This window comes from Macaca nemestrina, chromosome 16, assembly GCF_043159975.1.
Source record: "Macaca nemestrina isolate mMacNem1 chromosome 16, mMacNem.hap1, whole genome shotgun sequence".
Classification (NCBI taxonomy): domain Eukaryota; kingdom Metazoa; phylum Chordata; class Mammalia; order Primates; family Cercopithecidae; genus Macaca; species Macaca nemestrina.
The window spans coordinates 28836976-28981154 of NC_092140.1; the positions used below are offsets into that span (position 1 = coordinate 28836976).

The window sequence follows — 144179 nt, forward strand, 5'->3', positions numbered from 1 at the left end:
CACATGTGAAAATACTCTGTATATTCTGTATTCTGACGCTATATTATTTTTTGAAATGTCAAATTACCTAATTAATTGAATTAAAATGGATATGTATCCCTATATTTTTTAGTTATAAGATAAATCTAAAACAGTTCATATATATAGGAAGATGATAGTGAACTGAGTACAGGAATAAATTTAGATGTGTCTATTACTTCATGCTTTTATAATTTTGTTTTAATATCAATTATGTTACACACATATATAAAGTGTTTCAATATTTATATTAGAAGCATCATATAGATTTAAAGTCGACAAAGATTATTTAAAACATAAAAATATATGATTTGAATTTAGTTAATAACAAAAAGATACTGCTTTATGTTTACATCTGTATTTTTCTATGTATAACTATAAAAATTGTATTTCAAAAGTCAACTTTCTTACATAAAAGAATCAGTGCTTTTTTCTTCTTTTAAAAATATGCTCAATTTTTCAAAAAATTTATACAAATTATTTTTAAAAATAACTAGTAGTTTATTCTCTATTTTGATTATTTTTTCTTTTATGGTACAGTTTTTATACTTCACATCTTATGACAGGTATCCTAAATTTAGCATCATGATTTCTTTAGTAATATTTAATAGCTAAATAATTTTAAGCAATTGTAGTTTCACTGTGTGTTTTAATATTTTTAAACACTCTTACAAAAAAAAAGGAGCACTTAATATTTTTTCAGAAGCAAAACCATAAGGAAATGATATACTCCAACTTGATAATTTTATACATTAAGAAGATATCCTGTCCTATTTGATATGGCTGATCAATTAATTGGAAGCAAATATTTTCCCAAAATGTATTACACAGCCTATAGCTCAACTTTTCCAAGAAAAATTAGGTATTTTACATGTTATTATAATTCCGTCATGGTTCATACCTATTTTTGCCATATTTTCCAATTCTTTGTAAATCCTTAAATCTGTGAAAAGTAATTTGGTAATACAATTGAGAGATTTAAGTAAAGAAAATATGGTGTACACAGAATGTACACCAAATATAAAATGACTGTATTTTGTATAGTCAATATGAAATATTAAAATTCAAATTTTCTCAATACCCATAAATACTGAAAACTAATTTTTTTTTCAGCAAAACCTCCCATTTGTTGGCTGTTTATATGACATGGTTTCTGCCATCTGGAGTGCTCCCCTGTGATCTCTTTACTGCGTGCTTTTTGAAAACTCTGAATGAGAATTTGAGTTTATTCGAGTGTGCAGTTTCCAGCTTATGTATCTCATTTCTCAACTCCAACTTTTGAACTATCTTCTCCAAATTTTAGTTTCTCTTTCTACCTCAATCCAATATTACTCAATATTACATCCTTATATTTTCCCTATTATTGTAAATTATAATCAACCATTCAATGATTATTCAATGAATGTGTGTTAAATGTGATGCACTGTTCTGAGCATGCAGGATACTAAACAGGCCAATAAGATGTCATGCAGTTTATATTCTTAATTACCAATTCAATTTCAATGTATTGCAAGGCTGAAACAATATAAAATAACAGACCATTTTCTTTGAAAATATTTAGTACAGCCTATTAAAATCCAAGGAATAGGCTAGGCACTGAAAACATAAGTATTAAAAACCTTTGTTTTGCATTTAAATAGCTGTTGGTCTACTGGCCAAATGATAAAACTTGAAAAAAAATAGTGTGATATTTCTGAATTTGGAAGTTCTAGACTCAAGTGCTATTCTTGACTCTGAGTTCTGCTACTTACTGGATCTTGAGACAGTTCACTTTACCCTCATCAATGAGCATAATGTTAAAAAACATACAGAGAATGTAACAGTGGGATTTAACTTACAGAATTGCTGTGAAGGTTAAAGGCATAATAGAAATACTGCATATGGTCTGGCACATAAAATGTGCTCAATCAATATATTTTTGTTGGAATACTATTGTTAATGTGTTAGAATTGTATATATTTAAAATAGTGTGCTAGAGTATCTGTGAGAAATTAACTTCCATCTTGGCAGAAAGGTAAAGGTTAATAACTGAGTTCAGCATAAATTACAGTGTCTTACATGAACTTTAGTTTTCTCACTATAAAATGGCAGAAACTTACTATAATAGCAGAAATATTAAAGAGTTGTGTGAAAGTGGAATATAAGCTCTAAGCACAATATAAATATACAATGTTACTAATGTACTATAATAAAACTCTTACCAAACACCAAAAGGCATTTGAAGGCGAGTTACCTGAAAGTTTGGTGTTTGGTTTGCCAATTAGATGCCTACAGTTAAATGATAACACATTATACATTTTATGAGGTAGCTGTTAAAAAGTAGAGAAATTGAAATGTTGGTGCCAGAAACTTAAAATAAAAAGGACTGTCTATATTGTCAAATATTATATTTAATATACTAAACCACATGGTCATGCCATCATCATTTATGCCTCTCTGAACCCCAAACCTCCCATTTATTAATAAAATTTGAATCATATCCACTCATTTGATTGATTCGATGAGTGAGGCTTGCAATGAGATGATCTACTCTGAACATCAGCTAAAATGCTTACCTCAAAGCAGACACTATAAATATTGTCTTATCTCGGTCATTCATTCTTTACATCATCTTGTTGCGGGGGGACAGAAAGAACGACTAGGATACGAAACAGGTTTCACGGAGCCACTTGAATTACTTTCTCAGTACATCACTGTATTGCCAATATCGAAAGTGCCTTTTTTTTCTATAAACAAAGAATTATTTTCTCACAATAAGGTAAAAAAAACTCTCATAAATTTTGTTCATATTCTCTGAAAGTCAAAAACATAGAGAAAAAGTAGCCTGTGGGGAATATGATAAGCTTTATGTGAGAATATATTGCCATTAAAACAACCATCACCAGCCAATATAGCTCCAAGGTGAATCTCAGAATAAAATACTCATTTCTCTAGAGAAATTGGATTAAGTTGGTTGTTTTCTGAAAAACCATTAATTTTCCCTAGAATTGAAGAAATATCACAAAAAATGATGACTATAGACATATAATTGAAATTTATTATTTGTATCATAATATAGCCAGGGCTTATAAATATTTGTTTTCTTTGAATTTCTCTACCCTACAAATGATTAGGGTATGTAATACACTGAACATGTACTACTGATAAGTCAAGATTACAATGGTATTTGGCAAATAATAGGCAGCAGATAACATTTGTTCATTTCTAAGTGCTTGTAGTTTATGAAAGCTCTTTAGTCAAGATTTATTTCAGTACATAAAATTTTAAAAAATATTTTAAAGCTAATATATATTTTCACCAACTAGAAGACTAAAAGGCAATTCACTAAAGGATTAGAATATGTCTGTAATTTTCCTGGAGAGTCTTCACAGTAACCCTTGGAGGCATATACTATCTCCATTTCACAGATGAGTAAATAAATGACAGGTAATGTAGAGATTAAAGGCATATAATTGTTTAAAAGTGTATTTGGTTTTTGCACTGAAAATATATAGTAATTAAAATGAGAGGGTTATAAGAAGAGGCACATAATATGTTGCCTCTAATAAAAGCATACTGAGAGAAGAATAGAAAACAGAATTAAAAGTCACCTTGTCAAATCCATTTGCATAAAAAGACAAGTCAGATGAATTAAATGTATCAGAATCTTTTTACATGCAATTAATAGAAAGCTTAACCAAAACTGTGGATAACAGTAAATGGAAAGTAAATGCTACTACTTCTGAATAATTTCATTCAGTACATTTGGATTATCTACACTGGCATTTTGCCAGGCCCCAAATCTCTTGTTTTATCCACTGGCTTGCTGGCTCATGATTAAAATGGCTACTTCAGTATGATGTTAGCTGTGGATTTGTTGTATATGGCCTTTATTGTGCTGAAGTGTGTTCCTTCTATATCCAGATTGGTGAAGGTTTATGGACAGCAAAGAAAACCATAAAGCGAAGAGAGCCTACAAAATGGAAGAAAGTATTTGCAAACTATGCATCTGACAAGGGGTTAATATCCAGAATATATTAGGAACTCAGACAACTTAAGAACTTAAGAGCGAAAAAAAAAAAAAAAACCTGATTGATAAATGGGCTAATAACCTGAATAGACATTTTCCTAAAGAAGATACACAAATGGTCAGCAGATACATGAAAAAATGCTGAACATTAGTAATCATCAGAGAAATGCATATTAAAATTACAATGCCATTACCCCTCATCTTAGTTAGAATGGCTACAATCAAAAAGACAAAAAATAAAAAATTCTGGTAAGGACATGGATAAAAGGGTCCTCTTATACACTCTTGGAGGGAATGTAAATTAATACAGCCATTATAAAAAGCTATATGAAGGTTTCTAAAAAAAATTAAAAATAGAACCACCATATAATTCAGCAGTACCATTACTGGGTATCTGTCCAAAGGAAATGAGAACAAGATGTCAAAGAGACATCTGTACCCCAATGCTTATTACTATTTATTTATTACTCTTTGACTATTCACGATAGCCAAAATATGGAATCAACCTAAATGCCCATTGCAGATCAATGGATAAAGAAAATGTGGTCTATATATACAACGGAATACTATTCAGCCATAAAACAGAATGGAATTCTGCTTTTTGCAGCAATGTGGATGAAACTAGAGGACATTATGTTACATGAAATAAGCCAAGCATAGAAGGACAAATACCATATAATCTCACTCGTGGAAATTTAAAAGTTGATTTCATAGACGTAGAGAATAGAGTCATAGTTGCCAGAGGCTGGAGAAGGGTGGGGACAGGGGGAACAGTGAAAAGTTGTTCAATGGGTAAACTGTTACAATTAGGGAAAATAAGTTTTGGTGTTCTATTATACAGCAGGGTAACAATACTAGCAAATAACAATGTATTGTATGTTTCAATGTAGCTGGAAAAGAAGGTTTTGAATATTGTCACCACAAGGAAATGATGTTTAAGGTGATGGATATAGTAATTACCCCATTTGCTCATTATGCAATGTATACACGCACTGAACCATTGTATTGTGTCCGATAAATATGGACAATTATGTGTCAATTATAAATAAAAATACATAAATAAATAATAGTTCTAAACAGATAAAAACAAAATACTATGGCTACTTCATCTGCAGGACACCCTTGCTTACATAACTTCATCCAAAGAAAGAAAAGGAGAATGTCTCTCTATACATTTTTTAGTCACAGTAGAAAACATTTTCCATCAGCCCACCCAGCATAACAGCCTAATATATCATTGGCCAGAACTGGGTCACTTGTCAATCCCCTTAAATCTATTACTGACACAGAGGAATAAGATTGTTGTACTTCATTTAGTTCAACCATCACTCATCCTGTGGGACTAGGAAGAGGCCCATTTTTCCTGAACATAGCACCTTCAGACATACCTGAATTACATCTAGATTATTTTAGCAAAAGAAAAAAAAAAAAAAAAAAGGAAGAGTAACTGAATAGGCAACTAACACCGTCTGTCATGTTAGGTATGAGTGACTTAGAGGGAAAATATAATATTGAGTTTAGATGTTTCTGGTTTTATTCTGTTGCTAGCTGACTAGATTCAGGGACCACTGCATTATGCTACTTCAGACAGTGCCATCCATAGTAAAATCTATGTGAAAGATGTTTCCTAGACTTTCACACAGGAAAGCTTGCGTGGCCATGTGTATCAGCCCTGGTAAGTATAGTGTCTTGCAATGATCTTGAAAGAGATCTATACATTATCATGGTCAAAACAATTGCTGTTATAGATTAAGCACTGAGGGCCACAATACAGCAACAATTGAGTATTGCTAACATACATTAAACAGAATGTGCCACAGACTGAAGTAACCTCTAAATATTTTCTAATTTAGTTCTCAGAACAGCCTTATGAAATAAGTACTTTGATTTTCTCCATTTATTGATGAGATTGAGAGCTTTATAAATCAAGTATCTTTCCCAATATCCCATTTAGTAATGAATAGAGATAAGGCTAGAGGCAATAATTATCAAATACACAAATCATTGCTATTAAACAGCACTCTAGATATCTAAGAAATGTAAGTAGAAGAAATGAGGCATGATGGATGAATCAGAAATATCAGAGCTGGAATATAAAAATAAAAATGCCAGCCAAATAAATGAGAAACAGAAAAGAGTGCACAGTCAAAAAAAAAAAAAAAACCCAAAAAACAAGGAATGCTCTTTTACACAACATTAGCACTGATTATGAAATGTTGTTTTCTCTCAATTATGAAATGTAAAAAAGTCCAGAATTAGGCAATAAGGTTTCCTTAATCCAAATGTAATCAGTCAATATGAACACAATGTTTATGATTTAATTACTTTTTATATTCTTTGTGATTACCCCAGAAGCAGTGATAGCAAGAGTAGAAACATTTACTATTTTGTCACATAAAACAACTTACATTAGCAAGGGTTGGGGAATTACAAAATATATTATCATATTAATATGTTTTCAGATAGAAATGAGAAAATTCTGAAACACTTGAAGTAGACTACTGATACAAACTCAAAATTTTTAAATTGATGTCTCTAAGAATCATTGCGTTTGAAGCTTCGTGGTCCTATGTGGAATCTTTCCTTTGTCATATCTTAGCTACGTTATAGTGCAGGAAATTAATTAATCTCCTGAGTTTCAAATTTTCCAACTGTTAAATGTAGGTTAATAATATCTATTTGTCTTGGTCATTTGAGGTTGAATGTAACAAGTGCCAAGTTTTCTGACTGCTTGGCACATTCCAGTTACTTAATAAGAAGAACTATACAAAAATTAACAGTAGTCCTTATCCCTGTTCACAGTATATATTCCAAGACCTCCCATGGATGGCTGAAACCCTGGATAGTAGGAATCCATATATATATTATATGTCTATTTCATTCTGGTAACTAAGATGGCTGTTAAGTGACTAATGGGTGGGTAGTGCATACAGGGTGGATAAACTGGACAAACGAGTAATTCACAGCCCAGGAGGGATAGTGTGGGATTTCATGACACTACACAGAATGGCACACAATTTAAAATGTATGAATTGTTTAGTCCTGGAATTTTCCTTTTAATATTTTCAGGCAGTGGTTCAAAATTTTTCTGATTTTTCTGCAGTAACTTTCTATACATAACTGAAACCATAGAAAGTCAAACTTTGGATAAAGGGGCACTACTGCACTTAAATTTCTATTTATGTTTGGCTTTTCTTTAACTCTACATGTAACCTGAATTCAGAAATCAGTTTTATAATTCACGGCAATACAATTGCAATATGCAATTATTAATTCATTAACTTTCACTCTTTTCAACAGACTATGGCTCCTTGATATGGAGAAAAACTTTTATGTAATTTTTTTCAAAAGTATCAGAGCCAACACATGCACACCTCAGAGAGTTATGCACAAGGGAATAAAATAAGAGAAAGAGGAATCTCTCCTTTCCCAATTGCTAGTTTGTGTCAAGATGGCAGATAATAGCATCAATCCTTGTAGTTTAAAAATATTTTTAAAATAGCATTTTCAAAAAATTCTTTTTGGTTTGGAGTTTATATTGCTGGCCACTTTATTTGATAAAATCATTTTAAATTTCCAACATATTTTAAAGCTTAATATTAAAATATACACAATGTGTCTTTTAAATGCGTTATCCCTATAATTTTCAATTTTACCAAATAGAACAATAAAGTTTTTCAAAAAGATATTCTAATATATGAAGTACAACTTTTATTTTTTTCAAAGCAAATGTTATTAAATGGGATGAAACAAACAGCAACTTCTCAAATCTAATATACAGTCTTCTATATAATTCACCACTGAAGAGTAGGAAAGCCATGATCTTTAGAGTAAGACTTCTAAGATGTAACACCTTAAATACATTTAGAATTTACTATGTCACCATTAACTTTCTCATTTAGCTTTATAAAAATAGAAACTGTAACACATTGGCAGCAACTCCTGGGACTTACTGCATCAAACACTCAGGTGTCCACCATACAAGAAAAGACACCTTTAAAGTTGTAGTGAATGGAGCATATAGTCTTAATAGTGTTTATATTTGAAAGATGATGTAAACAGATATGACAAAATCAGTTTAAATATCTTTTGATTTAAATTTTATAATAATTTTCTCAAAGATAAGGATCAGAATTGGTATGTATATATTTATAATTGCAAGATAGAGCAAAAATAATGTTGAGCAAACAAACTGTTATGTTAAGCATACTACTGAAAATCCTAATAGCTTTGGTAATTCCTTTAGTGTAAAAGATCTGTTTGTATAATGTAGACAGGAAAAACATAAACATAGTCATCACTATCAAAATGGCAGTGACCCAGTATTTGGAAGCAATGATTTTTCTACTTTGTTAGAAGCAGTATTGTATTTTAAAGGTAATAAATAATAAACTTTGAGTTCTCCTTGATATAAAATTTAAAGAGTTAAAATGTTGGACAAAGTATATTGGCTCCATTTCAATTCTACTGTATAACTGAAGGAATTAACATTATTATAAAAAGTTCGGATTCAAATGTCTTTTAAATTAAAAAAAGGTTTTTTATAGATAATTAGAATCAATATAAAACTGAACGAACATAACATATATAACATATTTATTTATGTATTATATAGAACATATTTATATAAATTTATTTATTTTGAGACAGTCTCACTCTTCTGTTGCCTGGCCTGGAATGCAGTGCTGTGATCTCGGCTCACTGCAACCTCTGCCTCCTGGGTTCAAACGATTCTCCTGCCTCAGCCTCCTGAATAGCTAGGACTACAGGTGTGCACCATCACGCCCATCTAATTTCTTTGTATTTTTAGTAGAGACAGGGTTTAATCATGTTGGCCAGGCTGATCTTGAACTCCTGACCTCAAGTGATCCACCTGTTTCAGCCTCCCAAAATGCTGAAATTACAGGCATGAGCCACCATGTCCACCAAAAAAGAAATATAAGGAATTGGCTCATGTGATTATGGAGGCCAGCAATTCCAAAGTCTGATGTGGGCAATTTCTGGTCCAGTATTTAGGAAGCTTGGAAATAGCTATTTCATTCTAACAAGTGAAATGCTGAACAAACTGAAAACAGCAACAGCTTTTCTTATAAATATGAGAGTAGGAGGTCAAAGGAAAAACTGCTGCCCCAGAATTAGAGAGTTCAACTGAGAAATACAGAGAATCACAACCTGATGAAGCAGAAACCACAAGGACAAAATTCCTTGGGAACCACTGCTGGGGTAGAGAAACCTACATGTAATTGATGACTGGCTAGAAGTTCAGTGCGGACAGGAGAGAAAAACTCAGGGGGTCCGGTGATGCAGTTGAGGAGTACACCTTTGTGAGTTTTACCTCCTGGAGCTTTACCAGTTTCTCACCATGAATAGCAAAGAAAATTCGTCATGTGCTTCTAACAGATAGAAGGAAAAAGAAACCAGTTTGAAATGAGCTAGACCATTCTTTTCTTTTTTACAAGTTCTGCCATCAGGAGAAACTAACCAAAGCTTATCCTGCTAGGGTTTTTATCAGAGTCTAACTGCCCCGGGGGGAAGGGAAATCTTCAGATTCAGCCCACTCTAGCCATTCTTTCCCACCCTCCACCCGGGAAACAGAAGAACTGAGAAGCAGAGGCACAGGGTCAATAAGAGACTGAGACCTAAACAGAACTATAGAATGGTTGCCCTTCCCCAAGACCTTACCACCACATTACTAAAGGACTGTTTACAGCATTCCCCTTTTCCCTGTACATCATGTCTAGCATCACACACACACACACTCACACTCACACTCACACAATTCCAGGACACGCTAAAAGGCAAAAACCAAAGTTTGAAGACATAGTGCAAGCACCAGAACTAGACTCAGATATCGTAGGAATGTTGGAATTGTCATGCTGGTAATTTGAACCAAGTATTGTTAATATGTTACTGAATAAAGTAGATAGCATGCCAAAACAGATGGACAATCTAAGCAGAGAGATGGAAATTCTAAGAATGAACAATAAAGAAATGCTAGAGAAAAAAAAAAATCACTAGTAGAAATGAAGAGTGCTTTGATGTGATTAGTAGTAGACTGGATAACGCTAAGGAAAGAATCTCTGAGCTTGTGGATATCTCAGCAGAAAGCTCCAATAGTGTAAAGCAGTCTGTAATGTGGGTCAGCAGGAGGATCAGAAAAGCTAATGCCTCAGTTGTGGTCCTTCATAAACCGTCTCTTGGAGAATTCCCTCTGGATTGGGAAGACCTGTCTTTTTGTTTTAGTCAGGGGTTTAACTTATTGGATGAGTTCTATCTGTATTATGAAGAGCAATCGCTTTATACAAAGTCTACCAATTTAAATGTTAATCTCATCCGAAAACACCCTCCAGGAAGACACATAAAATTAACCGTTACAGAAGCTAAAGGTTTCAAGTGCAGGAGAGCAGAAAAAATGTATAATTTATTAAGATAAGAGCATAAGAATATAGTGGAATTTAATTTTTTGCAATGATATAACTGCATTAAAATATCAATATTGATTTAGTTACATTTTTTCCAGAAAACAACTTTATTGTATGACTCATGATTTAGTTTTTAGTTACAATAAAAACTTCATTATCTTTCTACACACATCTCAGTGAGTGAAGTAATAAAAGGAAAGACGGTGAAATTTGGATTCACCAACAACTGCTTTTAATGCAACTATGGATTCAGAAAAGCAAATGGCAGTTCTTGGCTAAAATAAGATTTGATGTTATGGTAGATTTTATATTAATCTTACTTTAATGGCCTTAATCATTTAAAAATAACTATTTAACTCTTTTTTTTTTTTTTTTTTTTTTGAGATGGAGTCTCGCTCTGCCACCCAGGCTGGAGTGCAGTGGCCGGATCTCAGCTCACTGCAAGCTCCGCCTCCCGGGTTTACGCCATTCTCCTGCCTCAGCCTCCCGAGTAGCTGGGACTACAGGCGCCCACCACCTCGCCCGGCTAGTTTTTTTTTTTTTTTTTTTTTTTTTTTAGTAGAGACGGGGTTTCACCGTGTTAGCCAGGATGGTCTCGATCTCCTGACCTCGTGATCCGCCCGTCTCGGCCTCCCAAAGTGCTGGGATTACAGGCTTGAGCCACCGCGCCCGGCTATTTAACTCTTGTGTTCTCAGGAGATTAAAAGTAGAGAAAAATTGTCTACATATTCATAAACTTAATTATACAATAATGTAAAACAATATCTTTACAATGTATTTTAAGAAATGTGAGTTTAAAATGAGAAACCAAATTATTAAATGTCTGGGTAAAGATAAGTGAAGAAACGATGTTTCACCTAAAGTCAGAGAAGGATTTCACAGCAAGCCGGATGTCCACAGCCTTCACAGTGTTCTTGAAACTTGGATCCTTGCCATTAATGGCAAATTGGAAAAAGAGTGACCTTTTCTACCCTTTACCAGTGCAGCTCTATATTTCCCTTCTTAATAATAGCTCAGGTAACATTCCTGTAAAACAAATCAAAAGAAAAACTTCTTATGGTAATTACATTTTAAGGGCCTTGAAGACAAAAATCAACTTATTCTGGGAGAATTTTTTTCATATTTTTATAAAATTTCTCATTGTACAAATCAGGTGGGTGTAAAGAGACCTTATAAGTAATTTCTTCTTACTTTCTTAATCCTAACTTAATTATTGTTTCCTGAAAGAAAGATATTATGCCATGGAATGCATAACACCTGCTTATGACCCTAAGTGAGGTTTGCAGATGGTCAGAAATAAAAGAATGGCTCCCAATGCCCTTGAAAATGGGAGAAATACAGCTGTGTAAAGCCATCACAGGTTGTTCTTTGTGATGATTGTTTGTTTGTACTTCCCCCTTTGGGAAAATTAAGTTATAAAAACAAACACCTGTTTCAATAATTCATATTGCATCATTCAAATGACTTCGGGGGAAAAGTTTATTCTTACGAACTGAATTTCCTAATGATAACACAATTGAAGCAGTAAGAAAACTAAAAAATCATTATTAAAATATAATTCTTAGGTTGCATAGCCTGATAATAGTCAATAGCATTACAATGAAAATGATTATTCAAGTGTCTTGAATATACAAAAAACTTTTCTAGTACTTCTAGGTAGGGGTTTCAGTTACGAGAGTCTATTCTTTCAAAGAAACTGAGCTACTGCTTACATTTGTAGGGCATCCTAATGTAAAGCCTTCATATTATTGTATTTCATCTAAATTTTCAAAAAAAAATGTGTACTACTAATCTAAACACACACAAACAAATGTCTTTTAAAGAGGCAGGTAGCTGTCTACAGATCCTATTGAAACATTGGATGGGATTTCACATTAAGTGATCCAACCAAACCTGAAACTCCACAAAATTATGATTTCTCAATATTTTTGGAAAACCTTCTAGAATTCTACAGCATCATATTAAATTTCATTATTTGTATACCATATACCTTGAAAATCACAATAGGTAACAAACATATAAAACAGAAGCATTTTTTAACTGAAGATTTTCACTCAAGGACAGGTAAGTTAATAAAAAATATAATTGTAATTGAAACTTAAAAGCTGATGCTTAATCATTATTTTTGTTTGTTTAAAGTGTATAGTGTTCATTCTCTTCTCTAATTTTAAAAGCGGTACCAAAGGCTTTTTATATATGAGTTTCTTTACATGCGTAAGTTAGAGTTTTGAGTGGTTAATTTTGCATAAGTCATACTCAGAAATTTCATATTTTATTCTAAAAAATTGAGAATGAACATAAATTTATGGCAATCTGAGCCTAGAACCCTTTTAGTCTTTTACAAGCTGCCACCCTTTTACAGTCATCTCATCCACTCACAGACACCAAGAGGCTTTAGTAATTTCCCTTTATTGTATTTTCAAGGTCTTCATAGACAAAATTATTTCTTAATGGTAATTTGTTTATACAATAGTTAACTAACTTATGTGACTGTAAAAACAAGAGCAACTGACATTAGCAGTGGAAAACCCAAGCAACTAACCGTAAGCATTTTGTTCAGCTGGGAGGAAGGGAGCGCAGAAAAGTTCAGACATTCTGGAGGAACCTTCCATCACCAGTGTCCACCTCCATATAAAAATCCGTTAACGTGTTGGTAGAAGCAATGGAAAATGGCTGAAGTTTGATAGACTTTTTGATGCATCTTGATCACTAACTTTTTTTTCAGTGTAGACATTTTGATATTGGAGAATTCAAATAAAGCAAATGAATTATGATCACTTGCTCTTCTTTGGAGCAATGCCTACCAGAACATATTTCAGTAATTCAAGAATATATTGATTATGTCATTATCCAGTAAGTTTTTGTCTAGTGTGAATAAGTGAATGAGTCATTAACAATCTGTCATGGATGCATTCCTATTCATCCACCCAAATTCAGCTCCATTATATCTTTTCTGACCCACTTAGGCAGAGATCAATGAACCTTCCATTTGCTTTAATTGCACCTCATGTATGATACCCTTTAGCAGAGGTAAATCTGTGGAAATGTCTACCTCTCAACTCAGAGATGAGCAGCTCATTTTAATATTTTGTGGTTGATGATGGAGAAGGAGCCCCATCATTGATAGAGTATATTACCACAAAAAAATTAAAATATAGTAATCTTCCATGTTCTGTATGGTAACTTTTGTTCAATTAGTTTCATGGCTTCACTGGAGCTTCCAATCAAATGTGGCACAAACTAATAGTGTAAGCTCATATGTTCAAAATGTAAGACTACACTAAATTCTAATTAAATCAGGTTAATTATAAAAAGATAATTTATATGTATAAATTATGAATATATATGTATATGTGTGTATATGTATGTGCATATACACACACATACATACATATATATATATAAGTTTTGAGGCAGAGTTTCACTGTGTTGCCCAGGTTGGAATGCAGTTGAAAAATCTCGGCTCACTGTAACCTCTGCCTCCTGGGTTCAAGTGATACTCCTGCCTCAGCCTCCTGAGTAGCTGTGATTACAGGCACCTGCCACTTTTGTATTTTTAGTAGAGAAGGGATTTTGCCATGTTGGCCAGGCTGGTCTTGAACTCCTGACCTCAAGTGATCCACCTGCCTCGGTCTCCCAGCATGCTGGGATTACAAGTGTGAGCCACCATGCCTAGCAAATATTTTATAATTACAAAGAATGGTATGAAAAAAATTATGTTCTTAGGTTAAAATTATCCAGTAAAATATTCTGATTTCAAGTCAATATAAAAATTTGAAATATGTTTGAAAAGTTATTTTCTTTTTCAATTGCTGATGTAAAATAGTATGAAATAAATAAATGGTAGGATACATAAGCAATGGATTTTTAACATAAGAAACAATTTCAAATATGGTGATAATGGCTCTCCTGAAATCTGAAGAACTGATCTGGAAGAAGTACTTTTCTCCGTATTAGTGGAACCAAAGTGTAGAAGTTGGTGGAGACGTTGGGTAAAGTTTTAATAGTGTCCGATAGAGGTAGTTTTGAGAAACAATTTCAGAGCTTCCAGGAAGTTTTCTCTAGAGTAGTGGTACAGTCAGCCAAGATTAATTTGGCACCTTCAGGTGACTTTTAGCAATGTCTGCAGATAATTTGATTGTCACAATGCTAGGAGATCACGCTTTTAGTATCTAAGTGGATAGAAGGTAGGGAGGTTGCTAAACATCCTATGATGCACAAGATAGCTGGATACCGCAACTTATAAAATAATAGTGAGAACAAAGTCTCAGTAGAGCCCAGATTGAGAAACTCTTGTCACAGAGATGATGAGGACGAAAATATGATTACCATTATTATTGATTTTACCTCAAAAGACCATGTTATGAATTTTTCCTATTACTGTGGTTATGTTAAAAATGAATTCGATTTTAAAATTTGTTATTCAAATATGAATTCAAATTTATTTACTATTATTCCATAAGAAAACATTTTTTATACTCAGATTCTGATAACATTTTTTGAGTGAGAAGCGAATGAGTGAAATTGTAAACAACCTATCAGGAATTGTGCATAGTCAAAATGTACTCTTCAGTCCCGTAAACACTACTTGACATGCAGAAAACAACTTGTCTTTTATCCCTTGTTACTTGTTATTTTCTATGAATTATGTTAAAAATGTGTAAGAGTTTCTATTCTTCTGCAGTCAGACTTCTGAAAGATGGCTGGATTCAGAAGTCACTTAACTCTACTTTTATACACTATTTCTTGACATAACTTGTCTTCAGCATATACCTACCGTGATATTTAATCTCTCCTTTAACGCTGTTCGTGTTACAACTGCCAGTGTGCATCTATTAAATACTCCCAGGCTCCATGTTAACAAACCTGTATATGTGCTTTGTACACAATGCTTAGACATTTGAAGATTGTAGAACTTCTTAGGGGATTAAAAAAAAATTGATGCTTTTAAAGTAACAATTTTATGTTATAATCAGACCTTTTTGTCTTTTTTTCTTGAATTTTAACATTCTTTATTAAATCAATGTCATCTTTTATAATTGGCAGTAAAAGAAACAAGATTGATGATTTTTAGCATTACAGGGGGGCACAGTATTTAGGATATACCTATTCCGGAAGAGATTTCATTCTTTTAAATACCTACTCCATAAAATTATATCCACATTTTGTGCTTATAGATGATTCAATTTAAAAATTCAGTTTATCAGAGGTATTATATGTAGTGTGCTGCAACAGGTCATTTAAAGGTTCATAATCAATGTTAAAATATTTAACATTAATGTAACGAGGACGTTATGAATGTTTTCATGATTATCACATAATTTGGGGTGGATAAATACAGACATGAGATTTGAGTAGGCTAGAGCCTACAAGTAAGACTGGAGTCTGGCTTCATAACTGCAGGTCAGCCTTGGCTGAATGCATTCCTAACATACAGGTGAAGATGTTTTGGCATTTGAAAAGCAGTCAGGAAGTGAAGTAACAAGGACTCTGTCTCAGTGGAGGTTACAAATATCCCCAAGAGGCAGAGACAACTCTTAGAATAATGAGAAGAATAGCATCTTTGTCATTAGAACATCCAGGATAATTCCTTTTTTTTTTTTTTTTTTTTTTTTTTAAGATGAAGTCTCACTCTGTTGCCAGGCTGGAGTGCAGTGGAGCAGTCTCAGCTCACTGCAACCTCTGCCTCCCGGGTTCAAGCAATTCTCCTGCCTCAACCTCCCAAGTAGCTGGGACTACAGGTGCCCGCCACCACGCCCGGCTAATGTTTTGTATTTTAGCAGAGACGGGGTTTCACCATGTTGGCCAGGATGGTCTCGATCTCCTGACCTCGTGATCTGCCCGCCTCGGCCTCCCAAAGTGCTGGGATTACAGGCATAATCCACAGTGCCTGGCCGATAATTACTTTCTTAATGTTGTTCTTCTTTAACCACCTGATCCTTTCTTTATCAAAGATATTTATAATGACAAGATAAAATATTTCCAAATATATTGAGAAAATTGTTTCTCTATTTTTTTTTTTTTTTTGGTTAACCTAAGAAGTGAAGATATTCTGGCTGTAAATTTCATCAAATGTCTTGCTAATATCACATTCTATCATAAAAGAGGGAAAAAGCCATGATATACATTGTTTTATGTTTATTAAACACTGATATCTAAGGACATGAAAAATTTGCTCAAATGGGTGAAATATTTGTGAATTTATTTAAAAATATTAATTGTGTATATAGATTACGTATTATATAGAGTATGAAATTCAATAATCCCATATTTTAACAAAACATTCACAGGTCTTTACAAAGCTTAACTCTACTAGAGATTACAATCTTTAAGCAAATATTTATGACAAACTGTGTGAGTGTTATAAAGAGGAGAATGTCCTAGGCAGAGAAATCTATATAGGTAGATACAGGAGGGTAGAGATATTATGATGGATTCAAGAAAAACTGTATATCTAAGAAAGCTAACAATAGAGATATACAAACAGCTGGAGGGAGTCGGAAGTATAGCTACATTAGTAAGACAGCTACACTCAATTTTATATCATATTTACTATGAAATGCACCCAGAAAAGAACAAAGACCTTTATAACAATGTCATATTTAATGCATTTTGCTTAATCTTAGTATACGATATACTTTGAAAAATTACCATAGATAAATTTTCAAGTTTAAGAGTTGCAAAACATGTTCCATACTACTATGATACCTAATATACAATGAAGAGAATGGAGACATAGGGAGTACAATCAACAGTTAATGTTGGAGCTGGGATTGGAATCTATAAAACAGGGCTCATATTAACACACTGTTCACTACTGTGCAATTCAAGTCTTCAGAGTTTCAGTTCAAATAATACCTAGATAACTTAGATGTTCTTTGTCATCCATCTATGTAATATCCCATATTTCTTTCTCCCCCATCATTAAACAGCCTATGAGGGAGTATGTGTTTTGTCACAGACACCAGTTAAACTTGAAGGTTCGGAGATGCATGGCAAAATTCCATCCTTTTAACAACTTACAAAAGAACCGAAACACAGATAAGTTACCAGTCAAGCAAAAGTGGAGATATTAGGAGAATGACAAAAAAGATGATAAAGGAGCAACATTTACTCTGTTGAATATCAGGAGATGCATTCCTAAGAAATTCACGTCTGCAGTGAAACTTGAAGAACAAATAGCAGAAAATCAGTAAAATAAGTTTGAAAACACATTTTAGACAAGGGAAAGGTCACATGTCAATGTTGGGAATTATGTGAATACATGATAAATGTAAAGTAGATATAGAGAAATTATTTGTAATAATTTTCAGGAGATATTACAAATGACACAATTTTGGAATTTATTGGATTGTTAAAGATTGAGAAAATGAAAAAGCCTAAGATTTTCCCACAGTCTTGGTAAATTAGAAAAAGAAATGGAATCATTCATTAGAACTGTATTAGTCAGGGTTCTCCAGATAAACAGAACCAGTAGTTGTGTGCATTGATATGGAGAGGGAGAGAGAAAAAGAGAAGACGCTGACTTCAAGAAATTTGATTCACAGGATTGTAGGGGTTTGGTAAATCCAAAATCTGATTGGGGAGGCTGGTAGACTGGAGATTCAGAAAAGAGTTGTAGTTCAAGTTCAGACAGTCTGCTGGAGAATCAGGAAAAGCTAGTATTGCAGAGAAAGTGAAAAATTCGTTCTTGTTTAGGGGAGGTCAGTCTTTTGCTCTGTTCAAAAATTCGAATGATTGAATGAGGTCCACCCATATTATGGAAGAAAATCAGCTTTACTCAAAGTCTACCAATTTAAACATAAATCTCATATAAAAAGCACTGTTACAGAAATATCTAGAATAACGTTTGACCAAATATCTGGGTTCTATGGCCTAGCCAAGTTGACAAATAAAATTAACCATCAAAGGAGGAGAATACTAAAGAAATTGTAGCCATAGGTCTTCCCCCCCACCCCAGTGAGAGCCATCTAACAGCTAATTTATACGTCTTCTTAAAAAGAAAATTTACATTCTAACTTTCATTATTTTAACCACTGCATTTACTATTAGTAAAGAAAAAAAAAAGTCAAAGTACATTCTTGACAAAATCTGAGCAGTTGATATTCTAGATATTTAGAGGAACATTAAATATTTTGTCACACTAACAATATTAGGTATTTAAGGGAAAATAAGAAAATTTAATCTATATATTTTACTCATATTAGGAATATCCTTTATTTATTTTTGACACCCAGAAATCCAAAGCTCTCCAATCCATGACAAAAATGTTAGAGAAAAAGTCTCAGCCTTAAGTTTAGTAAATAGTCTAGAACACTGAAAATCAATTCCTAATTCTTCTAGTATTTGTGCAAATGCTTTGTTTTTAATTAACAGGCCTTCCAGTTACTTCATAGCCCATACATAATTTTCTTCTATTATGAGTAGAGAAAAATCATCCACATGACATATAAAATACTTGTAAAAACTCTCTTTTAGTTGTTCTTTTTATAAAAGTATACATAAAATCTATCCCTGAAATCTACTGCCTATCAAGCAGTCTATTTGATAAAGTTGTACTAGATAAGCTATCCTTTTCTCTCTCTCTCTCTCTCTTTTTTTTTTTTTTTCCTGAGACGGAGTCTCAGTTACCCAGGCTGGAGTGCAGTGGCGCCATCTTGGCTCACTGGAACCTCCGCCTCCCGAGTTCACGCCATTCTCCCGCCTCAGCCTCCCGACTAGCTGGGACTGCAGGCGCCCCCCACCACGCCCGGCTAATTTTTTTTTTGTATTTTTAGTAGAGGCGGGGTTTCACCGTGTTAACCAGGATGGTCTGGATCTCCTGACCTTATGATCCGCCCACCTCGGCCTCCCAAAGTGTTGGGATTACAGGCGTGAACCACCGCACTCGGCCTTTTTTTTACTTTTACAGTCTCTTGCCCTATTATGCTCTACGGATAAGGAGAACATATGCATTAAATGGTTCAAGTCGTCAGGTCTTATTTTATGTGAAAAGTGTTGGCAACTGACAGTACAATTAATCCAGGAAAACGAGGATTAAAAAAAAAAAGAAATAAACATTACTGTAAGTATAACCCAAATTAGTTTATTGCAAGACCTATTTTTAATTCAGGTAAACAACACCTCTCTGCTATTTTGTGAGACATATTATATTCCCTGAAAAATTATAGATATTAATATTATAAAGGCTACCTCTATATTTAAGAAAAGATTAATGTAATTTTCAACATCTTTTGTCATGTTATTTAAATAATGAACACTATGTAACTATTTAATGAATAAATATTTAAAGAATATTAACAGTTCTTCTAGTTACTTCGTAGCCCACCAGTAATTTCCTTCTTTGATGAGTAGTAGAAATCACAAAATTTCCAAGTTAACTTTTCTAATTGGTGGAGAGATTCACATGAGAGTTGAACAATTTTTAAAGTGTATTTAAAGACTTTTAGGGAGTTATGAAACATTTTTCTCTTGATTGGATCCAAACCTGCTCTTCTTTCCACTTTCGTTGTAGAACTGAAACACTTCATAGTGCCTTTCTTTGTGACCAGTTGATTTTTCTATTAGGTTAGGTTTTGACAATAGTGGGTATTACAGGGAGGCTGCCAGGCGAAAGATGGATGAAGGGAACTGCTCCTTTCGTTTTTAATGCTGTTCGTTCTCACTTTGCAAGCAGCCACTGGTTCTGGTTTCCAGCTTGTTCTCAAATCCCCAGAATTTAGCTTCATGGCACCTTCTCTGAATACCAACACAAGTGGGCAAAATCTTCCTGATGGGCCCAGGCTGCAGCCCTGCGGGCTCCTCCTCCAAGCCTCCAGGTTCTGCTAAGTGCAGCCAGTCCTCTTTATTTCCCCAGCAGCATGGATACAGCTGCTCCCCGTAGTTTATATTTCTACCATTTTGGTTTTTACTTTTACTTTTTTGTAGTCTTTCACTGCCTACTTAATCAATTTCTTCTAATATATCTCCCTGTTAAAATAATTAGTATGGCGTTCTCTCTCCTTGCCTGGACTTAGACTAATCAAGATCTAGTCCAGTGTAGCTCTAGAGCCCTTCTGAGAATCAGTATGTCCAGTGTTAGGAACAGATGGGAGCATCAGAGATGACTTCTGTAAAATTTTTGTAATGACAGATTCCTGGAAAACAAACACATACAGTAAATATATAGATCTTACATAAGTTGAATTATGCATATCTGGAACATTTTTCTCACTTAGCACATAACACTTTTTTTTTTAACTTACCACCTTTTTGACAGACAATTCAACAAATTTTTTTTAAAAAAAAGAACAGAAAATGGGTGTTCTATAATCAGAGCCAAGTTTCTTTATGCTCATCAGGTGCTTTTTATACTTTTATTTTCTGAATTACTGTTTTATATCATAATTGCATTTTTTAGGATTCTCACTTACTGGATGTGTGAAACTTAAGGATAATGATTTATCTTTGTATTTCTATGCCTAGCATAACACATATACAATTTAGGGGCTCAAAACATGTTGAGAAACATAAATTCAATTTAGTTTAGCATGTTTTTAAATGGTGTAAAAAACATAAACTAATATTATTTTAGTGTTAGCAGAAATTTACATATGACTAGAAAGTTGAATCAATTTATATTAAGTATAAAGTAATACACATAAGACATTTTTATATGAAGACTAAATATTTTCTGCCTGGTAAAAGTGTCTTTTATTATTTCCCAGAAAAATTATTTTTGGGAGATACAGTTTGTTATGTATTCTTCATTTTTGTCATCCGTAACATGATCTGACTGATGGACCAAAAGTAATTACCTTATAGATCAATTAAGATTTTTCCTTGTCTTGATGTACTATACAACAATAGATCCAATGTTATAGTGATTATATAACTTTCATATTGGAAAAAATTAATAGCCATTAAAATGCCATTCAGTTTCTTATATGTAAGTATACAACTTTCAGTGCATTTCTCATTGTTTTCACCTGTTGTTTTTCCAAGAAGATAACCTCCATTCATATGTTTTAAAACAGGTAGAAATTTTTTTGTCTCTCTTACAGTTAAAATTTTTGCCCGCCTTTGCTGCTGCTTATGTCATTAGTGGATGATTAATCTATAATATTTTCATTTTTATCACTCAAAAATGCAATGTTTGTAACTGATAGAACTAACCATATATATCATAGACACCACAACACTGCATGGAATAATATGCACTGCAAAATTAAACTAGACAGAATAACTTATTTTCACAGCATCCATATTGGAAGAAATTTAATTATTTTTACTAAAAGTCTCCATGGTTTTTTCCACCGTTTATTATTCTTCTTGTCTTGGGAAAACCATTTACCAATTTCTTAATTCTTCAAAAGTTCTCTTTCATTCTTAAGTCCCCTTGTCCCACTAAGAAATGTTTTTCAGTCTTGTTACATTTAAGAAAAAAAAAAAAAGTGTATCACTAAGAATTGCATACTTTGCAAATAAAAAATCAGACACTACTTCAATTATGGTCCAATACTTTAGAAACATTCCACATTTTTTCTTTGTCATATGCTTTAAATCAGCTACCTGGATTTCAACATTTAGTCCTCAAAACTTGGAATGGGAAATTAAGCATTTCTGTAACAACTCTCCCAGAGCACAAATCCTGGTAAGGATTCTGTTCTCCAGTGTGACTAACAGTGTGTTATGCCACATGTTGAAAATAATATGTCTTTACTAAACTGATGATAAAATCACCATCACATATATCAGTATTGCACTGAGGATATTCCATCCCCTACTGAGGCAGACATTACTTGTTCAAGCATTTCTGTCATAAGCAAGTAGATTATATTTCCTTGTTACTAGATTTGTGGTTAGAGGTATGATCTAGCAGGGAACATGAGTTTTGAGTTAGCATTTTTCTTTACTGTTATTCAAGTCCTTTATTAAATAACTAGGGATCATATTTATCTATCTGGCGTCAAATGCACTTACAAATTCTGGGTATGAATTTCAATCCTGAATGTTAAACGATGAAATTAAACCTGACACACAATTCTTAAGCATTTATTTTGCAAAGCATAAATATATTTGAAAAACAGTCTCTTCTCTTAAATTATATTTTATGTTTGTTGGTTTAAGGTGATGTTGAATTAAAGAGCTGATTGATATAAACAATATTATCATGTCAGAGTAGATAATCATAAATTTTAAAGTGAAATTAGTGTACATTGTCTGCATTTTCATTATATTTGGAACAAACATTCTATTTTATATTAAGTTGTTTTTAATTTAAAACCTCTTTTGGCTTGCCTGTGTCTCCCTCTGTCCCAAAATTTAGATTAAAAAAAAAATACTTTTTATGAGAGACTCCTAGTATGATCTGATGAGCCACCGCCTGCATACTTCTTCAAATTTATCCTCTACATTGTTTTACTTTATCCATTTCTTTTTCCGGTGAGTGCCCAAACCCTTTTAAAATGCCAATCGTATTCTTGCTTAGATCGCTTTAGACATATAGCTCCCTCTCTAAAAAAAAAAAATTCTTCTCCTTGCTTTCTTATTCCTAAATTATTTTCATTTGTAAGCTATATACCCTAAAGCTTCCCATTTTCGGCCTTTCACAAATGATCTGATTTAAAGTGCCACTATTTACTCCATTCAACTGCCATTCAATTTTCTTGTTTTCTTCTCCCATAATTCCACTATATGTCTCTCTCTCTCTCTCTCTCTCTCTCTCTCTCTCTCTCTCTCTCTCTCTCTCTCCCTCCCCCCTCCCCCTCTCCCTTCTGGGTGTCTCTCTCTAATTCACTCTATCTAATCCCATTCATTTACATTTATATTTATATCATTTTGCTTATTTTTTTGTTTCCCTCTATCTGAGGGAATACTTTCGTAAAAACAGAAACCGTAGTAGATTTTTCCACAGGAAATTTACTATAGAAAATTACCTTGAAAAGTGCTGGGAAGGCAAAAAGGCAACCCAGAAGCAACAAAGGCATTGCAACTGTAGGCATCAGCTCTTAACTCACGTAGCTGAGGGGGAAAATGGAAAATGTGGGGATTACCAGAACCTGAGAAATGATGAGCCTTGCGAAGGTAGGCTCGAAATTCTGAGAAGATACTGACTGGGTAGTGGTAGAACTTTTGGCTCATGGAAATGAGGTTCAGACTAGTAAGCTTGGGATGCTCTCTGGGCAGTGCTAAAGAAACTGGAGAGTAAATCATACACTGCAACATGTAGCCCTTTTTTGAATGACTCTAATATTAACATTAATGGTGGAAAAAGTAGCAAAGCAAAACAAACAACAAAAAATGAGAAAGTCCAGTCTTTACTATTCCTCATTCATAATCAATCTCTAGTAACCCCTTCTGTCAGAACTTTCTGTTTAAAATACAGTAGATAAAAGATAAATATTGTTTGTGGATTCTCAGTCCCAGCACCACAGAGCAGAGAATAGAATGGTGAATTGAGACGAGGAAGACAATAGGTTGATTATCAGCATACAGCTTTCCTTTGGTTAGCCTGTATCTATACAAACACTTGCCATAGTGAATTACAATATAATATCAATTGTAATGTTTTCCTTTTGCCTACAGAAATTCAACTATTTTCATTACCCTCTCTTCAAAACAGAACAGAAGGTACTCTATTTTTTTCTAACTCTAAACAAATATGATGATATCTATTTCTGAATTATTGTAATTAGTCTACTAATTGTGTTATGGTCCCCATGTGAATCTGAAGGTTATGTGTAAAGTTAACCACTTACAAACAATTTCTCTTTTGTATAATAATGAAAACAAGAGGCAGGAAACAGAAATTGAATAATATATCCACCTGTGTGCATGTGTTTGTGTGTAAAAAATAAAGAAGAGAATATGCATATCTGCTACAATATTTTTTCCTCCAATAATGAGTCTACAGTTGATATTTTAACTTCTCTGTTCAATTACCAATTACTTGTTCTCAGCAGATTGTGTTTTTTTACCTTAGGAATTGACTCAACATTATTTCTAAAAGCTGTAGTATTTGAGTAATATGGCGTTTAAGAGTCGTTGTAGTTTTTCATTAACATTTGCTATTACACGTGAAGTGATTAGTACTTAGTCACTGTGGATTTTAAGCATACTCCTCCTTGTCACCAGTGTATGTCAGCAACACACCTATCTCGTAAGTATCATAATAAATCATGTCAGACTATAACTAATTTATTTTTTGTCAGTTCAGTGGAGTGAGGGAATTGAAATGGCCAGGTGATGACCTCCACCTCCAATTCAATCATTTTTTTCTGTGCCTCAATAGAAAAAAGCAGAACCCAATGTTTATGGTATAGAAGCAAAAAATGCTTTCTAGATGGATTATTAGTTGCAATAGTATAATTGGCAGAATTCTACATGTATTTACTCCCACCACAATTTCCATCCCCTGGTTATTCAACAAATATTAATCTAGTTACTTCTATGAAGGGAGTTTGACATTGAAAGTAAGGCTATTCATAACCTGGCTTTGGTTTAAGGGTATTATCCTAGATGATCTAGGTGGGTATTGTGTAATCACATGGGCTCTTAAAAACAGAAAATTAAGGCAGGGAGAGTCAATCGACTGTGAGACTGAGGCTTCAGAGGAAGTAGCACAGGAAAGAGGAAGCAGAGTGGATGTAAAAAGAGGTTTAAAGAAGAAGAAGAACACCATTCACCATTGTTGTTTGTGAAGATGAAGTCACAAGGCCATGAGGCAAGATCTGTTGACGGCCCGTAGAAGATGGGAAGAACATCTGGCTGACAGCCAGCAAGGAGATGGGAAAAAGTCCTATGGTCACACAGAACTGAATTGGGACAATAATCTGGGCTAGCTTAGAGGGGGATTATTCTTCAAAGCTGCAGAAAAAAATTTGGCAACTTGCTGAAACTTTAATTTCTGCTTTGTTAGACTCTAAGCAAATAAATTATCCAAGCCCACCAAAGTTCTGACCTACAGAACTGTGAGACAAGATATATATGCTGTTTTAAGTGAACGATTAAGTTTGTGATAACTTGTTAGGGCAATAATTGAAAACTAATGAAAGAGTAATTTAGTCCTCCTTATTTCACTCTTGATTGCATGAGCTATGTTTTCTGACAACAAAAAAATATAAATAACCCTTATGTTGAAAGTTAACTTAAAGCATAGATCACCTCTTTCAAGACAGAACATCATACTTTTAGTGTATTATTTCTCAGCTAGCACTATAACTGAGTCTTCAGCCAGTCATTCCTTCTTTCTATCAGAGAAGCTGCTTGGCATGATAAAGAATTCTATGGCATATGCCTATTTCCACACTTATTTGCTACAGAATAAATCTCTTATACAGAAATCACAAGTACATATATAGGGTGCTAACAAAAGCATTATGTGCAAGAATGTCAATTTCATAAATACAGTGTCTTTCTAAACTAGTGAGGACAAATCATTGCTCTTCCCAAAGATGAAATCCCATGAAATCCTCCCTGGCCAAGGTGTGATACTAGGCCTTCAACATTGTTCTAGATGATGGCAAGTTAGACACTGAGTAATTAAGACAGCAAAGTGAGTTGTGTGATGTTCCACATTGTTCAGCCTGTGCAGAGCCTTCATCTATTCTTTTGTGGCTATTCATAAATAAGCCCATTGCTCAAGCAAAAAGGTGGCTGGAGAGTTCGTGACCAGCCTGGGCAACACGGTGAAACCCCATCTCAACTAAAATATAAAAAATTAGCCGGGCACGGTGGCATGCACCTGTAGTCCCAGCTACTCGGGAAGCTGAGGCAGGAGAATTGCTTGAACTTGGGAGGCAGAGGTTGCAGTGAGCCGAGATCGCAGCACTACACTCCAGCCTGGGCAGCAGAGTAAGGCTCTGTCTCAAAACAAACAAACAAACAAAAGCAAGGTGGCTGGAGAAAGAGGCTAACTGATGTTCAAAGGGCAGGTCATGTTGTCCAGATGATTATTGAAAGTTTTCTCTGAAACAGATAAACATTTGTCAGGTGAGCATTCAATTCATACTCTTCTCCTTTCAGTAAGACTATCAATATATTCCTCTGAACTCACTTTTTCCATTTTTTCAATTCTGTAATACAGTCATTTTCCAAGTTTCTGATTATACAGCCAAATCATTAGCCACTGCCCGAGATTAATCTATCTATCTATCTATCTATCTATCTATCTATCTATCTATCTATCTCTCAAAACAGACTAAGAAATCCAAAATGGATTGCTTGATGTTTGACCCACTGGGATAATTTTCATTCACACTTGTCTTTCAAGGACATACTTCTGATTGAGCATCTAATGCTGCAGTAGTCCCTTGTAAGTCGGATTTATCATATTGACAAAAGACCTAGGATATTTCTTCTTCTGTCAATTTGTTATAAGGTACTGTGCAAAAAAGGTCATAGAAGGAGGAATGGCAATGCATCAAGAGATGGTATCAAAGGAATCTGAGCCACCTGCTCATTCAATTTACTTGTGTTTTATTTACCTGCCTGAGCTTGATCTCTTATGCATCATCTGCAGTGATGATTTATGGCTTCTGTGCATGCCCTGCCTTATAATTTGGTTGGTTAAAAAAACACTCAATTCAAATAGTTTGCTCAAGCCACATGATCTCTTGATGTCTTATAATCAAGTTTTTAAATTTATATAGGGCCCAATAGCAAGGCAGAAAGTGTTTCTCATAAGGAAATAAGAAAGGATATTATCTGTGAAAAACGGAAAGCTGTTGCTTCAAAACACAAGGAGTCTCCTGTGTCTTACTAGACTTCACCAGATTTGTCACATACATTTTATATATCAGTGGAACTGCTGTAAGGAAGTTTATGTGGCAGCATAGCTTTCATTGCACACTGGTCTCCTAAAGAGCTTTCCCTTGCTCTTGGCCTCAACATTCAGAGTCTTATGTGTTACATAAAACATGTGTAACATATTGTTTTTGAGGTATATGATGCAATGTGTATCAATCCATGTTAGGCATCAGAATGATTATATTGTACCAAATAAAATTTAACAAGGTGACAAGGCCCTTAAGCCCTGTGAGGTTTGACTCTAATCTCTCATTTACATTTTTCTTACTGTGACTTTGGTTTTTTGGCCATTGATTCTTCCTGTGTATTATATTCAGCAAACCAGCTGTCATTAATGTAGTGAAGCAGCATAAACCATTCTGTGGGATGTCAATACTGATAATATTCCTGCAGGCTAGATTATTGATATAGAATTGATATAGCCTTGAAATACCATATGAAATTTAAAAATGTATACTGTTGTGCTTGCTAAGCAAGAGTACCACTTCTGTTGAACCTTATATGTTGAGAAAATTAAATAATGCATTTGATCAATAGTTGTGTGGATTTTTTCTAGTAAACACAGCTCTGAAAAACAACTGAACTTCATTTTCATTTTCTCAGATCCATCTGCCTCTTCACAGGCCAAACAGGTGAGTTAAATGGAGATGTTATATAGAAATCACGAATACTGAATTTTCAAGTATATGATAGTGACAGTAATTTTGGCAGTGTTCTAAGAAATATGATATTACCTCTACTGTCAAATATATTTACCGATTTGTCCTAACTGCTCATTAAAGAAATTATGCCACCTTGCCTCTTGCCATTCAGTGTTGCCATTCAACATCATCATTGTGAGGTGCTCTCTCTGATGCCATTGCAATCGTTAAGTTTGTCTTAAGGATACCATCTTCCTCCATCATATCCAGCCTTCCAAAAACAATTGCCACAGAGATTTTCTGTATTCTAGCAATCTGCTCACAAATGTATTACTTAGCGCTGTGATGGGCTCATATGGTGAATGAGTGGGTGACATAACATAACTTATGATAAATGTACTACAAAACGTCTAATTCTCTAAGCCTAAATTTATTGGATGTAGGACACCAACGTGTCCAAGTTTCAAACAATCAGGTCAACTCTTAAGACCCAATCCATCTGTACAAACTAGCATCATAAATTCGTATCTGGTAAGTGCACTTATATAAAGGTGGCATATTCTAGAGTTTTATTCCATCCCCTTGGTCTGTTCCCATTCAAATTCATTCCTAAACATATCATATGTGTCTTAGGTTATATAGTAAACTAATCTGGAAATTATTTCGTAAATTAACCTGAGTCACATAATGTATTTATCTTTCTAATATATACATTTGGTTATTTGACTAGAGGATATTGTGAAAGAACAGGTCAGTTTTAGCAAGAATAAGCAATAAGCATACCTTTGCAAATGGGCCACCCATGGTGAGGTAAACAAGAGTCTTAAAGGAAGGCAAGACTTGTTTCCTTAGATATTGTGTGACAGAGGTCTCCTTAGACATAGCAGACATCATTCTGCTAGCAGAGATTACTTGCAGAGATACGGGAATTTAGTATTCTCAACTTTATCTGATTCTGTTTTTATTCCTAAAATCTTAGGGTCCTACTGCCTCTAAATCAATGTCCTAACCTTGACGTAGGAGACTTGGTGAGTCAAGGAACTCTGTTTGTTGTCCTTCTGCAACCTACGTAATTACATTTGTATCTGACTTACAGTAGGCCTTGTCCTATAGCTAGAAGAAATAAGAGATTGTTAGGAGATCGTTTTAAGTCTGCCATAGAAGCTCTGTTTCTCTGACTGTTTGGTCGGAGAATGTGAGAATGTAAAGCTGTAAGCTTGTAATTTTTTTTCCTGTAAGTCTTTTAGTGCATTTACAATCAGATATTTCACCCTATAGATCCTGTAGTCATCATTACAAATTTAACAGTTATGTACAACAGCTATCCCCCTGCCTCCAAAGACATTACTTTTTAGTAAGCATCGTTTCACAATCAGTGACAGGTTTTAATTTAACGCATTTTATATTCAGGGCATCCTATGATCAAGAAGATTATTATAGTTTTCAGGACAAAGAAGAATCAAAATTTCATAATACAATTTTTGACATTCTTTTTTTTTTTAAATAACTTCTGGGATCATTAAGTAGTGTATCTAATGCCAAGTAGAGACAAATCAGGGGAAGTGAAAATACACTGGGCATTTCAATAGAGATAATTGGAGAGAGAATATTAAATAGGTGGTAGATGTCTGGAAACACAAATGAAAACATTTACGTAAAATACAAGTATTATATAATCTATAGTTATATACTATCATCTCTAGTTCATACCTTGAGGAGGGCATGCTTTCTGGTTTTGTTGGTACATCAAAAGCTAAGAAGGGGCCCTGGCTGGGCACAGTGTCTCATACCTGTAATCCCAGCATTTTGGGAGGCTGAGATTGGCAGATCTCCTGAGCCCAGGAGTTCAAGACGAGCCTGTGCAGCATGGTGAATCCCCATCTCTACAAAAAATACAAAAAGTAGCCGGATATGGTGGCGAACACCTTGTGGTCCCAGCTACTCAGGAGGCTGAGGGGGGAGGATAGCTGTAGCCTGGGAGGCAAAGGTTGGAGTGATCTATGATTGTGCCGCTGCTCTCCAACCTGGATGACAGAGTGAGACCCATATGTGTGTGTATGTGTGTATGTATATGTGTGTGTGTGTGTGTGTGTGTGTGTGTGTGTGTGTGTGTATATATATATATATATATATATATATATATATATATATGAAAAGAGGAAGGAGCTCCGAGTTCACAACTGGGCTCTGAGTGGGGTCTAAAGTCTGGATGGTAATGATAGTTCTGAGAAAGTATAACAAGGTTGGTTTTGAGTGCTAAAAGATAGAACCAAATGCTGCTTCCAGGGTGAAGAATCAATAATACAGTGGCACTCAATGGAAAAATAAAGAAGAAAGAAAAATTACACTTACCTATGCTTCCTTAACTTCCTATAGTGCACTCATTTGAATGCAAATATCAAAAGTAGCTGAAAAAGAAAAAAAAAAAAGTGATTTGAAGAATCTTAGCCCAAGCATAAAAAAGGAAAATATAAAGGTAAAATTTTGGAGTGACAGGAGCCTAATTCCTGACACATTCTGAACTAGAACATATGTTGTATGATGACAAAGCTTTGTCAGTCTAATTCCCTATGTTCCTAGAACCTTACGACTCTTATGGGAAAGGCCTCATTACTTATTGTTGAGTGTGTGAATTAAACACCACTCTACAGGCAGGATGATAATATCTACTATCATGCAACAATGTAGACCCTTTTGTTGGAAAATGATGGAATGTAACAATTAATATTAAAATAGTAACAACAAAATCTGTACCACATTAGCATGTAGCATTTAAATACAACATTTAAAATGGAGTGTGGCAGTCACTCCTGAGCCATGTTGATGTTTCTTGCAGAACTCATGTCTCATTATAAGTTGTAAATAAGAAGAATTACCAAGCGAAAGGCTCAATTATTAGTAGAACTTGATGCTATATTCTGTGAAATCTTTGTGTTACAAACAGGGAGAACTTGGAATGTTTCAAGTGATCATATGTTTTGGAGAATGGTGATGATCTCTGTCTTCCTTAACTCTTCATATTTGCTCCCTTCACTTATGATGTTTTTGCTTTTTAAAAAGCTGGTGGAGTTTCAAGATGGCTGACTAGTGCCACTAGGAAGTGCTGCTCCCACCAAAACACACTGGGATTTAGATTAAACCAACATAATTTGAACATATCTTCGGAGAGAAAATGCCAAACGTTGACATGGAAAAGACTCACATGCTGAAGCTGAAGCGGGATGAAGCTGAGAACTCTGCATGGGGTGACTGAACACTAGAGCTGGTGCCAGGGCCCCAAGGGTGCCTGGAAAAGGGACTACGGTAACGAAAACAGCATGATACCAGTACAAAAACAGACACATAGGCCAATTAACGGAATAGGAAACTCAAAAATAAAGCCGCGCACCTACAGCCATCTGATTTTTGACAAGGCCAACAAAAAAGCAATGGGGAAGGGACTCTCTTTTCAATAAATGGTGCTGGGATAGCTGGCTAGCCATAGGCAGAAGATTAAAGCTGGACCCTACCTTTCAGCATAAACAAAAAATAATACAAAGGCATGAACGATTTAAATGGAAGACCTCAAACTATAAAAATTGTAGAGGACAACCTACGAATTACTCTTTTCGACATCAATGCATTAGTCTGTTTTCACACTACTATAAAGAAACTACCTGAGACTGGGTAATTTATAAAGGAAAGAGGTTTAATTGATTCACAGTTCTGCATAGCTGGGGAGGCCTCGGGAAATTTGCAATCATGGCAAAAGGTGAAGAGGAAGCAGGCACCTTTTTCACAAGGCGGCAGGAGAGAGAACACTCAGGAAAAACTGCCACTTTTAAAACCATCAGAGCTCCTGAGAACTCCCACACTGTCACGAGAACAGCATGGGGGAAATCACCCCCATGATCCAATCACCCACCACCAGGTCCCTCCCTCAACATGTGGGGATTACAATTTGGGATGAGATTTGGGTAGAGACACTGAGTCAAACCACATGAATTAGCCTTGGCAAAGAAATTTTGGCTAAGTATCCAAAAGCATTTGCAATCAAAACTAAAGTAGAAAAGTGGAATGTAATTAAACTAAAGAACTGCTGAGGAAAAGAAACTATCAACAGAGTAAACAGAAAATCTACAGGATGGGAGAAGATATTCACAAACTCTGCGTCCAGTACATGTTTAATACCCAGAATCTATAAAAAACTTAAACCACTTGACAAGTAAAATCAAATAACCCCATTAAAAAATGGACAAGTGACATGAACAGACACTTCTCAGAAAAAGACATACAAGTGGCCAACAAACATATGAAAATATTTTCAGCACCGCTAATTATCAGAGATGCAAATCAAAACCACAATGAGATACTATCTCACACCATTCAGAGTGGCTAATATTAAAAAGTCAAAAACTCAGCATATCCTGGCAAAGCTGTGGAGAAAGGAGAAACCTTATAATCTGTTGTTGGTAATGTAAATTAACTACTGCGGCCATCAGGCTGGAGATTTCTCAAAGAACTTGAAACAACTATCATTCGAGCCAACAATCTTATTACTGAATATATACTCAAAAGAAAATAAATCATTCTACCAAAAAGACAAATGCACTTGTATGTTCATTGCTGCACTATTCGCAATATCAAAGACTTGGAAACAACCCAGATCCTTATCAGTGGTAGATTAGATAAAGAAAATTTGATAAACAATATACTATGCAGCCATAGAAAATAATGAAATAATGTTTTTTGCAGCAACATAGGTGCAGTTGGAGACCATAATCCTAAGTGAACTAACACAGGAGCAGAAAAGCAAATACTACATCTCTCACTTATAAGTGGGAGTTAAATTTTGAGCACATGTGGACATAAACATGATAATAATAGATACAGTGGTCTACTAGAGGTGGGAGGGAGGGGGTGTAGGTTAGTACCCTATTGGGTACTATGCTCACTAAGAAGATCCATACGCCAAACCTCAGCACCAGACAATATTCCCATGTAACAAATCTGCACATGTACCCCTATATCTAAAATTAAAGTTGAAATTTAGAAAAAGTTTACTTTCTTACTCCTAGTTTTCTTTCAGTATTTGCTTCAGGATCTTTTTCTCCAGAAATATTTTCCTGATCCTTTGTTGCATTTGTTTTGATTCTTCTAAACTTTCAAAAATCCTCGACTACTACCAAATCACATATAAATTGCATGTACAGTTTTATTTGTCTGAATCCCCCACAAAACTTTAAACTTTATGTTTGTAAGAATTGCATCCTTGATTTCTGTTTCCTACTCACTTAGGAATGAAGCTTGGAACATATAAGTCTCAATGTCTGTGATGAGTATATAAAGGAATACTTTGGTAGTTATATTGAATCATGTAGGTTATAGAAAAAATAGCAAGTAATATATCTAAATGTTAAGTTTAGAAAATAATGTTTAGTAAGATATTTCTGTCGCTACCATGTAGATGGAGGCATTTTATGAATAATTTTTCCTTGTGCATTTGTTCATGCAAGATTTGTTTTCTCTCACTCTTTCCTACCTGTGGATTTTCTAAGCCAATTATAAGTTCCACTAGTTTTGTTCAGCTATCACTATGGCCAGTTGGAAAGAGCTGATGCTTTCCTGCATCCCTTTATTATTTTATTTGTGTTTGTGTTATATCATAGTTTCTATCATGATTGCTTTGTAGCTTACCAGAGGATAGCATAGTGGTTCAGAGGCAGTTGAGCATAAATGATTAGACACTACTACTCGGAAGTCAAACCAACCACTTTGAACCTTACCAAAGTGAGAGATTATCTAGGGTACCTGGACAACTTACTTGACCTCTCTATTTGTCAGATTCTCTGAAAATAATGACAGCTACTTATTTGTCGTAATGATTAAAGGCTGTAACGTTTACAAAACACTTCATATCATTACCAAACACATAGCAATCTCTGACAAATATGTTAAAGACTATCACATATTTATTCTCACCTCTAAATGGCAAACTCTTTGAATACATAACTATTATTTTGCCTTTTTATTATGCAATAAATAATGCAAATTCTATCAAAGTTTCATTTTTACTTTATTTTTTTGCCATTTGGTCTCTGAAACATCTTTTACTTATAAAGTTCGTAGTAATTTTATTTTTTATGTTTTTCTTACATTGCTTCTTTTTTGCTTTCATAATATCTAGAATTTTAAAAACAAAAATTCAACAACACTACTTTTTCTCTGTATTTCTTTTTTAAACTGGGCACACTAAGCCCCCTCAGTTAAAATTGTGTTGTCTTATTATAGCTGTGTCTACATAATGCCTTTGTGTCTAAGCTCTTAAGTGTTGTATGCTGGCATTTTGATAATTTATAAGGAAACAAAATAACATGTCATTAACTTTCAGAGAATGTTCATTCACCAGAACAGTCTGAAAGCTTTGAACACATGGGTTATTCACTGAAGCTTTGACAATCAGTGCACCCAAATCCATTCATTCTTCATCTTTGTATGTGCTCTTACTGAGAAGAATGCTCCAAATAGGGAAGTAGAGTACTCTAAAGAATAATGCAATGAAGGATTACATTCCAAGAGGCTGGGGACCAGTCTCTGGCTCTGCCATTAATTACCTGTCTGAATAAAGGAAAGGGAATTAAATTATCTTGATCATAAAAGCTTCAGCTGCTAAATGAGGAGAACTTGGCTTAGCTGTCTTCATATTTTTGGAACAAATAAATAGTGTAGAATGGATATCAGCATTTTTTGAAAAGTTAGTAAGCATTATTTGGATGCCTATAGAAATACAAACATATTCAACACAAAATGCACTTTTTGTCGTATCAGATACCAGTTGTATTTTTTTTTTGTTATTGTTAGAAGGATTAATGGGAGGCAAAGATAAGTGTAATAATTACTACACCAATTACTTCTAAGATCTTTTGTATTTTATTATAAAGATCTAAGTGCCTTTCATTTTAAACACTCATTCATTCAATGTATCCATTTACTTGTTCATTCAATGTATAATTAATGAAAATGTCTACATTATTATTAGGGATAGAAAAATGCATAGAGGATGGCTCCCAAATCTGAGATGCTTTGGAAACAGCACTGGTTACGACTCAACATAGTCCACAGAAAGAGAAAAAGATGGCCCTGAATACCTTCCGTGCAGATAAGTTACAATGTAGCATCAAATGTAATACTTTGTATCTCAACTCTCTCAGCAGCTCTCTAAAGCAAACACTAGGATTATTTATCCCATAAGAATTTCTGAGATTCAGAAAAAGTGAAAAGTTTTTATATGTTATATTCAAGAAGATGTTGGATTTGAAGCTTCTGCCAGGTAATTCTGATCTCAAAATTCATCTCCTGAGTACATCAATATGTCTCTGTAGCAAGAAAACTTACTACGATACCTGTAACACATTACAGGTTCCTGCATGAAACCTAAAACAACTAATAAAAGGAAGTTTTTGCTTTCTAAACTTCAGTTTATGACATCTTAGTTATTTCTTTAGTTTTCCTAGGAATTAATAGCAAGCTTTGCAGTGAGGTTTTATGTTTAGTGGGCAATAAAATGAGTGCTTTGTAATCTTGATTTACAAGAATCAATTAAATTCACCCTTTAAAATTGCAAAATTCTAAAGGTATTATTATTTCTACATCATTGTACAGACAACCATAGGAATAATATTGTCTACTTCATTTTTAAAATTTGTTTACCAATATTAAAAGCAAATTCATTATCTAAAATTAGTTCAGTTCTAATTTTAATCCCAATTGTCCACTTTAAATCCTCAAATCTCCACAGGGGGTATAGGCATGTAACATTTAGGTTTTGAGCCATTTCTCATTGTCTGATTAGGGGAAAAAAAGCACTATGCAATTGCTTTCTTTCATTTTAAAATCCTACTTATATTATTCATTGTAGAAAATGGAAATTTACCAAACAATGTGGAATAGACAAATCTTTTAGCAGCAAAATAATGTCTCTAGGGCTTTCTGTAAAGTGAGAACAAAGTGCTTCATAGCCCTATTTGAAGCTGGTTAATAAGACACAAATGTAATAGGCTTCACTGCATTTAACTTCAGAAAAAGTGCCAATATCTTCAAATGTGAACCTTGGATTATTGCCTCTGCAATTTGTTTAGGCAGCCAATGCACTACAAATCATTTCCAGCCTACAAATTGCTTTGTTAGTGGGAAACGGACTACAATAAAGCCGGATTTCCTAATGCTTTATTGACTCTTGATGGAGTAGATGTTGAGAATTCTTTTGTCTTCTTTCAATGACTTTCTCAAATATTCTAAGTGTTTTCAAAATTATAACCTCTTTAAGTACTGTGAATTTTTTTGAAGACCATTGTAATTTTTTTTTTTTTGGAGTTTTTGTTTCCTCAAAATGGTTTACTAATTTTTTTCAAATTGCCAAGTTTGTACAGATTTTAGAAGTATTTTAAAAATAACTATTTCTCTAAATGTAGGTTAGGCTTTAGTGACAATATATCAGTGTTCCTGAATGTCATGATTATATTGTTACATTCTGGTGGAAATAAAATATCACAAATGAGTTATCATAGATAATTAATTTAAAATGTGTCATTTTAATATGTTTTCTTCAGCTTCATTTTGCATTACTTTGTAAATATTAAATAATCTGATGAGTATGACCAGCATATAATATGTTACTCAATGACACCAAAATAATTAATATCTCCATCATTCTTGGATGTCATAAAATCTTCTAATTAAACATGTTTTAATAATTCCTGTATATTAAGTGAAAAACAATATACAGGAATCAGTGAACATCAGTGCTACTACAGAAGTATAGGTCAAATATCTTTACATCTTTTCACCAAATGTCAAACTGTGTAAAGGTTTAAAGTCATTTATTTTATAAGAATTTTTATTTGGAATATATAAATCATTGTTTATAATGCTTTTTATTTTACATGTGAAAATATTAAAATTAACATTACTGCCACTGAATATCTTTTGTGTTAAAATTTTTATTGCACTTCAAAAACAAACATCTATAATGCACAAATATTACAGTATTATTATATCACATTGCTTTAGTATCTCAAAATGCTATCTCTGCAGACAAACTAATATATTGGGTTTGCTTGTTTTCTAGTACCTGTAGTACTTGAATACGATCAGCATCCAGCTTTATCAACAACTTAGTAGCAGGATCCAGGTAAGCTGTAGGGCTGAGCTACAGGGAATAGCATATCCAAACTCCAGTAGTATTTTGAGTTGGGATATAAAAGGTAACGCCAGCAATCAAGGAGAAAGACTGATATGAAGTTCAATGAGTAAGAAGGGACTGGGAGCCAGCCAGACAAAAATGTTCTCCATAGGTTGCATGCTAAGTCCTTTTGACAAATGCTGCTAAAGCATGCATACGTTCGTGTGCCTCAGTTAGCAATTCTTTGTCCTGTGCATTGACTTTTACCTGAGGTAAATCCTAAAAGATGGAGATATAATTGATAAAACATCAAAATCTTTGTTGTCAAATAAATTATGCATAGAAGTTCAGATCTGAAGTGTTAGCTATAGACCACATCTTCCTAAAATAGCCTAGTAGAGTGGAACCTGATAAGTACTATAGTTGTCTAAAGGCAATTTGAAGTTTTCAGGTCTTTAATTCTAGGACATATAGCAGAAGTTTCAAAAGGAATCCTATTCCTAATTTGATAATTCCAAAGCATCAATGAGACCTACCTGTGAAGCCAAATGCCACTGACAGTACATTAAAGACTTTCATATCAATATATCTGCCTTATATTTACATTAACCCAGAAGACTTTAAAATAAATGTTTTAAATTGATATATAAGCTAAAATTAAAGACTTAGGTGAATTTTGAACATTTGAAGACAATAAGAGATTTATCTAAATTTATTATTGTTGTTGTTGTTGAGACGGAGTCCCCTCTGTTGCCCAGGCTGGAGTGCAGTGGCGTGATCTTGGTTCACTGCAACCTCTACTTACTTAGTTCAAGCAATTCTCCTGCCTCAGCCTCCTGAGTAGCTGGGATTACAGATGTGCACCACCACACCCAGCTAACTTTTGTATTTTTAGTAGAGATGGGGTTTCGAACTCTTGACCTCAAGTGATGCCCCTGCCTAGGCCTCCCAAAGTCCTGGGTCGCCATGCCTGGTCAATCTAAATTTGCAAATTTTTTTTTGTATGTCTCAAAAGAGGAATATGTCTTTCTCCTGAGAAATGGCCGAAAATGAAAATATTACTTCCCTTGGTCATTTTTATTCAAACATGTGCATCTATGTATGTATTCTAATGATTAATGAATGGATAATGATTGATTAATGGATATTAACAAATGATATTAAGTATCAGTAATATATGTCAACTAACAAATATTAATACGCAGTAAATACAACAGAAAATCAGAGATTACCTAGTGTTAATATGAGCAGTATTTTCTCATTTGTTGTCATTGTAAAGGTAAAGATTATAGACTTTTGACAATACATATCTAGTGAAATAAAGATGATGTCAGGAGAATTCATCTCCTAGATGTAATTTTTTACATCTTCGAAGTGACTTTTATGGTCATGAATTCACCAATTTTTAAAGTCTAGCCCTAAGGTTGGAGGCTTAAAGACTTTAATTTCCTGATATATTGAGAATAGCTGTATCATTTATAACTTATGCTTGACATGCCATCACATAAACTAGATTTATATTTATTCTATATTCTATAAATTAGAATTCAAATTTAAATATTTACAATGAACAATGTGATAACTATGCGGTACAGAATAATCTCACCTAAGTTATTCACTCCTTGGAATCAGATTTCATTAGAAAGCTCTTTGTGTGGATCAGCTGTAAGAACTCATCTCAATAGAGAGACACTTAATACCAGAAATAGTGAAATCATCTGCCATTTTACCTCCCTGAGTGGAGACGGACACATACCATAATATGCAGTACTTATTTTATATATTTTACACTTAATTATCCTTCAACATCTTCCTCTCCTATTAGCATGTTCTTCGTTAAATAACATGCATTCATTTAATAAGACTGATTCTTGTCAGGAAGACATCCTGTGTTCTTTAAGTGATTTGGCACGTATTGTGGGGATTCTCAAAATCTTCAATCTTCTTTAGAAGGAAGATCTTATTTCTAAATTCTATAGGAATAAACAAAATTCTATGAGAATAAAGCTACTTTCCGTCTTTTAAGAAAAAAATAAGCATTTTATTTATTTGCTTGACTCATGTTTTCAAAGAACAAACTTATAATCTGTGAACATTTAGAAAGTATATCAAATCTATCCTAGATATTTGTATCTTATACTCTGCGTCCACATATCAAAATGTGTTCACTTGTTTCCCTCCCTTTATTGAAAATGTAGAACTTTGCATATAAATTAAGGATCCTGAGATGCAGAGATGATCCTGGATTATCCAGGTGCACCCAGTATAATCCCAAGTGTTCAGATAAGAAAGAAGCAGAAAAGTCAGAGTCAGAGAAGGAGATGTGACCATGGAAGCAGGGTCCTACTTATGTGACTGAAGACTGAGAAAGGGCCCAGGAACCAAGGAATACAGGTCATCTCTAGAAGCCAGAAAACACAAGGGAATAGACTTTCTAGTGCACCCTCTCAAGGGAACACAGCCCCAGATTTTATTCCAGTGAAAACCATTGAAAAGTTTTGTCCTCCAGACCATAAGATAAATTTGAAAGATAATATAAATAAATTTGCATTATATAAGCCACTAAGTTTGTGTTAATTTTTCATAGCAATAGGTAACTAATACTGATAGTTGATGAGAATAAGGTTTTAGAAATGTAATTTCTGTATAGAACAGGAACATAAATAAAAAGCATTATCTTGAGCAATAGTAACTACATTATATAAAAAATATACATTTACTTACTCAATGCTGAATAACTCTATGTTGAGTAATGTTTAATCATGATGACCTATTATTTTGTAATTCCACCTCTCTAAATTTAGTTTTTGACCTTGCATGAGTTATTTACCACCTGTGTATTTGAGATTGCTTTTATTATACAATAGACAGAATAGTTATCAAAAGGAGTAGAAAAGTTCTTGCACATTGAAAACAATAAACATATGTTACTCATCAATTTGACAAAATTATTGCTGGTTATTATTACGTTTTTATTATGTACCTTGCAAATAAAAGCTACAATTGTAAAATATGACTTACATAAACAGTGACTAAATATCATTCACCGTTCAATCTTCCAATCTGCAAATTTCAAAGTTTTATGAAAAAAATAGACTATAGTATCTAGTTACTTTGTGGCATCATTGTAATCATTTCATTAACATGGGAGATACATAATTATATCACACTGATAACAGGAAAAACAGAATTCTCCCAAAATTAAAAACAACACATAAAAAACTGCAGTAAGCATTCTAAACAAGTCACCTTTTGTAGTATTAGTATTGCAGTATGTCAAGTCTGAATTAACAACAAAATCTAAATGCCTATTTAATGGTCTCTGAAAATATTCAATCTGTTCATCTCCTAGCTTAATAGAAATCAGATATAGGGATGGTGTTAGACTATACACTGAAAATCCAGAGGCTTAAAATAGACTAATAAATTTCTTTTTAGCACATGCTACCATCGGAGTGGTCAATAATAACTGTTTGTAGGAAATTGCTTAGCCTTTCCTCAACTATGGCCTGAAAAGTAATTTCATCTGAAAGTATTGTATTTTATCTGACACTAAGGACCTGTCTTAGTAAGTCTATTAAATTCTTATGTACTGCGGAATTGTACTTCAGGGTAATTTACAAACTATATGTGTGATTGGTGATTAAAATTACCTTCAAAGACAGAGTTCTATATTGATCATAATTTTCTGCCTATTCAAAAAGGAAATGAACAATCAGAAAGGCAATAAGTTATTTTTATGTGTGTTCCTACACAAAGATACTCAGTAGCTTTCTTCTCAAGAGGAGTCTGGTCAATTCAATTATACATAGACAATCTGTTTAGTTGAAGTTTTTTATTTTAATTGTTATTATCATGATGATTATCATTATCACTATTATTTTACTTTGTCTCAACAGTTGACAGTATTCTATCCCTATTTTGGTCTCCTTTTTGACTAAGGACATAATAAATGAAATAAATTTTGAGTAGTGAATTAATTTTATGTGAAGTTTTAAAGCAATTAAGAATTAATTTTGTTATGACAAGATAAATATATAAACTACCAATTATTATAAGATAGTAGTTAAAAGTATGGCAATGACATTGATATCTAAATGCAATTTTCTTTAGCTACTTGATTTTAGGGAAGTTATGTGTCATTTTATGTCTTAGTTCCTGGTAAATAGAAGATGGTCTGTATGTCTCTGTTGATCTCTTTGTCTCTCTTTGAACGCCTCTATCTCTTTTTCTTATCTCTCTGTGTGTGTGTACATATATAGTATATACATATAAATCTAAGCTATATAGTAAGATATACATATACACATACATATACACTTGTAGGTCACCATATATTTTATATTATGTACATAAATTTTATGTAAATATATCTATAATATATATACATATGTTCACTGAAGAAGTAAATGAATATGTTTCAATTTCCTACAACATTGTTTATGCCTTGTTAGAGATTGAACTTTCCTATTTTGCTAGCAATTTTTCTAGTATTTCTCCATAAAACTAAGACCAACACAATAAAGATGAGGCAAACTTTAAGAATCATATCAAAAATAATAGCTACAAAGAGAAAAACATAAAGGGAGGCAAAGACATTACAGCCCTTCGCCTTCCTCGATCTGTTTTTGAAGATGGCTTTCTGAATCATAGCCACGAGGCAACAGTCAAGAGCCCAGCAATGTTTGTAACGGAACAAGAAATGCAGTAAAGTAAAGGACAGCCGGACTGTTAGAGCTGGGTGAAGAAATAGCCTGGCAGGGTTGGCAGGTAGGGGAGGATTGAGCAAAAATATAAATACTTGGAAAAAAAACACAGGTAAAGTTTCTCATTGTCAGAGAAGGGAGTTACAAATAAAGAATCAGAGACAAATGGACTATATGGTTCTGGAATAAAGTAGGAGCTACTGGTGTGAAGTAATGGTTTTCAATATATGTAGATAAGTGCAGACAGAAATATACTAATGTGTGTGTGTGCACGTATGTGTGTGTGTGTAATATACCTCCTTGGTCTGTCCACTAAGAAAATCTGGAAGTAGTAACAACCTAGTAACAATGAGAAAATCTAGTGCTCAGATCTTGCATTTCTAAATATTTTTTCTACCATAAGAAATACAGATTATGTGGAGAAATGGCCAAATAAGAAATAAGAGAAGTCTGAAATATTATTCTGTCAGAAAATAATCAAATTGTCAAAGAATGAGAGACATATGCCAAAGGACATGAGAGAAGAAAAAAAAATCCTTTTCCATGCCAAGTAGTAAAGATATAGGCACTATGAAATTAGAAAATCACAGTTTGGTAACCTATGTAGCAACAACTGATATGGAAAGGTATCTATGGATGCCCGAAGCAATGCGTGAAAATGTGAAGAGCAGAATTTTTATGTAGTCACAGAATATCTCTCCACAAAATACTTTTAATTTGAAAAAAGACAATGAATAAATTAACAGTGAGGACACCTAGAATATATCACCGAAATTTATTGATCAAAGTGAACATCATCCATAATAGGGCAAATTGCTATCCTACATCAGCTGATAAAGTGGAAGGAGAACACACATCATATCTGTGATATTCTTGCTACAAGTGCTAAATGGAATGAAATCGTGATGAAATATCAGTCAAAGTCATGATAATAATGGAAAGACTAAAATACTAGTCTCGAGTGAATGAGTCAAAAGAGTTTATAAATAAATGTAATGTGCAATGTTATATTGGATCCCTTTACTATGAAGGACAGGATTGAAACAACTGGTGAAATTTAAATAGGGTCTGCAGGTCATCATTAGTATTATTTCCAAGTTAATTTCCTAGTTGTAATATTTGATGCCTTTTTTCATAAATAGTAGACATTAACTTATCCAGACTAATGGGTCATCATGTCTGCAAACTACTTTCAACATGAAAATAATATAAGTACAAATAGATAGATCATAGACAACAGACAGACAAAAAGACGGGAGGTACACATAGAAATAGAGATGCAGATGTAGACAGATATATATGAAATGGGAGGAGTTCCCTTATTCTCCTCGCAGGGCATGCAACAGGGTTGTGGTTTGCTTCTTTGGTGACCTGCTGCTTAAACCCTTCAGGGTAGTATGCAGATGGGCAGGTCGTGGGGATGATTTTTTGGGCTCCGACCCCAAGGCAGTGTCTAGGGTTGAGTTTTTACAGCTCTTGAAGCCCCAGTGGGCATGTTACAGTGTGCTCGGTCAGTTTTGGTGTCTGTAGGTAGCTTGTGTTAATCAGCTCAGTTAGACCCTCTGCCTTATTGCATGGACAGATGGCTTTCTGTATCCCAGGTCCTTGCCCTAGTGTACCAGAAATATTGGATCACACTTCTGCTTGGAGAATGATTGCAAGATTGTATCGAGTGGTGGAAGTAGCTCTCAGGAGGTGGATGGGGAGCCAGGAGGAAGATGGAGTGGAAAGATGGTCTTCCCCTGGAGTCCGGCCACCCAGTGGCCAGACCCTCCTCCGACCCCCACCAGTCAAATTTCCATCTGTGTCTGCAGCATTCCACCGTAGATGGCCTGCCAGTGTCTCCTAGTGTCTGTTGGCGTGTTCTTCTGCTCCACTCAACATCCAGCCACTTGTGTGTCCCCGCTAAGGTCTCTCAGGGTATCTGGGCACAGGATGGGGGACAGGGCGGGCCAAAAGGCAACTTTTTGGGCCAGAAAACAGAAATGCCTCTCCTCATTTAGGTCCAAGGATCACAGGCCCCAAAGGTGGAGCCCTTGTTGGGGACCCCACCTTCTCTACCCAGCACTTCCCTGCCCCACTCTCATATCATATATATATACACATATATAAAATATATATCTCATATATGTATGAGAGAGAGAGAAAGGATAGATAGATAGATAGATAGATAGATAGATAGATAGATAGATAGAATCACAAATTATCATCTTTGCTTTTTATCGACCTTTCTAAGTCCTGGGAATAATGGTATTTTTGTTTAGACGTTCAAGGCCACGTGCTTTTATGATCAATTCTATAGGTAGAAAATGAGCATATTCATCCTTTGTTAGTACCTTATGAGAAGAGGGTCCTCTCAACTATCACAAATCTCACTTAGAAAGCTGAAAAATATACCTATTAATAAAAGTAAGTATTTTATCAAAATATGATTAAGTCTGCCTTGCTTCACTCATCTATCCTGCTATTTTTTCATAAACTCAAAGGTGGTTCAGTTGCACACAGAAAGTGCATGGAGACTATCCTGCACATGAATGCCACTATTCCACTTGAGGGTTCAGCGATGTTGTTTATCTACAACAGATCATATAGATATGCATATTCTCTATCACTGAATTCACAATATAGATCTTTCATATTCTCTGTCACTGAACTAAAGATATTGCAGACTTTATCAACATAATTAGACAAATAAGCCCATAAATAAATACTGCCATATTCAACAAGAAAATCAATTACTGGACTACATAAATCAGAATGCAACAGTTAAGTCCATCAGTCAATGTGTGCAAAGTCTGTTCATTCACCTTATCAATATGAAAATTATTTTATACATATAAAAACATAGAAAATGACAAAACCTAAAAGAAATCACCAATTTATAGGGTGAAAATTTAAAAAACAAGTATGAGTTATTTATAAAGGGCAAAACATTTTCACAGGTTAGAAATATCTGAGGCAATCATCCGGTACAATATAAAACTGTACTATTCTATTGTTTCTATAAAAGTACTTAAGTTTTAGTGTTTTTCTTTCAAGTTTTAGTATATTTATCTGTGCACATGTATTAACTACTGTATGAAAAAATTATATGTGTGTTATCACACTTAAAGATTTTCTTGTCTGGCTCTCCCAGTCACTTTGGCATAGTAGATAACAAACAAAATTTTAAATGCAGATATTTATAAAACATAGGCTAGTGAAAAACACCTCTGTATTCTGATTAATAGTGATCTTACATGTCCATAAGAAATGTGATTTTTCTATATCCAAAACAAAGCCAGAAGACAACCAGAATATGTTTAGAGAGTAAGAATTTTAGAGCTGAAAGTAAATTTACAGTAATGCCCTAAACATGTCACATAAAGAAACAGATAATATTATAACAAGATCTTTTGGAAAATAATGATATATTTATCTTTCAAAAATATGTCAGAATTGTTTTCGAAGGTAAATTAAGGGATGTTGTTTATCTGCAGCAACCAAAGCTCTAGACATTATAAAAGAAACCAAGACAGGGAATAGCTATATGTCTGCTTTAGCTAGAAAGAGGAACTAACATAATTAGCAGCAATATTTTGTAATGGCTTATATAGAAAACATTTTGATTGACCCTTTCACATTTACATATTACACACGATCTGGTTGCCCTAAAACAATTATAATTACTTGGGAATTGTACACCTAAGACAAAATTTCAACCAGTTGAGGAACAGGCGAAGTCTGAAGATGGATTCTGAGAACAGAACATTTTTAACTCTTATAAGAAATTCACAAGAACACAAACTCCCAGTTTTGCTGAGTAAGTGTGAAGTGTCATCCTGCCCCAGGTCTTGATGGCAACATGTTGTAAATAAATAAGAAGCCAGACACCAATGTACACTGTGGCTGGCCATGCAAAGAGTAAAAGAAGCTGGATTTTTGATGATGTTTTTAAGCTATAAAATCATCTCCCCTGAAGTCTATCCTACTTGTGTCTCTCATAAGCAAACTTGTACATAATGCAAAAATAATACCACTACCATATTACCACTGTCAACAATTAAAACCATGTTATTTATTTAAGAAAACCTATAATATAAATGTACTCACAAGAAGAAAGTAATTACAAAAAAGTTTTTGAAGAAAAATATTTACTAAAATTTACTGTTAGGTTAAAACCGGTATGTTATTACACTAATCAACACTTCATCACAAATATTGTAATGATTAAGACATGCATGCTGAAATCTTCCTTTTAACAAAAGTTGAAATAGTCTTTATTTTTCTAGCAAAAAGTATTCCTACTATCTATATACAGAGAGGGGGGGTCTGCTTTATCAGTTATGCATATAGATTTACTGGTAGCTTTAGTTAGAATTCGAGATCTATACCAACCTTCTAAATGCATAATGAGGGAAAGGAGGACAAGGAAATTTTACTCAGTACCTCAGTGCAAGTAGATATTTGAGTTTGGTATTCTGGAAAGTTTAGTTTAATACTCTAAAAATGTCACTTTTATCGAAGCAAATAAGATTTTTCTTATAGTGTTTACAACAGGCCATGCACCTGGAACCTGTGTCATGGGCTAGTAAGACTCATGAAAGAAATGTTTCACTAACACATATAGTAAGACATTTTTAAAGAAGAAACCCCTAAAACGAAATAATATAAATAATATAATAAAATAAGGAATTGGAAGAGACAAAAATAAAATTAATTAAAATTAATTAGATTTTGCTTGGGGCATGTCAAGTGAATTGGATCATATGGACATTTGAAAGAAATATCATTGGGATAATTAGGTATGGGAAAAAAATTAATTTTAACTTATCCGCAATAAGTAACTTTACTTGATCAAAATAGATAATTTCAATGTTTCAGAAACATTGAATGGGAAGCATTATAAATATACTTTGCTAACTTTGTTTTCATTATTTGTGTATCTCTGTTTCTTCATCCATCCATTCATCTGTTCATCCATCTATCCATTTATTCATCCTGTCTGGTTTATGTTTATTTTCTTCTTTTACTTATAATTCTACTGTTTCTTTTTAAAATTGGGATATTTTATGAGTTACATCTAACTTGGGAGATATCTCTCCACTTTTCATAGATTATACAAATTAAAATTATCTGGGAAATAATTTGTAGTAAACTAACAAAACTATTTCACTAATATTTTCATCTACACACATATGCGTGTGTGAAGTATGTGTGTTTGTTCATATAATTTGTTTATCTTCATGTTTATGTTATTTGTAACCTTGTCTTAATATTTTCCCTTTTTTCTGAGCTGTTATTTTTTAAATGCCATTTACCACATTGTACACTATCATCTCTAGTGAAATAAAATTAAATTAAATTCCCAAAACTTTTTTTCTTGTATTACATTTACAGAATGACACATTTGCAGAAGGATTATGAATACTTAAAAATGAAGCAAACAAATTTATGATTAATTTCTGCAATAGCAATGATAAATGTCAGTACAAGAAAGTTTGCTTACATCAATATCATAATATTAAATTAGGAACGTATTTGTATTGATGATAATAAATCATCAGCTCTGAAAATCAAACTGACATCAACCTTAAGAGCTATACTGCTTTCTTATTAATTGGAATCAGATTGTTAAGGCTTTCTTAGTGAATTTTATTTCATTATATTATATTGAAAGAAATTTTGCTTAACAAGGGCTGATAAAGCAGCTTTCATTATGTATCTTGTTATTGGGTGTCTAAAATTACTTAAATTGTACGTTTTCTGCTTTATTCTTCTACACAATCTTATGGTTACACATCTGAAGAATATTTTCACAATCTTTGATAAATCTATCATTTAGATTGGCTTGAAAGGTGGATACTTAAGTTGGAAAAGTTGTTGAGGTCTTTCACACATTAGATTAATCTAACACTTTGTAAGGATTAGTTTTGGTTATTTTGCTCTGTGGGACTCATTAGTTTCTGGAACTGCACATGGCCATATAGCTTCTCCACATAACCTAGCTCCTGATTTGCAACTTTTGCAAATTAAAGGAAACAGAATTGTGTATTCCCTTTTTTTAGTCAATATGACATCTCACACATTTTAAACTTCCAATATTTTTGCCAAAATCACATGAAGTTGTATGACTTCTCAATTATCAATAATAATTAAAAAACAACCTGGGTCTTTTATATACTTTCCTCTGTATCAGGCATAAGCTATTCACGTTTAAGGCTTACTTTTACTTTTTGTTAATTTCTCCAAAATTTTTAATTATATTTAAGATTATCCTGGAATTTCTCAATAGTGAAGTTGAAAAACAGAGTCGTCTATTTTTTTTTTCTTTTACTTTTCAAATATTTGCAATACTTCTAGGTATCTTCTGTTATATATTTTAAATTAAGTTTGATTTTGACCCAAGAATATACTCTTAATTATTTCAACCATTTGAAGTGTATTAGGAACTGTTTGATGTCTAGATAATGGGAAAGACTCAGGGTGTGAGTCTTTGGCAGTGTGCAGCAAGGGCTCTTAATTTGTTGTTGTTGTTGTTGTTTGTTGTGTCTACAAGTGTCATGTACGTCCATTTGATTGAATGTTGATCACGACTTCTGTATCATTATTGATTCTGTATCTATATGTTTTATTAATTACTAAAGGAAAACTGGTGAAATCATCAACTGTAAATTGTAGTGTATCTTTCTTTTCAGTATATCAGTTTTTCTTTAACTTCTGAAGGTCTGTTATTTGATTTTTACACATTCACAATTTTATCTAGTCTTGATTAATTGCCACTTCTAATATAATAAACTTTCTTTCTTTATCTTTTGTAACACCCTGTTTAAATTCTACTTAAACTAATATGAATGTAACCAGTATGACTTTTATATGTTTACTGTTTGCATAGTATTTCAATTTTCATCCATATGCTTTCAACTTATTTATTTCCATATATTTAAATTGTGTATATTCCAAATAAAATATAGTTTAATCATTCTATTTTGCTGTTTTCTGACTCTTTGATTTGGAGCTCTTAGTTTATCGACATTTCATATATTTGTTATTATATTGGAATATATATCTACCTACCAAGTTATATTTTAGATTTCTTTGTTCCTATACATTTTCTTCCCTTTGCTACTCTCCTGACTTCTTTTTCATTAATTGAATGCTTTTTAGAATCTTAATTTGTTTATTGGTTTTTAGCTATATTTATTTACATTAATTTTCTCTAAGGATTACACTACACTCAAGTACATTTTCAGAGTCAATTTGAAGATAACATTGTTCACAACATAAAAAATGTAGAAAAATTACAAAACTATAGGTCAAATTTCTTCCTCCCTAATCATTTTGTTTTCATATGTATTAAATCTAATTTATTCCTCCCTAATCATTTTGTTTTCATATGTATTAAATCTATTTAATAATTCTTACAGTGCAAAATTATGTTTTTCATTTAAATGTTTTTTATGTTATAAACTATATATAATATACATATATTAGTCTCTTTATTCACATTTTTCTCTGATGTTGTTTTTCCTGTTGATTTTTTTTTCCCTGAAGTTATGTGGTTCCATTGGATTTATTTCAAATCATACGGAAAAGCTGCCTTTAGCATTTCCTATATAGCATTTCCTATAGTACAGGTATGCTGAAGATGAATTATTTTAGTATTCATTTATTTACAAATATAAAAATGTGTTTATTCACTTTGGTCTTGAATAATTTTTTTGCTAAATATAGAATTGTTGGTTGGCAAGTTTTGTTTGTTTATCTAGTCAACAGTTTGAACATATTGTTTTACTGTTGTTCAGTCTCCATATTTTAAGATGATGAGAAGTTGGTAATCTTGATTTCTGTTTCCCCGTTAGTAATGTTATTCTTTTCTGGTTGCTTTGATGATTTTTTTTATTGTTAGTTTTGGCAGTGTGATAATGGGGTACCCTCTTTTTAGTTATACTTGGGTTTGCTGAGCTTCTTCAATCAGTGAATTCCTGCTTTCATCTCAAGGAAATTTCTGATGTTATTTCTTCAGATAATTTTACTGACACATTTTATTCTCAAATTCTTGGATTCTAATTGTTTATTTGCTAAACTTTTAAATAAAAGTATTCTATATGAAGTAACTCAGGAATGGAAAGCAAAGTATCATATGTTCTCTTAAGTGGGAGCTAAGCTCTGAGTATGTAAATGCATAAGAATGATATAACTGACTTTGGAGACTGAGGGGAAGGGTAGGAGGAGGTGAGGGATAAAATACTACATGTTGAGTACAGTGTACACTGCTCAGGTGACAGGTGCCAAAATCTCAGAAATCACCCCTTAAGAACTTACTCATGTAACAAAAACCACCTGTACCCCAAAAACTATTGAAATAAAAAAAATTGCATTCTTTATTTGTCTAATTGGGCTGACATAATTGAAAACACAGACTGCATGGTTGAAATAACAGAATTTTATTTTCTCATGGTTCTGGAGGCTGGAAGTTCAGGGTCAAGGAATCAGAAGAGTTGTTTTCTGGTAGAGCTTTCCTTCCTCTCTTGGGCACGTACCTCTTCTAATGGTGTATTCACATGGCCTTTCCTCTGTGTGTGCAGGGAAGAAGAGAGAGACAGACAGAGAGAAAGAGATCTGCTAATTCATCCTCTTCTTGTAAGTACACCAGTCCTAATAGATTAGTTCTCTGCCCTTTTGACATCATTTAATCTTAATTACTTCTTAAAGCCTCTATTCCCAATTACAGTTACATTGGGGGTCAGAGATTCAACATACAAATTTTGAGGAGAAAAAAATCAGTCCGTTATATATTGTCTTGTGTTTACTTCAGAAGAATTTACTTAACTTTTCAAAATACTTTTTTCTCTCTGTTTTTTTAGGAAAAACATTATTTCTATTGATCTTACGCTAAATTCACTGAAACTCTGTTCTGTTATCTCCATTCTTATTACATTCATTCCGTGAAGAATTCTGGCTTTTTTCCTTCCACATATTGCATTTTTTAAATTCCAAAATTGCAGTTGGATTCTTTGTAAAATTTCTATTACTGTGCTGTAATTTTCTGACTGGGTCATCTAAATTCTGTCTTTATTGGTTTTCCTATTTTCTGGATAGTCGTATTTTTCTTTGTCTTCCGTTGCTGACTAATTTTAACTTCTATCTTGGACATAATGAGGGATTGATATTTGATGGAATCCCTGGGTTCTGGCATGTATGCACTTTCTATAAATATTGATTTTGTTGTTAAACAAACATTCAATGTACCCGAGATGCAGCTTTATCTCTGCTGTGTTGACAAAAGCTCAAATATCAGTTCATTCTTTCCGGCCTTATCTATGGTACTGGGGTTGAGGTATACCACAAAACTTCAAAATTTAGGGATCGCTCACAAACTCTTGCAAAGTTTACAAACAGATCTAGTTCTATTCCTTCTGAATGCTACCCTATCCAATAATTTTTTTTTCCTCTCGCTGTCAGTGACTCTGGCCGAGCAAACTCTGTCTTCTGTTCTTGAAGAATTTAAGCTTGTGGGTTCTTAGTGTTATTCTGTCTCTGATGAGAAGACTGGGATCAAACTTTAAGAAATAAATTTGGAAGTAATACTGCTCAATTCCATCTTTTCTTCCATTTACCAATATCTAAGTGCTTTTGTTTTTTTGGTTTTTTTTGGTACATTTAGATACCTTTTTGTTTACAGGAATGTATAGGTTTTACCTGTAGAATGAGTTGTCTAATAGGATTTCTTTACCAATGTCCAGAAGCTCCACTGATCAAGCACTTTTATTAAAAAAAAATAGGTAAACTAGGGCTGTATTAATATATGTTCAATATTTTTGCCACTAAAGAATGTACACCTCATACTCTAAACATATTACATAGTGTAAAAATATCTACAATATAATCATAATTTAATTAAGATAGTTACATAATACATAGTTGTAACTTGATTCTACTTAGTTCTACCAAGTATGATTAAAATGCCTGAAAAAATAAACAATAATGATTCACTGTACATTTTCCTATATTTTAAATCATGTTATATTTTAAATCAATAAATATGTTATATTTATACCATTTTGAAACAATTAAAATCTAAATGATCAAAAACAATAGGCTGTAAAAAAATCACTAAATGTTAAGGAAGTTATTTAGTTATTTCAATATTCCAGAGTAGAAAGAGATGGAAATACCCTAAATTAGGATGGTGGGAGTACAAAATAATATGAATATTAGAGAGCCAGTAAAATAAAATCAGAAGGAATAGCCATAAATTGAACAGGACAGTTGGAAAAGTGGTTAAGTGACAAAGATGATGGAAGTTTTACTCGTGATTTCTGCACATACTGAATCCAGAATCGATTCCGTGGAAGCCTAAATTGGAATAAGTCTGATGGGGGTCCCATGGTAGTAAAACGAGTGGTGTTGTTTCATTGGTTTAGTAAGATGTGCTGAAGCAACAATCATGCATACATTTTACCTGTTTGTTGGAGATTCAATCTGCAGCTTAGATGTGTGATAGTTGCATAGAGGTGACATCTGAAGCTACTTAATTGGTTTAAGCTCATTGAGAGGAAAAGTACAAAAAAAAATGAAGAAACCCCTATCTACACATCCATTTATCCTCTAAAAGAACAAAATTAAACACGCATATACAGGTGAGCTATATGAATCTGAAAAAGTATATGCACAGCACCTGTGTCTTGCCAGATACAAAGTTAAAAACCTGGACCAATTATAGGCTGTTGTAATATGACATATGAGTAAAAGAAAATTTTTTTTCTCTCTTCTTTTTTTTTTTTTTTTTTTTTGAGACACTCTCTCTGTCACCCAGGCTGGAGTGCAGTGCATGATCTCAGCTCACTGCAACCTCCACCTCCAGGGCTCAAGTGATTCTCCTGGCTCAGCCTCCCAAGTAGCTGGGATTTCAGGCACATATCACTGTGCCCAGTTAATTTTTGTATCTTCAGTAGAGGCGGGATTTCAACCATGTTGTCCAGGCTGTTCTCAAACTCCTGGCCTTAAGTGATCTCCCTCGGCCTCCCAAAGTGCTGGAATTACAGGCGTGAGCCACCGCGCCTGGCTGCAAGGTAATATTTCTAAAATGCAAGAATTTTTGCTCTGTTAAAGTGTTTAAATTGTGAATTATAAAGTGTCCTTATTTCTCCACTTTGCAATGACGAATAAAAAGTGTCTGGGAATGGGATAGAAAGGAGGACAATGACAGTGGAGAAAAGTATGAAGAGCTTCAGGTACAATCAGATTTCTTCTCAAGATATCTAGCTACCCCAGAGGCAGTTTGGAAACCACAGCAAGCTTCATTTGTGCATATTTATTTATGGTCTATCCAAGGACAAAATTTTCCATACACTTATCTTTGTATATTGGCTTTACTTATCTCTGTCTCATCAGGGGTCCTTCAGTGAAACTTGGCTGTTTTCCTGATGGAGTACACAATCTATTTCCAACCTATACATCTCACAAATGGTAAGGAGTAAATCAGTCACTCTATGTTTCATTGAAGTACTATATGTGTATTCATAGGTATTGCAAGTGAAATATTTTAGCAGTGCCAAGTACTTCCTGAAAGTGCCATTCAGACATATGGCACAATATGTTTATACCTATTGCAGACCATCTGTTGTCTAGGCTCAACTGAGCATTTATTTTACTTTTAATTCACAAAGAAAATGGAAAATAGAACTGGTCCGTGTACCATAATTTGGCAGAGTTTTAAGCAGGTGCAAATTCAATAAGAAAACATATTTAAAGCTGCAGAAACCTCACTTATTCTGTCCCCTTGTGGATATATAGGTTTTCCAAATCAACACAAATTTTTTATCCCTTCATGTTTAGGTCTGTTGCAGTGTGTAATGGGGTCAGGTGGGATGAAACTGATTGAGAAAGCAGAGAAATATATATGCTTTTACTGAAAAAGTAAGTAATGTCTATAATAATATGTGCAATGCAATTTTATTGGTGTATCAAGTGTTATATTTATAGGGAAGATAACAGTTATGAAGACTTTATTATTTTTAACCAATTTTACTTTTGCTTTTAATATTTTACATATACATAGAATAAAATATAATGTAAAATTTTCATAGACACAGTCATCTTATTTAAAATGTGAATATTTATCAGAAACCAAACCATAGACATACAGCTGAACAAAGAAAATGACAGAATACATTCACATAGCAATTAAAGCATGTATCTCAGTAATTAATTTAATTCCTAACTTTGATATGAAAGTATTTTTTAATAACAGTTATTTGCAGAACTGATCAGATGCTCTTCTAATTACTAAATTTCAGTAACTACCTCAAGTAATATTTTTGGCTGAATTTTGCTATATTGTAACATTATCTATAGGATCATTGTAATACCAAGGCTATTGTTGCTGCCACAAATTATTTGAGTATTTGACTTGAACTCTCTTGAACCTTAAATTTTCTTCATTATCTGGGTTCATTAGGTAGGAATTGTTCAAGACATTTTCACTGAACAGAGTCCAACTACATAGTGGGTCAATAGGAGAAACTTACTCTTTTCAAAGAGTTTCTATACCATTCAGTCAATATTAATAAACATCTTATTTTTGAAAGGCACCATGATCAACATAAGTTGATATATAAAAATATAAATTATTTATGAAATTTTTTCTCAAAGCCTGATGTCTGATAGATATATATAGTCTCACAAATAAATAAGTAAATAAATGCATGAAGAAATATAAATGATATTACATAATGAAAATATAAATACATCATCAAAGAGTAAGTAGAGTAAGTTTGTTTTAACTCTAAAGTTGAGCGCTACCACTGTGAAATAAAAGAGGAGGAGCCTAAAAAGCTTTAAGAAAATCTACTATAAAAGAGAGTTTTGAATGAGTGGTTGGATTTTGGCATGCAGAAATGGGGAAAAACCTATTTGGGATAAGAGACCGTGCAGATAAAAACATTAAGAGATTTGGTTTTACATGGTCCACTTGAATAAAAAAAAAAAAAACACCTTTGCATTGCTTTTAATTCTCAGTACCTCTGAAATTTACAATGAATCAATAGTTGAGTATATAAGTAAATAATGAGTGACACATTTAAAAACAGTGCCAAATCAAGGACACATTAATATAATCAGGATGGCAAATGGGTTTAATCTCATGGCCAGCTCCTGTCCATTAGTGATCTCCAAAAGCACAATCTTGAGAATCATTTTTGTTTTTTTGGTTCAATGAAACTAAGCACAGTGACTGATTAGTGTTGTTTTCCAAGGTCACTGAGGGCATTTTTCAATTCTACCTTAATTTACAGCTTCAACTTTTCCCCTAATAATACTGACTATATATTTGGCATTAACAAGCTGAGGTTCTTTTCATAATAATTTATTTGCATTCAACCTTAATCAAAATGGGCTCAGAGGAATCACAGAATAGATTAAATCGATTAATTAAACACCCTGACTTTCCAAGAGACTGTTAGTATGTAAGTGGATTCCTCTGCTCTTCTCTAAAGTGGCCATTGGGGAGCAATTCAAGGCTTTAGCTTAATTCTAGGTATGAGAATAAAAAGATAGGGCTGGAACGTTTTTAGTGACAGTGTATCTGAATTGTACTTACTGGGAGATATGGACTTGATCATTTGCTATTGGATCTCTGTCTCTAAACTGAATCATAGAAAAGACTGTTGCATTTTCTCCTCTTTTCTTTATACATTTTACTTATCCGATAATGTGTGTTTGCTCATATTATTTTGTAAAAGTAATACATCCAGCAAGAATAAGACATTATTCAGAATTCTAATCAGTAATCTTGATCTGGTTCCATATAATAGAGATATGTATGAGTCTAACTGGATCTAAATTCAAAGCTTAAATAACACAAATTTTTAAATATAACCAAAATTGCCCCATTTCCCCAATTGAAAAATGTTGATAATCACAATATCTCCTTCATAAGAGTGTTGTGAGAATTAAATAAGTTTTAAAAATCCTTAGAATAGTACTTGACCCATAAGAACCACTCAATAAATGTTTAATATTGTTTTTATTGTTATAATTGGGGCATTACAGCACAATGGTTAATAGCAGGGACTCTGGGGCCAAATGCAAGGGTTCAAATCTTGCCTCTTATTACCTGTGTGACCGTAGGCAAATTTAATTTAGAATTAAATTTAGAATAACCCTTATTGTAGAATTAAAAATACATGTAAGTAAATATATATATATTTAAATTCAATAGTTTTATATATTATATTTAATTTATAAATCATATCTAAAAACCTACATTTATGAGTATACATCTAGTATGTGTGATTGCATATACATGTATATACACATACATAGCTTATAAATCTTACAATTATATATTGTATATGTAATATATGTATAATAATATATAATATATTGTATATAATATACTATATATAATTATATCTAGTTATATATTTATATATAATTATTTATATTTTTATAATTATTATAAATTATAAATATTATAATTATATATATTGTATATAACTATATACGATTATATATAACATGTTATATATAATATATCATATATTATATATAACATATTAACATATGTTAATATACATAATTATATATAGTTATATACAATATATTATATAATATACATAACTATGTATATTAGTATATATTATATATATTTTATATATTATGCATATATTATACATATATATTGTATTATATATTGTACTATATACAAATATATAGTACTATAATATGTTATATAATACATAGTACATTTAATATATAATTGTAAGATATGTAAGCTAAATAAATATATGATTATAAGATTTGTAAGCTATGTATGTGTATATAAATGTATATGTATATACAAGGCAAGACTTTGGTCAATGTAATATTTAGCTATCTATAGGTTATAAAAATACCTTTCTGAATATTCAGCCTGAAACTGAGTTTTTAAAAATCTACATTTCTCATTGCCTATTGCTATATTTTTGCTGCCCTTAATGGTTGGGGTTAGAACTTTATTTTACACAATATGGGTATCATAAAATTTGCAGATCCCTGTCAACATTATCTAAAATGTCAGACATTCCCAAGGGCAAGCCACAAGGTTATACCTACAGAGACCACTGCTCCTAAGATAAAAGAAATTAAAGAGGTCCTTCTGCCTTTCATATATACTTAGTCACCTACTTTACCCAGAAGATGATATCTGTCATTGCCACACAGAGGCGCTCCATTGTGATTGCTTTTTTCATAGCTATAATTTATTGGGAATCTTCTATGAAGCAGTTGCTGGGCCAGAGAGTTTAGAATTTTTTTTCCCCCTATACTCTAACTAATAATAAAATCCTAGCTTCTGTTGTCATCTTTTTGTTTTTTTTTAAGACAGAGTCTTACTCTGTCACCAGGCTGGATTGCAGTAGCACGATCTCGGCTCACTGAAACCTCCGCCTCCTGGGTTCAAGCGATTATTCTGCCACAGCTGGGACTGAGTCGCTGGGACTACAGGCGCGTGCCGCCACGCCCAGCTAATATTTGTATTTTTAGTAGAGACAGGGTCTCACCATGTTGGCCAGGGTGGTCTCCATCTCTTGACCTCGTGATCCGTCTGCCTCAGCCTACCAAAGTGCTGGGATTACAGGCGTGAGCCACTGCGCCCGGCCGTATCGTCATAGTTTTTAAGGCTTAATTAATTTTAGGTTAATTTAAAAGAATTCTCTTATGTTGTATCAAGAATAACGTGTGTGTGCCCCGGTGTGTGTGTTTCTATGTGCGTGTGTATTCTCATTAATAGGAAAAGTCATCTACAATCAGTACTCACTATTGTTTCCTGTTTCAGGAAGTTTTTGGTTTTTCCTCTCTGGAATGTCTTCTGTCTTTCAATTGTCTTTTGTTCAGCATGTTACAAGCACCGTCCTTAAATCAGAAAGGAATGTTAAACTATGCTATGAATCTGTACATTTTAGACTTTGATTTGTATGATACCTCAAAAGTCTATTACATTTATCTTTAAACATTGTTCCACTGCCTTCTCTCGTCCTTGATTACAAATGTCAACGTTGATTAGAGAAGGCTGCTTTTAGGCTGCTTTTCTTTCCATTCCAACGCACGTGCGCGGTACACACACACACACACACACACACACACACACACACACACACACAGAGTTTGGAAATCCTTTTTTTCCTATTTTTCTCTATATTGGGAATTTCAGAGGACAAATGTATGTATTTTCATTTAATTTTTATTAAATTTGCCAGAGACTGGGTTAATCCATTCAGTTGCCAGTTAAAATCCTTGTGCAATGTGTTACTCAATTATCCTTATCTCTCTTGTGGAATTCCTTTTATTCACACACTGTGTCTCTTAGATCTGCCTTTCCAGGGTTTTTGTTTATTTGTTTATTTTCCTTATTATTTCTATTTATTTCACCTAATTCTTCAGGATTACGTTGTTTGCTTACTTCTTTTGAGAGCCAATTCTACCTTTTACTCTTTCAGAACAAAAATTAATTCAAAGCAGTGACCATTGTCTTTTAAATTATCTAAGATTTAAATGAAATATTTCTTCGGTTCTACACACTGGTTTGGTATTTGTAATGCCAGCTACTTGGGAGACTGAGGCAGGATAATCCTTTGAACCTGGGAGAAAGAGGTTGCAGTGGGCCGAGATCACGCCACTGCACTCCAGCCTGGGTGACAATGTGAGACTTCATCTCAAAAGACAAAACAAAACAAAACAAAAACCCTGGTCAGTGATTTAAAGTTAAAATGAATACTTTCAAAGACCCAACTGGTGCAATTCATAACTTGAGATACAGTAATTAAGTGATAAATTTTGAACCATCTTTTCTAATTAGATTATTTCATCACAGGAATAACCACTCTCAGGGCTGGCAGTTATCCTTCCAGGTAGCATTTTGTTACAAACCAGTCGTACCAAATAATAATAATAATAATAATAATAATAATAATAATAAGAAGAAGAAGAAGAAGAAGAAGAAGAAGAAGAAGAAGAAGAAGAATGATGATGATGATGATGTTTTAGAAGAAGAAAAATAATCCAAGATGAAAATGCAGAAATAAAAGCTAAAGATTGAGAAAAGAAGAGTAGTAGTATTTGGAGAAATGCAAGTAAATGCTGACTTGTATAGCGGCAGTCCCCAACTGCCAACTGACTGGTACCAGTCTGTTGCCTGTCAGGAACCTGGCTGCACAGCAGGAGGTGACCAGCGTGGCAAATGAGAGAAGCTTCGTCTATATTTGTAGCTGCTGCCCATCACTCACATTACTGCCTGAGCTCCACATCCTCTCAGATCAGCACCCTTATTAGATTCTCATGGGATCACAAACCCTATTGTGAACCTCACATGCAAGGGATCTAGGTTGTGCACTCCTTATGAGAATCTAATGCCTGATGATCTGCTACTGTCTCTCATCAACCCCAGATGGGACTGTTTAGTTGAAGGAAAACAAGTTCAGGGTTCCCATTGATTCTATATTATGGTGAGTTGTATAATTATTTCATTATGTATTACAAAGTAAAAATAATAGAAATAAAGTGCACACAAATGTAATATGCTTGAATTACCCCAAACCATCCCTGCTGGTGCATGGAAAATTTTCTTCCACAAAACTGGTCCCTGGTGCCAAAAAGGTTGGGGACTGCTGTGACTGCTGCTGTATACAACTTTAATAATAAGGCTTTATGCAGTTAAAAATATAAAAGTATAAAACATACCAGAAACATGTAATTCTATTAGAATAAGGTACATGAAAATACAATATCCTAAGTCACTCATATTACATGGCTTCAACCTTTGGTATCTTATTCTGGTTAGAATAATCATTGAAATAATTTTTGAAAGCATGTCTAAATGGGAGGAGGGTAACATAAAACATAATAAATACTACTCAGTTAAAATGGGAAGGAGAATGTAGGAAAAAGAAGAAATTATAGAATATCAAGAAGATGGAACAAAAAATGAATAAAGCAATACAGCATTTTAGTCCTAGTGAATTTAAAAGTGGTCTCACACTGGTAAATATATGAGTTCCTATATCATATCATCATAGAATAAACATTCCAGTTAAAATGTGTTGATTGTTAGACTAGATGGAAAAGTTTGTTTTTCAATAAGAGACACACATAATATTTAAGAATACAAAAGGTTGGAAACTAGGAATACAGAAGAAGTATAGTACATAAAAATTAACCAAAATAAAGATGGCATAAATTTATTAATATCAGAGAAAATGGAAAAATATTAGGCAAAAATAGCAATCACAAAATATATAAAAGGATATAGATTACAGTTAAACCTAGAGTTAGAAAATCATAAATTAGAAAAAAGTCTAAAATAATGAGATAAATATTTATCTTAAGAAACACAATGAAAGAACAGAAAAATAAACTACTGTACAACAAAATTTAAAATGATAAAAGCATTTATTAATAAAATTAAAACATGAAACATATAAACAAATAAAGTCAGTATTGATCATTTTGAAATCACAAATTTCATAAATCCTGGGTACTTCTGATCAAGAAAAACAACAAACAAACAGAAAACATTGCTAAGAATCCTAAAAACATAAAAACACAAGAGGATAAATGGACAGATATATACCTCAAAATTTGGCCGGGCACAGTGGCTCACGCCTGTAATCCCAGCACTTTGGGAGGCCAAGGCAGCAGATCACGAGATCAGGAGTTGAAGACCAGCCTGGCCAATAGGGCGAAACCCCGTATCTACTAAAAAAAAAAAAAAAAAAAATTAGCCAGGCATGGTGGTGTGCGCCTGTAGTCCGAGGCTGAGGCAGAAGAATCTCTTGAACCTGGGAGGCAGAGGTTGCAGTGAGCCATGAGCCATGATTACACCACTGCACTCCAGCCTGGGTGAAAAAGTGAGACTCCATCTCAAAAAAAAAAAAAAAAAAAAAAGTCTAATAGAGAAATACCTACAAATATGTAGCAACAAAAAAATAAATATATTATAAAATCTTAAAATTCTAAAATTATTACGAGATAAATCAATAATCAAAAGTGTGCAAAGACAATAATGAACAACTCTAGACCCTGTGACTTTACCTGACCTAAATAGATGATGATGTGTGACATGTTACATGAAATAAAAGACAATTCTATAAATACCTCATTCTCCTCAGATTATTTATAGATTCAAAGCATTTCCAGCCTCTGAGATAAAAGCGTAAGGCAAAAGTAAAATTTTAAAAAAGCATTTCTAATCTAAATAACATTTTCTGGGTATATGAGTGAAAGTTGTTAAACTGGTTCTAAATTTACATGGAAATAAGCAAGGACAATTTTAATCAACACACCTTAAAGAACAAGATGAGAAACGTGGAGGATTCTCAATAACAGAATAAATCAGCAAGACAAGCAAATGAACTATGATAAATTCATAAAAATCAAGACCATTAAAGCAAAAACAAAATACTATATTTTAATGTAAATAAACTACAGTTACAGAAAACAAGAAAAGATTAAAAACATATTGCTAGGTGAAAGAACAAAAAAAGACTTTTTTATTTTAAGTTTTGGGGTACATGTGTAGGGTGTGCAAGTTTTGTTATATAGGTAAATGTGTGCTATGGTGTTTTGCTGCACCTATCAACCCATCACCTAGGTATTAAGCCCAGCATGCATTAGATATTTTTTTCTGATGCTCTCTCTCCCCTCATCCACTCTGACAGACTCTATGGTGTGTTGTTCCCCACCCTGTGTCTATGTGTTCACATTGTTCAGCTACCACTTATAAATGAGAAGATGTGGTATTTGGTTTTCTGTTCCTGCATTAGTTTACTGAGCATAATGGATTCCAGCTCCATCTATGTCCCTGCAAAGGACATGGTCTTGTTCCTTTTTATGGCTGCATAGTATTCCATGGTGTATATATACCACATTTTCTTTTTCTAGTCTATCATTGATGGGTATTTGGGTTGATCCCATGTCTTTGCTATTGTGAAGAGTGCTGCATTGAATATATATGTGTATATATCTTTATAATAGAATGATTATATAGAAATAGAATGACTTTTATTCCTTTGTATACCCATACTGGGTATACCCAGTAATGGGACTGCTGAGTCAAATGATATTTCTGGTTTTAGGTTTTTGAGGAATCACCACACTGTCTTCCACAATGGTCGAACTAATTTAAATTCCCACCAATGGTGTAATATTGTTCCTATTTCTCCACAGCCTCACCAATATCTGTTGTTTCTTAACTTTTTAATAATCACCATTCTTTTTTTTTTTTTTTTTTTTTTTTGAGACAGAATGTCACTATTGTTGCCCAGGCTGTAGTGCAATGGCATGATCTCAGCTCACCACAACCTCTGCCTCCTGGGTTCAGGTGTTCTCCAGCCTCAGCCTCCCGAGTAGCTGAGATTACAGGCATGCGCCACCACAACCAGCTAATTTTGTGTTTTTATTAGAGATGGGATTTCTCCATGTTGGTCAGGCTAGTCTCAAACTCCCAACCTCAGGCTATTCACTCACCTCAACCTCCCACAGTGCTTGAGCCACCGCACCCAGCCAATAATCCCCATTCTTAACTGGGGTGAGATGGTACCTCTTTGTGGTTTTGATTTACATTTCTCTAATGATCAGTGATGTTGAGCTTTTTTAAAAAAAATTTCTGTTGTTCACATAAATGTCTTGTTTTAAGAAGTGTCTGTTTATGTCCTTTGCCCACTTTTTATTGGGGTTGTTAGTTTTTTCTTTTAAATTTAAGTTCCTTGTAGATTGTGGATATTAGATCTTTGCCACATGGATAGATTGCAAAATTTTTCTCCCGTTCTGTAGGTTGTCTGTTCATTCTGATGATAGTTTCTTTTGATGTACAGAAGTTCTTTAGTTAAAATAGATCATATTTGTCAAGTTTTGCTTTTGTTGCAATTCCTATTGACATTTTCATCATGAAATCTTTGCCTATGCCTATGTCCTGAATGGTATTGCCTAGATTTTCATCTAGGATTTTTATAGTTTTGAGTCTTACATTTAAGTCTTTAATCCATCTTGAGTTAATTTTTGTATAAGTTGTAAGGAAAGAGTATAGTTTCAATTTTCTGCATGCAGCCAGCTAGTTCTCCCAGCACCGTTAATTATATAGAGAATCTCTTTTCCATTGCTTGTTTTTGTCAAACATCAGATGGCTGAGATGTGTGGCCTTATTTATGAGTTCTCTATTCTGTTCCATTGGTCTATGTGTCTGTTTTGTACCAATACCATGCTGTTTTGGTTACTGTAGTCTTGTATTATAGTTTGAAGTCCAGTAGTGTGATGCCTTCATCTTTGTTCTTTGTTTTTTGCTTAGGATTGTCTTGGCTATTTGGGCTCTTTTTTGGTTCCATATGAATTTTTAAATAGATGTGTGAATTCTGTGAAGAATGTCAATAGTAGTTTAATGGTAATAGCATCGAATCTATAAATTACTTTGGGCAGTATGGCCATTTTCATAATATTGATTATTCCTATACATGAGGATGGAATGTTTTTCCATTTGTTTGTGTCCTCCCTGATGTTCTTGGGCAGTGGTTTGTAGTTCCCCTTGAAGAGGTCCTTCACTTCCCTTGTTAGCTGTATTCCTAGGTATTTTATTCTCTTTGTAGCAATTGTGAATAGGAGTTAATTCATGATTTGGGTCTCTGCTTCTCTGTTGTTGGTGTATATGAATGCTTGTGATTTTTGAACATCGATTTTGTATTCTGAGACTTTGCTGAAGGTGCTTATCAGATTACAAAACTTTTGGGCTGAGACAATGGGGTTTTCTAAATATAAGATCATGTCATCTGCAAACAAAGACAATTTGGCTTCCTCTCTTCCTATTTGAATGTCCTTTCTTTCTTTCTCTTGCCTGATTGCCCCAGTCAGTACTTCTGATACTATGCTGAATAGGAGTGGTCAGAAAGGGCATCCTTGTGCCAGTTTTCAAGCAGAATGTTTTCCAGCTTTTGCCCATTTACTATGTTATTGACTGTAGATTTTTCATATATGGCTCTTATTATTTTAAGGCTGTGTTGCTTCAATACCTACTTTATTAAGAGGTTTTCACATGAAAGTATGTTGAATTTTATTGAAGGCCTTTTGTATGCCTATTGAGATAATTGTGGTTTTGTCTTCAGTTCTGTTTATGTAATGAATTATGTTTATTGACTTGCAAATATTGAAGCAGCCTTGCAACCTGGGGATGAAGCCAACTTGATTGTGGTGGATAAGCTTTTGGATGTGCTGCTGGCTTCAGTTTGCCAGTATTTAATTGAGGATTTTTGCATCGATGTTCGTCAGAGTCTGTGGCCTGAACTTTTCTTTTTTTGTTGTATCTCTTTCAGATTTTGGCATCAGGATGATGCTAGCCTCATAATACAAGTTAGGGAGGAATCCCTCCTTTTAAATTGATTGGAATAGTTTCAGAAGAAATGGTACTAGCTACTCTTTGTACCTTTGGTAGAATTAATCTGTAAATCCTTCTGGTTCTGGGATTTTTTTTTTGTTGAGAGGTAGGCTATATATTACTGCCTTGATTTCAGAATTCATTATTGGTCTATTCAGGGATTCAGCTTCTTTCTGGTTCAGTCTTGGGAAGGTGTATGTGTCAGGAATTTATTCTTTGCTTCTAGATTTTCTAGTCTATTTTTGGTGTTCATAGTATTCTCTGATGGTTGTTTGTGTATCAGTGAGGTAAGTGGTGATATTCCCTTTATCATTTTTAATTGTCTATTTGATTCTTCTCTCTTTTCTTCTTTATTAGTCCAGCTAGTAGTCTATTTATTTTATTACTTTTTTCAAAAAACAGCTCTGGATATGTTGATTTGTTTAAGGGTTTTTTCATGTGTTTAATCTCCTTCAGTTCTGCTCTGATCTTGGTTATTTCTTGTCTTCTGCTAGCTTTGGGGATTTTTTTGCTCTTGGTTTTCTAGTTCTTTTAGTTAAGATGTTAGGATATTGATTTGTGATCTTCCTATCTTTTAGGTGTGTACATTTACTGTTATAAATTTCCCTCTTAACATGGCTTTAGCTGTGTCCCAGAGATTCTGGCACATTGTCTCTTCATTCTCATTAGTTTCAAAGAACTTACTGATTCCTGCCTTAATTTCATTATTTACCCAGGAGTTCTTCAGAAGCAGGTTGTTCAATTTCCATGTAGTTGTGTGGTTTTGAGTGAGTTTCTTAATCTTGAGTTCTAATTTTATTGTGCTGTGGTCTGAGAGACTGTTATGATTTCAGTTCTTTTGTTTTTGTTGAAGAGCGTATTACTTCCAATTATGTGATCAGTTTGGAGTAAATACCATGTGGCACCAATAACAATTTATATCCTGTTGTTTTTGGGTGGACAGTTCTGTAAATATCTATCAGGTCCACTTGATCCAGAGCTGAGATCAGATCCTGAATATCTTTGTTAATTTTCTGTCTTGATAATCTATCTAATATTGACAGTGGGGTGTTAAAGTCTCCCAATATTATTATGTGGAAGTCTAAGTTTCTTCATAGGTCTCTAAGAACTTGCTCCATAAATCTGGGTGCTCCTGTATTAGGTGCATATTTAGGATAGCTAGGTCTTCGTGTTGAATTGAACTTTATCATTATGTAATGCCCTTCTTTGTCTTTTTTGATCTTAGTTGATTTAAAGTCTGTTGTCATAAACGTTGATTGCAACTCCTGCTTTCCATTTGCTTAGTAAATTTTCCTCCATCCCTTTATTTTGAGCCTATGTGTGTCTTTGCTCATGAGATGGGTTCTTTAATACAGCATGCCAATGGGTCTTGACTTGTTATCCAGCTTGCTGTCCTGTGTCTTTTTTTTTTTTTTTTTCTCTTGAGATGGAGTCTCACTCTGTCACCAGGCTGGAGTGCAGTGGCGTGATCTCGGCTCACTGAAACCTCCACCTCTGGAGTTCAAGCAATTCCCCTCCCTCAGCCTCCTGAGTAGCTGGGACTACAAGCATGCGCCACCTCACCTGGCTAATTTTTTTATATATATATTTTAATAGAGATGGGATTTCACCATGTTGGCCAGAATGGTCTCGATCTCCTGACCTCATGATCCACCCTCCTCAATCTCCCAAAGTGCTGAGATTACAGGCATGAGCCACCTTGCCTGGCCCTGTTCTGTGTTTTGATTGGGACATTTAGCCCATTTACATTTAAGGCTGATATTGTGTGTGAATTTGATCCTGTCATCATGATGTTAGCTGGTTATTTTGCAGACTTGTTAATGTCGTTGCTTCATAGTGTCATTGGTCTGTATACTTCAGTGTGTTTTTGTGGTGGCTGGTAAGTTTTTTCTTTCCATTTTTAGTGCTTCCTTCAGGAGCTCTTGCAAGGCAGGCCTGGTGGTAATGAATTCTCTCAACATTTGCTTGTCTGAAAAAAAATGTATTTCTCCTTTGCTTATGAAGTGTAGTTTTGCAAATATGAAATTCTAGGTTGGAAATTATTTTCTTTAAGAATGCTGAATATTGGTCCCCAATCTCTTCTGGATTGAAGGGCCTCTGCTGAGAGATCCGCTGTTAGTCTGATGGGCTTCCCTTTGTAGGTGACCTGGCCTTTCTTCCTGGCTGCCCTTAATATTTTTTTCCTTCATCTCGACTTTAGAGAATCTGATAATTACGTGTCTTGGGTTTGATCTTCTCATAGAATATTTTACTGGGGTTCTCTGAATTTCCTGAATTTGAATGTTTGCCTGTCTTGCTAGGTTGTAGAAGTTCTCCTGGATAATATCCTGAAGTATGCTTTCCAACTTGAGTCCATGCTCCCCATCTATTTTGGGTGCCCCCCATCAGTTGTAGCTTTGTTTTGTTTTGTTTGCATAATCCCATAGTTATCAGAGGTTTTGTTCATTCATTTTTTTCGTTTTGTTTTTTCTCTAATCTTGTCTGCCTGTCTTATATTTCAGCAAAATTGCTTCAAGCTCTGAGATTCCTTTCTCTGTTTGGGCTATTCAGCTATTGATACTTGTGGTTGCATTGTTAAGCTCTTGTGTTGTGTTTTTCAGCTCCATCGGGTGATTTGTGTTCCTCTCTAAACTAGTTATTCTGATTAACCGCTCCTGTAAAGTTTTATCATGGTTCTTAGTTTCTTTGCATTGGATAGAACATACACCTTTAGATCAGTGGAGTTCATTATTACCCACCTTCTGAAACCTACTGCTGTTACTTAATCCATCTTAGCTTCAGCTCAGTTCTATGCCCTTGCTAGAGAGGTGTTGCAATCATTTGGAGGAGAGGCACCCTGGCTTTTTGAGTTTTCACCATTTTTGTGCTGATTCTTTCTCATCTTTGTGAGCTTCAATCTTTGAAGCTGTTGACATTTGGGTGGGTATGATGTGGGGTCTTTGTTGTTGCTTTCTGTTGGTTTTTCTTTAGCAGTTAGGACCTTCTTCTGTAAGGATGCTGCAGTTTGCTGGGGGACCACTCCAGACCATATTTGCCTGGGTTTCTTCTGCAGCTGGAGGTGTCACCAGGGGAGGCTGCAGAACAGCAAAGATGTCTGCCTGCTCCTTCTTCTGTGAGCTCCATCCCAGAGAGGCCCTGGCCAGATACTGGTGGAAATGCTCCTGTATAAAGTGTTTGGCGACCCCTGTTGGAAGGGTCTCACCTAGTCAAGAGGCACAGCATCAGGGACCCACTTAACAAAGTGCTCTGACTGCCCCTTGGTGGAGCATGTGCACTGCACTGTGGGGAATCCCACTCATCTGGACTGCCTGGTCTCTTTAGGGCCAACAGGCAGGAAAGATTAAGTTTGCTCAGTAGTGGGGCTCTGTCCCAGGGAGTTAAGAGTTCTGTCCATAAACCCCTCACTGGAGTTACTCCAGCCCCGCTCTGTGAGGAGGAATAGATCTAGGTCACACCTAAGAAGCAGTCTGGCCATAATCTGCCACAGCCACTGTGCTGCACTAAGGGAAATCCTTCCCTGTCCATACTGCCCTGTCTCCCCAGCACTGGCAGTGGAAAATGGCCAACTGGAGCCACAGTGATGGCAGCTGCTTCTCCTCCCAGGAACACGGTCATCTTAGACAGTCTCCAGTCTACTGCTACTGGTTGCAACCTGAGCAGCTGCCAAGTCTCACAGCTCTGCACTTGGGATCCATGACCCTGGTGGCTTGGGTTCACAAGGGAATCTCCTGATTCATGGGTTGCACAGATGTGTGGAGAAAGCATGGTTTCCTGGGCAGGGTGGCACAATCACTCACTGCCTCTCTTGGCTGGTGATGGTAGCTCCCCTTGCCGCATATCGCTCCCTGGAGGGCTTTCGCTCTACCCTATTTTTCCTTGCCTTTTGTGGGTTGCTCCAAGAGGCTAGAACCTGGATACCTTGGCTGGAGGTACAGGATTCACTTGCCATTTTTGTTTTTCTCAATGGGAGCTGCCAGCGGCAACTGCTTCTAGATGCCTTCTTCCCCTGAAAAAGAGAAGCTATCTTGGCTTCTTCCCCTGAAAAAAGACTTTCTATATGTGTAATGTTCAATATCAGACAAAACTAAATTATAGTGTTTACAAATGTGTACATAAAAATACGAAGACAAGTAAGAAAACAAATATCATGGAAGTCAATATAGTGATGATTACAATAGAGAAGTTTGTGACTGGGGAAAACATGAGATGTGGGAAAGGACTGTAAGTTACAGGTGATACTTTGTTATTTCTTGATCAGGGCAGTATTTAAACAGGTGTTCACTTTATGATTATTCATTAAACAATGCATGGACATTTTATGTTCTTTTTTATGTGTATAAAACTTCATTTATATAATGTGATCCAGGTTAATGATGTTTTCCTTTTATTATTCTTATTATTCTGTTTAAGTATAATCCATCTTGAATAAATTAATGGCTCATTGCTTTTAGCATTTTTATCATGTGTTTTAACTACAATTTATTTATTTTTATTTATTTATTTATTTTGAGATGGAGTTTCACTCTTGTTGCCCAGGTTGGAGTACAATGGTGCGGTCTTGGCTCACCGCAACCTCCGCCTCCCGGGTTCAAGCAATTCTCCTGCCTCAGCCTCCCTTGTAGCTGGCATTACAGGCATGAGCCACCATGCCCAGTTAATTTTTTTTTTTTTTTGTATTTTTAGTAGAGATGGGGTTTCTCCATGTTGGTCAGGCTGGTTTCAAACTCCCGACCTCAGGTGATTCGCCAGCCTAGGCCTCCCAAAGTGCTGGGATTACAGGTGTGAGCCACTGAGCCTGGCTTACCTATAAAGAAAGCATTACAGGATGAAATTCATAGAGAATCAGTGCAGAGCACTAAGACCTCAATTTTTCAGTGGGTGTTTTGTGTGTAAAACAATACCTAAAGGCAGAAAGAAGCAGAATGTATTTTCAAGTAGTCATGAAGATAGTGACTTTGAAACATATGTCAGTAATATTTTGAGAACTGAGAAAAATACAGATGGTGGCTACATATGTATAAAATTGATACTGTAAAAATGTTATGCATATGAAGATAAAATATACCCTAAATTTAAAAAGCCCTCCAAATCCAAATTAAAAATTTGTATTTAAAGAGTAGTTTGAACAAATATTAATACACTTATTCTTTTCTTAATATGAGTAATCTCTTGTTTCTAATTCCAATATAGGATATAATTTTAAAAATTCCTCAAAGCTGAACACAAGTATTTTTCTCAATTTAGAGATCATAGTACTTTCATATCTTAGTTCTAATGCTTTTTGTTAGTGAGCATAATAGACATATTAAAATACATAGTAAATCATTTAAACATTACTTTAGCATCTATAACCACAACATTTACATAAACCACATGAATACACACATATCATATCTTTCCCATTTTATAAATGATGAAACCAATTCAGGTATATTAGCCACTCACTGACTCTGATCTCAAAGGTAGCATGTGTAATCCTAGAACAAAAACTAAAGCTGACTGTTGCATAACCTACACATGATTAAGAAGTAGTGCTTTGAAGTTAGACTTAAGTATTCTAAAAGCTAGTGCATTAACAAATAAAACAGATTTTTTTCAGACAAACTATATTCCATATTCTATCTTAAGTCATGTATAACACCCAGGAAATAAATCACAAGTAAAATCTGTTTCAATAGAAAGAAAAAAAAAGAGGAGGAACAGTTTTAAGTCACAGACACTGGCTAAACAGGCATTGCCGGAGACTGATGGACCTCAATCAATGAAGCAGGAGTGGAAGGCCATGGTGAACCTAAAGAGGGCAACTAAACAGAGTAGAAATTTGGGAGAAAGAGGTGACAATAAGTGCTAAAATAGAAATACATTTTCCAATTTTCCAGTTGGATATGTAGTAAATAATTGCTCAAAGCCAAAATTCACTCCTTATTCCTTGACATGTTCTGAAAAAACCCCTCTATAAGTCTACATAGAGTGAGGATGAGGGCTGGAATTGCATTTTACCCAAGAAACCCAACAAATACTTTCTGAAATGAGAACTTCATTGTATTTCTTAACAGAAGTAAGCTGTCTTGTAAAGGAAATGGACCATTTCTATCCATGATTCTGGGGAACTTGTTTTCTGACTTTTATTAGCTCCCACATTTAGAGTAAAAGAAACTTTCAGTTCATTGAAACACTATCCTAAGTGTGTGCCCCTCATCATTCCTTAAACTGTCTTCTTCCAATATATTTCCAAACCATCATTTACATTCTTTCTAAAATTATATCTATAACAGAAGTTAGTTAAGTTTTATCCCTTAAAAAAGCTTAGTGTGTTCAACTGATTATGAAATAAAATTTGTAATCCTTAACATCACTATATTTTTCTATTAGGATTTTATCTACCTTTATATTTTCTCATTGGTTTTATCTGTAAATAAATTAATACAAGTGTATATTTTGCCACCCTTACACCAACCAAACCCAAACTCCTGACACAAGTTAGGTATGGTAAACCTCAAATGACTCAATGAACTCTCTTACATTTGCTTAAGTATACATATGTTTGATTACACTGTTAAACTTAAAGAAACAGACAATACTCTTTGAACTTACTTATTATTAGCGTATCTTCTTTGGAAAATTGGCAATGATATGTTTGCTTGTTGTATTCATCACATTCTTGTTTCTTGTTCATTTAAATATTTGTTTCCTGGTGACCAACTTAAATGTCCATTACATATTATGGAAGAAGAAAAACAAGTTAAATCATTTGCTCAAGCTTATGTTAAAATGTTGCAAAATGAGAAAAAATTTTGAAATGAATGTTAATGAGAGAAGCATGATGCTTAATTTTATTATGTGACAGATAGAAAATAAGTCAACATTTAGTTTTCCTCCAATAATGTTCACTAAGGAAATTCTTCGGTAAACTTTGGATACATGTTACATTAATTACACAACAGGATGTTAGAGTAGAAAAATAGTAGTTGCAGTGTATCAGCTATTGGTTGATCAACTTAGGTTTAGCAAAGTTTTGGTGAGGAAGAAGAGTTGAAGACAATTTTTCAAGGGTCACAGTGAAATATTTTTAGTCTTTCAGGGTGTTTTACATTCATTGCTCTTTACCAGAATTCACCTCTGCGAAAACATCATCATGTCTAATGTCAAGAGTTCAAATTATCATCTTTATCCAGGTTTCCAAATCAAAATAGGTCCATGATTATAGGAAATCCTTGAGTTTCAGGTGGATCATCAGTTTCTGGTGACTTTTGCTGTACTTTGTTTTGTTTTCTGGCAAATTCATTCATTAGGTAGTGGCTATATAGAAGCACTTGGACTCTAGACAAGATACAATGTAGAACTGTAATGTCAAGAAACACAAGAAGTAGATTATTAATAGGCCTTGATGTATTCTCTTCACCAACACTGATTTTTTTTAACCCTAGCCTGAAAAAAACCTTCCATCTCAACTTCTCAATTTGCAAAGTGGCACAGTGGCCAGTTTCCAAGTTTACTTATCTTTCTGTTTTATCTTATTAACAAGGATTAGCTTTTAGAAACAAAAACAATGGAAACAAGGATAAATGTCTCTCTTTTTCATTTTTTATATTTAAAAACCTATATTATAATATTTAGAAAATGACAAAAGATAGCTATTTTAAAAGGATGGGAAGAAAAGAGAGAAGAAAGAGAAGACAAAGGGTGAAATAATCAGTGGCTCCTGGCATTCAGCCTCTAGGTCTGGAAATCTCAGAAGTCTAAAAATCTGACATTTGATCCAAGTTTCTTGGAAACACTGAATTCTTTATAATGCTGTCTGCTTCTAAAGAATTTTAAGTGTCTCAGTTTTATATCTCCATTTAGTACACTGAAGTCATGGGAGTGTGATGCTTTATGAATTTCAAAAGGTAAATGCACAAATCTGTGCTTTTAGACATAAATATGAAATTAGTGGTAACTAATACAGTTAATTCCAGTTAGGTTCAAGAGCATTTGTAGGTTGCTTCCAACGTTGTTTCTGTGGTTTTCCTTTGGTAAAACTGCCTGGGTCTGTTGATTACAAACTTTTTGTTTTGTATATTGCAATAAACCTGAGATGACAATAGGTTACTGGAGGTGTGAATGTTAGCCTCACTGGCTAACGGCTTATAGAATGATAACCTTTGATTTCCAGGAAGTGAATTCCTGATAGCCAGGGCAGCAAAGGATAATATCTAGGTCATGACAGTTAACTCTTCAAGTAATTTTCCAACCTTTGTTTATCATTTTATTTTCCATTTTTGATAGAGTATGGTGAATGTAATAGAGTTCCTGGATACTGAGCAGTATCATGAACAGCTATTGGACTGAAATCTCTCTGTAAAATGGGTATTTCTATCCCTGGATAAAGATGTTGATAACAGCCTAAGTTGAAAATACAAAGCCTAGAATGGTGATTGTTGTTTTTGTTTGTTTGTTTGATTGATTTTGTTTCATTTTCTCTTTGTTAATGTAGTTGCCATTTAGCAGAGAACTTTTGGCCATCCATAAAATGGACAATAGTAAAAATACATTCATATCCATTTCAAGGAGGTAATTGGATGAACTCCATTGCTAAATATTCAAATAGACTTTAAGGCTTTGGTTTGTGCCTATACCTACCTTTGCAGATTTGCTTGAATTATAATTTTTGCAGATGGAACACATGCCAGAAACATCTCAGTGGTTTTGAGTAAAACTGTCCTTCTAATTATAATTGTTTTAAAATTTCAACTAATTTATATTTACTGTGATGATCAAAATTAATAGTTATGTTAATAAATAATGTTAGTTCTATTAATAGTTATATTAATAAGTTATGTTAATATTTTAATAAATTATAGTTATTTCAGTAAATCATCTTAATTAATGGTATTACCTTATAATCACTGATTATTGTGGGAAGAAAATATTTTATAAACAGAATGACATGAACAATTTTCTGTAACACTTAGATTCATATTAGAAAACAAATTCTGCTTTGTCACTTACTATGCCTGGTAGTCAAATATTTTAAAATTTATAAACAACAATTTTGCAGAGAGTCATTGTGCCAGACTTTCTGCTTGTACATGAGTGTATTTTAATCTTGGGGTTTCAATATATCTTTTATGGGAACATAATTTAATCCGTAACAGTCCGCTCTCTGGCCCCACAAAATTCATGTCCTTCCCACATGGAAAATATGTTCACCCCATCTTGACATCCCCAAAAGTTTTAACCCACTCCAGCATCAACTCTAAGTCCAAATCTCATCTACATATAATCACCTAAAAAAGTCCCAAATCTTATCATCGAATCATCTAGATCAGTTATAGGTGAGACTTTGGTTATGGTTTATCCTGCAGCAACAATCTTTTTAAGCTGTGCATCTGTGTAATCAGAAAACAAGTAATATGCTTACACAATGCAATGGTGTATGGGAATGGATAGACCTTCCCATTTCCTAACTGAAAAATAGGAGAAAAGGGGTCTCATGTCCCAAGCAAGTCCAAAAACCAGCAGGGCAAACTTCATTAAATTCCAAGGCTTCAGACTAAGCCTCTGTGGCCCAGTGCTTTGTCCCCTTGTCCCTCTTGGGCCACCTGAGAGGCAACTGTAGCCTCCTGTCCGAGGATGTTCTATCAGTTCAGGCTTCTGCATCTATGGCCCTGCAGTCAGACTCATTCTTCATTAATTTCATCCCATCTCTATCACCCTCAGTCCAAATGATAGGGACAGGAGCCAGATAAATTTTAGGCAGAAAAGGGATGGGTCCTTGGTGAAAACCCCACCCTCAAGCTGAAAAGCCTGAAACTGCAGCCCAAAGTGAGAACTTATATCCCTGCTTTCCTGCTTGAATGTTGCCTTTTCCTAAAGCATTCATGGCCCTGTCTCACCTCATCCTGTGTCTATAAAGACCCCAGACTCAGTCAGCAGAGAAGAAAAGCAGCTGGATGTAGGGACTATGGTTGGACATTGGAGAGAAGCAGCTTGACTTCAGAGGGACAGCTTGACAGCATAACTTTGGAGAAGTATCCAGCTAGAGAAGGCTGGGCTTCAGGGGAAGATTACCTTTCTGCCCCATCCCCTTTTCAGCTCCCCTTCCCGCTGAGAATCACTTTCATTGGCAATAAAATCTCCCACATTTACCATTATTCAATTCATTTGGGCAGTCTCATTTTTCCTGGACATCAGACAAGAGCTTGGCAGTCATGAGCATGGATGCAAAGGACCCACTGAGATGTTAACACTTAAACCGTTCGTGGATGGCAGAGCTAAAAGAGTACTGTAACACACCCTCTGGGGCTTTGGGAGTCACAGGCACACTGCCTGAAAAGGGCCTGCATGGAGTTTGCTCCTGCCAGTGCCCAAAAGTGCTCGCTCGGGCTCCTGCACCCACTCACCTGCATGCTCCCTCCTGCAAGGGGTGGAATGCAGCAGTCCGAATGAGTAGTTTGATCCCACAGGCACCAGAATGGGCAGCCAGTTCCAGTGTTCATGCACTCCAGTTCCCGCCTCATTTGCTTGTGTGCTCTCTCCCATCAGGGGAGTAAACAAGACACTGCTGTTGTGAGTCCAGCAAAGGGGTCAGGCAAATGCCCTGCTTCACAAGCTGGGAATGTTTCTGCTGGTATAATTCCTAAAGAACCTTTACAGTCTCCTGAGTAATTCACGGGAATCTAAACATTAAACAAGAAGATCTACATATCCTTTCTGGAAAATCACATCTCTTTTCCTCTATCTTGCTGAGTGATTTGGTTGGATACAGGAGTAATTGTACTAACCAGAATTCTACAGAGGGACAGAAATAATAGGATATATGTATATAGGAAAGGGAGTTTATTGAGGATAACTGATTAACACAATGACAAAGTAAAGTCCCATGATAGACCCTCTGCAAGCCAAGGAGCAAGGAAGCCAGCAGCGGCTCAGTCCAAGTCCCAAAGCTTCAAAAGTAGGGAAGCTGACAGTGCAGCCATCAGTTTGTGGCCAAAGGCCTGAGAACCCCTGGAAAACCACTGGTGTAAGTCCAAGAGTCCAAAGGCTGAAGAACTTGGAGTCGGATGTTTGAGGGCAAAAGGCATCCAGCACAGGAGAAAGACGGAGGCTGGGAGACTCAGTAAGCCAGCTTATTCCACTTTCTTTCACCTGCTTCTTCTAGCCAGGCTGGCAGCAAATTGGAGGTGCTCACCCACATTGAGGGTGGGTCTTCCTCTCCCAGTTCACTGATTCACAATGTTAATATCCTCTGGCAACACCCTCACAGACACACCCAGAAACCATACTTTGCATCACTCAATCCAATCGAGTTGAGACTTAATATTAACCATCACAGTGATGTACTCAATTTCTTTAGCACATGATTGTCTAGGCGGACTCTTAGTCCTGTTTCTATACCATGCTATCAGGATAGGATGAGAAGTTTCCAAGTCATCAAGTGCTGTTTCCTGTTTGTTTAACAGTTTATTCTTCAACTTGTGCATTTCCTCTTGCATTTTACTATAAGCAGCAAAAAAAAAAAAAAAAAAAACCAGACCGTATCTTCCACACTTTGCTCAGATATATCTCACTAAATATTGAAGCTTATCACTTACAAATTTACCTTCCTCAAAATAGTACAAAATAATTCAGCAAAGTCATCTGCCACTTTATAAAAAGGATTGCCTTTTCTTCAGCTTCTAATATTATGTTCCTCATGTTCATCTCAGACCTCACCAGAAGTAGCCTTACTGTTCATATTTATGGTAATATTTTCTAACATGATAATAAATTTCTATATAGTTCTCCTAACTTATCTCTGATTTTTCACTAGAATGTTCTTTAATGAGCATTATTTCTGCCAACAGTCTCTTCAAGTGAATCTATGCATATTTTCTTTTTTAAAGCAAGAGCCTCAAAACTCAGCCTTTACCCACTACCCAATTCCAGAGCCATTGTCACATTATTTAAAAATTTATTGTAGCAACACCCCAATCCCATCAGCAAAATCTATTTATGTCCTGGGGCTATCATAACACACATGCTGCTTAAACCAATAGAAATGTATTATCTTACCGTTCCCGAGGCTAGAAGTGTGAAATCGAATTGGCAATTACCCATTTTCTCCTAGAAGGGAGGAACCCTCCGTGTCTCATCTGGCTTTTGGTGGTCCCGGGTTTTCTTTGGTTCCTGGCAGCTTAACTCCAAACTCTACCTCTGTTCACATAGTCATCTTCCCTCTCCATCTGTGTTCAAATATCTTTCTTCTTATTAGGACACAAATCATATTAGATTAGGCCCACTTCACTACAATACCACTTCATCTGAACTTAACTTCACCTGAACTTAACTGAACTTAGTCTGCAACGACCCTATTCCAGTATAAGTTCACAATCTGAGATGCCTGCAGTTAGGAAGGTAAGAGGTCTTTTCGTAGGACACAATTTAACACACAACAATCTGATTTTATTCTGGGGGTCTGGAATTTTGATAACCATTCATGTATGTGCAGAAAAGAATCCCTATGTAACCAGTTCCTCAAAAACAAACAAAAAACCACCTGGACTTTGAATTTCAAGTGAGTCCCTCTCAGCAGAAGCACTGGAAACATGTTGCTGCCTGGAAATGGAGAGCATTTTGTGCAAGTCCACTCCCTCATCCTGAGAGGGTGAATTTTGGAAGTCTGCACCTGGATTTCTCCAGATTCCATCTGATGTGTCTTTTCCTTTGATGACTCTACTGTATCATTTTACTGTAATAAACCATACCCATGACCACAACTCTCTCTGGATTGAGAGTGCCTTTCTACCAAATCACTGAGGATGTGGATGGCCATGCAGCCCCTACAGTATATAGGGGCTTAGCTAGGGGCCAAAACCCTGTGTGATCTTTCAGGCCTGACCATAGGCAGTGACAAAGGCTTTACTTGTCAGTCCTCATGGGAGAGAGCTGTCTTCCCAACACCAGACTTGCAGTCTCAAAGGGGTAAGCAGCCAAAGATATCACTTTCTCTTTTCTCCCTCCCCACTGTCCCACTCTACTCCCACCTCAACTGGCCATGTCCATACATATATTTTCATCCCTAGCCCAGGATTCTCCCTCTGTATGCCTTATCTGGGGCCCCATTTGAGAATCTCCTATGACAAGAGGAGTAGAAAACTATAGTGACCAAGAGCTTGCCCTCTGCTTTGACTGAGTTTGCTCCTACCTTGTACCCATTCCCTCTCCTTGGCCCCACAGGTCTCCATCAGAGACAGGAGCTTCTTGTTCACTGCTGCTTAGTGAGATGCTTTCCCACCTTTATCAAATGTTACCTGACTGGCTCTAGCCTGATATCTTTCCATTAGAAAAAATAAAACATTAGAGAACGGCACTTTTCTTTCTCTTTGCCTGTTGCCTGCACTATTGCAGTATTTGAATAATGACTTGATTGTTATTTTCAGTTTGGCTTTTGTCCTAATCGGCCACCTCGAGAGTTGACGGCTTGACAACTACCTTAGAGTACTCTCAGTGTCAGGCTCAGTCTTGCTTAAAGAGAAGAAAGGATTTCACTTTGTTCCTCTATAAAGAGATAGAAACATGCTATAAAGCAAAGTTTAAGAAAGAAACTAGACCCTTCCACAGATTCTCAATGTTTTAAATTAAAAATCTTTTTCCCAGTCCTCCATGCAACAGCTCTCCCTCTGTGTTTTATTTAACTGTTTGCTTCAGCTACCATAACCTTTATTTAATATTTTATTGAAATTAAACACATTCTAAAAGGCTGTATATTAAATTCTGCACCATTCAATATGCTTTCTCAGTCCTCTAGTTAATGTTAATTACATTTACTTTGTTTCTTAATAAGAGTGCTCTCAATATTTTTTAGAAGTTTTTTTTAATATAATCATTTTTGTTTTCATTCATGTATAATACAGGTATGTGTGTGTGTGCATACATACTTGAAAACAAGATATTACAACTAATAAACACAAGAGGACATACAGGCCGGGTGCGGTGGCTCAAGCCTGTAATCCCAGCACTTTGGGAGGCCGAGACGGGTGGATCACGAGGTCGGGAGATCGAGACCATCCTGGCTAACCCAGTGAAACCCCGTGTCTACTAAAAAATACAAAAAACTAGCCGGGCGTGGTGGCGGGTGCCTGTAGTCCCAGCTACTCGGGAGGCTGAGGCAGGAGAATGGCGTGAACCCGGGAGGCGGAGCTTGCAGTGAGCTGAGATTCGGCCACTGCACTCCATCCTGGGCGACAGAGCGAGACTTCATCTCAAAAAAAAAAAGAGGACATACAGAGACATTTTTATATGTAAGTGTGTGTATATATATATATACACACACACACACACACATACGTATACTTTTTCACAGGCCCCTCTCAGGGCAAACCCATTCCAGGGCTCCCTGCCCTTTGCAAAGAAAAAAAAAACTCTTCCCGAGGCTCTCAGAGGCCTCTCTAGGTCAGTTGTGTTACTGCAAGATTCATATTTTTAAATAATTAAGATTTATATGATGGAGGAAAGAAAATACAAGATTGAATACCTCAAGTGAGAATAAGAAATAATCAAATATTGCATGCCAGATCTGAAAAATAACTACATTCGAATTCTAGAACTGAAAATACAAGTATCACAGTTTAAAACTCAATGAGTAGATGAAACGCCAGATTAGATAAGTAATGAGAAATTGGTGAATTGAAGACAGGGGAGAAGGAATAAAAAATAAAGAAGAGAAAACACCTAAAATCCATTTAAATCAGAATAAAAAGAGAATGGGACTGTGGTGTTATTTAAACAGATAACTACTGATAATTGTTTTAAAATTATGAGCTACATAATTTACACATATTCAAAATCCCCTCAAACCTCAGGAAAATACAAATGTAAAATTGAATTCACATGTATTATGAAACAAAAACAAAGAGTGATTCATAAACTAGCCAGCAAGATGGGAGAAGGGGTATAGTTCACATTCAAAGAAACAATCACATTGTATAATTGAGAATGAAAGTTGAGTGTTATACAAAACTTTTGGAAGCTGAAGGTGATTGAATGATATATTCATAGTAATAGAATGCCAAGAGAAGGTGGTGAGGATAGTCTGCCCAAGTACAGGCAATAACTGTGTTCACTGTCTGTAATGAATTTAAAGCTATCACAAAACTGAATAAAAGCCAGTCTGCTTTTTATTATCACCATACCCTGGAAATTCTAAAAATTGTCAATGATAAAACATATCTTCCTGCCTGAGTTAACTATTTTCACTCTCCCCACAGTTTCATAGAACTGATGAATAAGTGTCAATTTAAAATTCTATGCTCTGTAAAAGTAATCTTTAAAGAAAGAAAGTCTATCGTTTGCAGTGGCTCCTGCCTGTAATCCCAACACTTTGGGAGCATGAGGTGGAAGAATTTCTTTTTTTTTTTTTCTTTCTTTTTTTTTTTTCTTTATTATTATTATTATACTTTAAGTTCTAGAGTACATGTGCATAACGTGCAGGTTTGTTACATATGTATACTTGTGCCATGTTGGTGGGCTGCACCCATCAACTTGTCAGCACCTATCAACTCATCATTTACATCAGGTATAACTCCCAATGCAATCCCTCCCCTCTTCCCCCTCCCCATGATAGGCCCCGGTGTGTGATGTTCCCCTTCCCGAGTCCAAGTGATCTCATTGTTCAGTTCCCACCTATGAGTGAGAACATGCGGTGTTTGGTTTTCTGTTCTTGTGATAGTTTGCTAAGAATGATGGTTTCCAGCTGCATCCATGTTCCTACAAAGGACACAAACTCATCCTTTTTTATGGCTGCATAGTATTCCATGGTGTATATGTGCCACATTTTCTTAATTCAGTCTGTCACTGATGGACATTTGGGTTGATTCCAAGTCTTTGCTATTGTGAATAGTGCCACAATAAACATACGTGTGCATGTGTCTTTATAGCAGCATGATTTATAATCCTTTGGGTATATCCCCAGTAATGGGATGGCTGGGTCATATGGTACATCTAGTTCTAGATCCTTGAGGAATCACCATACTGTTTTTCATAATGGTTGAACTAGTTTACAGTCTCACCAACAGTGTAAAAATGTTCCTATTTCTCCACATCCTCTCCAGCACCTGTTGTTTCCTGACTTTTTAATGATTGCCATTCTAACTGATGTGAATTTCTTTAAGCCAGGAGTTTGACACTTGCCTTGGCAACACAGTGAGGGCTCATCTCTAAAAAATATTAAAAAGTACCCAAGGGTCATTGCATGTGCCTGTAGTCCTAGCTACTTGGGAGAATGAGGAGGGAGGATTGCTTGAGGCCAGGAGCTCATGGCTGCAGTGAGCCCTGATTGTACTACTGCACTCCAGCCTGGAAAACAGAGTGAGATACAATCCCTAAGAAGAAAAAAAAAAAAAAAAAAAGCGAAAGAGCGAGAGAGAGAATGTAGGTGAGCCCCATGAACCCCTAGGCATTTTTGGATATTGACCTTATTTCCTGTGAAATTGCTAACCTCACTTAATTCTGGTAGTTTTTTTGATAAATTCTATAATCTTCTCTACAAAATAGGACAATTTTTCTTTTCTCATAATGCCTTTCATTTATTTTCTTTGACTTACTGCCTTTGCTAAATATTGCTTCTGTAAAATGTTGAAGAGAAATGGCATACTGAAATCCTTGATTATACCCTGATCTTAGGTGGAAAATATTCAGTGTACTACTAAATAGAGTGTTAGTTGTAGAGCTTCACAGTTGCTTTTCATCTATTTGAAGAAGATTCCTTCCAAGAATGCCTATCAAAAAACAAAACAAAATCTGACAATATCAAATATTGGCAAGGATGTAGTAGTTGCACATTTATTGAGGAGGAGTAAATTGGTACAGCCTTTTTGGGAAATTGTTTGGAATCATTTGGTGCATTGAAAACAAGAAAGCCAGGTATGGTGGCATGGGAATGCAGCCCTAACTAATCCAGAGGCTGAGTGGGAGGATAACTTGAGCCCAGGAGGTAGAGGTGCAGTGACCTATGATCATGCCACTGCACTCCAGTCTGGGTGACAGAGTAAGACAACAACTCTAAAAAAATAAAAATAAAAATGAAACAATTTCCAAATCAAATTGTATGCACATACGTAGCAAGAGAGATATATGACAATATTGATAGTAACATTATTTATAAAAGATCCAAACCCAGAAGCTGAAATATTGGTCCAAAGTTGTTAATCAGGGTATATTTCCTCAAGAGAATAATGTACAGAAATTAAAATGGCATAACTACAGCTACAGTCATCAACGTGAGTGAATCTTACAAATCTTACAAACACAATGTTGAACAAATGAAGCAAAACCCCAAAGGCTACATTTAATATAATTCATTTGTGTGAAATTCCCTCTAAGAACAGGCACAAGACAAGGATGCCCACTTTTGCCACTCCAAGAGTACTGGAAGTCCTTGCCAGAACAATCAGGGAAGAGGACAAAATGAAAGGCTTCAAAATGGAAAACCAGAAATTCAATTATTCTTGTTTACTGATGATAAGATCTTATACCTAGAAAACTCCAAAGACTCCACTGAAAAAAAATCTTAGATTTGATAAATGCATTCAGGAAAGTTTCAGGATACAAAATTGATGTACAAAAGTTAGGATTTTTGTAAACAAATAATGATCTTGCTGAGTACCAAATCAAGAAGATCCCATGAACAATGCTACAAAACAAAACAAAACAAAACCAAGCAAAATAAAAACACTAGAAATATACTTAACCATGGAGGTGAAAAATCTTTATAAAGAGAACTACAAAACAAGATGAAAGGAATTGCAGATGACACCAACAAATGAAAGAACATCTTGAGATGCTCATGGATGGGAAGAATCGATATCATTGAAATCATGATACTACAGGTTCAGTGGAATTTCTACCAAATTACCAATGCCATTTTTCACAGAATTAGAAAAAAATTGTAAAATTCATATGGAACCAAAAAAGGAGCCTAAAAGTCAAAGCAATCATAAGCAAAATTTAAAAAGCTGAAGGCTTCACGTTGCCTGACTTCAAATTATACTACAAGACTATAGTAGCCAAAAACAACATGGTACTGATATAAAGATAGACACAAAGATCAATAGAACAGAATAGAGAACCCAGAAATAAAGCCACATACCAATAGCCAACTGATCATTGACAAAGTCAACAAAAAATATATACTGTGGAAACAACAATTAAGGGTGCTGGAAAAATTGGATAGATACATGCAGAAGAATAAAACTGCAGGTACACCTCTCTCAATATACAAAAATTAACAATAGATGGATTAAAAATGTAAATAAAAAACATGAAACTATAAACGTTTCAGGAAACACTCTTCTGGATATTTGTCTAGGCAAGGAACTTATGACCAAGTCTTTAAAAGCAAATGCCAGTGAAAACAAAAGTAGACAAATGGAACTAGAAAAATAAATGCTTCTGCACAGCAAAAGAAACAAGAGTGTAAACAGATAACCTACACAATGGCAAAAAACAATTTGCGAACTATGCATCCAACAAAGGGCTAATATCCACAATCTATAAGGAACTCAAATAACTTAACAACAACCATGAAATAACCCCATTAAAAAGTGTGAAAAGGACAACAGACAAGAGGCCAAGAAATGTAAGAAAAATACTCAATATCGCTAATCTCAGAAAAATGCAAATTATAAGCACAAAGTGATACCACTTTTCACCCATCAGAATGGCTATTACTAAACAATCAAAACACAAAAGTTGTTGGCAAGGATTCAGAGAAACGGGAATGCATATGCACTGTTGGTGAGAATGTGAATTAATACAACCTTATGGAAAACAGTATGGAGATTTCTCAAAGAACAAAACATTGGAGTATCCTTAGATTCAGCAATACCACTACTGAGTATATACCCAAAGAGAAGGAAATCATTCTATCACAAAGATACCTGTACTTGTATGTTTATTATCATACTATTCACAATAGCAAAGATATTGAATCAATGTTAGCATCCATCAGTGGAAGATTAGAAAAAGAAAATGTCATGTGTATATGTGTGTGTGTGTGTGTGTGTGTATATATATATATGATACACACATACCATGGAATACTATTCAGCCATACAAATGAATGAAATTATGTCTTTTACAGCAACAGTGGTGGAGCTGGAGGCCATTATCCTAAGTGAAATACCTCAGAAACAGAGTCAAATACCAAATGTTCTCATTTATAAGTGGGAGCTAAGCAGTGAGTACAAAGAGACATACAGAGTGCAATAACAGACATTGGAGACGTAAAAGGTGGGAGCTTGGAAGAGGGGTGAGGACTGAAAAGTTTCCTATTGGGTATAATGTTCACTATTCAGGTGATGGGTACACTAAAAGCTCAGATTTCACTATTATGCAACTGCATGTGAGAAATCTGCACTTGTATCCCCTAAATCTATATTTTAAAATTTTTTAAATTTAAAATGCATATAAAAGGAACACTACTCTGTGGACCAATCCATTAGAAATCATTATAGTTGGACATAACTTTGAGCATGCAGGCAGATTTTGGCATGCTGGATATGTTCCGTTTTCTCAATTGTTTAATAACGCCTGCCCCTAAATTTGCAAAGCTCTCTGCATGTGATTATGTTTTAATCACAGAGAGACAGAGAGAGAGAGAGAGAGAGAGAGAGAGAGAGAGAGAGACAGAATTGTGCAAATAATGGTGTGTTGTATTAAAATTTGGGCCTATAAACCAAGTTTTCACTCAAAAATGTATTTATTTCCCTCCTCCACCTTCCATCTCCTGCAATTGGATCAACAATATTCATTGCTTTCAGAATATGAAGTAAAGTCCAAAATTTATTCAAATAGAAGAGAATGATTGGTTTTGTGTTCCAAATTAGATTTTTATGCCTGAAAGCAGGGACAATAACCTTGAAATGAAAGGCTTTTCATTTTCAAGAGTCTGCTGCTTTAAAGAGTCAAAGACTAGGCTTTGAAGGAAGTCAAGCTTAATATGTTTGCCGTAAAGAAGTGATAGGAACAGAGACAGAGAAGAACCGCACTACCTGCCCCAAGACCTTAGATAAGACAACCCAGTGTGTTTGCCTTTGATGGGGTTAAGCTCATTGAAACACATAAATAAATCCACCATTTGAGAATGGCAAAGCAGCTTAAGCATAGAAACGTTGGTGTGAATAGGTCTCAGCTTAAAGACTAAGAACCTTCCCTTACTAAGTCTCTTAGGATCAGCGTAAGAAAGAAATTTGGATAAAATTTCAGTTTGAATTATCCCTCAGCTCTATCTATATGTAAAGAATTATCTGATAAGATGCAAGCAGTTCGGAAATATGCACACTACTATAGTACTAGAAATAATCTAAATTAACTAGGTGACTAGAAGATTGGTAAATCTAAGGACTTCTCATCAGATGCAACAAATGCAGAAACTTGCATTGAATAGCAATACAAGATGAAGTAGGTTTTTGAAAGTGTTTACAGATGAATAGGGCAAATAATTTCCTATTACCTATTACCTACCGAAATCTGGATGCTACGTAGGACACTATGTCACCTGGAACTGAGAAGCCACATGGAAGATAATTTATGAAAGCTATATAGAACCTTGGATGTATTGGGATACAACAGCATATGATTGAAAAAATTAGCGAATTCATGAATATTTTTTCAAGTGATTAAATTGTATCACTGGGTTCTGTAGACTAGGGGCATGAAATAATGTTTCAAGTTTATTTTTAGAAAAATAAATTATATTTGCATTCACTTCAGTATTAACTATAAAACTTGACCTGACTCAGAGCTGAATAATACATATTTGTTAAATTAATCATACATAGTCAGTGTATTCCATAACTTGAAAAGTCAAAATACCTTGTGATTAATATTGTCCAAAGATTTTAAAAAGAAACTAAGTCTAGATTCTTTTCCTACCATAATCTATACTTTTCATACTGCTAATTTCAAATGTTCTCTCCAATTTCCAATTTTTAGTGTCACTTCAGTCTTTAGACTAATCAGCAATCCAACATGTGTTTTTGTTCACAGAGTTTTAGGCAACAACTCATTTTGTGAAATTAATCTTGATTTTTAAATTTTGTACACATTTCAATGGTTGACATTTAACTTACCTGAGCGTATAATTTTAGAAAAGTACTGCATGTTCGAACCCACTTAAACTATCCAAGATAGGTCCCTACAGATTCACTATTTATCTCTTAAATGCAGCCTGAGAAAGGAGAAAGTAGGGAGCTTATATATGAAGTTGTCTACTGCCCACATCAAACTACCAACTAAGACATCTTCAGGTGATGCCATGCTTTGTGGTTTATTGATATCTGCAAATAATGTAGAGAAAGATAGGATAAGCATTCTGCTTTGGCACTTCTAACACAAAGTTGTGGCCACTTGATAATTTTGATATCTTTAAGGTTGGTCTTGGAAAATCATAATACTTTGAATTACGTACCATCTCTCTATGACAAAGAAAATTTCAAATGCAAATTTCTGAGTGGTTTTAGTTATACAATCACCTAAAAAATAAGTAACCAGTAATAAAGACATAAAAAGTAGCTAGTTGACTGAGGTAAATATAGTCAAGTTTGATGCATACATGAGTAAATAACTGAAACAAAATATTTTATATAAAACTAATAGATATCAATCCAGAAAATATAATAAAAGACAATAAAGTCAAAAATATTATTAATTGAAATGTAAAAAGCTTCAAGCATGAATGCAGATTCCTAACCACGCTAACAAATAGGAAAAATAAAAAGTAATTTTGGATCTTTAAATGGCAGTTTATTGACATCAATCAAAAAAGAATGGATATTTACAAATCAGAAACCACCAACATATACTAATAGGAGAAATGACGGCATTTATGGCTTTTTGCAACCTCATTTTAATATAGACAATGATATAATGTAGGGTACAGTAGAGTAGATACATTCTTATTTAGCCATTATTCTCTAAAATTATTTTTTAAATTTCATGCTTCTTGTAATGAAAGTTATGTGCATGCAACTGCCCATGTGGTATCAGCTTTTTAGGTTGTGTTTTCAGCATTTTTTCTAATAAAGAAAAAATACTTTTGTAAAAAAAATTTATTAAAATGAGTATACTGTAAAATAGTTAATATTATATTAAGCAAAATATTAATAATTATACCCAATAAAAGAGCAATAATAGCATTGAATTTTGGGGGAAAAAGGCTACAATACAATTTTTCAAATGAAAACAAAAATATATTTTCAAGAGGAAAGTAATAAACTTTGATATTATTAAATGAGAAGGATAAAGTCATTATGTTAACTTTTAAAGCATTAAAACAAACCATATGTAAAGATAGTGATGATTTACAAACGGATGAATAAGGTTCTGTATTTATCTGAGGATGCTGATAGGTCTAGTCTTTAGCTATTGGCCAAGGTGAGGATTTATGAATGTGCTATTTAAGGTCGAAATATCATCTGGTAACCAGACTCACCATGGATGGTTTGGTACTGGCCTAACTGGTTTCATAATCTTAGACTTATTATATGGCTAAGGGACTTAAAGACTTTCCTGAGAGCTTTCATACCTTTTTTGTCCTACCAATGCTTGCCTGGACTCTAGTTCTCTTGTCCCAAAACTCAACTTTGTCTTTAAATAAAATCCTCAAGGGAGAATGTTTTATGGAGTCAAATGTGTCCTTTATCCAAACTGAGTAAATCTTTGCAGCATATAAAAACAAATAATAAACTAACACAAAGTGGGAAGATAAAACAACAAAATAGCTTAATCATGTAGAAAATGTAAAATAGAATCAGAAAAAGAACAACAGAGAATGCAACTAGTCAGAAAGTAGAAATTTCTCCAAATACATGAGTAATTATTATAAATGTGAATGTAAATATGTGGAAGCACAACAAGAACTAAGTAAATTTTGTTTTCTTGTTTTGCATGTCTTTTTTTAAACGTTACTCAAAAAGTTTTCCCAATGCTTAAATTTCCTCTGAAATAGTTATTATTTTATAATAAAAATATGTTATTTTTAAATGAAAGAAAAAATTATTCACATTACATTTTTCTTATAGTTACTGCCAGAACGTTGGCCTAGTAAGGATGATACTGCAACCTGCTTTCTCAACTCACAGCTTCATCCTCTGTTATTATAGATGCTGAAAAACATAAATCTGACATTTCAGTTGGTATTCTGACTCATGGAAAAAGGAAACTAATGTGAAGAAACTGGGCCAAATGTAACTAAGAAAGGAAAATATGACAAAGACTATCTTTCTCTCAGCTTTATGTGATGTTAACAATTTGTCTCATTGTGTCTTATACCATAGAACATTTTTGAATGGTATTATATGTCAGTTAAAATGTAGCATCCTTTTGAAAGCAGTCACTCAAAGTTTAAAGAAAAAAAAGATTTGGATATTTTAAAAGTAAACAGGATGAGTTCTTTTAAAGTTGAAAGTCTTTTTTGGCATCTTTCAAACTAGAAATGAAAAAATCGTGGAATCTCATACACGGTAAATTGTATTTCATTGGTTGGGTAACTGTATGTGATAGTTGAGAAACTGATAAAGGCTTGAACCTTTGCCATTGGTGAGTGTCTGCCAAATGAAAAGTTAATAAAAGAAATCATGTCAATGTGGTTTCAATGATACTGTAAATCTTCAAATTAAATATCAAACTGAAAACACAAATACTCAGTTCAGGACGTATGCTTGACTTACAAATAGATGAATACAACATGGAGCTACACTTTCTGTTTTCACGTATTGGTCCAGAATAAGCACAAATTAATTATCATAGAAGATAATTTATACAAATGCTTAGCAATAAACATGAGGAGTGCTAAAATATGCTGGGTGCCAAATAATCCTTCTGCGTGATATTATTTACCCTGGAATAATTGTATGGACATTTGCACTGTAGATGCGAAACAATAGTGATTAAAACTCCTGGTGCCTTAGCACAAATTAAGATGGAGAAACCTAACTGTACAGATAGTAACATTCCCTTCATGGTTATGCAATGACAGTTTAAAAAGTCAGTATCAAGCAAGTATTAGAATTAGAGAAACTTGCATCCATCTCTAAATGCTTCACAACATTTCATTAATTAAAGCTTTTCTGATGAGATATGTGGCAGTATTAACAAATGCAACTTATTGTTTTTATTATTTCAATATTGGCTAATAAAATGTGTCATGAACAAATATTTTCCAAATAATGTGTGGTGTTATAATCATACATGAATAAAATATCCATTCGAGGTGCATGGTAACCTAGTGAATTTTACTATACCAGTGTATGAAAAATTCATTGATACCATTTCAGATTTCACATTGCAACTAATCTTTAAGAAACTACCACTTGTCAGGTTTGAATATAGTATCAAAAGTAGCCACAATTATCTAAAAAGTATTACCAAAATACTTCTCAATTTTTCTCATGTCGTTGATGTGTGGGGTTAGCTTTACTTTATATGCTTCAAGCAAAACAACATTATCGCAACAGATTGAATACAGAAAGCTACTCGGGAGGCTGAGGCAGAAGAATCACTTGAACCTTGGAGGCAGAAGTTGCAGTGAGCCAAGATTGCGCCACTGCACTCCATCCTGGGTGATAAGCGTGAAACTCCGTGTCAAAAAAAAAAAAAGAAAAAGAAAAAGAAAAAGAAAGAAACAAGAAATGTGAACCCAGCTCTTTTCTATTGAGATGTGAAATAGTGGCATTCTTCTCACTAATTGTTTTGGATGATATTGTTATTTTCAATAAACCATATCAACATAATGGGTTTAATTTTGTCATTATTATTATTATAAAATAAATTGTTCAGTAATGTTTTAAATTTAGTTTCTAATATGGCAAATATAATATGTAAGCCATATAAACAAAATCTCTTTGCAGTCCTTCATAATTTTTAAGACTGTAAAATTGCTAATCAAAAAGTTTGGTAACTACCCTAGGAAAATTTTTGCACTTGCTCACAGGGATAAATATAAGAGAATGTTCATATTTTTATTATTATAAAATCCTGGAAACAACTTACTATATTTGTATGATGTATGAATAAAATAATTATGTTATATTAATTTGTGGTATTGATTTTACCCTATGACTATTCATAGCAAAATGTAAAATTAAAAATTGTAATAATTATCATCATAATGCAAATCTTCTAACATGATTTTTTTTTCTTGCAAAGACCTACTTCTTTCTCTGTCATGTTGTTTCTAAACTATTCTATATCCATTCTCATAAGAATTTAATTTGCTTTTTTTTTCTGAAATTGACAAAATTTTAGAGTATAAAGATTTCTTTACACCACTATATCGCCTCAGTTCTGTTTTCAAAACTTGGTGTTGCTTTGCTGTTGCAAAGCTAGGTGTTAAATATTTTCACACTCCACTATTTAGATTTGGTCAAAGGGCTGGTTGCAAGCACTAAATAACTGAGAGAGGCTTTTCTTCCTTTTCATTACACCACAGGAGCAGAAGGAACTATAACAATTTTCAGGAACTTTGAAGGAAAAATATATGTATCAAATAATTTTTAAAAATATTTATCTATATATATATGACTTTGTGTTTTGACTACAGAGGCTATTAAAGACAATAGATCACATGCTTTTGCATTCTGGTGACCCCATTACTAAGCAAGAAAATTTCAAGTGACATAATAAAAATATTTCCCAATATTTTCTCTTTTTAGATCAGTGGGGCAGGTTTCATATGTGGATAAATTATGTACTTTCCTTGAAAATCACATTAAAATTAAAATTATTTGTTAAGCTCTGATTCTGTGACCTGACATTTATGTTCATATGCCAGTAGGTACCTATTGGACAGGGAGAGGAGAAAACCCAAAGGGTCAGGGAAACCATGGCTTGAAATATCGACCACAAGGCAAGAGCACACCTAACATTGTTAGCTGTTTTTCGGTCTGTTTATTGGTTTTGTGAAATATCTTATACCTGAAGCACCTCCATATTACCCTTGTCCCTTTTTTCTTTTTCACTTACTATTTATTTAAGAAAGCATTTCTCAATAAGTCCTCTGAAAATATTGATTTGCTTTGGTGTTATAAGAGTAATATATACTCGATATAAAAAATAAAAATATTGCCATCATATGGGACACAAGGTGGAACTCAAAAAAATAATAATGCATATAACTGTAGGCATAGAGTAGAAGGTTTAAGATGAATGGTTCTGGAGCTTAATTCTCTGAAGTCAAACCCTCTCCCTGCCACTCTTTAAATGTGTGTTCTACAGCAAGGTAATTAACCTTTCTGTGATTTGGTTTCCTGGAGATTGAAATAGTACTGACCTCCTAGGACTGATGTGAGACTTAAATAATTAATTAACATTTCACTGGTAATAGTGACCTCATAAGCCTGAAGATAAATCTAAAGATTAAATTAGCTAATCAGTTGTGAGAATGGAATTAACCTCATAATAGTATTTAACACCCAATAGGTGTTCACTTTATTAGCTGTATAAAATAGCATGCTTTTACAGCTTTAATTTCATTTTCAGTATAATATTTGGCAACTGCTGTTTCACTTAGCATAAACATTTTTCTCTATTAGTACCACTATCTGTAATAAATCTCCAATATTACATTTTATGAAAAAAATATAATTTAATCAGGCAACCATATTTTGGGATATGTATGTTGTTTCCATTTTTAGTTTTACAGATAAGGCCAAATTTAGCATTATTTTACACACATTTATATGCAAATCGTTTTTATTGCCTAGGATACTTTTTCAGTATTGGAAATACTAGAATTAGGTGTATTCACTCATTCACTCCAAGAACATTTAGTGTCTGTCTGTTTTGAGGCTGGCATTTACCTTCAGTTGACTGTCTGATTGTCACAAAAGGAGTAACCTGCATTTCTGTTCCTATAGAGATTAAATCCCATGAGGAAAAATGTGTGCTTTTGTACACATTGTCAAATAACCTTATCGACAAAGTTGGTACTTTGTCAGTCATCTTCTCATCAACAATATATGAAATGCTATTCCTTAAATTTAGCCAATGGGGAATATTTTAAACCAACAAGCACAATATAACTAAAGAAGCAAATGACACAATAACAACAACAACAAAACTGTGCCAATTAGTTACAGAAAAATAGTATGACATTAATTTGTTTTGCTTTATTTCTATGAAGTCATTCTTTTAAATATAAACTTTAAGTATTGACACTTCATAGCTACTGACTTTATCTATTACTCTGGCTCATTTTATATTTGAGGCATAGAGAAGAGATTACTTGATGCCAATATGCCCACATGAAAAATAAACATTTTCTATTTTTTTTTTTTTTGCAGATGTAAGTGGCGAAATGATTCAGTTCTGAACAATGAGATGTGAGCTCATTAGATTTTAGTGAAAATCTTTTTTTCTACTTTACATAATGAAACAGTTTTTAACAAAAGGATGGAGGTACATATATATACATATACTTTTTATATTCTATACAATTTCTAATTTTAGTTTCCATTTTGTCAGTTGTTTTAGTCTACATAGAATTTATTCATGTACCAAACAAGTACTTTTCATGTGCAAAAATATATCAAGTGAGTCCATATTTTGTAGCAATGCTGGTTAAATGCACAATAATAAGAAATAAAATCCGATCTGAATACTGAAAAACACTTCTTTGCTATGTTATTTGGACAAATTATTTAATACATCTGAATTTCAAATGCTTCATCTGTAAAACAAGAGTCATATTATCTATTTTACATGATTAATGTCACGATGAAAACAAAAAGTGTATGTTGAATCCTAAGAATAGTACGTTAATTAATTTTATCATTGCTATAATTACTATAATTACTATTTTAACTTGAATATCCCAAGATTGTGACTAAAACACAAGACTGTATTCTCCAATCATGGTAGATTGAGGGCTCAGAAACCTTACTGTTGGTAATTAAATCATGGTGGCATGAAGCCTTTTTATTGCCAAACCACGGTGGATTAAGGCCTCAGAAACTTTATTGTTGACAATCAAACGTCCCTCAGTGTTTTCTCTCCATTTTGGGGGACATTAAAATGGGATCCCATGTATGCCCCAAAACCCAGTCTGTCACTTCTCTTCACCTCGATGCCTGTTTTCTTTCCCCTTCCTAGTTCTGACTGTATTTGTGTCTGCTGCTCACACAGTTATTTAAGTGCTTCTTGGTGGTACTGCCCATAATTAGCAAACCAGCTTCCAGACATGGTGTCCTTGTTACTGATGTTGCAAAAAGAGTGAAACTCTGTCTCAGAAAGAAAAAAAAAAGATGTACATTCTAAATATAACATTTAAACTGTTTACTGTGTGTTGATATTAGGAGATGCCTATTTTCATTCTTTTCCTCCCTTATTTTTATGATTAGTACTTTGTGAATAATGTCTTACCAAAGAAAAATTTTGAATGAATCTTTTTTTTTTTTTTTTTTTTTTTTTTGAGACGGAGTCTCGCTCTGTCGCCCAGGCTGGAGTGCAGTGGCCGGATCTCAGCTCACTGCAAGCTCCGCCTCCCAGGTTTATGCCATTCTCCTGCCTCAGCCTCCCGAGTAGCTGGGACTACAGGCGCCCGCCACCTCGCCCGGCTAGTTTTTTGTATTTTTTAGTAGAGATGGGGTTTCACCGTGCTAGCCAGGATGGTCTCGATCTCCTGACCTCGTGATCCGCCCGTGTCGGCCTCCCAAAGTGCTGGGATTACAGGCTTGAGCCACCGCGCCCGGCTTGAATGAATCTTAATTGGAGCACAAGACAAACAACAGAATTTATGCAAGGCTGTTAAAGCATTTTTTTAAAGTTAAATATGACAACAAATGAATACTAACAATTTAAATATGCCAACATCTTGCACTTTAATGTCATTATAAAATTTGTAAAATACACATACTATTATCACAATTGCTGTTTAAAAATACATGATACTGACATGTTATAATTACTTCCATTTTACAGTAAAAGAAATGATGACATTAAAAAATAATTTCTTTCCTTTACTTAACTTTATATTATTTCAAAGATCTGGACTATCCACACTGGAGATATGACTGCGGTAGCAATATGAAAGATACGTGCCACAGAGGAAGAATACAGGCATCAAAATGAGAAACTTGCTTTTAATTGTAGTGATTTGTGACCTGTGAAAATATATTTTATCTCTCAGACCTAGTTTTCTCACTAATGAAAAACAAATAATAAACAATTTCCATGGGTCTACCGTGATGATTTGATAAGAAAAAAAAAAAAACCCATATGTAAAATTCCATTCAGGAACTTACCACCTAGTATAAAAGTTTAATGAATAGTAGTTTTTCTCATGTTAACCACAACTACATTTATATTAATCACCTCTTCCAAACACCTGAAACCACTCTTTTTTCTAAATATATCAATTCTTTGAAATATTACATAAAATATTGAAGTCTCAGAATGTCATCTTTGTTTGTAAATAACTTTCTCGTTATTTTTTTTTAAAGAATGTTTTCATGCTATTATACCAAACTTAAATCCATGACGTTTTAGAAATAAACAGGATATATAATATTTAAAGAATAAATAAATATGTTTTCCTTCTATCCTAATGGATACTTAGCAATAAAGAGATCTATTTTAAATAACATAGAATGCTGCCTCTTTGATCGAGGTTTAAAAAGCACATTTTATATGGTGTTAGAGTAGCTTACAGTCTTTAAATTTTTCTTACTGGCTTCCACCCGAGAAAGGAATGGCATTTTCTTTGTTACCTTATGATGGAAGAGGTAAGCGAAAGGACTGCTGAGAGATCCACTGATAGTGATTTACCCTACTTCTTCACAAGCAGCAACTTCACGTTGCTTTTACTTTATTTCTGACACCTACTAAATGTGTTAAAAGCACTCGTTCAGAATTTATCTTAAGTAGGTTTTCGTGAATTTAATATTGTGTGGGCACTCAATCTTTGCAAATGTGGAGGGATTTTTTTTTTCCCTGAAAAGATTAGAAAGTAGAACAGCTGCCTTGGGCACTATATAGCAAGTGTACAGGTTTCTAAGATCAAGGAGTGGTTAAGGTCAATATCTCAATTACCCTTTGTCCTGAAAATGATTCTATGGATAAAGTAAAGTGTCCTGGCAGGACAACATGATAGAAGATTGTGCACTTAGTGCCTAGGATCTAGGATCTATTTTACTTTGGATAAACAGAGTGCTTCACTCTCTTTCCTTTCTGCCAATCTTCTTTTTAAAGGACTAAATTACCTAAATGGAGAGTGGGTTGTTAAATGTCTGAACTTCAAGATTCTAAAAGTACTGGCGGTTTGCCATATTGAAGATCTGACAAAGACTGGCCTTGTTTTTACTTAAACACTCCTCCCCATTTAGATATTGACAATATAGAGAATGAGAATGTCTTGTAATTTCCTGCCTCACTTTATGTTCACTGGGAGAAATCAATATCTTTACAAAACTTCTGTTTCTTCATTTCTTTTCATCCCTACTTCCTTCCACTGAAGTATTCATTGGAATGGTAACTTTCACAATTCTAGTTACTATTTTAAAATGTACTCCGAAGATGCTATCCCTGCACTGTTTTAAAATGCTATTCTTCCTGGAGTGAATTGGAAATACAGAATGAAAACAGGAATCAGCAAATGGAAAAATCTATGGTGGTGAGTTGGAGACACAAATAGAAAGATGCTATTACCATTTTCAACCTGGCTAAGATTGTTTTTATATCTAGCACCGTATTCCCGTTGAAAGGCAACCACTGTGGTATATATACATGGTTGACTGGATTTGATTCCAATTACCAACATTTATTAGCTTTGTTTCCTTTATTTGAAGAAGTTATTATTTAGCATTTCCTGTCTTTCTCAAATAAAGCTAAAAGGAGTTAAATTCAGAGAGTGTGTGGGTAGCTAGCTAGAACATAGTAAGAACTCAATAAATTTGCTAATGCTGTCAAGGCTCAAATTTTCTGATATGATGCCCTTGACATATTCAGGTCTAAGACAAATTATTTGTCAAGTTTCTTTTATAGTAACTCCAGAGTGATTATATCATGTCCCAAATCTGACTATAGCAAGTTATCAGAGGGCAGTACTATTTTTCCCCTCTTAAAACGTTTACCGAAATTCAGAAATGTGTATCCAGAGAGGCTTAAGTAGCACTAGTACAATTTTATACATATTTTTCTATGGGAAAATACTATTTCAAGTGACTGTTGCTCATTTCCTAATTTTCCAAAAGCTTTCAGTGTTGCTAAAGTGCAATCTTAAATTATATGAGCTCCAAATACAGTTAAAGCGCAGAAGATAATCCAGGCAAAAAGAGGGAAATCTGTAGTACAAGATAAATGTAGAAAAGAGTAAACCATTTTTAATTTGAAGTAACCAAGTCAGGCATATAGCTTTCATCACTGTACATGAAGTAGCTAGTTGAAATGATTCAAAATAATGCATTTAGCTAAATACCAACAGTATATTAATTGCTCGTTTAGAAACAACTGGGTAGTGACACAGAAGACACAATTAAATAATCTTTAAACTAGTTTAAAGATCTCAGCTGATGCTTTTAAAATATATTATGGTAGTAAATTTATTCTAAAAAGTTAGAAAATGTTGAAATATTGAACATATCCATTGTGCTACCCAAATTCCCATACATACACACACACAAAAACACACACACACAATCATTTGATATTTTAATAGATTTCAGTTCTGTCCATGTTTTATAAATATTATGCATAGGAAAGAGTGATTGGACAATTGTTTCTGTTCTTCTTCCTTTATGATTTTGATTCTGTCCTCCAAATCTATTGAAAATATAATTTGCTTTCCTTTAGATTTTAAGCACCCGGCATTGCATTCCTTGAATATCCTTCACAATATTATCATTTCATCAAACAAATATTTAGATGTAAGTTTTATTTTATCTCATTTTCTCTCCATAGTTAAAGGTCCCACTGTATAATTATACACACACTTGAAGATGGACACGACAACGTGATGAATAATGAGAAACGATGCCTGAAGTGTCTGCTACACATTCAGTACTGAAGAGTCAAGATTTTCTCCCTTTTCCTTTCACAACTCAACTATCCTTTTCTTTTTCCTCATCATCCCCCATCACCAACAAGAAGATATTTAGTCTGATTTTTTGTTAGGAACAGTAAGAAATTTTTTCTAATTTCTTTTTGGATTGTATTTCATTTAAATGTACATTATTGTTAAATTACACATCATCTTTCCTTCCCCTCCTCAACTTGTTATAATCATCCATTTAGTGTAATAAGGAACATTTTTAAAATAAAAGTAAAATAACTGATTATTGACCACTGTAGTCTAGCAGAAGTTTACAAATCAAATTTTGAGTGGATAATACCCTTTTCAACAAAAATCCTGTTAAAGAAATGTTTAAAAATGTATCTCTTATGAAAGTCCAGCTTTCTGAAGGTCAAGAAGGTTAAGACTCCACTGAGTCTTAAAATCTATCAGTTTTTCCCAGTTCAGGACACCACCTGCAATGGTGCACTAAATCAGCTTCCCAGCCTTATTCAGAAATCAAAATTCTAGTCCTGGTCAGACAACTATGCAGTTAATGAAATCTAAAATAATAAAGTCAGAATAAAAATATACACTCTTCATTTGTTCTTAGGAAGCACAGGTTTGTGCCTGAAGTTTTGTCTCAGGGATCTCTTTCCCCCAAGGTAACCAACCTGAATCTTTCATTTTAGGATTTTAAATAAAAGATTTACGAAAACTCAAGTATCTTCTTGTAAACTGGTGAAGTAAACTTTCAATTCATGAAGTTTGTATGTGTGAAATAACTTTGTTTTAATAGTTTTTAAAAATTAGTATTATTTTTAGCTGGTAAATCATAATTATATACATTTGTGTATATAATGTGATGAGCTTTGTATTTCATAGGGGCACAAGTTTCTGAAATTTTATTCTGACTTTAAAGATAATTTTTCATTGAACATTCTGGAATACATTTTACGTATTAAGACTTTTTGTCAGTCAATTAATCAATCTAGTCCATTGTGTAATAAGATTGCAAAGACCTAGTGAATTCAATCATCATCCCCATATTCTTTTCTAGTTTCTTTTCTATTTTTTCTATTCTCTGACATATATACTGTATCAAAACAGTATAATCATCTTGACTCTATCTGTAATCACCAATATAAGTAATATCTTAAAAGTATTAATATTCCCCGTAATACACTGAAAAGATATGCTATTAAAAACAAAAAATAAAACATACTAATCAATGGAAGCTTGTTTAAACTTATCAAAGCATAAAATGATCTTTAATGTATATTTGATTCTAAAATGATAACTTAGTGATCTATAGGGTGTTGAGTAAAGATCATTTTTAACTGAAGTACTTGTTAGCATGCTGATTGACTTACTTGTGTTATAAACCTGTTTATCCACAGACGCCGTCCATAACATTTGGCAGTCTTTGCTAACGCACTTTTACCTTTAGCACTTCAGATTGGCATATCCTTTCCTTCTCTTTCTTTTCAACCAAACCATAATTGTTCTTCAAGGATTAACTAAGGAAGCACAATATATTCCTCTGAAACTCCAGCCCCATTCACCTGTCTTCTTCTTCTCCTTTTCACCCTTTCCTTGGTTTTCCTCATGTTCTTCTTCTTACTCCCCTTTCTCTTCGTATTTCTCTTTATCTTCATCATCTGACTCAGAATCATCCTTATAAAACTCCATTCCTGTTGCAGTTGTTACTGTTTGAACTTTTCCTTCCACAGATTTTTATTGATACAAATGTTTGTACATATTTATGAGGTGGCATGTGACAGCACAATTAGATTCTGAGCTGCTGAAGAGAAATATTATAGCTCACATGAAAAAAATACAACTTTTTAGTCTCACTCAGTAGTTCTTAAATATTGTGGATCACGTTATTAATTTTTTGTTTCATTAGTACATAAAGTAAAATAAATGGGTGAGGGAGCTTAAAGTTTTATTTGTATGAGAAGATTTAAACTAAATAAAAAATAAGACAATGTAAATAGAAGATAGAAATGTAGTGTTTAATAGTTTATACTAGTATAAGAAGCAAATAAAGACTAAATAAATAAATAAATAAATAAATAACAAAGAGAAAGAAAGGTTACACATAAGGCAGATCACTAGAATTACTCCCCTGTAATTGAAGCAGCTTCTTAGCTGCTTATCCTAATACCTAATAAATGAATGGATGAATGAATGAATGTTCTTGAAATTCTCTACATGTGACCAATGAGATTATTCTTTGATACCTAATTCTAAATGTACACTTGGCTTGCACCCACCTTGATTGGGAAGTGTGTAATGTATTTCTATTTCTGGCACTCTAAAAGAGACTAACCTAAGCAATTAATTATATAAGACCACCTCTAGCGAAACATCAACTTCTATACAGTAAGTGGTAGAAAACCACCCCAAATGCTGACTCATTTGTTCAGAAGAAAACTGATCTTCAAGGTAAATGGTCAGAGGAAATTTGTTTGACTCATTTATTAATCCGTCCCTTTATTCATCTGTCCCACAAAGGATGAAGAAGTACCTACTCTCATTCTGATGTGGGAGATGGAGAATAAGCAAGCAGATAAATAACATATAGGTAGCACATCAAATAATTGTAAATACCATGGGAAAAATAAAGCATAATAAGGGCATTAAGAGTAATTATTGTGAATTATGGGGTCTGGAAGGATGGGCATTATCATATGTAATGTATTCAGGTACATTCCTACACCTATAGGAAGTGAGGGTGTGCATACTGTGAACATGTGAGAGCAAAAGCAGTCCAAACAGATGGGTCAGTCATTGCAAAGCCCTCGAGTTTGTGTATTGTAAGGACAGCTGCGAAGCCAGGGTGTCTGAGCACAGAGAGCAAACAAGAGGTAAGGAGCAAGATACGGGATCTGAACCCAGCAGGTTCTTGTTGACTGTTACAAGGGCTTTTGTTTTTAGTATAGGTAAGATGAAGAGTCCTTGAAATTTTTTGAGGGAAGACATAAATTCTTGTCTTTTTGAAAGGCTCATTCTATTTGCTCTATGGGGAAAAACTAAAGCCGAAATCCAGTTAAGGCTGATACCACACGAACTCAGGTGAGAGCTAATGATGCCTGAGCCCATAATGAGGGTGGAAAAGGTAGTGAAGAGTGATTGATTTTTTATGTACTTGGATATTTGGTATATATATAAATGGAAATATTTTGAAGGTATGCCAGTTGTTTCTTTTCCCAGGTGGAAAGTGTATGTAAGGAAAAGGGCAAAATTTTAAAATGTCTCCAAACCCTAGCAACTGAAGAAGGAAATTTCCATTTAAAGATGTGAGCAAGTATGTGAAAAGGCAAATTTGCATGAAATGTAATTTGTTTTGTATATGGTTAAGTATAAAGTATTTGTTAGAACAGGCAACTTGTATATCAGTGTAGATTACAGAAGAAAATTTATACTAGAGATAAAACTGGATGTGTCAATCAGGGCTGAGTTAGCAAAGCAGCATTATTAGAGTAATGTATAGTGTATTGTATGCATGTGTGTATGGGTGTGTGTATATATTCACCCAGACACATATACACATGCGCATACATTTGTTACAGAAATTTGATTTTAAGCAGTTGTGGGAGCCAGTTAATCTCAATAAGATTCTTCTCATCAAGTCTGATGCTGGTAGTAGAAGCAAACAGGGTAGGCAGGTTTGGAAGGGATGCTGGATAGAAAGGAGGGGAGACCACCCAAGATTAAGCTGGAACCCACAAACATGATCTGGACTCCAATGAAGATGCACTGAAAATAGTGTCAGCTCTGGTTGCCTCTGACCTTGATGGGGAAGGGATCCTGAAGAAATTGGGCCCTTTGCATGCTAATAAACACACTCACTGGATCCAGGAGTTTGAGAAATGCGGGGAAAATAAAGGAATTGCAGGCCCTGCCACTGTCTCATGTCAACGAAGGAAGCCAGCAGATAGGTGGCAATATGTGTAAGATACAAAATAGCTTCTGCTTCACTTTCACTTTCCGAATCTCCAGCGAGACCTCTTTTGTGAGGTTGCTGAGACATCGGGATTTATATCTTATAACAGGTGGCAGTTTCTTTCTTAATTAAACTGAAGGTTGATAGAGTGAAGAAGAGGTCTTGAGACTGATCTCTTGGACTTTTAAAGAATTGTCGTATGGTTCATCTTCTGGAATTTTTAAAAATTGTTTTTAATTTTTTTTAAAAATTAAGCCAGCTACAAATTCAGAGAGAGCAGAAGTTAATTAAGAGTCAGATGGAGACAAAGAAATAGACAGACAGAATGCTGAGTCATTTTGTTTACCAGAAATTGTTTCAAAAATACTTTCAATTAGAATACATTCAATGCCTATCTCCACCATCTTTAAACTGCCTACAATCACTTTCACATTTTTATTTGCAGCATTGAGTAATGCCTTTTTTTTTCTTTAACAAGGAGAGAAAATTCAAAATAAATTCTGATAATACTATGAAGATGGGGAAAATCATGGTAAGATAGGTCAGTATTTTCTCAAAATTTAAATGAAATTCAAATGCACAAGCAAGACTCTGGGCAAGAAATCTGATGTTCTCATAAGAACGATTGTGGAAATCTGAAGGATTTATAGCCTGATGGGTACTGAATTTTACCTATGACATTGGAATTATTTTAAGCATGAAAGAAATAGATCCCAAAGTAAGAAACTGACCTGTCGTGAGATCTTGTCTGCTACATCTATGAGTCATTTCAGGATGCCTGTGTTTTTTGGTAATTTTCCTACTCATCTCCTTACAGACATTGCTCCAAGAAAATGGCTCTATCTCTATTACCTACTCATCCCCTCTCCATTTGGTATGGGTATATCCATTTCTGTAATAAAAACAAAACAAAACAAAATGGAACAAATCTCTCTATTTATAATACCAACTCCCAAACTGTTTTTCTCTTTCTTTTCTCATTCAAAATTACTAAAAATTTATCATATAGTTTTCAGAGTCCAGCTCTCTGCATCTCATTCACTAATGACATTTTAAAATTTAACACTGTAGTTTCTTTCTCCATGCCTGAAATCAAAATATTCCTTGAAAGAAAATTAAAAGCCTGTGAGTACTAAATTTAATGAAAAGCATTTCCATCCTTTTATGACTGTATCGCTCTACATTCCAATCAACACTGCTGAGCTTTTGTTCCTTGTAAAGTTTTACTCCATTTGTTTGCCTGATTATCTTGGTGACTCTTTGACTATTTCTTTTTATTTGCTTTTCTACTTTTATTTTGTTTGCACTTGAAACTCATAATCTCTATTTCTTGCCCTCACCTCTCCTGTGGCTTCACATGTGTATATTCACCTGTATTCTGAACATCTTCCTTTGGACATCCCATGGATAGCTAATAATTACCATCTGCCAACATGAACAAATCTTCTCCTTCAATTTTTCTCCTCAGTCTGTTTTTCTTCTAATCCTGCTATCATTAATTGGAGAGCCATAATTTGTTTTTGACCATGTCTTTATTCTTATAATCACACATAATGAATCAATTCAATAAACATCTAATGTTCTCATTGTATAGAAATTAATAACCAGAAGGACTATGATATAATAAAGTTAATTATCAACTCAAATAAATTAGTATATTAGTATAAAACTAAGCCTAGCACTTAGAAACTGTATGATAGTAGACAAATTCTTAAGCATCTCCAAGTCACATTTTATTCTTTTATGTTGGGAAATAAAAATAATTCATACCTCACAGATTAGATTCAATAACTCCATACATGAAAATATTTTAGTATCTTCCCTGGCTCAAAAATATGTTTTCTTAATTATGATTTTGCCATTTTTATATAAAATCTCATTAGTTCTACCTTAGACTATTATAAGATTCTCCTAACCAGTTTCTCTGACTAAAATCTGTTCCCTTTGAAAAAACAATTCTCAGACAATTAAATTATTTCTAACATTTACTTTTGTCTATAACTTGCTACAAAGTAAAGTGCTTCATTTATTATTATCACTTACATCTCATAATCAAATAATCTTATTATTAAATACTAAGTAATCTGGCTTCTTCTTTCATGCCCAGAGTCATCTTTTGCCCTCCCTAAATTGTAACTATAATTACAATTCTATTTGCCTAAGGCAATTTACATGAGCAATAACATCTAACATGTGCCAGGTTCTCTAATTATTTTACATGAATTAACTCAGTAGTATTAGCTTAATTTTCATATTAGCATTTACGAATGAAGAAGTAACTAACTTGGCCAAGGTCACACAGCTAGCAAAGGGCAGGCCTATAATCTGAACCCAGGAATAGTGGCCCCTGAACCTGACTTTCTAATTGTCCTACTCCATGTCCTCTCAACCATACCTTGGCTTTTATTTATTTATTTATTTATTTATTTATTTTTTATTATACTTTAAGTTCTAGGGTACTTGCACAACGTGCAGGTTTGTTACATATGTATAGATGCTTTTAAAACAAACTCTCCTGACTCCCTGTTTATGCCAAATGGAATAACTCTTTGAAAAAAATCAAGTAAATTGAAGAATGATATATTTAATTTGGAGATTTATCTAGCTTTTGAACAGTTTATACACTGTAGGTTCCAGTGTAAAAGACTGAGAAACAGCATACTCAAAGGAAGAGATTTCAGTATTTTACCCAATAGATAAAGTGGTCTAAAAAAGTATCAGGCACATTAAAGGCGTTAAAAAATATGTGTTAAATAAACTAATAAATGAGTGAAGAATGAACCAACAAATGAATGAAAATAGAATTCATCTAACAGTAAGGAGGTTTTTTTTTTTTTTTTTTTTTTTTTGAGACAGAGTCTCGCTCTGTCGCCAGGCTGGAGTGCAGTGGCGTGATCTCAGCTCACTGCAAGCTCTGCCTCCCGGGTTCAAGAGATTCTCCTGCCTCAGCCTCCTGAGTAGCTGGGATTACAGGCGTGCACCACCACGCCCAGATAATTTTTTAATTTTTAGTAGAGATGGGGTTTCACCATGTTGGTCACGCTGGTCTCAAACTCCTGACCTCATGATCCGCCCGCCTTGGCCTCCCAAAGTGCTGGGATTAAAGGCGTGAGCTACCACTCCCAGCCAGGAAAGTTTCTTAACTTCAAATTTATCATGGAGGAATTTAAAAGTTTCAAAACATATCATGGATGAGTTTAAAAGTTTTATGGACTTACATTTTTCTTATTTTATGCATGATTTTCTTGGATAATTAAAGCCTGAACTGGTTTCTTCATTTACTTTCGTTTACTATACAATGAGTCAGCAATTTGCATTAGTAGTTTCCATTCTAGGAATAGAAAGAGAAATAAAGACCTTTATTATGCTAAACATAGTCCTCTAAATTAAATACAAGCATGTTTCAAGAGAATGAAAATATTAAACAAATAAATGTCACTCTTCTCAAATGAATTTTAGTTTCCAACCTCATTCTAGGTTCTTCATCCACTAAATGGGGAAACATTTTTTTGTTGGATGATTCAGTGCCAGAAGGAGCTGCTAACAAAACCTCTAATATGTTTGGGATCAAAAATCAAACAGCAAGCTTCTGGAACATGTAGGTGGGAGAAGGCCTTATCCCTTAAAATGATCTCGGGGTTTTAGAAATGTGCTTTTATTATATTCTTTCTGGGTTTTCTAGACATAAGGGACAAAGTATTTTAATAAAAGAAAACTGGACTTGGAAGACAAATTGATTTTGGTTTGAATCACTTTCACTCTATGACCTTGGCAATAAAAATACAGGCTTGGGTGATGTAATGTTTAAGGTTCCTTCTAGCGCCAATGTTCTACAAATTAAATAATATTGTAGTTTTTAAACAGCAGAAAATCATTAGATAGCTTAAATGTATGACTGATTTGTGTGTCTGTGTATATGCATATGCACAAATTTAGAAGACAAGTGGATTAGTGTTCCACTGCAGTTTTTTTTCTTTATTCTGCAATTTACTTTTACTGCCAAAATAAAAAAAAAAGAGTTAATGTATTCTACTGCATTTCAAGTAAGATATTGATTTTTCCAAACTTCTAAATAACACTTTTATTCAGTGTAAACAATAGCCAATATTGCTAATATATTTTACAGACTATTTTGATGTTATCATTTGTATTCATTTGTAAACCAAATAAACTATCCCACATCACATGAGGCAGTTATTATAGCAATATGACTCACATCAAACTGTGTCTCTGATGCTATTTTGCAGGATATTAGAAAAATAATTTCACAAATAAGTTGAGTTTGTTCAAAGAATGAGACAGCAAGGCAGAATTTCCTATCTAGGAAAAATAAGACATCTGATTTTTAACCTTGCTTATTTTTAGAGAATTGAGGGAAAAGGAGCAAAAATGAACCTAATATTCAATGTTATAAAGAAAAATGTAAGAAACTTTTGGACGTGGATTTAGAATCAATAAACATTTAATCAACAATGGCAGATCTGTAGGCAAGATTAGTCAGCATTAATGTCAACACCAGAAATGGGAAACCCATGCAATGCGTTCAGCTTTGCTCTTACCTTGTGCTCAATATTACCATTCATCAATATAAATTTATAATGTTTTTCCAAAAATGTGCCACATCATAGAGCAAAGCTTAGTTTCCTTTTAGACATCCCTAAGATTTGGAGGCATTTAGCAAACAGTGGTGTCAGCAATAATTGATAATGCCTGCATCGTTTTTCCTTCTTGGCCCCAAACGACCTAAATATTAAGTCTCAATTTTTGAAATATTAATTTTTCAGACATTTGTAATGTATCTCAAATGATTTGTTGTTGTTTGTAAACACACTTCCTGAAATTCTTCACATTGCAAAATAGTAATTTTTGTAAAATGAAAGCATATAAATAAGCAAGTAGTCAAATCCAAATGAAATAAGAACTCATCAAAAATAACAAGCACAAAAATAAATTAAATGCTCCCACTATGAAAAAAAAAAACAACACAGTCACTTATATTTAATTTATCTGGTTTCTAAGTTTAAGTTGCAGAGTAATTAGTCCAAACTTTTACTTCCATGTACATAGCAATATATAAACACAAAAATACATATGGATATATGTACATATATTTGGAAATATGTATATGAGAGAGATAGGGAGAGAAATATGTCAGATGTTAGGTAATTTTTCTATTAAATGTCCTTTTTTTGAAAGAGAAGTTCTTGTGAAAGTTTAACAAAGTCCTAAAATGTTCCACAATGTAGAAACAGACAGGCAGAATATTGGAACTTGGAAACCTTATTATTATTCATTATAAAAGTGCAGCAAACTCTTTTAGAATATTTCTTTTTAAGCCTCTTTGCCAGAATAATCCTGATGTCAGAGGACAGGATATTATCAAGATTAAAATATTTTTCCTACATCAACATTCTGCTGACCATAGAAGTATGTTTGGGTTTCCATCAATGCTGCAACTTTTCATCACGTGATCACGATTTTAAACTCATTAAATGTGTGCATGCGTGTGTGTTTCTAAAAATAGCTATTAAATTGATTTTATTCCCTGAGATTCTGCTTACCTCCCAAGCTCTATCAAATATCTAACCTCAACCAATTTAGACATTTTAGCATTGCTGTTTCCATTTTGGAATAAATCTCAATAGATAAAAAGACTCATTTATTCTGCAAAATAAGGCAACTAAAGGCATAATTGTTTTCACGGCCAAAATCTGAGTCACCAATTAAGAAGGAGCTTTAAATGCTATTCTTAAAAAAAAAAAAGATGAATTATAAAAAACTAGAGAATGTGCTTTTGCTCAAGCATAATTAAAACCAGTCCATTGCAGAAAATACAATCATTATTGAAGGAATAAGTCTATAATAGACTACTAAGGGAATATTAGGGGAAAAAGTGGAAGATTCTTTCTAAGTTTTCATTGTACACTTTAAAAGGCTAATTCAGAAACATATAAAATCTAAAAAAAATGCATATATATCCTGACCTGGGTTCTCTAAATGTTAATATGTTTATTGTTTAAATTATTCTAAAGAAAATAGAAAATCACAAGTACATCTGTGTATTTTATCTCTCTTTTGAATTCTTGACTTATTAATGTATCTTATTATCTAGAGGGTATCTTCTTAAAGATAGCTTAAAAATCTCAAAAATCAGTATAATTCAAATCAAATGTTTTATTTCCCCATGGTCTCTTTAATTTTGAAAAATGCTACCCCCCCATCTTTCCAAATAAACTTACAAAGATTTTATAAATCAATGAAGACTCTTATAACTAAGAAAAAATAACCATCGAATACTTTCATTCCCATAAAATCATTCTCATTTTCCATTCCCAATCTTCTTAGTAAGCCACAATATAGAACATTATTATCTCTTCCTGATAGTTAAAGCTTGAGCTAGTTCACTCTGTCTAAATTATTTTCCATCTCGTCCACCAATTTATCTCTGAAAAATACAAAAAATATATTATTCTCTGCCCAAGACCATAGATAATGCCTAGTCCAAACAGATTTAGTTCAAACTACTTAGCATAAATACAAAATACTTCACATTCTATATAGCTTCAACTTCTATAGCACTGAAATAGCTTATTCATCTGTCAAGAAACAATGGAATGCTTTTTGTTATTTCTGTGGTTGACAGAATAGCCCTCTAAATAGGTCCATGACCTAATCTCTCCTGCCTGAGAATATGCTATGTCACCCGGCAAAAATGACTTTGCAAATGTAAATAAGGTGACAGACATTTAAGTAGTCAAATTATTTTGGATTACCCGGGTAAGTCCAATGTAATTACATGACCCCTTAAAAGCCAATCACTTCTCTATCTAAAGGTAGAGAGATATTGCACAAGGATTACTCAGAGAAATTCAAAGTGTACTATGACTCAGTTAGTCATTGCTGGAGGGATTCACATGGAAACCCTAAGAAAGGTTGAGTGTAGCTTCTAGGAGAAAAAAACTGGCCCCCAACCAACAGCCACAAAGGAAACAGTGATGTGAGTCCTACAACTACAGAAAACTGAATTTTGCCCACAATCTAAATAAGTTTGGAAACGGATCTTTCCCCAGAGTCTCCAGTAGGAAATGCAGACCTATCGGTAACTCCGTTTTAACCGTGTAAGACTTGGAGTGCAGAAGTCAGCTAACCCCACCTAAACTTCTGACCTACAAAACTATAAGTTAAAATATTGGAGTTCTTACAGGCTGCCAAGTTTATGGAAATTTGTTACATTAGCAATGAAAATCTAATACAAAGTTTTCCTTAGAAATAAACACCATCCCTTAGAAATAAGCATTATCCTTTCAAAACAGACATTCCATCTTACACAATATACGTATATGTTTTATTTTTCTTTCGTCACACAATATATGTGTATGTTTTATTACAGTTTTTGTATGCCTTCTTACACAGTATATGTATGTGTTTTATGACAGTTATTTGTATGTATATTCTTTCCTCTTATAATAAATAACTTGTGGCAGATGTTCTTTAAGTCTGTTAGTATTCCAGTCTTTCTAAACTCACCAACATGGGATATATGGCAGATTTGTCTTCCAAAGAAAACCACAATAACATCTCCCATCCCGTATGTGCTTCTACAAGGTGATTTGCAGCTTCCCTATCAAGAAGTGAGGTTGAATTTTTCACGAACTTAAAGCCTGGTGGGCTTTGTAGGCTGACTTTGAACAACAACAAAGGCAGAAATGACCCTGTGCCAGTTCTGGGTATTGTTCTTAATGGACCTCTTAGCTTCCACTTCCTGCCTCTTGAGAGCCAGCCACTGTGAAAAATTTAACTACCCTAATACCACGAACTTGTGACAAAAACTAGTTGCATGGAAAGGCCCAGAAGTTAAGACATCATCAAACCTTTGTGTTGGGCGAATGGGGAGAGACAGGGGGTAGGGGAGGGAGAGAGAGATAAAGGGAGAAAGAGAGAATAAAGAACACTGTTTCACCAGATATGTGAATAGGGGAGCCACAAGGGAACAGTATCTTCCAGTCACTGCTGTCTCTGCTGACAGACACCAAAAGAATCACAGATAAACTGCCCAGCCTAGCCCTTTCCAAATCCTTTACCCTCAAATTATGAGCAAATCAAAATGGTCAGTAAGTTTGGGAGCAATTTGTTACACAGCCATAGATAACTGAAATAGACTCATTTGAAAAGGACTCTAGCCATTAAGAAAAAAAATTAACTACCAATTATCTGCCTCTGGTGGCAGAACAGATACATTCTTGGTCTTGCAATTACATGTTGAGGAATGTTAAACAAAAAAACAAAACATAAACTTTAGACAAATTAAATTTAGCAGGGTTTATTTGAGCAAAGTACAATTCATGCATCAGGCAGAACTCAGACCCAGAAAAGGTTTACGTAACTTCATCCAGCTGTGTGAACAGCTGGCTTTTATGGATCAGACACAGAGGCAAAGTACAGAGGTCACCTGGTTGTTCACAACTGGCTGTCTGTATTATTTGGGCATGGTCTGATGAGTTGGCTGGCCGTGACTAGATGAACCTTGACTGTTTGTTATACTTCTAATTTAGGTTTCAGATTGTTATTGTAGGAACTCAAAGTATAAAGACAGCCTCAAGCTAATGTTGCCTTGATTACTAATTTATCAGGAGTCTGTCTTCGGCCAAAAAACTTTTGTGTGATATTTTAGGCCTGATCATAGGCCTGGAAAACCTCATGGGGTTTACCTCATAGAGAAACTACCTTCTCTACACCAGGCTTGGTGCCCAGCCAGTGCACTTCAGTCTGTGATGGGAGTTTCAGTCTAGGACTCAGCCTTCATGGCTGGCCATGCTCTTAGGCACATCTGCATTACTAACTGTATTAGTTTGTTTTAACACTGCTATAAAGACATGCCTGAGACTGGATAATTTATAGAGACTGGATAATTCATAAAGAAAAGAAGTTTCATTGACTCACAGTTTCACATGGCTGGGTAGGCCTCAGGGAACTTACAATCATGGCAGAAGTGGAAGAGGCATGTCTTCCATGGTGGCAGGTGAGAGACAGAGCCCAAAGAGGGAAGAGCCCCACACTCATTAAGCAACAAAGTCCTCATGAGAACTCACTCGCTATCATGAGAACAGCATGGGAGAAACCACCACCATGATCCAATCACCTGCCTCCCTCTACACGTGGGGATTAAAATTCCAGATGAGATTTGGGTGAGGACACAGAGCCAAAAGATATCACTAACCAGTCGCCTTCATTCTGAGATCTCTTTCTCTGGGACCTTTGGCTGAGGCTTTCCTCAGGCACCTCCGCTGAGACTTCCTAATAAAAGCAAGAAGGGAAAAAGTTGAAACTTTTGTCTACTCTTAGTACCCAGTAAGTAGTTTTCCACTCCCTGTCCTTCCCGCATAATTTCCTTTGACTCCAGGGTCCATAAAACTGAAAAAACTTCTTACTGGGGTTCTCTCAACAGTGAGACAATCCTCTAGTCTCCTTCTGTGTAGACCTCTCTCACCCTCATTCAGTGCAACATTCCATTTGGGAGAAAGAAATAAGTGGAGTGGAAGTGTTCTCCAGTTTAGCCTCTTGCTTGTAACATCACAGTAACTGATTAAAGACTTGACCATTGCTTTCATTGTAGTTTGTTTCTTAAATTCACAGCTGACAGCTGAGTTCTTTCTCCCCAACTCAGCTGAGCCTGTGACATGTTAATGGTAACTACAGCTGCTTGTATTAGTGTATTCTATGTTATGCTACTATGATTTATATTGAAATGTCAATCCCCAAATCTCAGCAGTCAAAACAACAAAAGCTTCTCACCCAGGTTACAATTCCTTCATTGAGTGTCAGTAATGACTGCTCAATATAGTTCCTGAAGGATCCATGAAGACAGAATAGAATAGCTATTGTTCTAGCTTTGGTATTACTATGTGAGGGGCAAAGAATGTTCTAGAGGGTCTTGCATTGTCACTTTAATATTGTGGCCTAGAAATGGCACTGATCTCTTTTGCTCACCCTCCATATTTTAATTACAGGTCTCCCTCAACTGCAAAGGGGCCAGGGAATATAATCATATCACGTTTCTGGAGTGGGGGAATCAGAAACATTTGGCAGTCAGTTCTTAATACTATGCCTCCAAAAATGGCTTTCATGTTTATAGCCACTCTTTTCCCTTAGAACTTGTATCACCTGCTTCTGTACATTCCACAGATTATTTAGCATGAGGTTCCATGGGTTCCTGTGAGTCATCTTCTGATTAAAGGTGAAGTTTAATACATCGTTTCCCAGTCTGAATCCTCACAGGTCTCCCTAACCCTGGTTCCCGTTCAGCAAAAGCATCTCCTTCTGCTCAATGGGTCTGCTTTCCACAAGTCTGTCAGACAACAAATTTTAACTTACATGGAGTCTAATTGATTAATTTACTTTCTGTATCACTCACAAAAAGGGGAGAGGGTCATTTGGAGACTTAACAAGTTTGTTTTGCCTAAAAAATGAGTTTTCCTATTTTCCAGGCATGATTTAATCATCAGCAGAATGAATGATAAATACCGGTATATCCATTACAGATCTTAGTTTTTAAAAGCAAATGCAGACTTTAGATAATTCAGTCAAAGGCAACTGGAATAAGTAGATGGAGAAAACTTTTTGAAAATGGGTTGTAAACATGTTAGCACCTTACGATTAGCAAGAAGGATTCATGATAATGCTTTTGAGACAGAAAGCTCGGTTGAGGTGGATTTTCTAGGATATATAAACTTAAAAACACACAGACACAAAATCTGTAAGTTTAGAAAAGGAAAAGGATACTTTATTTCTTATAAAGGGTAACAGCCTGCAAAGTCGCCATCTGCAGGCTGGGAAGTAGAGCTTCTGTCTGGCCAGAGTCCAGAGATGGGCACCTCAAATGAGGAGGGAGTGTGGTAGGAGAATTATGTTGAACAGGCGGTCAAACATACATATCCAACCGATTACAGGAAGAGCTATGAATATTCATGAAGGTGGTTCTGACACATGCGTATTGAACGAACATGCATGTAACATACAATTGATGTTCACCTTGAGGCGGGGACATAACATTTAAATGTGCTATGATTAGGCCTTTGTGTTAGTCAGTTTTGCCTTGCTGTAAAGGAATACCTGAGGCTGGGCAATTTACAAATAAAAGAGGTTTATTTGGCTTATGGTTCCGCAGGCTGTACAAGCATGGCACCAACATCTGTTTGCTTTTTTTGAGGCCTCAGGAAGTTTACAATCATGGTGAAAGGCAAATGGGGAGCCAACATGTCACATAGCAAGAGGGAGCAAGAGAGAGGAGGAGGTGCCAGGCTCTTGAAAACAACCAGATCTTGCATGCACTCATAGAGGGAGAACTTACTGATTAACCCGATAAAGGCTCATTAACCTGATAACGGCACCAAGTCATTCAGGAGGAATCCACTCCCATGATCCAAACACCTCCCACTAGGCTCACTTCCAACACTGGGAGTCACATTTCAAAATGAGATTCGGAGGGGAAAAATATCACCGTATATATTGAAAGGTCTTTTCAGGACATGAAGTTATATAAGTGTGCAATCTCTATAAACTGGCCAGGACCAGTCCATGGTTGGTGGTCTTCTTACTAGGAGAAAGTTACTGAATTTAGTCTCTTGTCCAATTAAAGCTGTAGTTACGGCTAGTAGAACAAGGGTTCAGGTAGTCAGCTTCTGTGAGCTGGATGAGTTGTGATTATTTTAATATTTCTTTTCTTGAAGACAGTACTTGTTTAGTTGCTATAGAGAAAGAAAAATCTTCGTGGCCATTAGAATGTAGTATATTTTTTGTAGTTTAAGTCTAGGGATGTGTAACTGAACTCTTGCCTGGCATGGCCTTAAGTCTTGTTTAAAATTTGATATCTTATTGCCACAAAGAGCCTATTCTGTCAGTCTTATGATCTCGATTTTATCATTAATGCTGGTCAGATGTTGTGTTGAAACCATAAAAGAGAGGGGCTTATAACAAGGTGTGTCTGACCTCCTGCCCTGGCATGCCTGGGAACTAAGTTTTTAAGTCATTTCTGGAGTTCCCCTGGCTGAGGGGGCAACCATGCAGTCAGTGGGAATGGGGGTTAAGATTTTATTTTTAGTTTACAGAAGCATTAACTTAAAGTCATTTCCTTTCTTTTGTTCTTGGTTACGCTGCAAAAGTTTAAGATTTGTACCCATTCCACAATGTATCCATATATCAAAAATCAATTAGCATACTATATATATATGTGTATATATATATGGTGTACAAAATGGAATATGTATACATTTTTCAATTAAAAATCTCCAGTTAGGTTATCTGAATTCCTATATATTAGTTATGGTCTTGGAGCAGATGAAAGGGTTGGAAAAATTAATGTAACAGAGGGATACTCTAGGGACACCCTTAAGATTCTACCCTGTGAGAACAGGCACCTAGATTTACAATTCTATCAAGTTTCCAAAATTGAGAAGCAGTGATTCTCTGGAAACAACAACAACAACAACAACAAAACCTAGAGTTAGAAACGGGGACCAAAAAACAACAAATATCAACTACTCCTAGGGAATACAGCTTGCTCAAGGCAAACTTTTACTGACAAGTACAAAGTTTTCCCTAATCATTTACTGAAAATGCTGCATTCTAAGACAAAACATATTCAGCATGACCTTCATTTTTTTTTCTTTTCTCAAGGTGGTATGAACAAAGAAATATGCACAGAAAATTCTCCATACCCTTGAAGGGAGCAACTGCCATGCTCATTTTGCTATGTCCCCTGTGACTCGCTCACTGACTAGATGCCTGAGCCAAAGTCACTTCCTATGATGACAGCAGGTTATTGGCAAATCTCCACAGAAATATCATCACGGTGAGGCTGATACTAAATTAGGACAAAGCTATTTGGCTTGATCGAAGCTGAAGCTATTTTTCTGTCATATAACAGACCTTATATCAGTACCCTTCAAGAAATTGCCCCGAAAGCATCAACTATATTATTATTTCAGAAACTTGGTCAGATAATGGGAACTATTTAAAAATAAAAAGTGAAGTGTATTCTTTTGTTTGGACATAAAGTAAATCCCATGTTATTTTCTAAAACAAAAAATTTATTGATTTTGAAAAATGCCTTCTTGCATCGGACATAGTCCATAAATACGCATAATTGGAAAGCTCTAAAATCTGTGAGTACGGTGGAGTAGTGATTTCAGATGCGGTGATCAGGTCTGGAGAATTAAAGGAACACAAAAGTTCCTGAGACCTGTGAAATCTTCTGAAACCTGCATCTTTCTCCACATCATAACTTAAATAATTTTAAAGGAAATATACTAATTACCGGAAGATTCTGTCACTTAAAAGAGAATCAGTCTTGACTTTCCCATGCAATTCACATGTTAAATTTTTTTTCTTGTTTCGTTCATTGATTTTGATCTACAGCAAAAAAATACTTGATTTGTTTCTCCCTAAACAAATATTAGAATAAAACAATAGGAGGTCATCTAGACCAGAGCAAATGGGCTTAACTACTTACTTAATATAGTCAACTAGATCTGAAGTTCGTTGAAAACAATCACCTTTATTATTTTTTTTCCCAAATGCTTTAGTAATTTGCCAAAAATCATGTAAAAAGTAAATAATGAAATTAGACATAGAATGCAGATCTTGTGAACACAAATCTAGACCTGTGGATCAATAAATTTTGCAAAACGTTGGTGCAAACACTTTGTAAAAACATATATGTTATGAATTTTTGGGATGAGTGTTATTTAACCCTTATATGCGAAGAATACAATTAAATAGAAAAATTAGATGTTGCAATATAGAAATTGATATGACCTGACTAAATCTCAGTTGCCCTCATATTAAAATGAGCTTTGCGATGTAGAGATAAATGGATTAATATGGGTTATAACATCTGGAAGAAATGCAGAGTCAACAGTAAGATTGTCTTTTCCTCCCTGCCTTTTCCTATTCTCTCTTCTTTGATCTTTCTTTTGTTTTCATGCCTCTCTTTCTTCCTTTAAATTTTGTTGTAATCCTTTTTTTAAATTTTCCTTGCTTCCCTTTTCATGAATTATTATATTTAATTTTTAAAATTTAACATGTATTTTAAGCCTAGAGAAAAATCATTTAATCATTCAAACGTGAGCTTTGAGCACTTTCCAAAGCTGACAAATTCTATAAAAAGGGGAGTTTGGTTTTTAATACTCTTGTTGTTACTATTTTATATTTACATTTTGAAACATTTATTCTTTACTTATTATCTAATTTAATCCATCAACCAGCATTTGTTGGGTAGCTATTAAAACCAAGAAGACCCTCAATATGGTCAGTTACTGTGAATGAACTTTGAGTACTTTAATGCAAACATCAAGGTGTCGTAACTGATTCCTAATCTACATGCAAACAATTTCATTTTTACTAAGGTTAGACATGTTGCATCAGTTTTAAATCTTTTTGAATTTGGAACAGTCTTTTCAAGTTGATGATATAAATAAAATTCACCAAATCATCATGTTAATGGTCTACTAAATTTTTGTTGATTATTCTGTGATTTTTCCATGTTAACAAAAAATCTACGTTGAAGTTAACATTATTGAAACATTAATACTTCTTGAATTTGAAATTAAGTGAATTTAATTCATCACTAGATGGCACTCTAAATTTAGACTGTGATATATATTTCTTCAAATAGAAGCTAAATATGTTTTATAAGAAAGAATTCATTTTATAAACAAAAAATTTATCCCCCTGTTCAAACACAAAGTTGAGAATTCCCTTTCTATCTATCAACAGTAACAAAGAAAACCTACAACATGTAATAAAAAGTAGAAAAGCAACTGCCAATACAATAGAGTATACAGACTGGATCATAAAGAGAATACGCTGGTTATCTGAAAATGTTTCTCATATATATTTGAATCTTTCTGTTTTTAATTTATAATTTTGAGACTTAATTTTTCTATATACTATAATCCAAGAAATCTAAAATTTATGATTTACCCACCATTTTAAAAACTGACTTGCTTCTTAAAAGTGAGTCAGCTTTCCGTACCCACAGGTTCCATCTGCAGGCTCAACCAATTGCAGATCAAAAATATTAGCAAAAATTTAAAAATAAACTACAAATAAAATATACAAATAAAAATACAGTATAACAATTACAAAGCATTTACATTGCATTAAATATTATAAGCAACCTAGAAATGATTTAAAGATGTCCATAGATTATGTGCAAATACTATTCTATTTTATGTAAGGGACTTGAGCATGCTCAGATTTGGTCCTAGAACCAATCACTGGCAGATATAGAAGGATAACTGTATTTTCATTTGTAACAAATATATAAGCATGATGGATACAATAAAAATGAATGTACTTCTGATAAAAAATGCCTTTGTGTCAAATATAATTGTATGTAGACGGACTCAAATACAAGATAATAACTTGTATGATTCCTTTTCTCCGAAATATTAGAAGCTGTACACATTTTTCATTTTTCTAGACAAAATGTTTTAGCTTCCTAAGAAAACTAAGCACTTTCTTGTGTTACTTTCATTTGTAAGTGATGACATCCCCCATAAAATCATAAGAATGAACCATTTGAAAAGTATCAGGCCAATGATACTATGACCCCTGTATAATTGAAACCATCAACTGTTCTCTGTTCAGGGACCACAGCCTGGGTGGTTAGCATAAGGGCTGCGAGGTGGCTCAGCCTCATATTCAGACTGTCAATTAGGCTGCATTAAGGAACACTTCTAGCAGGGCTAATGCCACTGCAAGAGAAAGCAGGCGTTTAAAGATAGCCGACATTTAAAAATATTCTATATTAGAAGTCCAAATTTTCCATGGATGAAAGTCAATATATTTTGCTCTTATTCTACGCTAAGGTCATGACTCCAATTATTATGTAAAAATGGGTTTCTCTGAATATTTTTGGCTTTCCTGATGACTACGTTGTTTTTTTTGTTTTTTTTTTCCTTATCCTGACTGCACAGTAAAGATTGACTCTCTAATTCTCTGGGTCAGATGTGTGTGGAAATGACTATTATGTTCTTGTTTTCCACATCAGAGAATGAGATCTTTGAATAAAATTTCTTCTGGACAAATGAAAAAGCAAGTAAAATAATGTTGCATTTCTGCATAGTTTCTTTTTCACTGGGTAAGTTTCTTTGTAATGAAAATGAGGAAAGGACTCTATCATTATTAACATTGATAAACAGGTAAAATTTTAACTTTATATTTCTGATTTAGTTATTGTAAATATGATATAAAATGATAAATTTTTAAAATATGTTACTTTGAAATATGTATTTCATAAATACATATTGTATAAATATGTATTATATAAATATTTATCTTAGAAAAAATATTATTTTCTTTAAAAGCTCCAAAAATGTTCTAATGTATTATAAAAGATAAGAAAACAGATTTATTTTAAAATCGCACTTAGAAATTAACAGTGTTCTCTGTCAATATTTGTTTATTATAGATAGTAATGCAAGACCAATATTTCAGGAACATATATATTTTTATTCATTGCTTGTGAGAACAAACTTTGAAACAAATATTTACTTACTAATATAAAATTAACAAAGATTTTATGTAGGATATAGTTAAAAAGTGCTATAATGTTAAAAGACATTGGCAAAGATTAAAATATGTTATCCAAGTGTTCAAAAATTTACAGAAGAGTTGTGTCAGGGGATAGAACTTTAGGAAATATACTTAAACACAAATCTTAATCCCAAATTTCTCACAGAAATCAGACTGGTTGCTACAAATGTCTAACTGAATGCATCAATGCATCAGGAGAACTCCTTCAAATAACCTCAAAAGGTAGGAGCCTGGCAGGACTTATTTTCCAGTCACAACTCTGCTGTCTAAAACAGGATCTGGTCCAGACTAGATAAAGCAAAAAATAGTCAGGAACCAGCAGATGGCCACAAAAGAGATCCCTATTTGCCCCCATTGCTCATTAGCATAAGACATTCCCATCAGCACTATGGCAGTTTATAAATGCCATGCCAGTTACCCAGAACTTAACACCCTTTTCCTAGAAAGGTCTAAATAACCCACCCCTCAATTTGCATTGACCCACCCCTTAATTTGCATGAAACGGAAAGTGAGTTCATGTAAGTACACATACAGTTGCCAACCCATACATTGCCTACTCTGGGTACACTGCTTGTGAATTAGCTCTGTTCTGCAAGGAGCAGTACCATCCAATGAAAGATTGCTAACACCACTGGCTCACTCTTGAATTCTTTCCTGGGTGCTGCCAAGAACCCTCCTGGGCTAAGCTCCAATTCTGGGGCTCACCTGTCCTGCAACAAGATGCATTTGTTAAAAGAACAGGCAATTAGAATCACCCAACTTGAATTTGAATCCTGACTTTTTTCTTGCTATATTTGGAAACTTGGACAAATGATTAATCTCTTTAAGCCTAGACTTCCTCTTATAAAATAAGAAAAATCATGCCTAAACAATCTCACTGGCAATTTCCTCTTTGGAGAAGTCCTAGAACTGAAATGGCTGGAGACTATGTCCAAGAATTTGTTACACAGATTGGCTTCTTCTGGAACATAACTGCATATTTTCGTAGTCCTTCCACAATTTCCAGCTTGGCTATATCATTGAGTGTTCCAAACTATGTCAATTAGTAGGATTTGAAACACACCACAGGTTTTTCTTAAAATAGAGTGGAAACATGTATTTGAATTACTTAAAAATGCAGCAAGTAACTTTATCACTTTAATGTTCTGCTCATTACAAAAAATATTTTTGGGTAACTACATATATCTTTAAATTCGAAATAAACTTGATTAAGGCGCTTGGTGATTTGCCAGGTTCATGTATCATGACCTTTAGCAAGAATTTTCTAGGATGTCAAAAAATGTAGGCCACATTTTTTATTTGTTTCAAATCAAGAAATATAAAAACTAAAAGATGTATAGATTATATTAAGAAAGAATGTGAATAAAATGAAATATGCTTATGCTAAGGATTTGAATTAAGCAAGACTACTGAGCCCATAGTAATCTGGTTTCACATCTTGAGGTGTGTCCTAAGACCTTGCTAATCAGAATATTGGTTCACAAGCCTGCACGATCCACACGACCTGGGAACTTGTGAAAAAAGTGGGATTTCACATTACAAAACAGACTTACTGCATTTAGCAACATCTCCACTTGATTCATAAATACAAAGGTTGGAGAAGCATTTCTACATAGGTTCATAACCTGAACATTACTGAACTCCTTAGGCTTCATTTTGTCATTTCATAGAGCCCATAGAGAGCAACGATCTGTAAGTCAATTGTGTTGACTTTGACTGACAATGCCATTTGATGATGCCAGAGTAACTGTAAACAGCTCGTCTTCATAAGTAGAAAGGTAGAGCTTATGTAGTTCTATTTTCAAGACAGTACTCAATTGAATAAGCTGAAAAACTCTTTTTCTTCCAAAAAGAAAAAAAAAAGACTCAACAAATAATTTTCCTGAAAAGTCAGAGTATATTATTCTTAGTCCTCGATTTATCATCCATCTGTTCCTTCCTGAACCAGTGTGATCTTTGGATGTATATTTTTAAAAATTATATTTTCTCTGACACATTTCAACATTTTTTTTCTTTATCATCTGTCACACAGATGCACAGAGTAGGATCAAGGAGCTACAATGGATAAAGAGAATGATCATCCAAAAATGTTTCATTTTCTTTTGAAATTAATAACCATTAGTGGTTTCACTCCTAGGCCAAGTAATCATAATCACTATCACTGCAAATGTTTGTGTTGAATGTAAAATGATATTTCCAAGGGACTCTTCAGCTGGCTTTATCTTAATGCACAGCAAAATCTTCAACATTTGATGGTCTTCTTTGTGTCTTACAAAAAAATTGTTCTTTTATGTTAAAATTAATTACTTGAGGTTAAATACTGTCAGGTGTTGTTAACAAAAACAGTATAATATAGTCTAGAACGTTGTTTAAACAATTAAAAAATATTAGGCATTGTGCTAATCATTTTACTTTTCATAACACTGTAAATTAGTCATGGTTATTATACTCACTTTATAGATGAGAAAACAAAAGTTCAGATAGCTTAGGTTACTCTCTCAAGGCTTGAATCTTCCTCGGTGTCTCTAACTCTAAAATCCTTGCTGATAATTGCTGTAGTATGCCTTGTGTAAACTAGAGAATTTATACTTTAAAAGGAAAAATATATATATCTTTTTATATTTCTCTAAGGAATTAAACATAGACAATATGAAATAAATATTTGTGAATGTTCAATAAGCTTTGCCTAAAAAATATTGGTTTGGAATTTTTATAAACAAAACTCCACTGATAGAAATATTTGATAAATGTATCTTATACATAAATTTTAAAGTCCCTGTATAAATTTGTTTATCATTTGTCCAAATATGTATTTTTCTTCGTGGTTCAAGTTTTCAAACATTAGCTTATCCTTTTGGAAGGAGTGAACTAACCTTTTTATTTAGTTAATTTTCTGTAACACCATAAAGAGAACCAAGATAAGAAGATGTGCAATTTTGGTTAATATAATGTCATTACCAGAATAGATCTTGACTTATCTAAAATTATACAAGTTCCATATCCTTAATGTGTCATGGTAGAATTGTACTCAGTATTTTGTTCTAACAGCAGAGCTAGAAGAAAATTTGTTATCTGATTTTCATCATACTTTCAACTATGGTCTGTAAAGGAAGCATTGATAAGCAATTTCTCTCATGGATTTAATACGTTCAGAACAATCCTTTTAAATGTCATCTCTTTCATTGATTTGTTTAATGTTTTATTATAGATAAAGATATATAGATTTATAGTATATAAAGTCAGTTTCACATAGCAAAAAACATACAAATGAAGATTTAATCCATAGCTGAGATAAAATAATCCAAATATTCATAAAAAATCACTTCTATTATGCTCATAGAAAATTATATTTATGATTGCTTGCTTTTGCTAGTATCATAGAATACAGACTTTGTTTTTCAGTATAATAGTCTACTACTCCCCTCAGAAAATAACTAGTTTAATATTCAGAAAATGATTTTAGATATTAGTATTAAGTACAGTTGAATATTCAGAATCACTATATTTCTAGATCATAATAGAAAAGGTTTTATTAAGATAATACTTCTTGCTGCTATGTAAAAGTAATCTAACTTTTGCTGAACTGAGAAATGCCAATAATTTTAAGATACCTTGCAAAAAAAATTAACATCAAAGACATTGATACTGTGCATTTTAAGTACAACTGCAATGAGAAATTCTTATTTTAGAATTAGATACATATATTTTGAGATGGAATATTTATTATGGAAAATTAGAATAGATGCATTATTTTACAGCTAAATAAACCAAGGCTGAGTACAATTTAGTAAGATATAAAATTGCGTTTTTAAAAAATCATCTGTGCTCCTGTGAACCTACACTAAACATATTTCTTTTTTAACTTTTAGGTTCGAGAGTACACATAGGAGCTTGTTATACAGGTAAATTATGTGTTGTGGGGGTGTGGTATATAAATTGTTTTGTCACTTAGGTAATAAACATGGTACCCAATAGGTAGTTTTGCGATCCTCACCTTTCTCCCACCTTCCACTCTCAAGTAGGCCCTGGTGTCTATTGTTTTCTTATTTGTATCCATGTGAACTAAATGTTTAGCTCCCACTTATAAGTTGGAACATTCAGTATTTGTTTTTCTGTTCCTGCATTAGTTTGCTTGGGTTAATGGCCTCCAAATCTATCCGTGTTGCTGCAAAGAACATGAGCTCATTCTTTGTTATGGCTGCATATTACACCATGGTGTATATGAATCACATTTTCTTTATCCAGCTTACCACTGATGGGCATCTAGGCTGATTCCTTGTCTTTTCTATTGTGAATAGAGCTGCAATGAACATTCATGTGTATGTGTGTTTATGGTAGAATGATTTCTATTCCCTTGGGTATTTACTCAAATAATGGAATTGCTGGGTCAAATAGTAGTTCTAAGTTCTTTGAAAAATCACCACACTGCTTTCCAAGACAGCTGAACTAATTCCCATTCCCACCAGCAGTGTATAAGTGTTCCCTTTTCTCTGTTATCCCACCATCATCTGTTACTTTTTGATTTTTTTAGTAAGAGTCATTCTGACTGGTGTGAGACGGTACTTCATTGTCGTTTGAATTTGAATTTCTCTAAAGATGAGTGATGTTGAGGATTTTTTCACATGTTTGTTGGACATGTGTATGCCTTCTTTTGAAAAGTGTCTGTTCATGTTCTTTCCTACATTTTAATGGGGTTGTTTGTTTATTGTTTGTAAATTTGTTTAAGTTTCTTACACATTTTACATATTAGATCATTGTTGGTTATCTGTTTACTCTGTTGATAGTTTCTTTTGTTGTGCAGAAGCTCTTTAATTAGGTCCCATTTGCTAATTTTTACTTTTGTTGCAGTTGCTCTGGCCATCGTCATCATAAAATGTTTGCCAGGGCCTATGTCCAGAATGGTATTTCCTATGTTTTATTTAAGGGTATTTACAGTCTTAGGCTTACTCTTAAGTGTTTAATCCATCTTAAGTCGATTTTTGTATATTATGAAAGGATCGAGTTCAGTTTCAGTCTTTTGCATTTGGCTAGCCATTTATCTCAGTACCATTTATTGAATAGGGAGTTCCTTGCCCATTGCTTGTTGATATGGTTTGGCTCTGTGTCTCCATCCAAAATTTCATGTTGAATTGTAATTCCCCATGTTGGAGAAGGGGCCTGGTGGGAGGCAATTGAATCATGGAAGTGGAGTTTCACCTTGATGTCTTCATGAGAGAGTTCTTATGGAATCCAGTGGTTGAAAGTGTGTAGCAATTCCTCTTTCTCTCTGTCTCTTCCCCCTGCTCTGACCATGTGAAGATGTGCCTCATTCCGCTTTACTCTCCGCCATGATTGTAACTTTCTTCAGGCTTCCCCAGTCATGCTTCCTGCACAGCCTACAGAATCATGAGCCAATTAAGCCTCTTTTCTTTATGAGTTACCCATACTCAGGTATGTCTTTATAGCAGTGTGAGAATGGACTTGTTATTGTCAATTTTGTCAACTATAAAAGGGTGATAGCTGTGCAGCTTTATTTCTGGGCACTATATTCTATTCTGTTGGTCTATGTGTCTGTTTTTGTACAAGTACCATGCTGTTTTGTTCACTGTAACCTTGTATTATAGTTTGAAGTTGTGTAATGTGATGCCTCCAGCTTTGTTCTTTTTGCTTATAATTAATTTGGCTATTCAGGCTCTTTTTTGGTTCCACACAAATTTTTAAATATGTTTTTTTTTCTAATTCTGTGAAAAATGTCATTGGTAGTTTTGCTTTGGGCAGTATGGCCATTTAATAATATTGATTGTTCCTATTCATGAGCATGGAATGTTTTTGCATTTGCTTATGTCATTTCTGATTTCTCTCAGCAATGTTATGTAATTTTCAATGTAGAAATCTTTCACCTCATTGGTTAGCTGTACTCCTAGGTGTATGTGTGTGTGTGAGCGTGTCTATTGTAAATGAGATTGTGCTCTTGAATTGGCTCTCAGATTGGATGCTGTTAGTGTATAGAAATGCTACTGATTTTTGTACCTTGATTTTGTATCCTGAAACTTTGCTGAAGTTGTTTATCAGATCTAGGAGCTTTGGGACAGTGACTACAGGGGTATTCTAGGTATAAAATCATATCATCTTTAAACAGAGATATTTTGACTTCATCTCTTCCTATTTGAATGTTTTTTACTCATTTTTCTTGTCTGATTGCTCTGGCTGGGACTTCCAGCATATGTTTACTGGAAGTGGTGAAATTGGGTATCTCTGTCTTGTCCTGATTCTCAAGGGTAAGACTTCCAGTGTTTGCCTATTCTGCATGATGTTTGCTGTGTTTTTTCCACAGGTGGGTGACTTTTATTATCTTGAGGTATGTTCCTTCAATTCCTAATTTTTTGAGGGGTTTTAACATGAAGGGACTTTGAATTTTAATGAAAACCTTTTCTGCATCTTTTGAGATGATCATGAGGTTTTCAATTTTAGCTCTGTGTATGTGATGAATCGCATTTATTAATTTGTGTATGTTGAAGCAACCTTGCATCCCAGATATAAAGCCTACCTGGTCAGGGTGGATTAGCTTTTCAAAGTGCTACTGGATTCGATTCACTAGTATTTTGTTGAGGATTTTTGTATGTGTCTCTGCTAGGTTTTTGTTTCAGAATAATACTGCCTCATAGAGTAAGTCAGGGAAAAGTCCCTCCTCCTAAATTTTTTTGGAATAGTTTTAGGAGAAATATTGTCAGCTCTCCTTTATAGATCTGGTAGGATCTGACTGTGAATCTGTCTGGTTCAGGAATCTTTCCAGTTGTTAGGATTTTTATTACTGATTCAATTTCAGAACTTGTTATTAGTCTCTGTAGGGACTCAATATCCTCCTGGTTCAATTTTTGGGGATTTAGTTTTTCCAGTTATTATCCTATTTTGGGGCCAGGGGGTTCTAGTTTCTGTCCACATAGGTGTTTATAATTGTCTCTGAGGATATTTCATATCTCAGTGGCTTTGGTAGCATTATCTCCTTTCTCATTCTGATTTTTTTTTTAATCTTCTCTCTTTTTTCCTTTGGTAGTCTAGCTAACACTCTATCAAGCTTATGTATTGTTTCAAACAATCAACTTCTGATTTTTGTTGATATTTTGTATGATTTTTCTCATCTTAATTCCATAGTTCTAAGCTATCTTCTTAGTATTGATTTTTGTTTTTATTGTGTGTCTGTTGAATTTCAATGATCTTTAAGGTCCAAAATGTGTGTTCCATGTTTTATTGGTATGATTTTTTTTTTAATTTGTTGAGAATTTTTTTTATGATCGATTGTGTGGTGAATATAGAGTATGTACCATGTGCAGATGAGAAGAATGTATATTCTGTTGTTTTTGTGTGGTGAGTTATGTAGATGTTTGTTATTTCATTTGGTCAAGTGTTGAGTTCAGGTCCCAGATATCTTTCTTAGTTTTCTGCCTCTATGATCTAATACTGTCTGTGGGGTGTTGAAGTCTACCATTCTAATTGTGTGGTTATCTATGTGTTTTGTAGGTTTCTAAGAACTTGTTTTATAAATCTCTATGCTCCTCTGTTGGGTACATATATATTTAGGATAGTTAATTCTTCCTGTTGATTGAACCTATTATCATTAGATATTGTCTTTTGGATATTGTTAGTTTAAGTCTTTTGTCTGACTTTAGAATAGCAATCACTGCTTATTTATTTATTTATTTATTTATTTTGCTTTCTGTTTGCTTGGTAGATTTTTCTCTATTCTTTTACTTTGAGCCTATGAGTCTCTTGAAGACAGCACAGAGTTAGGTCTTGCTTCTTTACTCAACTTGCCACTCTATACCTTTTAATTGAGAGTATGTAGGCCTTTACATTCAAGACTAATATTGATATGTGCAGATTTGATCTTGTCATTGTGTTGTTATATGGCAATTATGCAGACTTGATGTATCTTTGATTTATAGTGTCAATGATTTATGTGCTTAACTGTGTTTTGTGGTGGCCAGTAATGGTCTATTGTTTCCATATTTAGCACCCGTTAAGGACCTCTTGTAAGACACTTCTGGTGATAATGAACTCCCATGGCATTTGCTTACCTAAAAAGGATCGTATTTTTTCTTTGTTTGTGAAGCTTAGTTTGGCTGGATATAAAATTCTTGGTTGAAATTTCTTTTATGTAAGAATGTTGAATATAGCCCCCCCACCATCTTTTCTGGCTTGTATGGTTTCTTATAAAAGGTTCACTGTTAGCTTGATAAGGTTCCCTTTGTAGGTGATGTACCTCTTCTCTCTAGCTGTCTTTAATATATGTTTTTTCCTGTTGGCCTTGGATTATCTGATGACTATGTGTCTTGGGGATAATCATCTTGTATTATCTAACCAGAGTTCTCTGCATTTCCTGAATTTGAATATTAACATCTCTAGTGAGGCTGGGGAAATTTTTATCAACAGTATCCTTAAATATGTTTTCCAGGTTGCATGCTTTCTCTTCTTCTCTTTCAGGAATGTCAATGAGTCATAATTTAGTTGCTTTACAAAACATAGCTTTAGGATATTTTTCCAACTCTTTTTTTATTATTTTCTTTATTTTTTCTGAGTCAGTTTATTCAATGTCCCATTCTTTGATCTCTAAGATTCTTTCCTCAGTTTGGTCTATGCTGCTATTAATACTTGCAATTGTATTATACAATTATTGTAGTATGTTTTTAGCTCTATGTGATCAGTTAGGCTATTTCTTAAAATGCCTATTTCATCTTGCAGTTCCTGTATCATTTTATTGAATTCTTAAGATTCCTTGAATTGAATTTCAACTTTCTCTTGAGTCTCAATGATCTTCACTCCTATCCAGATTCTTAATTCCACGTCTATAATTTTAGCCATTTAAGCCTGGTTAAGAATGATTGCTGGGATTAGGTGCAGTGGCTCATGTCTGTAATCCCAGCACTTTGAGAGGCCAAGGTGGGTGGATCACTTGAGGTCAGGAATTCGAGACCAACATGGTGAAACCCCATTTCTACAAAAAAAAAAAAAAAAAAAAAAAAAGTGTGTGTGGTGGTGCATGCCTTTAATTCCAGCTATCTGAGAGTCTAAGGTGGGAGAATTGCTTGAAACTGGGTTGCGGAAGTTGCAGTGAGCCAAGATCACACCACTGCACTTCAGCCTGGATAACAGAGGAAGACCATAAAAAAAAGAAAGAAACAGAGAGAGAGACAGAGAGAGAGAGAGAGAAAAGAAGAGAAGATAAGAGAAGAGGAAAGAAACAAAAGAAAGAAAAGAAAAGAACCATTTTTGGAAAACAAGTGCAGTCATTTGGCTATAAGAAGACACTCTGACTTTTAAAATTTCCAGAGGTCTTGTATTGGTTCTTATCTGTATGGGCTGATGTTACTTGCATCTTTGAAGTTGCTGCCCTTTGGATGGTGTCTTTTCTTTTATGTTATTTGATAGCCTTGAGGGCTTGATTATGGTATAAAATGGATTCAGTTGACTTGCTTCATTTCTGGAAGATTTTAAAGAGCCTAGAACTCCTAAACTGCACACTCTATCCCTGGGGAGCTGGTACCAGGCCGCCAATTTTATTCTATGGCCCCTTAAGATTAGGAACCTGCTGTGCCAGAGGGGCCCAGGTGTTCCCAATCCACTAGCAACAACACTCTGATGGGGCATTTGTCAGGTTAGTGGCAGCAGGAACCGTACTTACTTGCATGTACCAGCAGCAGTGGTGACTCAGCAAGGTATGCATGTGTTATCTGGGCACAGTACCAAAGGGGATGGGGTAGTGACATCTATGTGCATGCTTGCAATGGCGGTGGCAGCACAGCAAGGTGTGTACATGTTGGTGAGAGTGGGGCACCAGTGGGGGTAAGGCACCAGCATCCATGCACACATCCTTACACTGGCAGTGGTGGTGCAGTGGGTTGTGTGCACAAGTGCACGCCAGTGGGGGAGGGTAGGTGAGGTCCACCCATGTGCACTTGCTGGTAATGTGGTGGAGAAGAACCATTGGAAAATGCACACCAACAAAGTGGCAGGTGGAGGCTGTCCCCAGGAAACACCCTGGTTGGGCATCCGAGGCTACATTGCAAGTGGGTGCAGCCAGGCTGGGCCCCCAAGAGAGGCCAGCAGACAGGCAGGCTCTCAGACTGGACTGGCCCTATCCCACAGGCAAGACTACTCCACATCTGTCCAGATCTGACAGTTGCCAAAGACCAAAACCACCTAGAGAAGCATGGCAAGCTTTAGGGAACAGGTGTCCCTGGCCATCCTCCACTGCAGCCATTCCCACACCAAATCCTCTGGACTCCACACAGCCTAGAGTCCTACTGCTGCCACCTCTGCAAGCAGCCCTCCCTGTCAGCTCAGGTGACCATGGGATTTCCAAGGGTCTCTTGCAGCAAGGTTTCTGGACATCCATGGCGAGAGTCTGTCATTTCTCACCTGTTTAATTCACCCATTCCATGTGAGCTGCTGGGAGCCAGAAATAAGACACAGTGCTTGACAACCTCATGTAAGGTTCACAGCTTCCACCCGCTTAAGCCTATGGTCTGTGTCCTCCCTCTATCCACTCTCATTGCCTTTCCTTTATTGATCTACTTGGCATGTGCCACTCTTTCTGATGTCTTAGTCTCCGTGGGAGTTGTTCCCACTGCCTCTAGTCAGCCATCTTGCCTTCAAACTCTAAGCATACTTAAAAAAATTCATCATATGTTTGTTCATACAAGAACATAATGTTCATAAGGGTGAAATCACTCTTGTCTTCCCCACATCATAGTGCTCCCCATGCTCATTATATGTGTGTGTGTGTGTGTATATATATATATATATCATTATTTTAAAAATTCTGTCTACTCTCATTAAGATGTACTCTCAGTACAAATAGCACATGTGTATATAATGAATGTCTGGCATATAGTATGCAGTACACAAGTACTTATTGAAAGAAAGAAAGGAAGTGTGATACATTATTTGTATTTACAGCATGTAGCCAGACTCTATATCAAAATAAGTTCTCAACTTAATCTTTTTTTTTTATTTTTTTGCAATTAACTAGCTATGCAACATTTAGCAACTACTTTAGTCTAGTAGTAACTTATTTTAATGATGTCCAAATTTAGGAAATTGATTAGATAAAAACTCAGGTCTTTTTGATGTCAATAATTATGTGTTTTTGTACATAATTTAGTCAAAGTTGTCAAAAAGTATATAAATTGGTTTTAATGAAACAATCTGTAGAGGAATATGGATGAGAGTAAATATGAAAAAATCCTTGAAAAATTAGAGACTGGATTAATTAAATTACATGTAACAGTATAATTCGGTGAGTTAGAATGGATTGATAAAATTTTTCAAGTAATCATTTTTAACTTTCAATTATGTAGTAACTTATAATTTAACTGGCAGGAATACAAAAGTTTTGAAAGTCATGGGCCTACAGTTATGGTTACATGAGCATGGCAAGCAGAGGAAGCAAATATACTATGTTCCGTGAGTTAGTAACAAAGAACCATTAAAAAAAGAGACACTCTTGGAAACCCTTGCTCAGTTACAACTTACCTCTTTGGTCCCATTTAGTAGCAAGATAGCTGTGATAGCCTGTATTTTCCACAAATGACTGTATTCTCCAACTCATATATACTTTGAGAATCTTTCTACCATCTCATCAAGCAGAATATTTCATGAATCTGAGTGGTCCATTGTGACTGCCTCCACTAAAAGGGCAAGACACTGTGTGACATCTGAGGCTAGATCATAATAAAAGATACTACAGAAGTTGAGTGCTTTTGGACTAATGGTGAATAATAACTGTTCTAAATGTATTATGTCAGCTAAAGTACAGGTCTAGTAAAATCACTAAGTAGAAATTTCAGAATTTCAGAAAAATGGTTATGGATATGGAGACCAAAATATTTGATAAATAAGTCAGTGCAGATACTGATATTTACCAAATTATATAGTGAATATATGTATATATATGTACACACACATGTATGGTCAATTAAAATATTAGTACTAGAAAATAAGAAATGAATATACATTTCTGCTCTGAAATTTAGATAGCATAAAAGATAAAACTTATTAATAGGGATTTTATACTCATAGAAACAAATACAAATATTAACACTTAAAATATTTTAAATAAATAGGATCAAAAACCATGGTAATATATTTTAAGTTTTCTATCTCTGAATTTTAATTACTGTTTGTATATTGTGCATATGTTAACTAATAAAACAGTTCAAAATGTTTCTCACTTTTATGCCTTTCTTTACAAATAGGAACATATTCATACCTGAGAAACAATTATGTTAAAAATACACTCAGAACAATATCATATCTGATCTTCATATTTTTTTCTATTTTTTACATGGGATTGTTTACTGCATAAAGGAAACAACTATTTTTTTTAAGTAGGATCTTAATTTCTCAGTGTTTAAACTGTGAAAGTTGTATTGAAAATGGGAGGAAAATAGTAACCTCGATACTACTCAAAAGTAGAGTAATGCTTAAGAATTTATAAAGAAGTATAGGACTTCCTAAGAGGTACATAACATAAGCATAGATTCAAAACATACTGCACTCATATTTTGTGTTTATCAGTTTTAAAGAAACATAGTCTTTAATATTTAATGGAGATCATATTTTAAAATTATATAATAGTGCCTGCTTTGGAAAAAGCAGAGTGAGAAAAGTTTGAGGTTTTTCAAACACTATGTCATCTGTTATATTATGTGCTATTTTCCTTCGTTTTTACTGAGTGGTATTTTTTCTTTCTAGACTCATTGTTACAATTGGTAGACTGTACTTGTTTTGGGGGGAAAAGGACGACTGTTCTCAAAGTTCTAGTTTGGATGAGTACATTTTAACCCAGATTTGCCCATTCTGGTATTTTAGGAAAATACCAACTACAGTCAATTCTCATCATTCAAAGTAGTTGTATTCTACAAAGTTGCCACAAAACCTCAGTTGGCATATATTGAACTATTGTTCCTGGGGGAAATACGGGATTAGGTCTCCAGTAATTTCTTGTCACAGCATTTTTGTTAAGCACTCAGTACATAATCTTGTTTCATGTTCATCTCTCTTAATATATAGTTGATTCGTTAACATTGAACTCATCATTGTGTTGTCACCAAGATAGTAAAATAGGAGGTCCTAAGCTTCACACCCTCCAAACAAATAGCAATTGGCACTCTGGCATAAACAGAGACACATCAGCCAATGGAAGGAAATAAGGAGTCCAGATATGAACCCTCATATCCACAGTCAATTGATTTTGGGCAAAAGTGCCAGGAATATAGAATGGAAAACAGTCTCTTTAATAAATCGTGTTGGGAAAACTAGATATCCATATTTAAAAGCATGAAATTAGTCCCTTATCTCACATCACATAGATAAATCAACTCAAAATAGTTTAGAGACTTAAACAGAAGACTGGAAACTATAAAACTATTAGTAGAAAATATAGGGAAAAAACATACAACATTGGTCTGGGCAGAATTTCCAAGTTTGATCATAAAGGTGCAAGAAACAAAAGTAAAAAATAGAAAATCAGTTTACATCAAATAGAAAGCTTCTGCACAGGAAAGAACATCATTAACAGACTGAAAAGACAATCTATGCATTTGGAAAAAAATATTTGTAAGCCATACATGTGATTAATATTCAAAATATATAAGGACTCTACTATATAGGAAAAAATCAAATAATCTGATTTAAAAGTAGGTAAGAAATCTGAATAAATATTTTTTTTTCAATGAAAAGACGTATGAATGAATATCCAATATATGAAAAAATGCTCAACTTTACTAATCATTGAGGAGATGCAAGTGAAAGCCACAATGAGATACCACCTGACACCTGTAGAATAACTATTATCAAAAATACATAAGGTAACAAATGTTGGTGACTATGTAGAGAAAAGGGAATGCTTGTATATTGTTGGTGGGAGTGTAAAATAGTACACCATTATGAAAAACAGTATGAGGATTTCTCAGAAAATCTAAAAACAGAATCACCATATAATTCCTTCCCCTGAGTGTTTACTCAAAATATTTGAAATTTCTATGTCAAAGAGATGTCTGCACTCCCATATTAATTGCAGCACTATTTACAATAGTCAAATTATGGAATCAATATTAGTGTTGATCAACAGGTAAAAGGATAAAAAATGTGGTAGATATATATACATTGGAATATAATTTAGCTGCAAATAAGAATGAAAGTCCATCATTCATGTTCACAACATGAACAGAATTGGAGAATGTTACACTAAGTTAAGCAAGCTAAATACAGAAAGACAAATATTACATGTTCTCTCTTATATATGAAACCTAAAACAACTGAACTCATAGAAGCAGAGAGTAGAACTGTGGTTACCAGAGGCTGGGGGCTGGAAGCAATGGGAAGATGGTAAACAAAAAGCACAAAGCCTCAGTTAGATTGGAAGAATAAGTTTGTTTCTATTTTCAAACAAAATCTATTACATAGCATGATAGATATAGATAATAATTGAGTATCGTACATTCCAAAATCACTGAGATTAAGTTTCAAAACTTCTCATCACAGTAATGTTAAATATTTGAGGTGATGGATATGTTAATTAGCCTTATTTGATTATTCCATATTGTATTCAAAAACCATAGTATCACTTTGTACCCCGTAAATATATGCATCTATAATTTGTCAATATATAATTTAAAATTTGAACTCATAGTCAATAGCACGATAATTCATGCCTAAACAAATCTTACTGAAAAGTTTTTTGTTTTTGTTTTTGTTTTTCCATAAGGCATCTTACTGTCTTCTTGTGCTTAGGGATGCTAGACAGTACTTCAGTTCTTTGCTTGGAGGTCATTTTAAACAATGACATCACTAACGAAAAGCACAAAAATGCAAAAGCATGGTACTAAATACGCTATAAAAGGACACATTTCAGTATGAGAGCTGGAACAAGAAACAGAAAATTGCCTTGTGTGATATTAGCTGGGAACATGCATGTCAGGTGATTCAAAATTTTTGACACTTTGTGCATGTTCTAAAATGACCACAAAAGCACCATGAGTATGATATAGGGATCCCACAGAAATTTTAGTAAGTATGAGAATTTGTAATTACAGAATCTGTGAAAAATGTGGATCCACTGTATTGGTTTTACTTATTTTCCCTGGGGGAAAAATGTGTTTCCTTGGAAATTGAAATATTTGGTTCATTCAATTGCTCCCTTTTCTGTCCCAACTTGATTTTTATGTGTCTGTGTGCTTTGTGGTGATTTAGCCTAGGGAGAAAATGTTTAAATGAGATTGTAATGAGAAGTCTGTTTCTTACTTTTATCTAGGGCGAGAAGGGTACCTCATGAGAAAGCACAACATAATTTCTCTAAATCACCACCAAACATTTATCTCCCATAGAGCCTTGGAGCTCAAGAAATTTTCCTATGTAGTCATCGGAATGTCAGTATTACATAGATATTACCACATCAATAATGATATAAAGTCAAGAAAAGAAGATTTTTGGCAATTATGTAAACTTGAAATTAAAATGACATTAAATCTGTCTTTGGACAATTGGCTTACATGCTTGATACCTCTGATTCTAATTATTAAAAAAGCTTCATATATTCAAGTGATATCCTTAGGGTTTAATGAGATGATGCACTTTAAATCATATCTAATGCTTGCCACAGAGTAAGCAGTAATTAATGTTACACATTCTCCTCTACAATACTTAAGTATGATACGTATCAAAAGGCATAATACAGAAAAAACTCTTTTACCACACAATAAAGTACACATTGCTGAAGGTTAAAATCTTTAAAAAAAATGATTTAAATCTCTTGAGTAAAATTTAAAAGAAAGAAAGAAAAATCTTACTGTTTATCACTTGTTTTTCCAAATGCAGTGGTTTGATGAATGAACTCTATGGTCACGAGGGAAGTACAGAATATCTGCTTAATACCATCTGAAATACATCAAGAAATATACCAGCTTTTTACCATAAAATGAAATCAAGATAAAGGGTTATTGCTTGAAAGAAATGTAAAAGTTTTAGCAAACTTCAACTCAACTTGGCGCGATATGCTGTAAAAGCATTATAAAGAGAAACTTGTCGAAGGACTCAGTTGGCAGGTGTGGCAAAACAACTTTCTGAAAGTGAGAAAGTATGTCCTCGGGCAAACCATCTTGACGTGGAAAATTTCAAAAGCATCAAACACAACACGAACATTTTTCACTTTCTTGAGTCACTTTATTCGAACTACCTGAGCTCGTCAAGGAGTGCTTTTTGGAATTAACAAGGGTCACCATGCCTAAAGCCATGTAATAGCAAGCCAGAAAGACAAACACAAAATCAACAATAGCAACAACAAGAAAGGAAAAAACCCAAGGGAAAACACAGCATTTTTTCCTTTTATCTCTTAATAACTAAACAACTATGAGATGCAGAAAGATATTTTTTCCATTGGAGGTCTTATGGAAAGTCCTTCTGCGAACATGAGATTTTTCCTGATAATAGTCAATATTTGAAATGAGCATTTTCCAAGAACTCATTGTAATGTATTATAATATAGAAAAATATTAACAAAGAAGAATTAGCAATTGATTGATTAAATAAAAAGAGTTTTCTTGCCTAATCTTTCAAAAGGAAGTGGAACTGGTATTTACAATACTTCTAGTCTAAAATAATTTACTCATTTGGCAGAGGATCAGGAAAGTTTAAGAGATTTTGAGATATAAGGTATAATACCTTAACAACAATGAAAGAAACAATGCAACAGTTTTAGTAAGAAATAACCATTTTATGGGTCGTATACAAATATATTTAATTACATGAAATGCAAAAAAGGAATAGCAAACATTTGTTGTTGTAGTTTTGGAAAAAAGAGTTATTAAATTAGAAGCAAGAGGGTTATTTTAACTGATCCTTTATCACTGCAAACATCCATCTTCCCTGAAAAAAATGAGAATTGAAAGTAAATGGTTTGATTAGTTAAGTCAATGCAAACACCGTCTTCACTATTTTGTATGGTCCACATCAGAGAAATGATGGGGAAATATGGGGAATTGGGGGACAGCCATAACAATTCCATGTATGACAAATGGGAAAAAAATGTGATAGAAGTAAAACAAAGCCAGCATAACAGAGTCTGTGGACACTCTTTTATTCTTTTTAAATCCAAGGTAGTAAATTTCAGGAATCATCCAATATGAATTAATTTAAGTATTTATATTGTAGAAGACGTTAAACAACCAAGACAGTAATGACTCTATTTTAATCTCAAATTGGAGTGTTTCCTCTTAACCTGCTTTGGCTGTTCAATGCAACATGGAAAGATTACTTCCAACTCCAGTTCAGCCTTTTAAAGTGTAGCTGAAAAATGAAGTTTCATAAAAATTTTCTTGGTTCTTTCTTTTCAAGTTTCACCTTTTCAAGAATCTGTGTTGGACATCACTGCATTTATGTCAGGTAGCTTGCGGCTAGAGCAAAATAGAAACTGCTGATGGAATTGCTGACCTGAGTTAAATTTGTGTTCACTGAGCCTCAGAGAGCCACATTGGCACACATACTGGGTTTTCATATCAGTCTGTTTTCGATATGCTTTACCGAGCCTTTTTGTTTATTTGCTATCCTCTCTCTGACTTACTCTGAACTATGTTTCACTCAGATGATAGAAACTATTTTGGAGCTAAGCAGCGATTTCGGTAAAATTGAAATGGTTTCTGTCCTTGGTGCACTTTTCAAAGCTGGGCTAATAACTCATGTTGCAAAGTTCCTCCATTTGGTGCCACTTTAGTCCCTTGGATCTAGTCAAGACAGTCAGGCTAAGTGCTTGTATTAAAATAAATGCCCTGTCGTTTCCCCAATTCCCTTCTGAACCACAGCTATTTGAAGGAACTTCTCAATAGGAGAAATGCACAAAAATCAGAATCCACGCAAAGACATCTTCTTTTCGATTCTGTAAAGAGGCAGTTCCCACATTAGAAAATGTGCCTGACCCAAGGCTGCCTCCTCTGCTTAACCCTAAGGGTGTCTTTGCTACCAAAAGGATCATATGTAGGAACTGAAATAAACTTACTAGACTCGTGAGAAATGGTTTTAATGTTTCCTTTTAAGGTACCGTAAAATGGCAAACAATGTGGGATTTTCTGAGGAAGAAAGTAAATGAAATTTTTAAAATCACTAGATTTAAGTCCTACTTTTTAAAATCAAAATATTTCATATTTGAAAATTCTTGAGACATTTATTATTAAAGCTGATGCAAATTTTAAAACTGGTAAGCATATAAATGTGGTTATTTAAGGACCTGGAGGAATAGTCAATATTTTTAAATTATATGTTGTCTGTGTGTATTATAATTTAAAGATTATAGGATGCCAATATCAAAATGTATAATAAACAATGTTCACATGTTACTGAAAAAACCTTGGACTAATACTTTAAAAAACAGTTTAAATCGAATACAGTTTTAATCATGTATTCCTAATATAATATTGGGCTAATAATTCCTTGTCAGGAGCTGAAGTTTAACTTTCTGTGAAATAAAGACAATGTATTTTAACATTCTTCCAACTCAAGTTTTTTAGAGACAAAATTAAAGTGATTTCATGTCAATGTACTTTTAAATTATAAATATATAAAGATTCATGTAAAAGATGAAATTGGAGTCTTCTCTCTCTGTCTCTCTCTCTCTCTCTTTCTCTCATGCTGTCTCTGTCTTTCCCTCTTTGGTTTCTTTCTTCGTAATGATGCTACTGTAGCATAAGGCCCCATAGAGTAAGCTGGACTATTGCATCAAAAAATGCACTTTGGCACTTAAGTGATATGTAAGTAAAAGAACATAATTTTTACTAATGATGCCACTGAAAAGCAAGTTTTTAGGCTACGCAATAACATTCAAATTTTGGTTAGAATAAGAACCCTTATACAGTTACCTAAGGACATGCATATTTAATTTAAAAACTGTTTTCAAAATATAAAGTAAATAATTTGCCAACTTAGATTTAAGACAGAACATTTCACATCAAATTAAAATCTTGAATTCTGCCTAGTCATGAATGCATTAATAGGATTGATTCCCAAAATTAAAGCTAATCTATAAAAAGACACATAATTAAGGTAATTAATTCTATAACAAAGTGCTCTCTCTATAAAGTAGACTTTAATTTCATTCTCTCAGAAGAAAGCAAGAAAGTCACTTGAGAATTCATTTTAAAGGCCCGTGTTTGCTATTTGGGAAATAATTAAAAATTATGTTCTAGGATTCTTGTTGAAACTACTCGCTTTCATTTTTTCATATTTTATTCTTAACGCTGATTTTTGTCCTTGTTTTATCTTGGCTAAAGAGAATGTAAGACGTGTATAAAGTTACCATAATGTCTAAAAAAGAGGACAAGGTCATCCGTTTAAGCATGAAAAATATGTATCAATATATAATATTAATGTCTTTAAATTCAAATTGTAAAATATAACTTTCAACTAACCTACTATGGACTGGATGTTTGTGCCACTCCAAAATTCAAATACAAAATCCCTAATCCCCAATGTGATGATACATGGAAGTGCCACCATTGGGAGGTAATTGGTTTAGATGAGATCATGAGAGAGGAGCCCGCATGATGAGGTCAGTGCCTTTAAGAGAAGAGCAAGTGATCAGAGCTGACTCTCTCTCTCTCTGTCTCTCTCTCTCTCTCTCTGTCTCTTTCTGTCTCTCTCTCTCTCTCAGCCATGTGAAGACACAACAAAGAAGACAGCTGTCTGCAAGCCAGGAAGAGAGACCTCATTAGGAACCAAGTCAGCTGGTACATTGAACCTAGACTCCGGAAATATCAGAAATAAATTTCTGTTATTTAAGACATCCAGTGTATAGTATTTGGTTACAGCAGCCCAAGGTAACTAAAACATAACCTAACACTCTTTTTTTATGATAACTAGTTTGTTTTAGAATTCAGGGCAGGAAATAATTAAATATTTTCTTGCTTATAAATAAAAAAAGTGGCAAGGGTTAGATGTAACTTAAAATTGCAGATACGTACAAAGTTTTAATTTGATCTTTCCTAAAATTCCAATAATGTAAGATAAAGGAGATATTAAAACAGTGGGTTGAGGGAGAGGGGGCAAAATTCACAAGGTCAAAAAAACAAGAGAAAAAGGTGTCATAAACAAAATCCTGGAAGCTGGTGATAAATGCACAAATGCTAATTCATTTATCAGATCTGAGAAAGCTGAGACTTAAGCTGGCAGGGAAAAAGTCTGCATTGCAGTATCCCAGAAATTCACAGGAATTTCTGCCACCAACAGTCTTGAAAATGTGGACATATGTGGAATTAAAACTTCCTTGCTTGATGCATCTAGGTTAGAGGTTTATTCTCTGGAGAATTTGAACAGCAGGTGTCCTGTTGAAGGCACTAAACACTGCTGATGGCAGTAATCCAGGCTGAAAACAGAGAAATTAATAAAGAGTTACACACTGAAATTTGATGGGGCCAAGCACTTGTGCGCTCAGTTCCTTCCAGTACTAGACACCCAAGTCTTCATCCACAGGAAGGTCAATGGAGGAATTCTCTTTAGGAAATTTGTAGAGGACTACGTGCTCACAAACAGGGTGTTCCAGATAAGTCCTGCTCTCGCAAACGAAGCAGGGCGTTCCCCATAAGTCCTGCTCTTGCAAACGAAGTCAGGGAAGGGTCAGAAAAACAACAATGTGTCTTGTGACTTGGTAACATTCCACAAACCACTGTATAAAATAAAGCAGAGCGCGCCATTCGGGGCGGCCGCCATGTTTGTCTTGTCTTGTGTTGTCTTGTGTGTTCATCCCTTTGTTTAGGAAACTCGCGACCCTAACAAAATTAATCAGAGATAATGAATCACAGCTATTTTTAGTCAGGGTCCAGGGAGATTAGTCTTTAGAAGTGTTCCCATCTAACTCCTGCCTATGCTCACACAAAGTCTCTAGGCAATTTTAGAGTTCTTTCTTTGCATCTATGGGCAGAGAACCAGGAATCACTGGCCAATTGAAAAAAAAGCCTCTAAGAAGGAAGAACAATTAACACAAGGAAAGAACGCTGAGGAAACATGATATATGAAGCAGAAAAAAAGCTTAAAAATACTTAATATCCTCAAAAGGGAGGGATAGCAAAGGCTCTGTAGAGTAAAACATTCAGCAAACACTCAAAGATGTCTTTGAAAGTGAAACATGATCAGCATAATGAAAAAAATGAATATAATGGTTGGCACATAAAGTTGAGAATATATGGCAGACTAGAGGACAAAACTACAAAGAAATTGAAAAGTGGAGAGACAAGAAAATTAGGGAACAGGTGCAGGATTGATGTCATGAATAAGAAGTCCAGAAAGAGGGAGTAGAGAACATGATAGAGAAGGTATTTTCAAGGAATTTAGTTTTATTACTGCAATTCAAAGACGTGTTTCTGAATGAAATTACCCACCACTAAGCATCAAGCAAATGAATAAACAAAGAAAAAACCTACACTAATGGAAAACGGGACAACATTAGAACAAAACTCTAAACTCATCCAAGTTTTGGAAGAAATCCCTAGGGTCAGAGTAGGGATAAAAGAAGCAGGTTGTACTACTTCCTACCAATACTAAAAGTAAAGAAATAGTGAAGCATATTCTTCAAAATTTCTATGGGCAGTTATTCTCAGTCTGTAAAGAGGCAATCTATCAATCAAATTCACTGACTCATTTATTCAATTAACCAAGTATTTTTGAAATCATTTATGCCTCAGGCACTCTTCTAGGTACTAAAAAGGCGATAGATTCTAAAATAGAGGAAAAGAAAAACCCCGCTTTGATATAGCATATATTCTAATAATGCAGACAAAATAAACAAGAAACATTAAGTAAAAGTACCAAACTTTAGATCTTAATAAGTGCCAAAGTAGACCAAAGAGACCAGTTGCAATGGCTTACACCTGTAATTCCAGCACTTTGGGAGGCCAGGAGTTGAATTTAGGAGTTCAAGACCAGCCTGGGCAACATACATAGTGAGACCTCGTCTCAAAAAAAAAAAAAAAAAAAAAGTTGGCCAAAGAATTATAAATTATGTGTGTGGTAGAGGGGGCTTCGCAGTTTAGATAGGATGTCTGAAAGAGGCTTCCCAGAGAGTGGGTTTCCGAGTTGAACAGTGAAGTGGGTAATCTGGTAATAGAGTATTTGGAATAAGAGCATTCCAAGGAGACATACAAAAAGCAACAACCTTGAAGTTGTAACACATTTAGCATATTCAAGGTAGAGTCGGAAGCCAGTGTGCTGGAAACAATTGAATGAAAAAGAGAGGATAAAGAAGAAATCAGGATACTAAGAAGAGGAGAGCAGGTAATGTTCCACATTGAAGATCACAGAAAAGACTTCAAGTAAACTCTAAGTGAAGTGCACAGCCACAAGAAATATTTTAAGAATTTTTAGACAGAATTTGATGTAATTGCTATGGCAAGGACAAAATCAAAAGGATCAGGTAAGAGGCTATGGCAATGATTCAAACAAGAAAAAAGGTGTCATGCTTAAGTGGTGGAAATGTGAGTGAAGAGAAATGAGTGACTTCTTGCTATGTAAAAATTAAGGTTTTCATAATTTGTTTATAAACTGAATGTAGACTCTGAAAACAAGAAACTTGTCAAGAATGATGCCAATATTTTTAACCTGAATAACTAAAATAATAGAGTTGCCCTTTAGTGAAATGGAAAGCTCAAGAGAGTAAAAGAAATGTAAGATAGTAGCTAAAAGAAAAAATAAGATCAGAATAATTATATATATTGTAATAATTATATATATTACATATAATATGTATAATTATATATTCTAATTTAATATATATTTCACATATACACATATACACACATATATACTTGCATTTAGGCACACACATAATTTTGGAAGTAGTTGAATAATCCTATTTATGAAATAAGCGAAACTTTAGTAGCTGATAGTATTGCAATTTATAAAGGCTCTGCTGAATGTAACATGTTATGAAACATGATTCTGTGCAGAAAATTCAACAAAGCTAAACTAGGTAATTATATACATAAAATATAGAACTAATGTTTTAAATATAACAGGAGTAAATCATACTATATTAAATATAACCAAATTCTACCCACTGATTTTTCCAACCTATTTTCAAAAATTTTTCTAAGAAGCATGCTATTAAAATCATTTTTATCTGAATGTATATCAGAAAACCAAAACACAAAGCAAGGTTTGTACATTTATAAAGTATATCTCTATTATTATAAAGATTTTTTGTAGCTTAAGAAGATAGTTTTGATTGATTTTTAATGTATTTTTGAACTCTTTTGCTATAACCATTAGCCATAAAAATTATAGCATCTTACTTAAATGCAAAACAGTAGTAATAGGTTTAAAACAGGTAAAACATCAAACAGCTATAGGAAAAAGCTTCCCTATCACAGTCAATTCTGGACTTTGGCATCTAAGTAAAAGTAGAAACATCACCCCTCCCTAGTAAGTAGTAGACATGTTTAAAATATTTTTAAAAATGATGTTATAGCCTGTCTGTTCTTCTAGTAGGCTGAGGTAAACAATGAAAGGCAGATTGCAGAGACGATGACCCATCCTACCACATGGTGGCTGCCAATAGTAGGTTAAGTGGAAGCTGGCTCTTATTTATCTCCACCTGGGTGATGGGAACAATTTTGAGCAGTATGGAGAGTCATCTGGTTTCTCTGACCTAAAATCAGGACCTTCATTTAGGCCATGTTCTCAATGGGACACAAATTCTGAAAAATCCTGCAGAACTGTGGAAAACAGTAGCTGCACTTTTGAATTTTTGCTCCTTGTGGAACAGAGCTTATGAGGATATGTACTGAAGTTTTCCTGGAGAATTCATAATCACAATTCCTCATTTATGTAAAGTTTGAAAGCCAAAATTCATACTTCCTATATGACCTGAGATATCCCAGTTCACAAAGTTATAAATAGTTTAAACTCTTAACTTGTTAGAGCAGACACCAGGCAGAAGCAGACAAACACCCTCCATTTACTTTCATACACAAACATGACTCTTAAATGATTCTTTAAACTGTCATTACAAGAAAAATAGTATTCATTATTAAAAATTACAAAATACCTGGGAAAAAATCCATCATTAATCTGTTATAAAATGAATGCAACATTAAAATATTGGAAGAATATCAGAAACGGATTCTATGTTGTATTTTTGTTATATATATATTAAGATTTAAGGATATGTCAAATTAAAGCAAATCGGGGCTTAAAGAGAAATCTTATTTGAAAAACTATTTCAGTAGGGAAAGGAAAACTCATGTCATAATGAGGCATTTATAGCCTCAGCCAGAAATGTCTCAGGGTTTATAGCCTTAGCCAGAAATGTCTCAGGAAATGGGTGGGTGTGGGCTGAGCTTGTATGAGTTGAGACCATGAAAAGATGGTTGTGAAAAGAGTAAGGGAGATGCTGAGGACTATCTAGGGGGCTCCTTGAAACATAAAAACTATGTTAAATATGGAATCACAGAAAAGAGTGTGATTAGGCACAGGGGACTGAAGTCTGTGTCTGAGATGGACCAAACAAATTATAATGTGGCAAGTTCACACAAATTCCAACGCTCAACTGTCCTACTCAAGTTAGCCTAAAATTATGTCAAGCACAAAGTTTAATCGTGCTAGTCAGAGGATTTTAAAACTTTGGTGAAATTATAAAAGAGTATCAAATTTGATGTGTAAGTTTAGAAAGAATTAGAAAGTACTTCTATAAATGAATGAGGTATTTAAGAATGTTTAAAGAGTAGAATAGACACTTTTGAAAAAACTGTTAACTAGAAAATAGGGCATTAGAAACAACGAACAAAAAGCAAAAATATATTAAAAGAGTAAGGGCCATGGTGAATAAAGTGTAAAATTTTAACATATATTTAACTGGTATTCTATAATGTAAAAATAAAGAGAATGGGTAAAACATAAAATTTGAAAAGATACTACCTGAGAATTTGACTCAAATGGTGAACAGGATAAATCCTAATATCCAGAAAATACAAAAAGAAGCAGAGTAAAAATATCAACTCCTAGATATATCTCTGTGTTGGCTGAACAGCTAATACAACTAGCAGGTCATATAAGAAAGAAATAACAGAGTGCCTGGAAGGAAATACTAATTATGTTAATAGGTAATTCACAACAACAACAAAAGCCAGAAATGCTTAATAAATAATCTATTAGAGGAGAGCGGTTCCAAGATGGCTGAATTGGAATAGCTCCAGTCTACAGCTCCCAGCATGAGTGATGCAGAAGACAGGTGATTTCTGAATTTCCAACTGAGGTACCAGGTTCATCTCACTGAGGCTTCTCAGACAGTGGGTGCAGGACAGGGGTGCAGCCCACTGAGTGTGAGCCAAAGCAGGGCGAGGCATCACCTCACCTGGGAAGCATAAGTGGTCAGGGAATTCCCTTTCCTAGCCAAGGGAAGCTGTGACAGATGGCACCTGGAAAATCAGGTCACTCCCACCCAAATACTGTGCTTTTCCAATGATCTTAGCAAATGGCACACCAGGAGATTATATTCCATACCTGACTTGGAGGGCCCCATGCCCACAGAGCCTTGCTCACTGCTAGCACAGCAGTCTGAGATCAAACTGCAAGGCTGCAGCTAGGCTAGGGGAGGGGTGCCTGCCATTGCTGAGGCTTGAGTAGGTAAACAAAGTGGTGGGAGGCTCAAATTGGGTGGAGCCCACCGCAGCTCAAGGAGTCCTGCCTGTCTCTGTAGACTCCACCTCTGGGGACAGGGCATAGCCAAACGAAAAACAGCAGAAACCTCTGCAGATTTAAATGTCCCTGTCTGACAGCTTTGAAGAGAGTAGTGGTTCTCCCAGCACAGACTTTGAGATCTGAGAATGGACAGACTTCCTCCTCAAGTGGGTCCCTGATCCCTGAGTGGCCTAACTGGGACGCACCCTCCAGTAGGGGCAGACTGACCTCACATGGCTGGGTACCCCTCTGAGACGAAGCTTCCAGAGGAACGATCAGGCAACAACATTTGCTGTTCTGCAATAACATAATAAATAGTCACTGTTTTGCAGACTCTGCTGCTGATACCCAGGCAAACAGGGTCTGGAGTGGACCTCCAGCAAACTCCAACAGACCTGCAGATGAGGGTCCTGACTGTTAGAAGGAAAACTAATGAACAGAAAGGACATCCACACCAAAACCCCATCTGTACCTCACCATCACCAAGACCAAAGGTAGATAAAACCACAAAGATGAGAAAAAACAGAGCAGAAAAACTGAAAATTCTAAAAATCAGAGCTCCTCTCCCCCTCAAAAGGAACGCAGCTCCTCACCAGCAATGGAACAAAGCTGGATGGAGAATGACTTTGATGAGTTGAAAGAAGGCTTCAGACGATCAAACTTATCTGAGCTAAAGGAGGAAGTTCGAACCCATTGCAAAGAAGCTAAAACCTTGAAAAAAGATTAGACGAATGACTAACTAGAATAACCAGTGTAGAGAAGTCCTTAAATGACCTGATGGAGGTGAAAACCATGGCATGAGAACTATGTGACAAACACACAAGCTTCAGTAACTGATTCAATCAACGGGAAGAAAGGGTATCAGTGATTGAAGATCAAATGAATGAAATGAAGCGAGATGAGAAGTTTAGAGAAAAAAAGAGTAAAAAGAAATGAACAAAGCCTCCAAGAAATATGGGACTATGTGAAAAGACCAAATCTACATCCAATTGGTGTACCTGAAAGTGATGGGGAGAATGGAACCAAGTTGGAAAACACTTTGCAGGATATTATCCAGGAGAAGTTCCACAACCTAGCAAGGCAGGCCAACATTCAAATTCAGGAAATACAGAGAACGCCACAGAGATACTCCTTGAGAAGAGCAACTCCAAGACACGTAATTGTCAGATTCACCAAAGTTGAAATGAGGGAAAAAATGTTAAGGTCAGCCAGAGAGAAAGGTCAGGTTACCCACAAAGGGAAGCCCATCAGACTGACAGCGAATCTCTCAGCAGAAACTCTACAAGCCAGAAGAGAGTGGGGGCAATATTCAACATTCTTAAAGAAAAGAATTTTCAACCCAGAATTTCATATTCAGTCAAACTAAGCTTCAAAGTGAAGGAGAAAAAAAAATCCTTTGCAGACAAGCAAATGCTGAGAGATTTTGTCACCACCAGGCCTGCCCTACAAGAGCTCATGAAGGAAGCACTAAACATGGAAATGAACAAGTACCAGTCACTGCAAAAACATGCCAAATTTTAAAGACCATCAATGCTAGGAAGAAACTGCATCAACTAGGATGCAAAATAACCAGCTAACATCATAATAACAGGATCAAATTCACACGTAACAATATTAACCTTAAATGTAAATGGGCTAAATGTTCCATTTAAAAGACGCAGACTGGCAAATTGGATAAAGACTTAAGACCCATCAGTGTGCTGTATTCAGGAGACCTATCTCATGTGCAGAGACACACAGTGACTCGAAATAAAGGAATGGAGGAAGATCTACCAAGCAAATGGAAAACAATAAAAGGCAGGGGTTGCAATC

At 34.4% G+C, this 144179-nt stretch overlaps 2 long non-coding RNA genes across 3 annotated transcripts; one reads left to right on the forward strand and one right to left on the reverse strand.

Annotated features, from left to right (window-relative positions):
* Positions 1 to 36334: 36334 nt before the first annotated feature.
* On the forward strand, positions 36335 to 96535 carry LOC105481676 (uncharacterized). Of its 2 annotated transcripts, none has more exons than XR_987079.2 (5): positions 36335 to 37047; positions 50312 to 50366; positions 53121 to 53195; positions 53565 to 53645; positions 96037 to 96535. It is a non-coding gene; the product is annotated as an uncharacterized lncRNA (long non-coding RNA). The 2 variants fall into 2 exon arrangements; XR_987078.2 differs by lacking the exon at positions 96037 to 96535 and adding an exon at positions 89915 to 90018.
* Positions 50188 to 57622, reverse strand: LOC105481677 (uncharacterized). The gene is made up of 3 exons (XR_987080.2): positions 57526 to 57622; positions 51426 to 51488; positions 50188 to 50299 (listed from the first exon to the last, which is right to left on the reverse strand). It is a non-coding gene; the product is annotated as an uncharacterized lncRNA (long non-coding RNA).
* Positions 96536 to 144179: the final 47644 nt, after the last annotated feature.